The 109500-nt window shown below is 43.1% G+C and overlaps 2 protein-coding genes and 2 long non-coding RNA genes across 5 annotated transcripts; 2 read left to right on the plus strand and 2 right to left on the minus strand.

Annotated features, from left to right (window-relative positions):
- Positions 1-9403: 9403 nt before the first annotated feature.
- Positions 9404-29785, minus strand: XK (X-linked Kx blood group antigen, Kell and VPS13A binding protein). The gene is made up of 3 exons (XM_064473434.1): positions 29484-29785; positions 19900-20162; positions 9404-13753 (listed from the first exon to the last, which is right to left on the minus strand). The coding sequence occupies exons 1-3, from the start codon at positions 29726-29728 to the stop codon at positions 12930-12932; spliced, it is 1332 nt and encodes a 443-aa protein (XP_064329504.1). The 5' UTR covers positions 29729-29785; the 3' UTR covers positions 9404-12929.
- A 347-nt stretch (positions 29786-30132) lies between these two features.
- LOC135317344 (uncharacterized) lies at positions 30133-35588 on the plus strand. 2 transcript variants are annotated; one of them, XR_010376327.1, is made up of 4 exons: positions 30133-30669; positions 30819-30888; positions 31414-35198; positions 35499-35588. It is a non-coding gene; the product is annotated as an uncharacterized LOC135317344 (long non-coding RNA). The 2 variants fall into 2 exon arrangements; XR_010376326.1 differs by having other exon boundaries at positions 30819-35198.
- Positions 35589-38472: 2884 nt separating this feature from the next.
- Positions 38473-72531, minus strand: LANCL3 (LanC like family member 3). Its single transcript, XM_064473448.1, has 5 exons — positions 71738-72531; positions 43049-43172; positions 41757-41954; positions 39801-40008; positions 38473-38632 (listed from the first exon to the last, which is right to left on the minus strand). The coding sequence occupies exons 1-5, from the start codon at positions 72281-72283 to the stop codon at positions 38473-38475; spliced, it is 1236 nt and encodes a 411-aa protein (XP_064329518.1). The 5' UTR covers positions 72284-72531.
- Positions 72532-82924: 10393 nt separating this feature from the next.
- Positions 82925-85351, plus strand: LOC135316338 (uncharacterized). The gene is made up of 3 exons (XR_010375726.1): positions 82925-83030; positions 83656-83704; positions 85022-85351. It is a non-coding gene; the product is annotated as an uncharacterized LOC135316338 (long non-coding RNA).
- The last annotated feature ends 24149 nt before the right edge of the window (positions 85352-109500 follow it).

Consider the following 109500-nt stretch of genomic DNA (forward strand, 5'->3'; position numbering starts at 1 on the left):
TTGCTCTCCAGAGCAAATGCTCGCCTGATCCATAACCAAAAGCAAGATGTTGAACAGCTAGGGAGGGTAAGAGCTGGAGAGGTGGAATAAAACCTGTGTGACTCATGGCTGTCAGAGAAGAGCCTCAGCGCAGGCTACCTTTCTCTGGACTTGCTTAGAGACTAGCTTTCTTAGGGCCCGATTCCGGCAGTGATGAGACATTTGGTCACTATTTTACTATTTTACATAGTGATGATGATGATGAGGGGAGCTGGGGTAAATACCTGTGCTCTGGCTAGCAGCTCTTGTCCTGCCTCTACTTCCAACATACAACTGCCTTCACTATATTTGCCCTGGAACCACGGCCTCCATAAGGTGAGATAACTGGGACTTGAACAAAGATCCATTGCAGAAACAAACTCATTCATTTCTACATTTCTCAAAAACAAATAGACAAACATGGCTATCTGAATGATACAGGTGTCTTCTGCATTATTATTCCTTCTTGAGACATATAGAAGTAACAGCTCAAATGTAGCCCGGGGACAAGCAGCAGTCCTTCACCTCCTCGCATATGCCTTGTCTGAAAGCTCCTCAGGCACCAGAGCCACTGAAACACAGATTTACTGGCTCAGAAGGTTTCTGGCAGGCCACAAACACAGCAGGGGCTAATCTTAGACCAGTAACAGTCGTTGCAAAGTCTGATGTCCTCTTATCAGCCTGAATACAGGCTGTTCCCAGCCTAGCAATTATCAAATGCACATAGGTGATCTCACTGCCTGAACTCAAAAGAAAGGGTAGAGGTGCTGCGCCCTTCCACATTTGGTGGGTTCTGGTGCTCCCTGATGATTGTGAGTTTTCCCATTAATTTCAAAAGGGACAGGACAATGCACAGCAAACTTTGCCCGGTTGCTGCAAGTGACAAGTGTGAGTAGAACTGGTACTGAAACCACCCACACATCACCCTGATTTAATTCTGGTGCTTGCACCTTCTGAATGAGTGAAACATCATTGCTATAACATTACAAACACTTGCATGTTTTGTACTTTGTTCTAATTTTAAAAATGCATCCTGTACAAGAAAAGGCAACATTGGCAGCTGTTTATTAATTGCAGAGTGCGTAAAACTGGAGTATGGAAAAAATTAAACACTGTCTCATTCTGTGTCTAAAATTTTTTTTCAAGCTAGCTGATTACACACAGCATTTTTCCTCCTTTTTTGCACTGAAAAGTTCAGTGAACAGTGATCCTTCTGCAGCAGGACAGTTTTGCAAAAGTATGCAGCTCTCAGGGTTCTGCATTGCCTTGCAGTAATTTTACCCCCTTGCTTAGGAATTAATTTTGTTCCTCTCCTCTTCTGTGCAATAGTGTTCTGTGTATTCCTGCACAAATTTAATGCCAGACAGTTGTAATAGGCCCAGGTGTTTCACACCTGCCTCCTAAAAGGGATAATGTAAAATTCTGCACGTATAAACCCCCAAAAGAGCGAGTGATAAGAAGAACAGAGTGAAAGAGCTGCTGCATTGCCGAGGATGTTGCTGAGCTGAGGTTGCTGATCTCCTTCCCATGTAGCAGGAAAGCCAAGGAAAAACCTCGATTAGCCTCTTGTATTTTGTAGGTTGAAATCTTTAGTTTGAATGCTGTGCAATCCTTGTTTATCAACCTTCTCTTGATTCTACACCGAAAAGGCAGACAAGAGACTTGTCAAGCTGTCTTTCCTGAAGGGACTTCACACGCAGCCTGAAGCTGTCACCGTATGCACTTGCCTTCGCTCGAGGGAATGACACAGTCTGACACTCCTGCTCTTTCCGTTTTGCTTACAAGATAAATGATTCCATGCTGAAATGAGGGCAGAAAGGCATATAGGTGTGAGCCAAGAAAAAAATGCCAGTGAGACTTCAGTGAAGACCGGCAGATCCTTCTACGTCCTTGTTTTACACCCCTGCTCCAGTACTTCCTCACACTGCCTTTTGCAATGATCATGAGAGACCCACATGCTTTAGTCAAAAAAATCCTTGTATGACCCACATGCTGTTGCCCATATCAGTCTTGGCTTAAAGTCAAACAGCACCAGCACAAAACAGGCCAGAATGGCTGCGCACTGCTGCTATTGGAAGGAACAGCCACCACCAGTGCTGTACCCAGTCTAAGTACAGACAGAAATTGTATTATATTAAGCTGGCGGTAGTTTCCAGGTAGAGCTGGAGTAAAGTTAGAACAACATAACCTCCCATGCATAAAGGCAGAGGCCAAAATAGCCTGGCTTTTGTGTGGGACTGAGGGACAGGAGCCCAGCTTGTAGTCTTTCAGCAGGGTAGCAAGCTTTGTGATCTGCTAGTCTGGCTCTGGGACTGGACCACGGCTATCATCTATTTGCTTCTCCCTCTGTAGCTAGACTTCTCTTCCTGTGGCTTCAGATCCACTACCTTTACACATGCCTGTGATAGCCAGGTGTAACTCTTCCCTGCCAGGAGACGGGGACTTCACCACAGTCTGTTGACCAGCAAATTTCCACTCAAGAAAACGTCTTGAAAGATGCGAGAGGGAGGGCAGTTTTCTCCTATGCTCTTATCGTGCATCGCCTAGAAAACTTTCAACTGAGACCTAACAAACCGAAATTTCCCCAGACGAGCTGTAGCTAGCAGGAGGCCGGTGGGTCACCAGCCTGTGACCACGCTGAGGGTTGCACGCTGTGGCAGCGTGGCTCAGCAATGCCACCAGCTGGGCAGCATGGGCTGGCCCAGGTGCAGCACCTGCAGCCGGGACCCCACACCACTCACGGGGTACAGCTCAGCTGGGGGAGCTGGAGGAGACGTGCCCATTCTGTCCCAGACCTTCCCAGCCTATGCACCTGTCCTTGTGCCCCCTTTGCTATCACATCCCTGTTCCCTACTTTTCCCAATGCCTGTGATCTCTCTTTCAGTGCTGGGATGTCAAATCCCGTTTCTAATTAGCAGCTCACGAGCATGGTCTGGGAAAGCACGTCCAGAGATCAATTACCCCACCCCATGCTTCCAAGCAGGATGCTGGCAGAGCACGCAGGGTGGTGGGCAATGGTAAGGGAAGAGGCAGGTTTTCCTCAGGTGTCTGTCGGGGCACATTTTCATTCATTAGGCTACACGCGGTACTTCGGAAGACACTGGGGAGTCTGTGAAATTTTTCTAGAAGACCTATAAAAGCCGAGGAAGAAAACAAGCCCACTGTCAGTAAATGTAAGTTTACATTTTGTATTAAGTCATAATTTACCATTCAGGGATCAGCACTTCCACAGGGAAACAGTTTAGGTGATAGTCAGAAACAAGAATGAAAGGCACTGGTGTGAAACTTAGGTAAAATATCAGCACAGCATTGATTCACTGGCCACCATGGCCTACAATCTCCGGACACTGGCTTTTTTTTTTTTCTTTTAACTGAAAATGACATTTCGTCACTGTTTCCCCAAGGATCCCACATCCCACTCATGCCCCACTGCTGACTTTTGTATCTCTGTGCTCCCTGATGGATCTAAGAATCTCACAGACCTGACTCATCGCAATCCTTCTGGTGTAAAAGAGAGGCAAGCTGCCTTGTGCTAGGATTTCCTTATTGCTCCACATCTATCACCTGTCATCTTTGACTTTGAAAAACATATTTTGAAAATTAGCCTTTTTACTCCATTTGCACAGTGGCTAGGGTTGGATCCCTGACTTGACTGCCTGCATGTTATGATACTATACAGGGAGGCAGGCTGGGAGAATGCACATGCACACGAAAGCCACCACTTCACAGAAGGGTCTGCACCATGCCCTGATACAGCTTTATCTGTTGGCTGGCTGGGTGTCTTAGCGTCCATGTTACAGCAGTGGAAGAAATGGCATCAGTATAACTACACAGCCGTTTCCAGTATCCCTGTTCATGCACAGGAACAGCCACCCAGGTGTGAATACTGTAGTGCCTACAACCTAACTACACAGGTCTATATTCTTTTACATTGCTGCAGTTTGTCTTGTAAAATACAAATGAGTGCTCTGATAGCTTTTTGCTGGTTTTTGTCTCTCCCAGTCCTCGGCCTGGGGGTGACAGGGTGGCCCAGTTCAGTTAGCAGATGCCTGTCCATAACCAGACACCTGACAGATAAAGCCTCTGCCTCAGTCCTGTTTGTACTGGGGATTTTTAGTTTTCAGTAATATCAGTAGGGGAAACACTAAGGAATGATGTCATGTTTAATGCACATGTCAAAGTAAGATAACACGACACAATAAACTGTGGCACCAAGGAACCAGCTTTTGCTTAAAGCTTTTGCTTAAAAATTATCCTTCAGCTAGATTACTAAAACGTAGTTCATCCCTGCACCAAGGCTCAGCAGGAAGCCTATATGCTGCTAAATCATACTCAAACTTGCCTCTTAATATAGAATTACACTGCTTCAGCCACATAATCACTGGATTTATATGATTCCCTTGCTCATTGTTCATGATAAAGCTTTTTTACTTCTGGTTGTGCCCTGATAACTTGGGCACTTGTCTGAGAGTAGCTTGCAAAGCCCTACCTGGCTTAAGTTACACCCAGGAGCAGCTCAGAGGCATCCATCCATCTCTTTGGAAAACTGCATAAAGACACAGATGACACACAACCTGGGCTTTGAGCTGGGATGACTTTCTTCCAGGCTGAATTACCATTGGGTTAATAGCTAGTGAAGCCTCCTGTTGCAAGACTGTTTACAGCACTTTATACAGACACACATACCTCCCCCCTGTAATACATTTTTAGCGCTTCCGAAGAAGTCACTGTTAAAACAAAATTAAAATGAGTGGATTAGATTGGGGAATACAATTTCCACAACACTATTTATTAATTTTCTTTTTTGTTTTTATGACCTTTTAATATAAGGTTTGATGGCTTAACAATATTCTATTTCCATTGCTCAGGCTTTCTTGGGAGTAGCAATAGGGTGGAGACCCCTCAGTTCTTTCTCAGTTGGGTTTAGAGATCCTTCTCTTGCACAGTTTTCCACTAAAGCTAAAGGAGCTGTGTCCACCTTGATGAAAATCAGAGCTTTTGACTGCTAATTACAGTGACCTACAACACTTTCTTTCGTATTCTGGGACACAATCTCACCTCACTGACACTTTTTCTACCTGGCAGGGACCCTACCTGGCAGGAAGGGTCTGCCAAATCACACTCCAATCCTTTGCCAATATTTTTTCCCATACAAATATGATCTTACATATGCTAAAATTGCATTTAGTTTTAGAATTTCTTGTGAAAAAGTGTCCTGGTTTCAGCTGGGATAGAGTTAAATTTCTTTGTAGTAGCTGGTATGGGGCTGTGTTTTGGATTTTTGCTGGAAACAGCGGTGATAACGTGGAGATGTTTTAGTTGTTGCTAAGTAGCGCTTACACCGGTCAAGGACTTTTTCAGCTCCCCGTGCTCTGCCGGGTACACAAGGAGCTGGGAGGGGGCACAGCTGGGACAGCTGACCCCAACTGACCAAAGGGGTATCCCACACCATACGATGTCATGGTCAGTATATAGAGATGGGGGAAGAAGGAAGGGGGGACATTGGGAGTGACGGTGTTTGTCTTCCCAAGTAACCATTACGCGTGATGGAGCCCTGCTTTCCTGGGGATGGCTGAGCACCTGCCTGCCCGTGGGAAGGAGTGAATTAATTCCTTGTTTTGCTTTGCTTCCGCGCGCAGCTTTTGCTTTACCTATTAAACTGTCTTTATCTCAACCCATGAGTTGCCTCACTGTTACTCTTCTGATTGTCTCCCCTGTCCCACCAGGGGGGAGTGAGCGAGCGGCTGCGTGGTGCGGGGTTGCTGACTGGGGCTAAACCACAACAATAAGTCATACCTTTAAGACCATAGATAGTTTGTGTTTTTTAATTTAGGTCTCACATTAGTAAATCCTCCCTTTCCCTTGCCATTTTCTTTTTCTTTCCTTACTCAAAGAGACAACTGCTCGTTTGCTGTTATACCCTGGAAAGAACAGTGATGTATTGTTTAAGATAGCAGCTCAAACACATAAGCCCTTGATTGCTGTGGGACGAGTGTTTTATAGGTGTTTGCTAATAGATTCCTGCTTGGGGCCCTTGGGGTCTTCAATTTCATTTTGTACCAATGGCAAATTATGCTGAAGAGTCAGGTGTAATTGGCAGTTGAGTCATTTGATAAGTTAATGGTACCGCACTCTTTAGCCTTCCCTGAATTCGCCTTACCATCAATCTTCATGGCACAACATCAACATCATTACTGAGGTTTGTATTTCACGGCAGGGCAGAAGTAATTTTTCACCTATTACATCCCTTGCGTGTTCCCACCCGACAACCTGTCTCCCCTGCAATGTTTTCACTTTCTTTTTACTCTAAAGTAGTTTGGTTCAATTCTGGCTGGGTACACTGCCTGGCTGTACCTGGACTCCTTACTGGGGCTTGCACCATGCACCTTAGAGAACATCAGTGGATAAATCCAGGTGCACACATTTCTGAGTTGGCCCATACATTTCTGTAGGTTTGCGAAGACATTTTATTACTTTCGTAAAATACTTCTTTTTTCTCTTGGTTGGTCTTATTCCGCCTTGTTGCTTAAAAAATAAGGGGGGGGGGGGGGGAAGCCCACAATAACCCCCCCCACAAAACGCAAATAAAAAAATGAAGCAGCACGTAGTTACTCTGCAGTTGCAAGGCCCCCTTGCCTTCCTTGAGGGCCCAGAGTTGATGCCACTCCTTTTTTGGAAATCTCCTTTCCATTCCAATTTTGTTTTAATGACACCTGCGTGCTTTTGAGTCACAGTGCTGCCGGCTGTTATTAGCATTTGCAAGGTGGCAACGAAAAGTTAACGCGCTCCACGGCCGCGCCCCTTCGGCGGTGGGGGGCAGCCCTGCTGGAAAACGCAGCTGAGGCTCCCACCGGCCCCGGTCTCTCCCCTTCTGTTTCAGCGACCCCCGCGAAGCCGCAGGGGCAGGAGGCGCCCCCGGGACAGGCGTTTCTGAAGAACCCAAGCGCTGTTACGAGCGCCACCAGCTGCAAAGCTAAAGCAATCGCAAGCACCCCTCAAGCCGCACCTTGCTGCGAGAGACTTACACGAAGTGCAGATCCACGCATGAAGACAATAAAACGCAACACCGGTACCCCGTGTGTAAGTGCTGTGCTGCTGCTTTGATATTTAGTTCCCACTCAAGAAGCCAGCTATGAATTAATCTTCACCTTGACTACCTCTGGCATTGCTCTCCATCTGAATCCACCTCCGATCATTCTCCTGAAAGTATCTGTGGCTGATTAAAGCTCTGTACTGACAGGGCACATTAATCAGATGAAAAGAAGAGCTGACGAAAGACATTTCAGGAGTTAATATCTGTAACACAGTCGCTTTGCTCTGTCAGAATAGGAACTTCATTATGAACATGAAGGCACAGAACACGTGTTTAAGACAGGCTGTTTCTAGTTCATTAAATCAGGTCTCACCTTCAGGGCCAAAAAGTTACAACTGTGGTGTCATCCCAGAAGAATCTCGGGAAGCAACATCCAACTGGTTAGCATCTATCCCCTGCTTAGATGCGTTTACCCACTAATGTTAGCCTGCAACCAGAAGCCTTTACACACGGCAGCATTCACACCTGAACTTCACACCTGAAGGACGAAATTTTCGTACCTGAATACAGACACTCATCATTTCTCTAAAACTTAATTTCAGTGGCAAGAGGTTTTCCTTATGACTGTGAAAAATCCAGAAAAGGATAAAACTGTTCTTTTTTTTCCCAGGATATAAAGTTGTCGCTCATTCAAGGAAGAGATACAGTAAACTTGTACAGAGTCATTTTGAAGCACTTACCTTTCATTTTGGCTCTAGTTTCGGCGTGAACCCAAGACACTAACAGTTTTATTATACTTATTTTTCTTGGTCAGCAAGGAATTACATAATCCTTAACACTCCTTAGTTTTCAAGCCTTCTGTCTCCAGTGGATCAAAAGTACCATCTCTGCCAAATTATTGTATATTCATGGTTCTGTGATGACTCCCGAGTGACTAGAGGCAGTTACCCCAACTGCATTTTAAAATACAGGATTATAAACATCCACTGATATAAATATCAGTTCAAAATCCTGTTTTCTTTGGTACCTAAGCCTTGAAATAAGAAGTAGTAATGGAAAATGGTTTCTTGTTTATAGACTAGATATTACTAGCTGCTATGGGAAAAAATCTAGGAACTACTGCATAATTAAAAAAAAAATCCCCCCCCTCCCTTTTTTTTTTTTTTAAGATTAGGGTGTACCAACCCCAAGTATTCACCAATTCTGAGTCAGGCTGCAAATGTCACCAGATTGGCCTGCAAATAATATTTTTTCTTCTTTACAAAAGGGTTAATTTTATTTGTCAGACATTTTTCAAGTCTAACAAAACCCTGCCTTTCATACAGAATGATTAGAAACTTACTTTAGATAAGTTGTTCTGCAAAAAGTATAATGTCCTGTAGAGTCCATACCGCATCCTTTAAACTGAAGTCACTCTTGTTACCTGCCATGACTTTATGATGTCCTCCCCCTCTCTCCCTCTGTATCTGTTCATCCTCACAATTTCTCATCCTCTTCCACGCCAAGGGCAGGAGGTAGCAGGTATCTGGATTGCTGAGTGATACACAGGTTTATCACAGGTTTATCACACCTAAAGCGTGCTGACTGCTTGGATCGCTAAGTGGTCAGCAAGAAGGCCAAAGTAGGTAGATCATGCTGAAACCTTTCTCATCAGCGGAATAATTTTATCAATTCCCATCTTTTCCTCCTGGAAGCTGATAGTCTTCAAAAAGCTTGTGTAAACTCGATTTTTTTCCCCTCAGATTTCTGCCCTCAGAAAAATTTAGTTATTCCAAAACAGAAAAACAGCATGGTCACATTTGCTTCTTTTCTTAAAGAAACTACATTGAAAACAAAAAGCAGAGATTCTCTCAAATCTGAAGACAGATTCTATCAAGAAATTTGCGATAAAAATCCCAGAAGTTAATAATGTGCCTGAATCTGAAATTTTTTGTTTAGGTTTAATCTGCATTTGGTTAAAAGAAATGCTGGATAGTAATTTAAAAATCACCCCTTAAGACTAAAGATATTATCTGTAAGAAAGAGTGAATGACTTTCTGTGTTTTAGGGAGCGCAGCTCTTACTGGCAGATAGAGTTGTCCATCACCACCAGGACTTCGAAAGTATCTTCTCATTGTTCCTCATTTAAGCGATGTGCGCACATTACAACTTGTTACAATGTATCTATTTATAACTGTATTTATAAAATACACATCTATTATATATATATATATAAATTTACAGACACTTAAACGTGTTACAAAGTTTTTATGCCTTCATGTACCTCCACAACAGTCCTCAGCGTAGATTTTGCTGGCTATTCCCAAGGTCAGTGACAAGCAGGTAGTAAATCCAGATGAGCATGAAATAAGCGTGCAGGAAAAAGTTACCAGATCCTTTTTAATGTAATGATTTATTTCTGATTCCAGTGTAAATCAACTAAATATTCTCATCTTAAACAATAAATAACCCGTACCGATATTGTTTCGTAAAACACTAGTCTCTCAAACTGCCTGCATCCTAGAAAGTTTTCTGCTGAGATCCCAGCCAGCTGAACAGCCTTAGAAGCACCACTGGTTGGAGGTAAGGAACTCCCAAATCAATCACAGATTATTCTTCTGTCAGGTCTGCCTAAAAACATTTCTTCTACTGTGTGGCAACAGACGGCAGCATGCTATATAACATTTACCTTGGATTTCTGAAAGCAGCGGACTAAGAGCCGATACCAACACAACTTCAGGAGTGTTTCAACGTTTTAATTTGTGTTGTTTTACAGGTATAAAAGAAAACCTGTGTATCAGAACTTGCATACTCTTATACACGTGAATAATCCTTACTGATGAAACCTTTGTGTGACTCAGGACTACTCAAATGAGTACAGCTTTTAATGGTAGCCCTATACCTATATATTATTGAACACATGTGCTTCTAACATTCATAGAGGAGAGTAAAACTACAGTAAACTTGCAGCAAGAGACCAGCCATCCACACACGTACACCCTGTGTAGCTAATACTATCCCTCTCTTAGTGCAGCCACTGGGTGTATTGATGATAACACTGTCTAGCCTGTCATTGTCCTGGGAGAAACTGCCTCTCCTAGCATTATAGCATACTTCAGAAAGATAAGCTTGTCCTCTAAAACACTGGTCTTAACAGAGCATCTTTGTCTCTATGACTCCCTCTCGTACCTTAGTTCTACCAGCAATGCCAGCACAGCTAGGTCAAAACATACATAGAGCAGCAATACTGTTAGTTAATGGGCACTCCATGCTGTGATGACGTGAGGCACAGCAAAAGCAATGGTCCTCATGCTGATGGCGTGTTTAAACTGTATTTGCACGACAGTAATACGACCCACACAAATATTTTTTTTCTCTCCTAACAGTGATTTCAATATCCAGTTCCCCATGCATGCACTTTAGGAGATTGGTACAAAAACAGGAAGTAATATAGCACACTCTCTAAAAATATGCATATACGATAGTCTTCATCATCGATATGTGAGGTTAAATAGTACCTCACTACGTATACATACCAGACTCCTAGCTGCGTAGAGTCTCCTAACTGTTGACTTCACAGTAGCACAAGCATTTCACTGGCTGAGGTTTGGGAAGCTTCCATTGTTTCCACATAGCAAAATCACAAATGCACCATCACATGCTGCGCCCAAAGTTTGCTTTAAGGATTTGAGAGCTTTCTTTAGATATGAAGTACTTCTACATATGAAGCCACTTTTTTTTTCCCCCCCAAATTCTAACATTTCAGACCTTGGTATGTCTGTAGACAGGCAACAACTATAATTCCCTGATTACTGATGAGCATCCAACTATCAAGTCAGATACTCAGTTTTAGCTAAGACACCTGAAAATTTGGCCCTGTGTGCTGAACTCTGCAGGTCTGGAAGCAAGGATTACATTCTCACTTGCTCCTTTAACTCACTACTGGGAAAAAAAAAATCTGAAATACTCTTCTTCAACTAGAAAAGTACAGAGAAATATTACACTGTACTTCTTCACAGAGAAGTACAGAGAAATACTGTAGTGTCTTAAAGGAGTCACTTCACTATTTTGTGCTCCTCAGAGAGAGAAATTAGAAGTGAGATATTTGGTGTCTTCCCAGATACGTGAGGTACATTGGCAAGCTCAGGCCCAAAATTCCCATTACCATCCACCAATAATTTAATGAGATCAACATACACATACCACACAGAGACACATATTAAGCAAAACAAAAAACGTAACTCCATTATAAAACTGAATTATGAAGACATACATTTCCAGTGCAATAAGGAAAAAAAATAAAACCAGGTTAGATCTTTGCAGCATTGCATGTGACATTTCATTATAAATTACTTCGGACCCAAAATTGAGACACTTCTAACACAATGATGCTGATGTCACCCCTACTGAAGAACTTCACATCCTCCATGACCATAGAATGGAGGCTAAGCTTAAGGACACTAGGAGATGCTTTGGGTCATGAACTACTTGTTTCCACTAGCAGCCATAATATATAATACTCAAAAGAAATGCAAGATGATAAGCAAACAAAGTGCAAAAAGCTTTCACTCGATTTTTGAAAATACCGTTGGTTTTGTGTATTTCCACTAAATTCTTGGGTGTTCATCTGCTACAGCTTTCTCAGCAACTTGCAAAATACAGAAACACTTTTATTTGTGGTGATATAGTGCATAGAAAAAGCCACCAACTTCCATTTCCTCTTTCAGATTTCAGGGCTGTGGTACTTCTGAGGTGAAGAAGTCAGGGGTTTTGAACTACTGATCTTATAACATATCACAGCCTCAAAAAGAAGAACTCGGCGTCTTCTGTTCCCACATAACACGTCACTGAGTTGCCCGCTCGGTGTATTACCAACTCCCTGACAATCCAGGTAGTGCTTGTCTCGATTTCAGCTACTTAAAAGGGAGACACATAGTCAAAACTAATTGTCAAGGCATCTGGTTAACACTGACTAATAGGTCTCCAGAGAATGATTCATATCCCCTGCCTTAGAGGACGTTTTAAGATCGGTTGAATTACTCCCTGGAGACGTGCTCTGGAGAGCACCTACATGACTAGTTCACACTACTTGCCCAACTTCTAGATATTTAAAATTATATAAAGTAAATATCACCCTTATACCAGAACATCACAAAGTATTAGATAAGTGATAATGTCACAAAAATGAGCTGTTCCAGCACATCACAATTAATGCATTAAATTTAATTCCCTTACTAACAAGTGCCAAATATTAAGAGTAAAACAGTGCAAAGCCAATAACCCCTCTGTCCATTCTCAGTAACAGTCACATTTCGGTGTGAGTGCTGCCTAATTGGCTGTTTCTTGGCAACCTAGACTACAGTGCATTATAGAAGTCCAATTCTTATACCACAGAGAGAAGTATTATTTTATTACACTGATTAGAGTGTAAAAAACGCCTGCATTTTGATCAAAGCAGACCACAGCTACAGTCAATATATTGTCAAGAACTATGCTCTGTTTCCATGCTAGGATGGCATGCCATAATGACATCCTATCTGAAATAAAATGCATTTCCCGCCATCCTTGGATTTCCTGAGTAAGATGAACATCAGGCCAGTTTTTGAAGGATGTCTCCCATAATGATTTCAAAATAAGCACGTGATAATAAACGTACGTGCAAAAACCTCTGAAACAGAAGTCTACAAACAATGATTGCTCCCTATGTCCATACACAAACACATAGAGATACACATACTCATACACTAAGTTTTCCGCAAAGGTAGGCTTGTCAAGTCGTCATGCAGTGCTATACCTGCAATAAAGAAATCCCACCCGCAAGACACAATGTCCAAGAAACACAACATTCCCAGCAGGTGATCTTCCACCTTCCAAAGGCACCTACTTGCTTCCAGTTGTATTAGGCATTGGAAGAGACACTTTGATGAGGATTCCCCTTTTGAGAATCTATTGTCTTGCTGCTGCTCCGTGTTTCATCAGTATTTTCAGATTTCACCTCTGCCTTCTCTGTCAGTACGGTGGATTCAGGAGGCTTGCAAATAAAGCAGAGGAACTTGAAACAGGACATCAAGCCTTCGGAAATGCTGGATGAGAAAAGCTTTTTGCACGGGTGGCAGAACTGGTAGAACACCAACATGAAGAGGACAGCCATGCAGTAACCTATCAGGAGCTGCAAGACCAACAATGGGGCGCAGACATACAGGTAGATATCGGTTTTATAGATGTACCACATCAGCAGGAGGAAGGCATTCTCAATGAATCGCAGCATGTAATAGACAGTCAGTCGGTACCAATTTTGGGATTTGTTAATTAAGTCAGGATCATTGAGCTTTACCTGCACCGCTGACCAGCAGAACATGTTAATGCCAGCATACAAGAAGGTGAGAAGGCACAAGACGATGGTAGTGCCGACCCTGCTCAATGCCTTCTCTATGTTCTCGGGAAATGGGGACTTGCTTTGCCAGAAAAGGATCCACGGGTAGAAGAAAAAACCAAAGAAATTCGCTAGCACAACAGGAAGAGTCCAAATTTGAAGGACTGAACTGAAAAGGACCAACACCGTAACCCGTGTAGCAATCTCAAAGCTTCTCCACAGGAATATGCATAGGTAGGCGGCTGGTTTCACGCTGACATCATAATCATCATACTTAATCTTAATAGCCAGGATGTTGCAGCGTAAGGCGCCGTATACAATCGACAGGAGAGAAAGGACCATAAAAATACCTGCAAAGAGAAAACACAGATCAGGACCTTCAGCTTAGCAGAATTTAAAGACATTGCATCAGGGTAGCACAGATGTAGTTGTCTTCATGGCACTTCTGGGGATTCTCAACAGCGCATAGGGTCAAATAAGCCATTCCCTGTTTACAGTTCTGGGTTCTTACTCAAACTGTCTCCTATTTTGGTCTTTATTTGTTACTCTCCCAACTAGCTAGAAATTTTAAAAAGGCACTTAAGTCAGGTGTCTCTCCCTCCCCCCACCACTCCCACCTCCCAGGGCTGTTCATATACACTGTCTTTGGCAATTATACAGCTCAGTTGTAAAAGCATCCAAATTGCCCTCAGACTCTCACAGTACGGCACAGGTCACAGGGGTACAACTCCCCTGCAGAACAGATGAAGAACTGAAATTCTGGAGTCACCTGGGCGTGCGGATACCTCAGTGCTTGCAAAGCTCAATGTTGAAGTAGAGTGTCTAAGTTCACAGAAGAGCTCTGCGACAGAGCTCAAGACTGAAAGCCAAAGCGCTTTAAACCCAGAACCATCTGCACTTTTTCCACCTGTGTAGACAGGTATTTGCTCACCTGCCTACACTGGGTTTTGCTATACATCTATTTTCCTTATACACATATCTATGTCATGCATTTAAAAACAACACTCCTTTAAAAATTTAAAAACAAAACTCCTTTAAATTCAGACCAGCCTTCTGTATCTCCCATCTACCCAGAATCCCTCAAGTGAAGGTTTCACGGCATTTAAATTCTGCAGCGAGTGAAGGGGGAGGCCAGTCATTACCTGCCCTCCAGATGCAATAGGGGCAAAGCTTTCTGGCACTGCAGGAGGGAGTCTTGTCTTGCTATATTAATTCCGTACAGATGTTTAAGAGCCCTGGATGCATAGAATAAGCATTCATAGATAAGTACCTTGATGTTCAGAACTGCTAACTGCCCATGGTGTTGTCAGCATTTGCATACTTTCTTCACAATTTTTACCACCATGCTGAATAGCTGATTCAGGAGACTAAATTTAGGTACCCCCAATCAATAGTTTTAGTTTCAATCTTGACATTTTGTCCACACAAGGAACACTTTCACTGCAAATGAGTTAAGCACAGCAAATATTATTTAGTTGTTTCTTTTAAAGTTTCAGTGAAACTAACCAAGCTAACTGGTCATGCTATAGGGCGTTATACTGCATCAGATAAAACAAAATAATCAGAGGTGGGAATTCTTAATTATGTCAATTACTTTTGCAATGCTTAGCAACCAGTGTGTTCTGCAGCCTTCAATTAGCTTATGTGTCAATATCCTACAAATGAACTTGATTCCCTGCTTCACTACAGCTATTTAGCCATAATTTTCTTTCTAATGAAAGTTACTAATTTCTAAGCATGGTTTAGAAACGAACACGTGTATTTTATGATCTCTAACAACTTTCTAACAGGATTTGCTCTGTCATTTTAGCTAACCTCTCTCCCATTCCAATCCAAAACCATCTCTGAATTACTTTGGAAAAGAATTAATTAATCCTTCATATCTAAATTTCCAATAGCGCTCAGTAAGCTGAAAAACATTTGCTATTTTATATGGTCATTTTGTGCATGCCAACTTTGGTGCATATATTCTGTGAAAATGGTTATGTATTTGCTTGTTAAACACTTACATTTTTAATGTGTGTTTTTAATCACCTTTCTTACAGCACTGTACTTGATCTGAGACTTTTTAAACCCCATGTCTTAGAAAACATTGGCTGAAAGCAGAAGAGCAAGTCAGTGCAATCAAGAATACCGCCTGATATCCTTTACAAAATCTTTCTTGTTGTTTTGAGCTGGCTCTAGAGCTGTGACAGAACAAATAACTTCCATCTGCTAATGAAGCAAAAGAATATTCTCAGAGGTAAAGAAAAAAAACCCCTACCCACTGGGGACTGCGTGCTGCTGTCCTGGAACTCTGCTTGCTTTCTGCTTCAATCGGCTGAGACATTAATCTTATTACCTGGATTCATTTTAGGGATTCTATGTTAATGTCAAACTTCTCTTAAAGACTCAAGCCTTCAAAAGAGGCATTTCTCCATTGATAGAAACCAGGTCATGTTGACTCTGGTTTAATACAGTAGCCCAGTCCTGCTCCTTTCCCAAAAGCTCAGTACTGCCAGGTGCAGTACCAAACCTTCAGCTGAAACATCATTTTTAAGTCTGTGAGAAAGATGGTTTGAAGCAACCACAAAGGGAAATGTAGGAGGGTGATGTTATTGTTGCTTTTACTCATCCTGAGCAGGCAAAGAAGTGAAAATTTAAAAGGCAAAGTATCTTCTCCTGGAACGGTTCCAAATCCCATAAGTCCTCGTAAAGGTGGCATTTCTTCTTCCTTCCTGCTCCCAGAAGGCTATACTTCTCTTACATATCAGAAGTGCACACTCACAGAGTCATTCAGGCAGCCACTGTTTTACTTAGCTGGGTTTTTCTTGTGTCTTAAGTCTTTTCATGACCAGGTCTTTCCCACTTCAGAAATCGCTAGAAGAGTGAATTCTGTTCTAGATGAGCTACATCACAAATACCTATTACTGAAATCTTACATTCAGCTGAAGAATTACAAGTTATCTATTATATATACTGTAGTTTTCTAAACTGATAATCAGAACACTTGAAAACTAAGGGCATTTATTTTGCTACTTAGGACAAGATACCTAGATAGAAATTTTTTTGCCTTAAGATACAATTTCAACACTGAAAACAACTATTAATACTCAGAAAGTACTCAAAGTGTGTTGTTCAAATAATGAGAGAAGTATTCTGTGGTCAGAGCTTAATGAGTTGAGGAGAAGCAATTGTTGAAGCATCTTAAGATACCTGGGAAGACCACCTACAAAGCACAGTTCATGAAAATTAGGGAAGTGACACTGCAAACACCAGAAAGTTGAAAAAAATCATGAACCCAAAGCCCCTGTTCTTGAAGACGGCAGTCACTGCTACAAATTTTCATTTAAGAAAAATGCACCTATTGCAGCATAATAATTTTATTTTTAAATGGTAGGAAATCCACCTTTTGAGATTATTTTACCACTGTAAGCAACACTTGAAAAAGATGACTGCTGTTAACAGCAAAAAACTTTAAACTTACAAAAAGATCGCTCTTAACAGAAGCAGATCTTCTGCATTCAATACTGCACACTGCAAACAGGCCCTTTTTCAAGAGGCCAAGTCATGCATCCCCCACCTCCAGCTAGCTGGTTTTGTAATTAACGCTAACTCAAGTCTTTTTGGCCCCTCCTGGCCTTGTGCTCCTCCAGGTGGTACTACCTAAGTGAAGAGGTCTGGACAGCTGCCCAAAGGCGTGCAGGTAGACCTAAGCCTGATGTCAGCCACCTCCTCGAAGCAAGGTTATAGCTGGCTTTAAGGCAATGCATGATACTGACAGACATTGAAGCATTTAGTACAGGGCGAAGCCCAAATGCACAAGACAGACTTCGGCATCTGTTCTGGGAGTGGCAATTACAAAGTCAGACCAGGCATTTCATAGAGTAACAAGCCAGGAATTTCTTCCCAGTTATGCTGCAACTGAAGAAAGAGCTGAATGTCTAGAACTAGGACTCGGACTAGGCTATTAAATGGGGGTTTCCAATGTTGCATTTCATTCAACAACACTTCTATGCATTTCATGCTAAACAGTCACTGAAGCTTAGTGTCTCTCATCACTAACCTAGAGGCTTTGTCCTGCTTTTGCAACTCTCTCTAGTTCTCTTGATCTTACATTCTTGGCAGACAGTGAGATGACGATTTTGGAGAATGCCAGACACTGGTGAGAATCTGATCATCCAGAAGAAAACATCCAGAGAAATTAATGAATGCCATGAAATGCACAAGGAAGATGCAGCATGGCTTTGTTTGACAAAGGGCTAGGCAAGGATGCACACTCTTCTCAGAACTATTCAGTTCAATGCTGGAAGCAAAAATGAGTTTCAAACAGATCTGGAAGGGGAACACCATGCTATGTAGCATGACAGTAAACAGCTTTACGTTCATAGGTGATACTGACCTCATTACCACTGACCAAGCAGAATTTACAGAGGATAACAGACAGGGTGGTGTAGGAACCCAGAAAAATAAGAGACTGATGAAGAGACGACAAAAAAATGTGGAAATCACAATACAAGAAGAAAAGAGTGACAATTAGAGACAAATGGAAAAGTGTGCGCAGTTTGGAAGACAAGTGTCAAAGAACAGGCAAGTTGAAGACCTTTGAAGTGTGGAAGAAGAGCTGGACTAGCTGTTACATTACTTCGGTGACGCTGCAGGATCAAAAGGTTGAAGTTATGTTCCTATACATGAGAATCCCTGTATATGCATCATTCCTGTTTATTCTGGAGGCTGACTAATACTGGTGGACAAAAGGTATTACTGCAGAAATAAGCTAGCTAAAGAGACTGCAGAAAGTTTCAGTATTTCAGAAAGTAAAATAGAGGTTAGGACTCTTGTTTTTCTGATAAATGAGCTCTAATAGACATTGCCACTGTTCCTAAATCACTGATTAAAGAAAAAAACACTTTTTTTTTTTTTCTTTTCATGTCTATATTTTAGAATTACACCTGCTACGGAGATGGCTTCTTGGAGACATGACTACTGCATTTGCTGGTGGGTTCACTGAACTCCCTGGTGAGCCAGCTTATCACTGTTTAACTTCATTTCACCTGCAGAAGGTCACTTATCACTCTGTGATTCAGAATTTATCTCAGCAGTGACTGATCAAAGTCAGAAGTAACAGGGAATTACAAATCATTATTAAATATGGAATTCTCTAATCATCTGGAACACAGTGCTTCCTCTTGGCAATCACAACCAGCAAGGTCAACACCAGTAACAGAAGAAATACAATAAAAAGGTGACCTTTCTCAAGCAAATGCCATCTGCAATGAAGTGATTAGAAATTTTGCTAACTGCAATGCTCAGCAAAGGATTCAGCTGCTTTGTTCACATCCCGTGTCACAGCTGCCATGGTTATTCAAAGAGCCTACCTTAGCTGTGAAGTACTCAGAAGCTGTCAGGAGCAACGTCTTTCAAGTAACTACTGCTATGACCTTAAACAAGTACTTTTGTATAAAGACCTTAACCTGTTGCAATATCCTTACATGCTGACTTGCCCTTTGGCACGCTGCAGTTTTCCATTCCCTGAGTTGAGGGGAGAATCCTGACCTTACAGAGGCTCCTGCAAAACCCTTAGTTCCTTACCTTGGTACACTGCCAACCAAGGCACGAGAATTGAAGAAAGCATTCAGATCCATAACATGTCACTCTAGCCTCAGCCTCCCTAGCTGTGAGGTTGGTAAAGATCCCTGGCCAGTCAGGGTCTCGGAGATCTAACAAGAGCTATTCTGTATTTCAGTGGAAACACACCTCCAGTTCACACATGTGCCAAAGTCCTTTCTCACACCAAAAAGCTGGTTGTCCTGTGACCAGCTGGAGTAGGTTCAGCAGCCAGGCAGCAAATCAAGGCTTTTTTTTCAAGGAGCTGGAGCACATCGTGGGAGCAAGATGCAGAGTCCCACGGTGAGAGAGATGTGTCCTGGTAAGTCCATGTGGTGCATCACTGCTTCATGAAGGCTTAACAGCTTGGGTTCAGAGATGAGATGGCCACATTCGCACACCAGCTTATTAAGTCCTGCCTTTTGATTCCAAATTCAGAGTCTGGCATGAGTAAAGACAGTTCATGTCCTCAGTCCATATCTGCAACTGTATTCCTCAAAGTACACCTTCCTTAATGCAGCATGGAAAAACATGCTCTGCCCTGTACCCCGAGGAATTTTCCAGAAAGTTTGCTCAAAAACCAAAATGGACAAAGGTAAGTTTTTTTTTTCTTTTCTTGAAGACAACTTAGCCCCTCCAGATGCCTCCCTCTCATGCCATAACGGCCACTTATCAAATTAATGTTTTTATAGCAACCCAAGTATACTACAGGATACTACATCATAGTCACATAGAAGCAACATGATGGTATAGATAAACTTGAGCAACATCACCGTCAAAAGCTGTCAGAGAGATGAAAGCCATTGCAATATGTTTGGTTCTTGCCGCCCAGGGCAGCTACACCTGACTGCGGACCCTTCTCCTCTCCCTCCCACCAAAATATGGAGGTGATAACAACAGCTCTACCTACTTCTGGCAGCTGTGATCTCCTGCTGCAGGACACAGATGTAGAGCTGGAGCGTGAGCTGGGGTGCTGAGCCGAGGAACGCCTGGATCACAGATGCCCTGCTGAATGCAGACCTGTGCGTACACAGCTTGCCTTCAGCCTGGCCTACTTCCTTCTCAATTTCTTCAGAGTACCCATCCTTGGGCATCTGCCTTTTCTTCGTGATGCTGACATAGGGCTCTTCAACTCTGCCAGCACGGAAGTAAATGTAAAAGACTTCCACACACCTACAAGCAAATCAGTAAATAGGGTAACAGGGAAAAAAAATGAAAGAAAAGCATAGGTCATTCCACTCCTTAGTATTTTAAGCCATCACATCCTAAGACATTTGTCCACAGAGCAAAGCCTGTACATTTTCTCCTCTTGGTAAATTTGGAATATGACAGATTTCACCCTTTACAACATGAACTACACAGACTAGAGGGCAAGAATCTGGCAGTGCCCTTCAGGCTTCTCGTAGTACTCGGACACAGGAGGTGGTTTAGTTGTTTCCTGTGAGCTGCCCTTACTCTCTGCTGTCCTATTAAAGTCCTTAAACTACTTATCCACTACACTAATCATAGGCTCCCAACCCAGGACCCAAGCTGGAAGGGCTTCTTCAGATTCTCATGGCTTTCTCTTGGTGTTACATGTACATCTGTGACATGGCAATAAAACCACTTCTCATATCTTTGCCTTAAACAATCTCAAGACACTGGAGAGAAGCTCAGGGTACAAGCGGGTGCATACACCTCAAACAGTTGGACTCTAGTCCTTGCTTTACCAAGCAATGGTCCCAAAACACGAGTAACAAGCCATAGCACCAATAACGGGAACAAGCAGTTTAGAGCCTCACAACTCTGGATATTAACATTTTTTAAAAAAGACACAGAAATAGGAGCCTTACTCCTTACGTTTGCTTACATTTATTGCAATGTTTAAGGAAGAGTAAACACAACCTTGCAAAAATATTCTAAGGAAGAAGATGCAGTGTTTCCAGTTGCTGCAGCTCTTTGTACTTTAAACACAGGTGAACCAAACCCCCTTGTTTATGTAAGTCTAACTTAGACAGACTAAATTCCAAAGAAAAAAGTGGTGCCAGCACATACATTTCTATTCATAAATTACATATTGTTGTAATATGCGCTGACTCTGCCCATGCACAGAAAATAATCCATACATTTGGGAGGGGATGGAAAAAGGCTAAAGGGGTTGGCAGTAGCAAATGCTGTAGCAGCAAGGACAAGTTGGCTCCCTGAGTATTAAAGAAGATAATCCAGCCTCAGACACATTTATGAAAATAAAGTTCCTGAAACTTCCTTCCAATGCCTATTTTCATTTTGGCAAAGACTTTAGCAAAACTATTGTAAGAGAGCTGCTCGGGTATGAAGGTGTCAATGGTGGGCTTGGGCATCAAGCAGGACCCAAAACACAAAGGAGGAACAGTCAGCCTTGACTGGGAAGTAATAACAAGCAAGGATCTACTGAGGTACAGATGAAGTCACAAGCTGAGGGGGAAGGGAGAAGAAAGAAACATTGTCACATTGCACAGGGTCCTAAAAATATAGGGCCTGTACTGAGTTCATGTACAGCAGGACCACAAAGGATAAATAGCATTGACTACCAAAAAATAAAATCCCCAAAAGCCCAAACTCAGGGGAGACACAACCTGTTTTCTCTTTTATGCCTGTCCTGGTTTCAGCTGGGATAGAGTTAAATTTCTTTGTAGTAGCTGGTATGGGGCTGTGTTTTGGATTTTTGCTGGAAACAGCGGTGATAATGTGGAGATGTTTTAGTTGTTGCTAAGTAGCGCTTACACTGGTCAAGGACTTTTTCAGCTCCCCGTGCTCTGCCGGGTGCACAAGGAGCTGGGAGGGGGCACAGCCAGGACAGCTGACCCCAACTGACCAAAGGGGTATCCCACACCATACGATGTCATGGTCAGTATATAAAGCTGGGGGAAGCAGAAGGAAGGGGGGGATATTGGGAGTGATGGCCTTTGTCTTCCCAAGTAACCGTTACACGTGATGGAGCCCTGCTTTCCTGGGGATGGCTGAGCACCTGCCTGCCCATGGGAAGGAGTGAATGAATTCCTTGTTTTGCTTTGCTTCCGTGCGCAGCTTTTGCTTTACCTATTAAACTGTCTTTATCTCAACCCATGAGTTGCCTCACTGTTACTCTTCTGATTGTCTCCCCTGTCCCACCAGGGGGGAGTGAGCAAGCGGCTGCGTGGTGCTTGGTTGCTGACTGGGGCTAAACCACAACAATGCCCAATACTGGTACAGGCTTCAAGAAGGAAAAACAATTGTAGTGTGAGCAACAAGACTGGTGAAGGCTGGCTTCCAGCCCAGAAGGAAGCTCAGGGGAGAGAAACCCTCACTGCAAGGGCAACCTGTGGCACCATCTCTAGTCACATCTCCTCCCATGGCCCAACACACATGGTATCTTCTTCTGTAGGCATAAGCCTCTGATGAGGACTGACCTGTCTTTCTTTCCTTCCATAGTGGCTGCTGGGGTTCACTCCCTCTACCTGGTTGCCTTCGTAGGTAACACTTGCTGGAATGCAGCATCTCCAAGTCATCGACAGGTCAGATTTGGCCAGTGAGTTTTTGTAATGTACAAATAAGGCTTACATTCTATTGAAAAGTATTTCACAATCACAAAGCATGGAGCTATGCTCGTCTGAGACTTTGAATTCCCATTTCTTTCTCAGGTTGATTTTTTCTTCAGCAATTGCCAAGTCAGAGTCTAACACAGCCTTTTAGTGGAAAGCTCACAGCCCAAACTGTAAAGCAGCACTGACAGAAATTCAAATAAAAGCATACTGATTTTTGTTTTAATAAGCTTGATTTAATTTCTTCCTCCAAATTGACCACCCTAGTTTCACCTGCTCTAGATGGAAAACAGTTTTAGGACCGTGTAGTACTATCCTTGATTCACTAGGCTTCAGCTACTATTATCACTAAAGCTATTTGAAGCGCCTGGTGTGCTGGTGGCTCCATTCGCAGTGGTGACTGTTTTCCCCTTGTTCATATTTTCAGTCCTTGCCAGTCTTGTTCCATGTGGAAGAATCCACACAGCCAAAAATAAAGTGTGAAAAATTAATAAAGCACAACAGCTTATGAAACCAACAGAGATTCTGAAACAAACAAATTGATTTTATTCCAAAGGAAAGATCCCAGACCATTTTTGTCTCACTTAGTATTCACAGCCATCCACTCATTCTGAGCCGAGGGCAAGTCTGTAGCTATTACGGAAAATGAGATCTCAGCATCAGCCTCTGAACTCTCGCCACGTGTGATCAGAAGCAGATATAGTCTAGGGACTCATCTAACAAATATGCAGTAATCCCACTAAAGAGGTGATAAGATTCATAAGACCACTGACTATAGCAAGTATTATAATCGACAAAATGTTGGGTTTTAGAGCAAGCATTTGATTTGTACTTATTAGCTAGGTATTAAGTAGGGGTATATTGTTTGTGATGGGAAATTTTATGTCTGTATAGAAAAGCAAACACAATGTGAAATGAATGGTCCGATGAGCAAAGCTTAGGGCCAAAGGGGACTTTTACCAGTACAACAGAGTAATAAAACTGGTATATACAAGCACTCAGATTACATCAGTAAGGATGCCCATCTTCTTCTGAGCTCTGCCCATTCTGTGCAAGAGTGCCTCTGGAGGTCATGCCTTCTGGGGCCAGTAACCAATGTACTCAAACTCTAGCTGTTGCCACTGCTCAAGCACCCGCTTCAAACAGGAGCGGACTGACAGCTGATACACTAGAAAGAAAGAGCACCAGCCTAAATGTTTAAGTAATAAAGTGTAAGAGAGGCATAGGCACTTGAAGAACCATCCAGGTAAGAAGGGTTCAGAAGAATCAATTCAGATCACATACCTGTACCACGTTATGACTTTGTCTATGAAATGCCTTCAGAAGGTTGTCTTTAAATGAAACACAACTAAAAGACAATGCAAGAAGGCAATTGCTTCAAGCCAGTGTTCCTCCACAGTTATGAAATCTGCTACAGAACAGGGAATTCCCCAGAAGCCCCAGTTGCTCACTGCTCATTGCTGCTCTGCTCTGGAGGAACAGGAATGTGAGATCCCAACTTCTGCACGATCCATCTCCTGCCATGCAGTGATATTTAGGGCCCTTTCAACAGATCCTCACATGGCATCAACAGCAGAAGCCATGCAGCTGGCCGGTTTCACTGCATGTAAAGCAATGACAGTTGCAGTATGGGCTCTGAAGGAACTAAAATTACTTTGAAGAAAAAAATGTCAGAGCTAGTCTCTAGAGGGGAAGTTAAAAGGTAAGAAAAAGATGGTGCTGCTTTCTGCTCTGCTGCCAAATCTTGGCAGAGAATAGCTACACTTTTTCAAGGATCCTGTTGGTGCCTACAAAGCGTGATTCAGCAGCAACACATTTGTCTTCTACACAGTCAGTAGGAGGAATAATCCTATATGCCTACTGAGAGCAAGCATCTCATTCCCTCTTTTAATCATGGATGTGTGGGATTTAAATACAGGCAAAATAATGGTGGTGTGAAGAGGGTGCAGGCAATGAAAACAGAGAACTTTCCACAGCCAACAAGCGCTCCAAGAGCAAATGTCTATTCAAGACAGCTATCCACACACACTCACTGCAAACCTACAAGCAGATTTCTCTAACGACTCAATTTTTAGTCATTCCTTTTCTTTAGAGAAGTGTGCAAAAGACTTATCAGTCCTGCAGATTTACTTACCTGTGTCAAAGATTTGTTCCTCACTCATTGTTCTACCTTCCATCTGCACTGACTTTCTGTTCATCGCATCTTGGACACCTAACACATCTGCTCAAGAATAAAGGAAAAAAAAAAAAGCCTGAAGAGGGTCTAGGCATATTCTTCCCATCTGGAAAAGAGGGAGATGCATCAACAGTTGTCAGCTGTAAACTTTAGAGCTAGCAGTAAGGTCTCCTACAGTAAGGTCTGCCAATGGAAGTCCTACAAGGAAGAGAGGTTTTTAGGTCTGTGCTATTCTGAACTCTAAAGCAGGTCACTAGGAAAGACAGACTACCCATAAGAGACAATGCTTCTGCACAACGTGACTGAAGCATTATCTGCCCTGTTCTAGCTTATTAGATTTCAAACTGCATAATTAGGTGCCCAAAACATTAATGACTGATAATTTCAGCTTACAGGTGTTTTGGTTTGAGTTTGGGGTTTTTTTGGGGGGAGGGAAAGGGGGTTGGGTTGGTTTTTTGGGTTTTTTTTTGTTTGTTGGGGTTTGTTGTTTGTGTTTTTTTTAGTCTTTTTTTTTTTTTTTTTTTTTTTTAAACTTCCTGCAGCTCACAGAATCCAATTTTGGCTGTAACAGCAGCTCCTCTGGCAGTTTGATGCAAACTTCCTACCGCATCTGCTTTGCTGCTGTCTACATGGTACACAGACACATGTAATTGTTTTGCCTTATACTCTGAGAAACAAAGTCTGATCCCCTTTAAAAAAAACAATGGTCTATTGTTTATATCCTTGTCCCATTAAAATCTGAGGAAAACAGTCATTAGTGTTATATACAGGGGCCTGTTATATTGGCCTTTTGAGTTTTTTTCACATGAGAAGTTCATCAGCCTGCAAGCAGAGCCATCTCCTACTTGCAATGTTCCTCATAAGGAAGAGCCTGTAGGCCCATATTCAGCTAGCAGAGCCCTAGGGACGGTAGTTTCAAAGGCACCAGCAGTCACTTAGCTTTCCTCTCTATGAAGTTGGTGTCAGAAGGAGGTACTGGCAAGCTCACACCAGCCCCTTCTAGATATGCCACGTCAGTACTGTCTTCAGTAAATCAGATAGTAAGGAACCACCACATCCCAGCAGACGTACGGTATGATATCACCAACGCCCCCTGCTCGTGACTGTAAGCCCCAACTGTTCAAGTCAGTCTGCTGGAAATCTGCACTCCTCACTTCAGCTCCTGAGCTATTCATTGCTTGCAGGATAGAAAGGGCAAGCAAGTTAACAAGGGTTTCTCTGGCACCCCTCACGAAGAACTATTTACATTTTGAACAAATCCCCAAGTACAGAACAGTACACTAGCAAAAATACATCCAGTTATTATTTATTGGAATTGCAGCAGCACCTAAAACCTGAAGACAGCATCGGTGCTACAGATGCTGTCCAAATGAACAGGGAATAAAGAGACAGTCCTTGGCTCAGGAGCAGTCAATAATGAGCCAAAAAGCTCATCATGGTCTTCTCTAAAGACAAGAAAAGTATATTAAGTCTCTCATTGACCTTGGCTATCACTTTAAGTCTTTTTTTTTGTGTGTGTGTGCGCGCGTGTGTGTGTGTGTAATAATTTACTTTGTGTGGTAAAAGAATCTCCTTTTACAAAAAAAAGGAGAAAGCATCCAAATATATTTTCTAAGCATCCAGACAAGTCAGTGTGCTCACAAGGAGTGGCACTGACCTGAAATGCTGCAGGAATCCCCCACGGTGCCAGAAACCTGCAGTCACTTTGTTCCAGCCAGCTCTCTGGACCATCTCCAGCATTCTTACATCCTGGGATTCAGAGCCAGGCCACTGAGGGGGGTAGGAATTTTTCTCTACAAATTACTCAGAATTTATAGACAAACTCTTAGGCAGTAGGAGAAGAAATTAAAAAAAAAGAGTGTATCGACAGTACTCTCCCAGCACAGCAAAAGTCCTCTCCAGGAAGAGGGATGCTTCCTAATTTTAGTGCTTCCAGTGGCAGCAGCAGGACAGAGAGTGCCTCCTGAACAGGTGGAGTGTGGGTGTTTGGGGAAGGTGGTGGTATGCAAGGTTTTGTAAGAGAATGTACTTTTTTCCCTGTCACGCAGAAGATTCAAAATAGGCTGGATCACTTGGCTTGCAAAGCTAAATACCCTCCTTCCCTGCCAAGATATTTCCATGCCATTCCCAAAAATTTAAACTTCACTTTTTAAGGGAAAAAGGAAGGGGAGAAATATGTCTGGCTTTTAAGATGATGAAGAAAATTCACACAGCATACATGGGCTGTCTGTAAACCAGTGTGCTGATACTCAATTATTTGAATCTGAACAGAGGAATACTAACTATCCTGCATCATGTCACAAACCAAATAGAGATGGTTAAAAAGCTAGTGTTAGCTTTTTTCATAGCCAGCTGAAGCAGACTGTCCTCTGTTGAAGCAAGCCACCTCACACAGCCTGAAGGATCTCTAACATTTCATTCTGAGGCCACAGGCAGACAGAGCCTGGGGTGGCTCTACTGTCTATATGTCCTGTTTGACCTAATTTGAGCCAGCACACCCTAAAAGGCCCTGGGCTGTGCCAGTGAGATCTAAGAGAGACCGAACACAGGGGATGAGGTGAGGCTCGGTGCTGGGCAAACAGATGACTAACAGAGGCAGGGCTCTCTGGTGCAAAGGAGCAGAGGTTTGCCTAAAAGGATGGACAAAATGGCTCCAGAAACAACAGTCCTTTTCAGCTTACAACAGTTAAAGTCACAGTGAAACGGTGATACAGCCAAAAAATATTTTGCCTTCTTGCTATCGCCTCAGACTTGTGTGTATTCCAGTCCACACAGGATAGAAAGCCTCCTGTGCAAAGTAGGGAAAGGTAGGGTATTTCATATGCTGAAAACACTCCAACTTCTACCATGTAGATCTACACCTGATAGGAAGCAATCGGCTTCCTCTTCTGACAGATAAAACAATGTTTAGTGGCAGCAGGTAGGAAGGCAAGGGGGGGGGGGGGGGGGGAGGGAACCAAACCCCAAACCCCAACCTTTAATGTCCGCCTCTGACAGATCGCTTTGCCTTCCCACAGTCCTGTAGTGTATCCTACAAATAGATACATTTCCCTGAATCTCAAGAGAGGTTGTTTTCTATGAAACCTTTCCTGTTAATTTGTAGAGTCCTTCCAGCCTTTAGCAGGAAATAAGTTTTTCAGGTGGCACGAATGTACACCTTTTATTCGTAATTATAATTAGTAATTATAATTCCAGTTAACCTGGTTCTAGAGAGAGGGTAATGTGCATCACTTCATACTGCCTCAATGATGCCATGGGGACTGTGGCACAGGCACGCTGCAACGCTTCCAGAACACTTTCAAACCTCCTGGAAACTCTTTAGGTTTGTATGTCTTTCAGAAAGACAGAAATGCAGAGCTGGCAACGCACTCATACACTGCAGCATCATGGAGAGGAGAGGACTTCCGTATGCCCGCTAGCTTTACAGTGGCGACTGCAGCTGGGCGCTTGCCAACACAGCAGAAAGTGTGTTCTGCACAAGATGAGACTCGTGTTGTCAACAGATAAACTTGATGTTGAGAAAGAAAGAGAAAGTGAGATCACGCTTGGTGGTTAAGGTCAAAGCAGAAGCCTATGCCTCTTCCAGATAACTAGAAAGAAATTCCTCTATGTTTGCTTCTTCCCATCTTGCAGCCTGACGTTTCTTTCCTTGTCTGACCTCAAGAAATTGGTTTAGAATGACAGAAGTCACGACCATAATTTTTATTCTGACAGTTGTTTTCTCTTTGGTTCCACCAAAGAGAATTACTTTCCAAAGAATGTGTAAGTATTTTTTTCTTAGCTTTTAGAAAATCAAAGCTGTTCAAGAACTTCAGTGTGAAGCCATAAGTTAAATATCTTTAAAAATTAACAAAACAAACAATCCAGGCATGGTTATAGAAGAATTCGGTGTTTTTGAAGTGTGAGACGTTTTGTACCATCTAAACTGTTCACCCTCGTTAGCGTGAACAAATCTTCCTCTTCTACACTGTCCAGGTATTTTAAAAAGTTGGGGATACTTCTCCTAGCCTCTACTACAGCGATGCTATATTCCATTCCCTTTCTTTTTAAGGGAAAGAGTTGAACATAAGTTTAGAACGAAAGCCCCCAGTTGTCACGGGGTTACACCACCTCCAGAACTTTGATCTGTCTGGTTTCTGTTCCTAAGGGCATTTTCAGTCACGAGTCGAACCAAAGTTGAAAAAACCTCCAAAGCAATTTGGGGCAAGAAGCTCGCTTTGGGAAAGAAAAGACAGACTAAAGCACTGCTAGCATCTCCAAGATGCGCGGACGGGATGGGCGCTGTCATTGTTTTAAACTAGCACCTGAGTAAGCCTTCCTTTCTCCCATGGGAGCGACCTCAAAGCGTTATGGATAAAGCAGCGGCGAGCAGGCACGGCCAGTTGCAAAAAGCCACACGGACAGAAGCTGAGCCCAGGAGACGGCGCCAGGAGGAGGGCGCAGGCTCTGACCCCTCCGCCCGCCACCTGCCCCCCGGCAGGGGCTCAACCCGCGCCCTCCGGCGCCGGCAGAAGGCCGGGGGGCAGCGCGCCCCTCGCCCGCCTACGGACGCGGGAAAAGGCAGCGATTCCTCCCGCGGGCTTCGGGACTAACACCGCGAAGGACCCGGCCGCGGCCGCGGGCGGTGCGGAGGGGCAGCAGCAGCCGCCGCCGGGCCCGCCCGCCCCAAGGCCGGGGTGTGGGGGCGCCCCTGCCAGCCCCGCCGCGGCGCCGGCGCCCCCCGGGCTCGGGCTCGCCCCCGGGGGGGCGGTAAGGGGCGGTGGGGCGGGACTCACCGACCTGACGAGGGGCCCCAGCTGCAGGAGGTGCAGCAGCAGCACCAGCGGGCGGTCGCGGCTGACGTCGCGGTGGATGAAGACCAGGCTGAGCTGCACCAGCGCGCAGGGCAGGAGGGCGAAGAGCAGCGTCAGCCACTGCCACATGCGGTCCCCCGCCGCGCGGTACGCCCCGCTCAGGCACAGGGCGGCCGCCGTCTCCGACACGAAGAGGATGAGGGAGACAAGGACGGAGCCCGGGAATTTCATCGCCGCCACCGCCCGCCCGCCCGCCCGCGGGGCGCGTTTTCGCCGCGCCGCAGCCGCCCCACGCCCCGGCCCGCCCAGCCGCTGAGGCGCGGCGCCCGCCAGGGGGCGCCCGCCAGGGGGAGCCGCTGCCGCTTCGCCGCCGGGCCGCGGCCTCCGGCCGGGAGGAGCCCGGGAGGGCGCGGGGGTCGCCGGGGCCCCTCCGGCGGCGGCGGCCCTGGCGCGGGTGGGCTCGGCGGGGCTGCGGCTCGATCGTGACCGCGGCGGGGCTGGGGGCCCACGCGGTGCAAGGCCCCTCCGGCGGCGTGCGGGGAAGCGCCCCCTCCTCACGGCGCATTTGGCCGTAAGGTGCGTGTTGATCGTGGGGGGGGGGGGTGGGGTGGTGGAGACGATGAGAAGGAGGGGCTGCTCGGCAGGCTGGAGAAATAGCCTGAGAGAAGGAGGCAAGGGCAAAGTCCTGCACCTGGGAGAAAATAACCCCATGCAACAATAGAAGCTGAGGGATAGCTGATTAAAATGGGTTTTTGTTTCTTCTTGGAAGTCCTGGCACTCTTGGTACCTAGGCTCTGGTCTAGACTGGACCAGGTGAGTCCTGGTAACCCTCCCCTGATGCACCTGGTTCAAAGACCTCCTCACCAGGAGAATGAACCTCCTGATAGAGGTGCTCTTTTTACCACTTGTCTTTTGCTCCTTTACCACTTTGGCAGGTGGGTCTCGCCCTAGCCTGTCAGGCCTTTTCCCTCAAAGCTTCCTAGGACCCCACTGTGACACCAGCTGTTGGCCGGCATTTGCCAACCATCCCTGAGCCTTTCCCTTTCACCAGAAGGAGCCAGGAGACCACTCCGTGCCTTTCTCCCTTGCCACCGGAGCTCTGGAATAAATGTGGATATCTGTAAGGTCACCCTGGTGGTATCACTGTTGCCTGCATGGACAAGCAGCAAAAGGTAATAGCCTGAGGGCAGGAGAAGCCTTTGCAGTCTCTCCACACCATCCTGAATCTGATCACTCGGCACCAAGTCAGGTTGGCAGATGGTGCCTGTGTCCTGCACGGGGGGGGAGTCTAATCACCACCACTTCTTTCCTCTTGGTGCAGGTACTTGGTTCCTGCTCAGCTGGCTCTGATGCCCCGCAGATAGATTGTTTTTCTCCTTGCCTGTTCCCAGGTGGGTGCAGATCAGCTACAGACCTGAGAGCTACCAGGAACATGACAGGAAGGCAAGAGATGGAGTTTGAGAAGCTATTATCCTATTAATGGGATGACACCAATGGCTACTTCTGCATGTCTATTACTGTTCTTCAGTGCAACTTAGGTTGTCACCACATTTATAGAAAAAATGCCAGTAACCTTTTGTTTGGGCTGTTTCTTGAACTGCTGCATGGGCAAATCTGGAATCCCACTGCTCCCCTAATTGAGCTCAGCTGATGATGGCAAAGATAGAAACTTGCTACTGGTGGGCCTAGGTGAATTTAATGTTCTAATGCTCTTCGTGGGGAGTGGAGGGGTCTTTCTGGAAAGAGAGGAGGCCATGTGTACAGGGATTGAAGCAGGCTGAAAATAAACACCTAAGTGGGTAACTTTAATCTACAGGCTAAAAAGCAACCTGTCTTCTGTTATCTCGTGGGAAACTACCATGAGGTAGTTTTACCTGATTCCTGTGTGCAGCCTGGATTTTTTATCTGATTCTCAGATGAATGATTTTACCTTTGATAACATGGTACCACTGAAAAGCTTTTGGAGCCCAGAGTCATGATCGTGTCCAGAAGAGTTGCCAGCACTATCAAAGATAAGTATGGAAATAAGCAATCCAATGCAAAATTGTACTGTTCAAGGTTAGGCTTTTACTTAAGGCAGAATATAATCACAGCTTTAATATTCATAATATGGATATACACAGAGTTTGTCCTGCCACTATGGAGCTTAGTATTATCACTGCTTTTAAAAAGCTATAAAATCTAGTTTCTATCATAATCTACAATACAAAACTAATACAATAAACATATTCTGAAAGATCACAGTGTTTAAAACATCAGAAGAGCAGGGGTCCTGCTTTGAAATGATAAGGTGCATTTCTAAAGAATCAAATCAATCTTGATTCTATAGGGCCTGTACCATATTATGGCTGCAAATGGCTATTACACTGAGAAACCGATCTAGGGCGTGGCATGTACTCAAGAAACAAACACCATATGTTGGAATATATGAATAATCAAGCGTCACCAACACAAACTAGACATAACACCCTTTGTTAATAATGCCATTTAAATTCCCTGTACTTTTTATTGGTGTTGGCATTCATGTGTATTGCAGACATACTGAGGGAAAATGGGAATTAAACTGCTATCAAATATGACCCTGCGTATGCAAATACTCATGCTTTCCTCCTACTATATGAACAAGCCTAATTCCATGGGACTCCTGTGTGGAGGAAGGTTTGCAGGCTTGGGGCCCAGAATGATGCAGTTTTGCCTCTATTTCACACCTGTGGAAGGACCTAACCTTGTATGCCTGGAATCAAGTGGAGGTTCACCACTGACATCAGCCAGTGGTATGTCAGGCCCCTAAAATGAGCACAGGAGGCCAAAACAGTGGCAAAATTGTTAGAGGAAATCTTTCTTCTCTCATGCGAGGTCACGATAATGAAGACAGAAGCAAAGTTAAATTTCTGGTCAGAGACCCTTTCTCTTCTATATGAAGTAGAACTAAATGTTTTAATAGGAGTTGTCTTCTGTTCACTGTGGGGGTATACCCGATGTCAGGGCTTCTACATAAAATTGTCTGGGAGTATGCATGTATAGTCATGCAGTGCTGTTGCTGAATATCACTGCATTATAACATATCTTTTATTCAAATATCATTATACCACTAGGCAAAATGAGGTTTTAATTAATTTTCTGCTATTCTAGTCATTATTGCTATACTTGACCTAAATGCCTCCACCTTCCCTTTGAGTCATGCAATGAACACAGACAGGGGCCTCCCTTGTAAGTATTAAAAATAAATAATGGCCTTATGTATCTTCACGCAGATTGCTATTTATAAATTGACTTTTTTCAGAACATGATGTAAAATTTTAAATACACAGGGTGCAGGACCAACAGTGGCATCACTGGTGGTACAGATTAGTCAGGAGGTTTAACAGCTCAAAGGTAGGTCAAACAGTTGGTGCACGTTGGCTTTTTGCATCTATTTTTTTTTAACTGCCTAAGCATTGATAGTGTGCATCACTTTTATTCCATTACATGATAGGAGTAGGCAGTAGGTTCAGCTACAGACAACTCCTTCATAGGCAGCCTTTTTTTCAGCATATGATGACTTTGCTATAATGGCAATGAAGTGTTGCTCAAGGCAGCTAAAACCTGTACAGTGCACAGCGTACCACTGTCGGTGCAATAAAGCAGAATGTGCTATTTTCTAGGAAAATGCCTGTTCACATCCCTAAATTGCTGTATTGTTTCATGGGCCCTGAGCATTTTTTTGGCTTATGGCTTTGAAGTACGTTGTTCCCTCAGTAACATAATTTTTGGTAATTTTCTTATTTTTTTCCAGTTTAGCTTTCTGCTGCTTTCTACTTAGTCCAGGATATTTATGTTAACTGAAATGTCTTCTCAGAGCAATACAGACTGTGCTGTTATCCAGCAATTGCTCATCAGTGTAGCTCTTCACAGGAAGATTACTCTTTAAAATGTACAGGGCAATTCTTATTCCTGATATACTAATCTTCCTACAGATCAGAATATGCGCTCATGCCAGTGAATATTCAAGGTATGTAGATTACCGCACCTGAGGTTTACCTGGCAGACCTCAGATATACACTCTGTCCATGGATCTTATAGGTCCAAGTAACAAGGGTATATTCTCAAAATGCATGCATATGCTAAAATAGGCCACTGTTTGCATAAAACGTGCAGTATGTTGACAGATGCTGCAACTGTATCTGCAGATAATGATATAAGTATAAAAATTCGATTGCTTACGAAAGTTTCCATTTGCACGTATTGCACCTGTATGTTTCTGAATACATCTTTTTTTTTTCCACAGTATTTTAAAAACTAATCAGTATTCTTGCAGTATTCTCTACATGTCCATCTAATTATTAGAACATCAAAGTGGCATTACTTAATTTCACAGAGTAGTGAAAAGGGTGACCACTTTACTTGCATTCATTTGTGCATATTTCCTAGAACTATCTAAATGTGTATTTTGGGATGTTTAGCCATTTCAGTTGGTTTTGATTGTCTTATTGAGATACTAGAGATGTGAACATGCTCCCTAGAAAGTCTCCCTTTGTTTTATTTAATGATGTAAATCATCAGTGACAGTTGTTTTACAGTATAATGATTTTTCCGTAGCAGGTGGGAAATGGCAGAGCCAGTGAGAAGAGACCACCTGGGAGTGTAAAATAATGTAATGCAAATAAGTGGAACACCCCTCTTAAACAAAATTAATCAATCTTATTTTCAAGAACAAAAGACTGCTGCCTCAGTCTTCTGAAGTTATTCATAGGTTGGGAAAGAAAGGCAGGGAAACTGAAGGAAACAACGATGCGAACAAAGTAGATATTGAAAGCAGTGGCACAAAACTAATATATTATCATGCTAAGAAGTTGTCAGTAGCAGGAAAAAAGATGTATTTGTCAGAACTGTACTCTTGGTGAAACTTATTGCATCTGGCTCTATGAATCCTGAGATCACTAAATCTAGACGTTACAGATCTAGTTTCCTTCAAAATCATTCCATGACAGTAATCTATGGATGACCTACCAGATAGTATATAGCTCCTTAAACTGATTTGTAATCTACAGCTTTACTCACAAACGGCACCACACAAACACAGGTACATCACAAATAAGCACCAATACCCACACAGTGCATCTTCTTTGCTTTAACAGCATAATCAGAAATACTACTATATCACTTAAATTCCTATTGCCTACACTTGAGAAACGAAACACAGTCAAGAAAGTAATGCGCAAACGTGACGTAGTAACTTGTGTTTTACACTTCAAAAGAGGCTTCTCAAGTTTCTGGTAACACAGACTTTTGTCACAGCACCATGGCAGAATCTGTTCAGGAATACACTTTTTCAGTCTATTAGGGCCTGATTCGGGAGCAGGAGGAGACAGCATCCAGCTGAGAATGTCTAGCAAAGGTTGCACGATCGATGTCTCAAAGCAGTAAGGAGGGAACACAAAGGACCTTATTTTTTTATTACACTGAAAAGTGCTGACAGCTCTACTCAGGTAGCTTTCCTGTCAATGTCTTAGAAGGAACAAAGATTGCAACAGCATGTATGTAACAGCATATATAGTACAAAGGAAAAAAGCAGATAGACAATTAGGAGGAGGAAAAAGCTTAAAAAACCCTTCTCATTTAATGATTGGTAATTTCAGAAATGCCCTGGGCTGTATTTAAACCATGCTCAGAAGCTGCGATTACAGCGCATCGAGTAGCCACCTTAACCCAGCTAAGTCAGGTAAGAAAAGCCACGAAGCTCTAAGAATGAGCTCAAACGGCCATGTCTGATGAAACAGATGAATAATTATGTTCCAAGATTGTACAAGGTGTATCCCATGAGACTGGATGTTTATGTTACTGGTCTTAAGTGTCAGTAAGCAAAGTTTGCGCGCTGCCCTTCCTGAGGTCGGTGCTGAACTCGTGTAACTTGCAGAGAGAGAGGTTTGGGATCTAGATTTTGAAAACTGGGTGGTTGCATGGGTTTTCTCATTGGTGGATGGGCTAACGGTTACTCAGATAACTATATTCCTTCTCAGAGGACTAATCAAATGAGGCTTCATATGGAGAAGGGTTGCAGGGAGAGAAGATTCTTTTGCAGGTGCTGCTGAACACAGCACAGAGTGGAGCAGAGCCTCCTCCCAATGTAAATCAGAAGGAATTCATTTGACAAAGAGACACTGAGGGAAAACCACTACAAAACTGACACTGAGTTCTTAATGTATATCATCTCCTGCCATCTATGAAGAATTATGTTGAAAGGTAAATGCAAAAACAGTTGTTAGAAGTTAAGCATAATAAAATGGAGTGATTTTATTTACACCTATTATGGTAAATTTTAACACGTATGTGGTATATCTTACAATATCAGCATTCATGACTTGGTTAGGAGCTAAGTTATTGTATTGATTTATTGTGCTCTAGATTTATTGAGGTTTTGGCAAAGATTTTCTTTGAGCGCCTCCTGAGAAATAACTAACAGGAAACAAATATTGTGGCCCAGTGATAATTAAAAAGTAGGCACCGGGGACATATTACTATGCTGATATGCGTAAATTCTGTTAAGGCTTAAGTTTGGAGTTGTTTGGGGTTTTTTGACTGTGTAGTTATCAAAACAGTAGGTGTTTCTGGTTTATGTTTGCATCTCTAAATAAAATGATTGGCAATAAATGTAGGGTTGCAACGGCCTGAGTCCAGATCATGGCAAAACCTATTTCTCTGTCTTCCAGTAAGAGAGAACACAGTTACAGTAGCCATCTAAATGCTCTGGCACAAACGTCGTTACTTACATGTTTCAGCAGAGTGACTTTCCCCTGTAATAAAAATTGAGACTGAAAAGCTATTGACCACAGGGAAGAGGTGGATAGGCCAAGTTTTACCTTCCTTAAACATTTTTTTAAAAGGTTCCAGTTATGAAATACATTAGACACTTGCCTTCCAACCTGTGATTATTACACGAAGCAACTAGAGAAGAATCCTAATGGACTTAGGATCTTCACTACGACAGTTGACTTTGCTCTGATCTAACTGGAGTATTTAAACATGGCTGGGCAGAGCACATGCACGTCTCCATTGACTTTTTTGATTTAGCCTCACATGTATATACCTCCCTGTGAAATACATCCTCCTATGTGTACGCATCTCACTGCTGAGAGTAACAAGTAAGTGACATTAATGGCTTTCTTAAAAGACCTTTTATCCCACAAATAATAAACACATAACAACCGTATGTTGAATTTTAACATTTCCATGCACCAAAAAATCCCTAAATTCCTGACAAGCTGATACAGAACTGCATTGCTTTATTCATCAGTGAAATACGGTTCCTTCTATGATTAAGTAATTAATTAGAGCTGCATAGTGCAAGACAAAATAGCAGAAATCCTAATCTGCAGCTCATTAATAATGCAAGTCATCTCATTAAAATAACAGTGGCAAGAATAGGAATGGGATTACCATATTAAAATGTGGAAGGATTGCAAGACCTGGCTCCAATTCAGAGCCTGATCAAGGTCCGCTGAAGTTAAATGGGAACTTTAATCCATTAGACATTAAAAATAAAGAAACTGTAATCTCGTCCAGCTGAGAATGCAGGAAGAGAGACTGCATTGTTTGGCAGTGCATGGAAGTCAGCTTTTTCACTGTAGTTGCAATTTTTGACATACTGATCTTCCCAGTCTGTCTTTAAAGGTAATTGCATAACATTATTCCCATATAATTAAAAATAAATAAGTAGTAAATATATTTTACATACAGATATTGATTTTATAGTTTTTTTAGTAAACCTATGTTAGCATTTTCTTTAGCTTTCAAGTACCATGACATACATATAATACATATAAACCAGCATATAAGTGCAACCTTAAGCATTAGTGCAACTAGTGTTGAGCAACCCATTTACTTCTACAGCTACAAATCATTTGGGCATGTATGTTATTTTGTTAACCAGGAAAAGAAGCAATTTTGAGTTTTATCAGGTTTTTCTTAAGATCAGGATGCCATCCAAGGTTTGCATTCAGTTTGCAGGGTTTGTAGTGAACAACTCATCAAGGAAAATAGATTTTCCATTATCTGAAGTATGTAAGTTATTGTTCAGAAATGCCACTATAAGTAATTAATTTTTAAAGGAAGCTTTTGTATCACTGCGCAATACTTATCTAGCAATACTGTACCGTGAAGAAAGCATCTGCCCGCTGTATCTTTGCTATAGAACTTTTCGATCCAAGTCTTCTCCATGGCTCCACTCACCTTCCCTGTGACAGGGGAAGTATTGGCAAGAAGTGACACGGTTACTGTAGATCAGTGAGGAGACCAGCTCCTCGCCACTGACTGAGCTCTGAAAGGAAGGGTCAGATTCAGTTCTCATTTACACACATGAAACCCCACTAGCTGAAATGAACTGGTGAAACTGCAGGCTGAATATACAGCTATCTACAACTATCATTATATGCACAGAAGATGAAAGAGGTCCAAGATACGGGTATTTCTAATACATGATACTAGAACTAGTAGATGTGGTTTAGGTAAAAAATCCCAGATTTTGCCTTTGTGCAGTGTAGTGTCGTGCCTACGACGCCCACCCCAATAAGTGCATCGCTGCATGAAGACTTGTTTTTGCAGGTCTCTCTTTAAAACCTACTGGATGCATCACTGTTTCTTCTTTGCATGTCCCTGTAACTCTAGCTTGCCTTTTTTTTTCCTCCTGTGTAACCACCAAATTAAGTTTGATAATGCCCCTTTCTCTCTCAGTTGAGTAATTAGGTTTTGCTTCTTATTACAGCTAAATATCTACCACATTGGATTCAATCTCTTCCCTGACCCATTTTTTTTGACCACACACTTCCCTCCCAAAGCCCCAGTGTATTTTCTTTTTTCACCCGACTCCCAGCTACGTTAAGGCTAGCACTAGTGGTACCACTGTCTTGTTTTGTAAATAGCCTCTCTTGACAAATAAGTGAAACGGCCGGTGCCCTCTCCCGTTGCCACCAGGATGTGGCCCTGGAGGGTGTTACTCTCTAGACAAAGACGCTGAAGAGAGGAAACTCGGCTTGGTTGGGTTGCAGCAAGTCAGTCAGGAAACACACAGTTCCCGAGAAGCCTTCATACAGACTATATACACTTTCTAATGCCCGGGAGCCAGCCTTAAATTCTTCTGTAAATAAGAACTCTGCAAACCTAAAAAACATAAAAAAAAAAAAGTAAGTTTATTATTATTTGGTGTCCCTGTATGTCTACTTACTTGTTTGAAAGCATAATTTTAGTAATATTCAGTGGTTAAAAAAAGTAGAATCTTCATTATTTAACCCTATGTGGAAATTTTACACTCTCTGATTTCCACGATAAACTGAAGTCCATGAGATCTAGAAAAGCCAAACCTTTGTGATCTGTAAATGTGTTATGCTTTTTTGAGAGCTATAAACTTTTTCTGGTGTCTATGAGACATATTATTAAACAAATACTTTTTAATAACTTCTATCTCAGTTGTTATTTCAGCAGGATGCAAGCAATGTTTCACGTCGATGCAACGAATTCTGTAATGCTGAAATAACTGCACAAATAGCATGTCCTCACTTAAAAGCAAACGGCTGAAAATAAGTCACCCTACTTACTATACCACTTCCCCTCATTATTCTATGCTGCAGGGAAAACAGTAACAAAAAATTAATACTATCTTTTTAAACACGTATAGTAAATTACAGAAATAAAATTAAAGATAACTGCAGCACTGTGACAGAATTTTCAGTGGGATATACTTGCTTGCATCAGGACAAAATAGAATTAAACCCACTAGCTAAGCCGAATCGTACAATGTCGAACTGGCTAATGCTGGGAATGATAAACTAAAAAACAGTAAAATAACAGCAAAGAAGGTTATTTATATATACTTTATATATATTTATATATACTTATTTTCCATGTTTAGTGGTAAGGGATAGTGTTAAATGCTCTAAAGATCAGAACAAATCAATATAACAAACAGCATCACATTTTACTCTGCTCGTGGACTTGGGTACGCCACTTGGCTGTTCTGACCCCATGTCAGGATGAGACCTGGATGCGGGCCGTTCCTCCCCATCTGCCCCGGTTCCCTGCGAAGGAGTGTGGGCTCACAGGCAGGGAGGGAGCGAGCCCGGGAGAACCTGATGCTTCTCCGACCACAGGCAGCCTGGATGCAGGACTGCAGGGCTCCCCGCAGAGCGTGCCTGCCCCACAGCTCACAGGCAGAATTGCACCTGAGGTTTAAATACTCAGGTTACATCAGAGGGTGGTGATCACAGACTCTGAGCAGCTTTATAAGTGTTCTTGAAACTTCCCGGTATTCCCAAAAGGCAGGAACGCTAACCTTTGCGCCCTGTAAATGTATTTTGAGTTTCCGGTGAGCCTATACAGCAGCAGGAACACATAAGCGCTACCAGCCACTCCGTGACATATTCCAGGTCCCTTCTTCAACAGGCCTTTCTGCCAAGTTAGCTCTCCACAGCGGATGCAAGTGTCCAGATATTGAGGCTTCTTGGAAACCAAGTAAGCTTTGGCAAACAGGTATGCAATGCCTGGGAAAACAGCAGTGAGATTGTCTTTTGTGATAAGTAGGCCAAGGGTTTCGTAGAACACATAAGAACATAAAGATTAATACACCACTAAAAAAACCGCGGTCTTGTGCTCTGCACATGTCAGCGTTACACATCTATATGCTACATGTGGAGGGGGGAGTACCTGGTATGATAAGAAGCATACAGTAAGATGTACTTATCCAGTTCCTGTGACAACACCACTTTCCATCTTTTCAATGCATTATTGAATTTCAGGGTTTACTCTAACATTTCTAGTCTCTCACCAATTTAAAACAGTAGTCACATTTTTGCCTTTAAAACAGTAAACTCTCAGCACTGTCTTCTACTGGTTTCAAATCCCCATTCACCTCACCTATTTATGCTGACGGAAACACGAGGATGGGCAAGATAATTTCTTACACTGGCAACAGATACAATTTTTACTGAATGAGAAAAATAAATTTGCCTTTTTTTTCCAGTGGGGCCCATGCTGCTTTATTCTAGTTATAAACAGTTATGCATACTAACATCTGTTAAAAAAAAAAAAAAAGCTATTTGGCTTATCTTTAGCGGGGATTCAAATAAATTAATCCTAATCTTCAACAGAGCACTGCACAGCTCCATTCATGGTAACCTTAAAACAATGCATTTGACACATAACCAAATCAAGCACCTAAGGAAATGTTTAGAGTAGCTCACTTGTGGTCTGAATATAATGATACACTGAAGTAACTGAAGAATGTTTTTGTAAACTACGTGTGCGTTGTTACCCAAGACCAGTGATGGATAAAGAATTTTCTGCGGAAGAACAACAGCAATTAATGCTTTTACATGTCTCTAAATGTTTCCTAAAGTAACTTCTTTATGCCGGCAAAAAGGGGTGCTAATTATAATGTACTCTTTGTAATTTAAATAGAGCACCTTTAAAAGCAATGCCCCAATGTTCATGGACATTCTTTAATAAAAGTAAGTTTTTCTGTTACCTTCTAGGTTCATGCTGCCAAGCCAGTATGACTAGTTAGCAACAAAATTCTGCCTGAGGGTAAAAAAGCAATTTCAATATACACCATTACTTGCCAAAATTGCTAATGTATAGGATCAGATTCTGAACTGATGGGCATCAGCCCTACCTCATGAACCCAAACTAAGGACTGATTCTCTTCCCTTTGAAAAGCAGTTTTATATGGGTGACTCTCAGAAAAAATGCCCCTTGCTAGTACAAACTCCCCTTCACATGAAAATACTTTGGTCAAATTTATGCATTGTCCATGTGATAAGTACAGCTTGAACTTTGATTCTGATGGGGGTGGGAGGAAGCTATTCTGAAAGCCTTCCCAAAACTCACAGATGTGTCTGTGTCTGTGTTCTATCACATACTATTTCTTTGTCCAGCCATATGCTGCCTTTTGACTCAGCTGTACCATTCTTTGATGTCTTGTCACAAAAGGGAGGAAGCACGGAAAACATACAGTTCAGGATCACCCAAATTCTTTCAGCCGTGATCACCCATGCTTTTAAGACAGAAAATACACCTACCCTTCCAGCTGTTAAAAAATAAATAAACCACTCAATAATAAATAAAACACTCTTAACTGGAAAAAAAAGTGCCTGAATAGTTTGCTTGTATCTCATAAAACATCAAAAGCAGTGAAATTGAAGCTGGGATTATCTTGTACTTGGAATCACCTAACGTGGGAAAAGCAATGTGATCGGCATCTGGCTACTCAAAGGATCAATGGGAAAAGAACCTGGAGCTCCATGACACCAGTGTACAAGCTCATTCTCCCGCTCGATTGTCTCTCCCAGCTCAGGAGGCCAGTTGCTGTTCTGTTCTTGGTCCATAAGAAAATCAACGCTCTGCCACACAAGCTCCTGATCTGCTGGCTGCAGGTACTCATAATAGGAAAGCAACATCTGAAGGATTGATGAAAGCCCATGTGCTGCACCTGTAAAGAACAGAAACAGTCAAATTAGAGGATAGGTTTAGACCCTACCTCCATTGCACGGCAATTTTCCCTTGGGACTGATTTCCTTGTCAAGTGCAAGGCTCTTTCATCTTCTTTATGCATATTACAATAGTGCTTGGGATAAAAGCATTCTAGGTGCATGACACAATGATTTGTTACTACTGCTGTCTCTTCCAGTTCCCTTAGCTATGCAAAAATATAGATGAACTTTTTCTGCTCTCACTGTGATATGACTGAACCTCAGTGCATTAAGTTAAACTGAACCTAAACCAAATACTGATTCAGGTTGTTCTTCTTGACACGCTATTGAATCTGGAGCATTATTCTTAACTCTTCGTTGAACACAAATTGAAACTGGACCATAAATGGTATTCCCAGTTACTGACTGACAGTGTCAGTCACCTAAAACCTGAATTTCAGTGCAAGAATTGTCGATACCTGCCAGGGACTGTGGAGCGGCACCACGCAGTGACTTCACCCTCTGCTCCCCTGCCACAGAGCTCAATAACATCTGCAAACCAATCTCATGATTTCTGCAGTGATATTGTGCCTTGAGGACTCCCACTAGGGACCTGCTCAATGACCTTTCACCACTGCGTTGGATGAGGGGCGGCTAAGCTGCTCACAATGGGTAGGAGCTGACCATAAGCTTGAGTTGCACTGCTATGGCCAAAACACGCTCTGCAAGTCCCTATGTGGCAACAGCAGCTAACAAATAACATCCCCTGAGAGTTGTCTCTGGTAATCTTCTCCACACAGGCATGGGCACCTCGCTGCCTCCATCTGGGAAGGGCAGATTTACCAGCGCAGAAAGGAGGAGAGGGAATGAAGCTGCTGCCTGCTGCTCCCCTGGTGCAGCCCAGGCACCTCCTGCGCTCCCCAGCATGAGGCAGCATCGGTCCTTCCCTCCAGCTCCTCAGTCCCACTTAGTGGTTTTAGGAGGCTGGATGGTCCCAACTCAAGTCGGAAGAAATCCCACACTGTAGGTTTTATATATTTCATTTCTGAAGTGTCTACTGGCTCAGCATCTACACACAGCATCACTTTCAGAGCTGTTGGCATGTTTTACTCACCAAGATACTCTGTTCCATAGTAGGAATACATGAGTGGGAATGGTTTCCTCTTCTTCACTGCGTACTGCTTTCCTGATTCTAGTATGGCCAGGCAAATTGATTTTATTTGTGCTGGGGTCAGCACCTAAACAGAAACATCAAAACAAACACCAAGTCTATTACAATAATTTTCTTTTTTAGACATTTTTCAGGACTCTGCTATCTTGCTGGCACACAAGACAAAGTACTGCCTTTAATCTTATCAACATGCTGCAATATACAACCTTATGAAGAGTTCCTTACATAAACCAGCACATTTACATAATGTTTCTAAAAAAACAGAGTTTCATCCCATCTCAGGAAAGTGATTGTCAAATCTTTAGCTGCACAGATGAGGTGAAAAGAGGTTCACTAAGAGCTCCTGCTTTTCCATCCCAGAGATCCATCAGCCTGATGGAAGCTGACAACAAGCACCAGGAAGCTGCAGAACAACAGCCTCCAGAAAGGGGGAGGAGACATTGGAAATCAAAGGAAAACAGACCTACAGAAGAAGTAAATGTTACAGGCTTTATTGGGACATACTGAGCTAGACAGATTTTTCTGACAATATCAAAAAGAGGAAGCAAGGAAGAGGTTACTGCATTTTACTGAAAATCAATACCACATATATTGGTTCAGAAACACCTTAGTAAAAGAATCAGGCCTTCTTACTTCAAGAAAATGCTAAGAAAAGTGAAGTGCAAGACAGGTTTCTATGAAGAGAGACTAGCTATGTTTATGGAACTTTATCACCATGAACAGGTCAACACTGCCTTTAATGCAATCCTAAGAAATGACTAATACCTTCCTTGTAGTGGTGTCAAAAGTAAGATTGACAGATTATACATTTCACCAGACATGAACTTTTTCAAGTTACTGACCTAAAGCATTCAGTGAGGAATCAGTTCTACAGGTTTTGACTACAGCTCTAATGATACGCAATTCACCCCAACCATCAGCGATTTCCTCTGCGTCGGCCACACCTGTACGTCACTGACCAATACCTAGGTCATTAAAATAATTCAGTTGAAGTCGTGTTTTGGCTTTCGGGGAAAGCCTGTATGGCAGCTGTACTTTGCAAAGAAAAATAATTAAACTTATGAAAAGAGAGCTGAGAGAAAAAAGGCAATATGAGGCAGAAAAAAGGCTGTAGAAATACCCTTAACAGGACAAACAGTAATCCTAAAACTAATTGGAAGATCGTGTCTTTAAAATGTTTCTGAACACATTTGGGTTTGCTATAATTTGTATTATCATAGGATTTACAATTCTTCAAGTTTAAAAAATACTGTTAGCTTTAAGTATGGAGGCAACATCTGTTATCAACTACATTCATTTGACATGTAAACGATGCTACGGATAATTAATGTCACTTAGAACATGACTGAAAACTAATGGCTGAAAAAATCTTGGTTGTCTATCTTACCTTGCTCCCTGATAACAAGGCATTTTATTACAGCTGCTCCAAATGACTATGATATTTGTACAACCTGGAGAACAGTCTACTTCTGATCTTAATTATTGTTCTTTAGTGTTACTGCAGTAGAAGTAAATAAGCCGTTAACATCTGGAGTCTTCACTAATTTCCAGTCATTTTTAAATGAATTGTTATAGCTTCACTGAATTTAAAGAAATGGTTTAAATCCTAAGCAAATGAGGATATCGGAGACGCAGTGAGACACACTGCGTTCTCTCCAGAGCTCTCACTTCACTGTCCTGCAGTTCGGGACCTAGTCCTCCAAATCCTATACTTTGTAAAAGGATTAGTAAGTAAGGTAACCCTTTAAAGATAAATGGGAAGGATAAGCTCTCCTAGTTGTAATTCTGGAACGCAAAGGCACGCTGATTAGAAAAATCATAATCAGTTCATTTTCTGTATGCAGTAGTTCCTTTACTTAATAAATCAATTGGCTTTCAATACAAACCATGTTTTGCTAAGCATATTTTTATGTTCAGCGTGTTTAATTTTAAAATTGAATTGACTATTTTAAAATGCTGATTGTGTATTTAAAATGGATTTAAACTTCTACCCAAATCCAGCCTTGCACAATGCTGCAGAAGTATCAGCTAGCAAGAAATGCATTGTTCACCATTTTCTAATACAAAGTAAGCGTAAAAAGTCAAACACTTAAGGACTATGATTACTTAAGTGTACAGATAGTATACTCTTTCGGCTGGCATAATGAAATATGCTGCTGAAAATCACCTCTTTTTCAGAATGCAAAAAAGCCCACATGCAAAATCAGATGAAAAATTAGTATTTAAAATTATTATTACAAAGGATGGTAGAGATCAACCCATCTTGACCCACTTCCACATTACCAAAGAAAATGGAAAAGAAGATAACCTGGTTATCTTGAAAACAAACTTCTCTCTGGCCACTGAGACTAACCTGCACGCTTAAGGCAGGTAGGAGATGTGTCCTAACTAATAGCTAAATAGACAATTTTTGTGCTGACTCCAGATATCTCTTACCAAGTGTTTCCATCCAGTCATTGTAGGGCTGCTGCCTGTTTTCAAAACTCTTAAATATGAAGGATTTGAATTTGATCCTTATTTCAGGAAATGGTTGGCTGGAACAGAGACCCTCACTTACCATCATTAGTGGCCTTCCAAAGGTTGAATGATCAGAGATCACATTAAAGATCTCCATCAGCTTGCTACATTTTATTTCAACCAAATCCATGTTAAAACCTTCTCCGATTTCTTTCACCTTGCCAAGAAATAAAATCTGTGGCTAGTCTCTGGATGCTCCCTCACAACATCTTTAATAAAACAGTTAAAAGCTTATGACCAAAACAACAATAATAGAATGCATTAATCATAATCACAGATGGTGTAGCCGTGGTTCTCCAAAGTTCATTTTCATTTCAGTGCAGTCACAATGCCTCCTTGCCCCTGGGAATTATTGAAGCAATATGTTTAATTAGGGATGGCAAAGAAACAGTCTGATCATCCCAAAGGCTTTGAAAGGATAAACTGCATATTGATATCATGTCCTCTGGTGAAAGCTGTCAGAGGCTTTGATGAAGAATAAAGTCAATATGAGAATACGCTACCCAGAAAAAGATTTCATGCTTGAGATAGCCACATTTTTTGAGAAACTTCTTGAATGTCATTTAATACGAGCTGGCTACACAGTAGGTAATATTATTCTTTATCATGTCAGTACTTAGCCAAAAGACTACTGACACTAAGAGATATATTGCTGGTGGTTTAATATTTCAGCTAACTCTTTTTGTATTTTTAAAGACACCACAACCTATCCTATCGCATTAGAAGTGATCATTTTAGTCCCCTCACTAGACCAAAGTTTGGAATACATGCATTCCACATTTCCTCTGCAATTTCCATATCAATTGGTTGGTGGAGTTCTTTATTTCTGTTTTAAATCATTGTCCAGTGATGCTGTGCACTGTTAAATAACTGTTCCACTCACACTGGTAACAGCTGCGTTCCCATATGCCTTTTACTTTAAGCACAATACTTAAGCAGGGCTAGAATACTTACTATTTGTATTACTGCCTGTGCCTAGAAGCCCTACTAACAGTAAAAAAAAAGTAAGTGTGATTGTTTCTAAAGTCTCTCAGTTTTTTCTCTTGTGCCACTGCAGACAGCATGCCTTCTCCCATTAAGGCACTCCACATATTTGTGAATTATTTAAGGCAGGTACTTTATTCAGTAAATCCCTGTTAAAAGTCATCAAGGAAGTGCTACGTCTACAGCGATCACAGGACATCATCATTTTTTGTTGTTAGCAGTTTTTCTCAACCTGAGATTGTTTAGTTGGAAGTAAATAATTCCACAACTCCTTTTAATCTGCTAAGACAGATTTCATAATAGACTGGTTATGACAATGCTAGGCCCTAGATATGTTTCAAAAACTGTAGACAGAAATCTTGACCTTGAGCATTAGGCAGAAAGAGACAGGACTAGCTCTTCTTTGCTCTGATTACAATAACACTTTCAGCACCTCATCATTCCTCTGAATGCTGGCTGCAAGCCCCTTGGTTCATGATTTGCCTTTTGAAAACCACTGCATACTGTATTGAGTATATTTGAGGACTGTAAGCTTTTAATTCTTTTAAAAGATCTGTATTTATTTTCTTAGAGCTCTTTCCTTTATGTAAGTAACAGAAGGCATTACTAAATGCTAAGTATCATTATCTTTTTGTAGGTGGATCAGTACTTCTGGGAGGTAATAGCTACACTTACATTACTGTGGAAAAAGCCTTCTTCTATGCAGATAAAAAATTTAATATGCACCTAACACATCAAACCTCTGTCACACTTCGAAAAATCCATTTACATTGATTTAATCATATGCTTTTTCTGATGCTGTAGAAAGTGTCAAAAATAAGCTGAAAAAATGGGTCAGTCTACAAACAACCTAACAGGAGCTTTGCCGTTACCCTCCTATGCTGGAAGCCCAGCAGAGGGAGCTTGTGAATTAGTTAAAATACTCAAAAATGCTGTAAAAAAAAGATAACACGTCTCTGTTCAGCAGGACAGCTGACTGACAGCAGAAGGATGATGGAGCTAACTTGGTGATTTAATGATGCCTTACTGCACTGTGTGATGTTTAAGTTCCCTCCTTAAGCCTGAACTTTTTTTACCAAAGATAGCGGCCAGGATTGTTCCGGGACCTTTCCATGCACTGTCATGGCAGGCTTTTATTCCCTTCAGATGTTGCTAACACCTGAAGCCACAGAAGAGTACAGGTACAAAGACAGAGGGTCTGCCTCCCACTAGTGATATTCCAGTTCGATTGATGTACCTCTCCTGCAGCACAGTGGGAAACCCAGCTCCAAGTGCACAGCTGTCTGCTTTCCTTATGAGCAGCGTCAAGTACATACTTCTTTAAAAAACATACATATTTTTTTAAATCTCCTGAAAACTTTGTTCAAGGAATTGGATTAGTTCCTGAAGTGCTACCAATACTGTTGCTAATGCAGCACCACAAATAGTACTTTCTAGAGAGCATACTTTCCCAAATTTCTCATATTAATATGACTACATGACAGTGTGTGTAGGCTCAGCACAACTACTAACGTGATTGTGTCAGTTCATTGGAAAATGGTATTTGACTGTAATCTTGAGTAAAACAGAATCATATAAATCCCATTGGTATTGCTTGTTTTTAACATGTGAATTTGGGTTTTTTTGAGGCTTGCTCTTTGCCTCAACAGCATGGAAACGGCAATGTCAGTCCTGTCCCATTTCATGGGTCACTAATCATGAGTCCGGTTAGAAACCGAAGGCTGCATTTATTCCCGATGAATCAGATTACTGGTAAAGAAGACAAAACAGCACTTTTGTTATTGCTAACAGAGTATGAAATTTCCACAGGTCTCCCTTGCCAGGACTGTGTAGCACTAAATCCATCAAATTCTGCTGTTAAACCTGTCCTTCAGAAGGGGAAAAATTTCAGACATGGATGCAAATGAAGTGTTGCAGAAAAGGATGGAGCACAACTGTTACTGTACTAGGAGGCTGTCTGAGAGCAGCTGGTGCTGCTACATAGTTGGTCAAATGCAAGGAGCACCTCTCTTCTTTGTGTCTCAACTTAAACACTGGGGAGTTTCAAGTCAAAAACAGCAATTGGCCTTTCTTCAAGCTCCCCCTATCCTGGGTCAATGGAGAGGGAAAACATATGAGTTTCTCCAGTTACACTCTTCCTCTTTCCTATCTACCTCCCCCCACAATTAATGACAGGCCCCAACACCTCTCACGCAGCTGCACCAGGTCTGGCTGGATACAGCTACTGAGTTCTAATATAGTGGCTCTCCTGGGTCTTGGGAAGGAAACAAAAGGTCACCCTCTTTACTTGAAGAAAGTAGGGAAAGCACAACCCCCTGCTCTCTGCTGCTGGAGAACTGAAGCAGGAAGGATGTCAAGGAAAAGATCTAAGAGCAGGGCAGTTCAGATAACCAACATGACTGAGAAGGTGTCAGTCTGCCTATTGAGAGCTTAGGTGCTGTTCAGCTGAAGGTGGCTGGTGAACAGCAAAGACAGCAGGGAATTGCTCAGGAGGACAAGTCCTGTCATGGAGGATGTGATACCCTGGGATGCACTCCTGTGTTACGGCTTTCAGATGACAGCTGTCTGCACCCCAGCTGCATGTTCTCTTCTGCCTAGTAGAGGGTTAGAGTTACCACAGAGCACAGAGAGCCAACAATTTAATTTCAAGCATCTCTCCCTAGAATTGCACCCAAATTCAAGAACATGAATTGAAAAGCATGTTTAAAAACAGTTAAAAATATAACATTTGTAAATTAACTGAGAAACAAACCCAGCACTCCTTAGAGAGGCTTTTTTCTACATTACAGAATCATACCCCAACTTTTTCAACAAACAAGTAAAATTCTTCTTTTTTTCCTTTATTTTTCACCAGCCTCATAATGCATGGCTGAGCCACTCTGGGGGCACAGACCCTGAGAACTGGACATAAGGAATCTATTGGTGATCACCTTTCTGTGATCCAAATCCTTGTCTGGAGCTCCTGTGTGTCAGCAACTCCTCCACCAGATGTCGGAGCAGTTTATGACAGCTGCAAATGAGTCAGAGATTAGTGCTGCACAGATACTGCTTTCCTTCCACCTATGCTCCCCAGACAGGTAGGAGGAAGATTATTCATGTAAAAATGAATCCCTCTTCATCTGTGGGAAATCCTTTGACTCTGTTTAGTCTCAGTCAGAAAGTACATCAGTACACAAATCCCGTAGTTCGCTTATGCCAAAACTGCAGCGCAAAGCTGTCATTTCCTGATGGGAGATCTATCCTTCTGCACTCTAGCTACATATCCCTGACAATTCTGCGTTATGATGATAAACATCTTCCAAGCTGGGCACCTTGCACTCTGGTATGAGTAACAGACAGCCCAGTGCGTTGTAGCTGTGCTGCCCCAGGATCCCATCACATTTTTTACACTAGTAAGCAAGGAACATCTGCTCTGCCTGTGCATTTTGGATCACCTTACTTCCCCTTAACAGCAGGTCTGCTGGTTCATTGGAAGTGAATCCATGCCTTCATCTGTTCCACAGCAATTTCTTGTTGTAGCAAAGATACCACGGTGCTTGAACTGGTTGATGGGTGCAACCTATGCAGAGGCATGAGAAGTACCATCCGTTCATCCCGCTCCAGAGCTGCAGGGAACAGGATTCATGAAACAGCCTTTGCAAAAGATAAAAACTTTGTAACATGGATGAGCGAGCTTCCCCAAACATTACAGCAACCATGGCAGTGCCTTTAGTTTGAACTCAGAAATTATGCAAGACCAGTTTAATTGGGCACTACCATTTGCTACCAGGAGCTCAGGCAGACCACTCCTTGGAAAAATGAATTTGCTAGTGTTTGTACACACCTGCAGGTCAACATGAGATAGGCAGAACTCGATCTCAAGTCAATCAGTAAAGGTTTTTCACAGGGAGGCTGACTTAGGCTTAGAGTTCTACAAATGAAAAAGGCAACTGAATCTAGAAACCAAATAAAGTTGGTTAGCCATATTTTCAGATGTCCTGAAGGTCTCCAGAAACAACTGACACTTTCATTCCTTCATTCCTTTACTTCATCTGGAAAGGAGAGCACTCAGCATCTGACAGGGCACTGATCTAACAAAAAGTAATGTGTTTACTTCTGAGGAGTATAAATGTGCAAAGAAAAGCGTTCATGCTAGGACCTCTGAAGATTATGAATCTATCGTGGTTCAGCCTCAGTCGGCAACTAAACACCATGCAGCCACTCGCTCACTCCCCCCACCCCTGTGGGATGGGGGAGAGAATAGGAAGAGCAAAAGCAAAAAAACAACTTGTGGATTGAGATAAGAACACTTTAATAATTATACTAAAATAATAATTATAATTATTATAGTAATAAAAATACTGATAATATAATAAAAAGGAAAAGGAAAAAAGACCAGAAACAGAATACAACTGCTCACCACCTGCCGACTGGCGCTGCCCGTCCCCAAGCCGCAATTGCTGCCTGCCTCCCCCGGCCAGCTCCTCCGAGTTAACATACTGGGCATGACGTTACATGATATGGAATATCCCTTTGGCCAATTTGAATCCGATCTCTTGGCTGTGCCCCCTCCCCTCCCAGCTTCTTGTGCACCCGGTAGAGCATGGGAAGCTGGAAAAGTCCTTCACTAGTACAAGCCCTACCCAGCAACAACCACAACATTGGTGTGTTATCACCATTAATTTTCATCCTAAGCCCAAAGCACAGCACTATGACAGCTGCAGTGAAGAAAATTAACTCTATCCCAGCTAAAACCATGACAGAATCATGCTGCTGATGACTTAATGAAGACATAGTTAATTCTGAAGGTGCCACTAAACACAGAATTTAAATCAGGCACTGGAAACACTGTTGCAAGGGGTAAGAGGAAATGAAGACATCTCTGGTTCATCTCCAAAATTTAAGCTCTGAGAAACTTAGTCTAGTTTTCTACGGGAAACTTCAAACTGATGTTTGGTTAAGATAAAGGGACAAGAGCACTGTATATCACTTCATAGACCTGACTTAACAAAACTGTTGTTATGAACAGCAACAAGGGCTGGCTAGCTCTCGTATTCCTCCTCTGGGCTGGGAAGGGCCAGCTGAGTGCTACATTGCAAAAGGTGTCACAAAACAGAGACGGGTTGGCGTAATGGGCCCTGGGAGTGAGGAAAAGTGGGTAAAGACAGAGAGAGAGAGACAGAGAGAGAGAGAGACAGAGACAGAGAGAGAGAAAGACTGAAAGAGTTCCTGCGCCCCGTAGGCTATGTTAGCTAGCTGTGTCCGAAGAGAATGGTCTACATCCAAATTCAGTCTGGTACTGGCCTGGAGAAAACAGCCAGCAGTTTGCATATACCATATTTGGATGATTAAATGTTCTTCTACTGTACCCTTCACCCATTTTCATGCTGCAATTGTATATACCATTAAAGCTTCACTTGTTTCAACAACAGTAATTATGTTCTTCATGTGTGATCACCAAAAAAGATTAGTAAAACTGAAAGATTACACTGAAAGCAACTATGTAATACAATAAATAAAAAGTATAGGATGGGGACAAAGAAAGATTGATTGCTAGTTCCTTGACAATATCTCTCAGGATGTCCACAGTTCAACTCATCTTAAGTAATACTGCCATCTTAATCACTCAGAGTGATGGAAAAGGAAAAGAGACTTTTCAGTCTCATGCAGGTTTTTTTTTTTCAATTTGTCAAAGTCATTTCACCTATTAGATAATTCATATGGCTTTTAATATCAAAGTCTTCATTGTCCTGAATAGGTCTTGACTTGGGGGGTTTTACTCCTCGCAAGTACTCTGTAAGAAATGCTGGAAGTTTTACCAATTAGCGTACTATCAAACATAGATATAAAAATGAAGTAATTTCATGACCCCCAGGAATGGAGTGCAATAATTCAGTTAGTAACAAGGTCGATAAACTAGGGTTTCTATGCCATGTAATTATTCTTGTAAATTCCTGTAATTCCATGTCTTGCCAAGACCACCATGGGGCTGGCTCATCTCTCTGTGTTGAGACCGATAATAATTTCGTTTGAGGTAGTAGCCTTTGAAGATTGAGACTACAGGAATATAGTTTACTTGACAGAGTAAAATGCTGACCTTGCTTGCAGAAGCTGAGCAGAGAACCTAATAGACACAGCTGAGCAAACACCAAACTCTTCAAGGATTGATCGTGCTCTCATTTTAGTCAGTTTGGAGGGAAGTAACTAGCAGATGCATTATTGTTCATTGCTCTACACCAATGTGGAGTGCCTGACTTATATGCAATAAGAATATATAGGTTTTTTTCATAATTTTTTCTTTAACTCAAGGCTGTGTACAATCTATGCCTCTACTGAATAAAGCTGCATTTATAAGCACTGGAACTCCTAGAAGAATTTTGCTTCATGTCAACAAATATTCTTAAGGAGATTGCTTCCTGTGACGAGCTTGGCAATATACCGTCTTCCATATCTCAGTAAAAGAGGATTAAAAATTTCGGTTGAGGTATGAGTCACCACTCACTCCCCTGCAGCTAGAATTCCAGATAATGGTTTGCATTTTTGTGTTTTACACTCTTGCTGTAAAGCTTTGCTACTGCAAATACATTGTTTGAAGAACTAAAAACCTAGCAATAAAATGAAAGACTGCAGTTTATACACCCAGCAACAAAATGTACTGGGCAGAACTATATGATCTTGCTCGATATTCAGTTTAACAGGAATTAATTTGCCTTTCTGGCTGTTATGCTAAGTCATGGTTCGCAGCTGCAGCTGTGATTGTAGGACACAGGTCAAATTTCCACCATTTCCCAGGTGGAAATTTTTTCTGTAAGGACTACAGGTTTGGGCCTGGACTACACCTGTCAAAAACATTTTACCATTTTTCAAATAATCAAATATTACAATGTAAGCAATTGCACATCCATTTACTTATACACATGAAGTAGGTTTCTGGGTACCGTAACTTACTTGTTCTTGCTTTTTTTGGCTTCTTCAGAGTCGTCTTTAGCATTGTTCACATGGCTGCAACTCACAAAATATGCTGGGTACATTTGAAACACAGGAAGACAGAGACTCCATTCTATACATTATTAATCAGCCTTATGGTTTTTTCCTCTCCATGTTAAAGATACTGAATTCCTCATCTTTCATCATCATCATCTAGTCCCCTTATCTTCCTCATGCAACAATTCCCAGTCTACCTCTAATGCCTTTAGGCTTGTTTTCTATACAAGTGAGCATACTTCATTCACAGGCATAGCAAATCAAGTAAGAAAACAGCTATGCCTCCTCAAAGCCTCATGACAGAAGTGTTGGAACCAAAAAAAAAAAAATTTTAGGGGAGGAGAGTGGCTGAGAGGAGAGGCCAAGGCAGAGCATCTGTTTTGTGCTCTTCTACCCAAACCCAGACCCCAGCTATTTAATTCCCAACTCAGAACCGACTGTACTGATTGCTAATGAGTTCTGCTACAGAAAGTAGCATTTGGAAAACTATCCATAGAAGACTTTATAGCTTGTTACTGTGTTAAATGTGCAGAGATGAACTCCAGAAGAAGAGAAAATCAATATCATTTTCTTAATCTGTTTCAAATTAAGGTTCAAGAAAGAGAACCCAGTTGCTTCCAGATAGAGGCTCCCAACTGCAATGCTTTCAATGTTTTGTTTTTTTTTTTTAATTCCCATTTACAACCAATAAAAGCATGGTTTTACACATTAAGATGCTACATAGGGATGCATGGAATGCCCTGATAGTGTCTGTGAAATATGTGCACAGTTGTAACAGTGCAGTACCTTAGAGGAGTCCTTGACCTTCTCAAAACCTTACACTCATGGAAGAGAAGGACCTAAACTATATGTGACAATTTGCATAGTGCTGTGAACAACTCAGTGAAAATCTCTGCTTAGTATCTTGCAGCACTGTAGAAAGCAAACAAAAAGTGTTGGGATGCATAAGAATAATATTGAAATAGTTATTGAAAAGCTACTTTTGCAGTCATTGCTTTGTTCTTTCTTCTGATATTTTCCAGGGCTGTTCTTCCATTATCAAAATAAAATAAAATCAAAAAATCAAGGAGAAACAGATATTTTCAAGACAAATAAGAGTTTCCCCTAAGAACTGAAGCTAAGAAGACTGCAACATTTATTTTCTGGACAGGAGGTAACTAATGTGATAAAGAACACAAAAAGTTGTTTTACCTTGTAATATAAGAATAATATGATGGCTTGTGAAAAGCAGCAAATTCAAAGGCAAAACATCTCTCTGCTCACCCAAGACTCAAGTAAGCCAGGGAATTTACTTCCGCAAAATTTATCTGAGCACACTCACACTGTGGAATTTTAACAACCAATGGAACCTCTCTATAATTAAGGTGAGAGTTTTTTAAAAAGATTTTTGGGTTAACTGCCAGAAGTGTCCCACCACTCCAATTCAATTAGATTACAATTTTTCAGAGCCTGTGGTGCCTAAATAAATATTTTATCACCTTTCAACTCATCAAATATTACCTTGGATGAACATCTACTCCTGACAGATGTTGCAAGGCCAAGTCGTACAATCAACTCACAGAACTCAGCCCAACATTTCTGGAAGAAAGGTAAACCCTTGTGCTTCGGGGCATAAAGCCAGTCCTTAAAAAATGCAGATTAGGCATGTTACAGACAACATGTTTCAAGATTACCTTCCACAGGCATTTGTGCAGCTACTCTGAGTCATCTAGCACTGGTGCAAGATATTAAACCAGATGGAACATTGGAAACAAATCCTGAAGAAGAAAAATTTGCTTGTATGCTACTGTGTTCCTCACTGAAAGCAAGTGGAAGCATTGAACTGTTTGGACAATGTCCATATTGTGCTGTAACACAGTTTGAAAACTGTTACTCAAAGCTGTTCTGCAATTAGCATGTCTCTGCTGTGCAGGAAGAGTTTCTTTCCATGTTTACACTTCGGGTGACAAAGAAACAGAGTGACTTTGGAGCCTGGAGTTTGGGGCACTTCCCTGCAGGCCAGGCCTGCTCTGAAGAACATTTCAGTGTTTTATATAAGTAATTTCAATCAAGGCTGCAATAACAGAAACTCGCTCCAGCCATCAGCACACTCGGCTTAGAGGAATCAGCTTAAATTCTTGCACCGTGTCAGAAAAAGAAGGGATGTGAATTTGAATTACCAGGTTAGTGATGAAATCTCAAGGTTATTGCATATAAAAAGGAAGAGACTATGACCCCCACTTAGACTGTAATTTGCTCAGAGCCCAATTTGGTCTTAAAACCTGCAAGAGTGACAAGAGGTGAACACATTCTGCCCTTGCTAATGGGAAAAGACACAATGCTTAGTTCATTTGAACTCCACAGCAGGTCTGACCTTGCCTGGGGCTTTGTGAGAACAGCACCTCCAGCAAACTGGGAGAGACTGCAACAGAGAGAGAGGAGATAGGTGGGATATGCTCCCCAGCTGCAGCTTTACAGCCTCCTTTGGAGGAGATAGAGATGAGTTACCACAGGTGAGATGGAGTGCAAACTGCCACTACTGTGGGAAGGCAACTGAAAGGAGTTGCACAAACACCATGAAGAAAGCACTATAAATCTGTAGCTCCATGGATGGTCAGTGATGCAGCCGTTGGCTTATGAATTTTGGCATGGCTTATGTAGCCCACAAGGCAGCACTCTCAAGGATTTTGCATGCCTATCAAAAGATGGCCAGAAGTCTTCAAGGCATAAACTAGGTGCCTTGGACATTTAGGCTTATCCAACCTCAGTCACCAGCAGGGGAAGATTTTGACTACAAAACTTTTGGGTCTTGGCATCCAGAGTGAGTTTTAGGCAACAGAAAGGCCTTAAAAATCATAGAGAGTGAATTCATAGTATCTCTGTTGAGTGGCACAGCTGCGGAGGCAGTCCAAAATTTCGTTGACCTTCTGGATGCCATATTGTGTTAAACTCTGTCAGAACTGGTTATGACTTTTCATTTATATCAGCTGTTCATTCCCATGCAGAATAAATGCAAAGAAACATAACATTAATTTACATTTAAGCATAGAACTCTGATGCAATATCATGTTACATCCAGATGTACAAGCAGCACACATGCAGACAGTATGCTAACACACACGTGAACTGAGGACACAAGTAACTCAGGCCCTGTCATACTGAGCTTACTTGAATTTCAGTTTTTCTAGCAGAGAGGATAAGTATTATAGATAATTCTCCCCAGATACATGTGATTGTACTGCTAAAAATAAACCTCATTTTAGCTCATTTTTTAATCTCTTGAGCTGTTTTCATACTTTCCCCCTGCCTATGTATGGTATTTGGCACTTGTCTCAGTTTAAAAGCCAAAGCCATTCTTATCCAGTGAGCTGCCTCTTCTGGATCATTAATGAAGATAATAAATAGGGCTGGTTCCTACATCAGTCCTTTATTAGTAGTTACGATTAGCTTTGCTTGTGGTCTTTCAGCCAACTCCAAATCGACAATGTCCCCATCCAAGCCAGCATGAATTAAGTTTTCAAGGAAGATTATCTTTGACACTGCATCAAAAGCGCTATTCAAATGTAAACAGGGTATTGGCTACTGCTCTTTCATCAGCCACTAATTTTATAATTCTGTTATTTACAACAAGTGATCTTGTTTGTCTCGGAAGACTTCTTTATTCTTCTAAGTCATGCTGCTTTATATGTATTGCTCTATTATGCAGATATTTATGAGGCATGTGACATCCATAAATATGCCTAAATATTTGCTGCTGAGGAACAATGTGGCTACCCACAAAATTAGTTAAATGAGGTAAATGACAAAACGGCATCATTCACAGGCTAACAGAAGCATAAATTAGCCACTTTAAAGCAGCACCAGCATTGCTTTCAAGCAAAGGTAATTCCAGAGAACTCCATGCTGGCATCATTCCACTTTTACTTTGCGTGATGATCTGCAATTTGTGCCATGCCAATAAGCCGCTGAATGAAATATCAACTTAAGCTACAAGAAGAATGCTGACAACATAATGCAGGAAAACCAGATGAAGGTGATCAAGTCCTCTGAGTCATCTGAATTTTACCCTACTCTTTGACCGTGGTAGCAGTCTGATGTAGTAAAAATCCTGATGATCTGTATGTGGCTCCTAGATCCTCCCAGGCGCCTCAATAAAGACAATTCTGAAGCAAAAGACAGTAACAAAAGAGCATACAATGGCATACAGCGCCATCAGCATCGCCTGGAAATATGCCCACAACTCCAAATACAATTCAAGTCATACTTCAGATACATGCAATCACTTATAACTCAACACTGCCACATTTCAAGGGCAGTGTAAGAGTCATGGGATTAATCTGAGGAAGTGTTGGACACAATGCTCTTTAAAATGTAGCTTACTTGGTAAGTAACGGGATCACCATCTGGACTTTTCTCCTGGTTAGAAGATTGCTATTTGGTACTATAATAAAATTAGGAAAGTGTTATCAATCTTCCCTTTGTGCAACTTATTCTCAGTTGTGACTGTGCATAAACCAAGAAGCTTTGGGAAAAAGAGACTGCTGTACCAGAAGGCGCAGTTCAGATTAAAAGAGTTCAAACCTCACGCAGAAATGAGGAACAGGAGTAAGAGCCATGAGACAAATCATACCACCACCAATAATAAACAAACATTCATGGCACTTGGCCATTACCTTGCATTTGAAGATCTCAAAGTGCTGTATAAATAACTAATGGGAATTACTATAACCTCATGCAACAGATTACATTGGGTTGTCACTGCCCTGGGAGCACTCAAGGCCATGCTTCTCTTTTGCCAGATTTGTCATTTTACAAGACTACTCTCTGAGGCCCTACAGGAGGAACTGTGCAAAGTGAGACTGAAGGGCCTGGCTGGCTATTGCTGGACCTAAGGATGACAAAATGTGTTTTCTAAGTCAAGCTTGTTTAAGTCAAACTACATGTATTTAAAATTCTTTGCCTTTATATACCTTTTGTACCTATTCTATGTGCTTAATATTCTGATGCCCTTGAAGTAAAGCAGCTTCACTTCAAGGGCCCAGAAGGATTCAGAAGTCCTCTGATGCCTGTCTTGCAAAATTTGAAAAAGATCCCATTAAAAAAAAACCAACAGAAAAGAACCTCTCTCACAGCCCCCATGCTTGAGGGGTGTCCTGGCTATGTGCAGACACCAGGAAGAATGTTTTATCACCCCTGGCCTATAACTCAGCTTTCAGAAAAAGATTTTGCCTTCTTCCCCTGATGCATCCTTGGCTCCTCACACATAATGTGGGACAGGGAACTCCCCTCCTCCACGGGCAAGCATCAATCTGAGGTGTTTGATTAATATGGGGTCTTAGGAAATAATCTTTCCACAGCTCAGGGGGAGAGGCACTTTAAGGGTATTCCTTGTCTTCCTTTTGCTGTGGGGCATGGCCCACCTCTTACGATCATCCAGACATTTTCACTATTAGACGTTCAGTGCTGCAGGGGTGCAAGGCACTAAAGAAGCCCTTCAGCTGCAGTATGGTCTAAGACTGTTTTGTTTTTTTAAAAAAAATTCTTCATGCTGAAGTTCTTCAGATCCAGAACTTTCACGATTAACTGCAAGAACCAGGAATAATTTGTCAACTGTAACACTTCACTACTGGGGGAATATTTTGCCCTTCCTTGATACAGTAAAGATTGACAAGGAGGGATGCAACCGGTGTTTGAGGCTCTGTGGCAGAGCGTGGCACTGAACAGCTCCTTTTGACCCTTCTGGACCTCAGGCTCTTCCCTGCTTGCAACTGCAGGGGAAAAAACTGCAATCCTTTGCCCATCCAAGGTACTAGGGGAGTCAGGGGAGGTGGAATAGCATTGTGAATCTGCTTTTGGGGAAAGAGGCAAATGGAGCAGGAATGACTGCAGTTTAGTTTTCTGGCTCTGCATGCGTGCCTTCCATGTATTAACTCAGGGATTGCTTAGCCTGGAGAAGAGAAGGCTCAAGGGAGATTTTATCAATGTGTATAAACACTTGATGGGAGGGAGTAGAGAAGACGGAGCCAGGCTGTTCTCAGCAGTGCCCAGTGACAGAAAATTAAATATAAAGAGAGTGCTTTTTTACTGTGAGGGTGGCCAAACATGGCAACGGGTTGCCCATGGAGGTTATGGAGTAAAGATATTCAGAACCAAGTGGACACAGCCCTGAGCAACCTACTCCTGCCAGCCCTGCTCTGAGCAGGGGTCTGAACCAGAAGACCTCCAGAGGTGTCTTGGCCATTCTGGTACTCTATGACTGAGCCAAATACAAATGTGTGTATGTCAATACACTGTTCAGCCAGATGGTGTGGATTTTACTCCTCTAGAGATCTCTAGATTCAGCTCTGAGTTTGACTCAGCTTACCTGTGTGGTTTTTTAAAAATTTGCCTCACAATATTTGTTTTACCAAAATAAGCTGGCAATCCCACAGTACTTAGAGAACAAAATCAAAATAGGACAAATGCATTCCTACTATAACTCTGTCTACATTTTGTCTTCTGGATACGTAACAGTTGTACAAGCATTATTCCCAGGTATTTTTGCTGGCATAATAAAAAATGTGTATGTATGAAAACAACAGCCTGGCATAAAAAAAGCTCATGATTGATTCAGCTCTGCAAGACCAAGAACAAACAAATCAATATTTACTTAAAGAGCCTGAAGAAGTTTGTTTTGCTGTTCTACTACTAAGAATCGAGTTCATATTTGACCAAGTTAGGACCGATCAAATTTAAACAGCTACATGTGGAATGTGTATCTTGGGGTCCATTGCTATTATAAATGCAATTTTCACTAATTAATCACTGGCCTAGCCTTAGAAAACCAAAACAATTCAAGTATAACATTTGCCATTTCACACATGGCAAGTAGAAATATCTAGAGATCAGGAGTTAGCCTTACAAAGGGATGAAGAACCTTAGTGAAAATGGCACACTGAAAGTCCAACGGTCATCTATGGCATGGGTGATGCTTCCAACCCCTGCCTGTTAGGAAAGTTTTGTTAGGACAGCCCCAGTAAGCCAGAAAACCATGTCTGGTGATGCTGGATTAACCTATATGAAACTTTTATAAAAATAAAAGGAGAGATTTCCATTGACTTGTGCTGCTGGTGAATCCAAGAATATATAAAATGGCCCTCACTGAAGATGACAGAACTAGGGAGGGAGACAACAACGAGCTTTTTCTACATCAGCAACAAAAGTATATCACAAGAACAGACTAAGTTCAGCCTCCAGACACTTCTTCAGATTTCACTTATTCCTTGATTGCTAATGTGGACAAAATAACTGAATTAATATGGTTCTCTCAAATATATTGTTCCAACTATACTTCCACAAAAGAACACTGTCACTTCACAGGATGTCCCCTGAATACATAATCTGGCGTTACAGCATAGAATAACATATACCCAGTTTTATTCAGGGAACAAAGGCAAGGAGATTCTCTAGTTGGCATTAATGAAACAACGCCCTGCCAGTTAACGAAACTTCTCATTTTGCGTATCACAGCACAGCTTCTGCAGTTCAATGACTCCCTGGCTGTACATGACCCCTACCTACTTCACTTGTTCAGAGGCCTTTCCTAATGAACACCTGCCCATGTAGCAGCAGCCCATTAAAAGACTGCTGGATAACAGCAGATCATGAGCTGGATGTGAGTCAGTGTCACACTGGTGTGAGATACAAAAACCTTACTGAGCTGTATAAATAGAAACAAGACCTGGAAGGAACACAAAGTTATCTCTCTGCTCAATTAGAAAGGCCTGTGCCAGAACCATGTGTCCAACTTCTGGCACTCTTCAGGAAAGGCTGGAGGGAGTCTGGCGGCGTACAATGGGAATGACTAGAGGTGTAGAAAATATGACACACATGGGAAGATTGGACAGATTAGGATTGTTTCTTTAGAGAAGATTAAGGGTAGAAATTACAACAGTCTTGAAATATATGAAGAGCTTCTGTAAAGAGGAACAGAATTTCTCACTATTTCTCAATGGACAGGAGAAGGAGTATCAGGCTTAAATTACAGCAAGATTCAGATTAGTCATTAGGCTAGACTTTCTAACAGGGAAACTAACAAAACAGTGTCTCAGACAGCCAAGGCGGACTGCAGATCCTCCATCACTGGGGGGGTATGAAGAGCAGGTTAGAGAGAGGCTGTCAGATATGGCACAAGCACAGGTACGCCTGCCAGGGGCTAGATGGCAGCCTGAATTCCCTCTTAAGGTCCCTACCAGTTCTTTGATTCTGGTAGGGATATCATTTGGTTGTCAGGCCTGAGAAGACAAACTGCAGAACACTGCCAGTATTAAATATCCAATACCCACAAATTCTGCACTGTCCCACCAGCGGAGACCTGCTTTGTCCTGTGCTGCCTCTAGTCCCAGGCACACACACTTCTAGGAGCAGCTTCCATTTCTCTGATGCTGAAACCTGAATTTGACCAGCACATCTCCAACTTACAAACCTCAGTTATGTTAACATTGTACCAATGAGGGAATAGAAGTATTCTATCAAGGAAAAGGTTAGCCACACAAAACTAAATGCCTCGGTCAGCTGGAAGGTATACTTATCTGCCACATCCACCCAAGGATACTAAGGGAGCTGGCAGAGGAGCTCGCCAAGCCACTGTCCATCATTTATCAGCAGTCCTGGTCAACCCAGGAGGTCCCAGATGACTGGAAACTAGTGAATGTGACGCCACTCTACAAGAAGGGTTGGAAGGAGGATCTGGGGAACTACAGGCCTGTCAGCCTGACCTCGGTGCCAGGAAAGGTCACGGAGCAGATAATCTTGAATACCATTACGCAGCACATGCGGGACAACCAGGGGATCGGGCTCAGCCAGCACGGGTTTATAAAAGGGAGGTTCTGCCTGACTAACCTGGTCTCCTTCTATGATAAGGTAACCTGCTTAGTGGATGAGGGGAAGGCTGTAGACATTGTCTACTTGGACTTTAGTAAGGCCTTTGACACTGTCTCCCACAGCATTCTCCTGGAGAAGCTGGCTGCTCATGGCTTGGACAAGCGCACTCTGCGCTGCGTTAAAAACTGGCTGGACGGCCGAGCCCAGAGAGCGGTGGTGAATGGATTCAAATCCAGTTGGCGGCCAGTCACAAGTGGTGTTCCCCAGGGTTCAGTGTTGGGGCCGGTCCTGTTCAATATCTTCATTGATGATCTGGATGAGGGGATTGAGTGCACCCTCAGTAAGTTTGCAGACGACACCAAGCCGGGTGGAAGTGTCGATCTGCTGGAGGGCAGGAAGGCCCTACAGAGGGACCTGGACAAGCTGGATCGTTGGGCCGGAGCCAACGGTATGAGATTCAACAAGGCCAAGTGCCGGGTCCTGCACTTGGGTTACAACAACCCCATGCAACGCTACAGGCCTGGGGAGGAGTGGCTGGAGAGCTGCCTGGAGCGAAAAGGACCTGGTGGTGTTGGTTGACAGCCAGCTGAACATGAGCCAGCAGCGTGCTCAGGTGGCCAAGAAAGCCAACAGCATCCTGGCTTGTATCAGGAATAGTGTGGCCAGCAGGTGTGGGGAAGTGATCGTGCCACTGTACTCGGCACTGGTGAGGCCGCACCTTGAGTACTGTGTGCAGTTTTGGGCCCGTCACTAGAAGAGGGACATTGAGGTGCTGAAGCGTGTCCAGAGAAGGGCAACAAAGTTGGTGAAGGGTCTAGAGAACAAGTCTTATGAGGAGCAGCTGAGGGAATTGGGGTTGTTTAGTCTGGAGGAGGCTGAGGGGAGACCTTATCGCTCTCTACAACTACCTGGAAGGAGGTTGTAGCGAGGTGGGAGTCGGTCTCTTCTCCCTAGTACAAGCAATACGATGAGAGGAAATGGCCTCAAGCTGCGCCAGGGGAGGTTTAGATTGGATATTAGGAAAAATTTCTTCACTGAAAGGGTTGTCAAACATTGGAACAGGCTGCCCAGGAAGTGGTTGAGGCTCCATCCCTGGAGGTATTTAAAAGAAGGGTAGACGTGGTGCTTGAGGATATGGTGTAGTGGTGGATTTGGCAGTGATAGGTTAGTGGTTGGACTCAATGATCTTAAGGGTCTTTTCCAACCTTAATGATTCTATGATTCAGTGCTACCTGACATCCATTCCATCTTGCTCGTGATCCACTGCTCTTCTACAAGAGGTATTAAGCCACTAAAATGAGGAATTCAGGAATGCTGATCTGCTGCAAAAATAGATTTATGGTTCTGCTCTCAGACATCAAAATATACCAAGCTGAGAAACACCAAATGACTCAGCAACAGCTTAGACTGCTATTAGAATACTTCTTGATCATGTTTGCCTAAAATGAAAAAGCTATTTCAATTATTTTGCCTTCCTACTCCTAGAAAAATTAATCAGCTCACTACCACTTGAAAATAATCCTACAACATAGATAAGAAATAATTGTTTTTGACAGGGTATTTTCATTGATCTTTGTTGTAATGGAGTGGACAGAAGGTTACACAACATCACTCAGTGCTTAATCTCATGCCTGTCAATGGTCAAAGAACTGCATGACAGACACAGACAAAGAGGCATTTTGACAGACTGTCTTATCAAAAATGGTGACCTGATTGCATATATTGAATTCTGATTTTTTAAAACAGGGGTGGAATAGAGAAGTTGGCTGACAAATAAAACCCCCATTTATAGCAAATGCCTCCCACCAGACTGTGCTGGGGTGCTCCAGCAGCAGCAGCAGAGCAGGACCATTGGACTTACCCATTTTAATTACCTCCCAGATCTCTACAGAGCTCCTCTACTGCTTGGAGATAAGGCTGAAGGCTGCAGTTTACTGGCTGAGTAAACTGCTCTGCAGTCTTTATACAACCTGTTAATAGGGCGGTGGCTGATTTTAATACTGTCTGGCTGAATTAACAGAGAGAAGTAGGGCCTATTGATTTAATGGAGGAGAAAGGGAAGAAGGGGACAGTTTCTGTATTTGGCCCTGCTAGCTGTGGTGCATAGCCGTGCTATGATTTACATAAAAATCTAATGTTCTAATGATGTGTATTAAATGACTACAGAGAAACTTAAAGCTTAATTTTATCCCTCCATTTCAGTTCTGTAAAGTGCTGATGATGTTACACTTTCACTGGTAATTGCTGTCAGCCTCGTGCTCTTTTCTTCCTCTCAGGAGCAGCTCAGTCTTTCATATTTCTGCTTCTTTAGTGTGGTATCAAAGTAAGGTTTACTAACAGCACTAACATATAGATTACATACTAATTTATAGTATTATATGCATGTAATAGGAGAATGTCAGTGTCAGAAGAATTACAGCAATGTTCACAAAAAATGCCCACATTTGCTTCCAGACATCAAGTGGTTATCTCAGTTATTCCTTAGAGAAAGAAAATATGGAATATGAGACATAATGTTGTGCTCTGAATTTGCGAGCACTGAGTGTGATGACAGCTATTTTTGTAAGTGTATGAGCCTATGCAAAGAGAATATGGTGACAGAAGAGTGACAAACAAAAACCGAGCCAACAAAAATAGTAATTTTCCTCAACAAAATGTAGTTTTACTCCTCTGCCTGCCCCCTAACCCATTTCTCCTGGCCTCTGCTCTTCTGCTGAACTTTTATCTTCTTCTAAATCGGGTACATTAGCCATCAGGTCCACATCAGTCTGCCAGAGAACCTGAGTTTAGTTTTAAATCTCCCCTGCTCCAGGCTCTATGTAATTTCTTGCCTTTTCCCCTTCATCTTTGAATTCTGCTACCCCTGTGCAGCCTTCCGTTTTTATATATTTGCTGGTAACTTATTCTTTTGCTTTTTAATCATTTTTTTATTGGCTCTTTTTTCTCCTCTCTGTTTGGCCTCTGTCAAATGTCTTTTTTCCCCATGCCTGCCTCTTTCTCTGCCTTCACACACTCTACCATACAGGCATGTCCTACACATGCACTTTTTCTTTCTGCTATGTCATTCATTGTTAACTGTGAGTTAACACAGTTATCTGCGGCTTTTGGACCTTTGTCAGAACCATGCCAAAAAATCACTAATAGCCTTTGTCATGGAGGAAAACATAAATGTCAAATATAGGTATCTGTAGAAACTGAGTATTGTAATAAAGTTCTTTGACATATGTATAAAATGCATCATACAAAAATCTGAAAACCTAAGGCAACAGATTTAAGAAAATAACTGCACTCTGTCACCAAACCGATGACAAGTAACTCATGTTGTGAAAAACAGTAGCTTCCACCCAAGCCCTGCACCTCTCTGCTGGAGAAATCCCTTGATTCTCTGTTTCAAATGCTCTGATGGCTTTGGATGCTTCCAGAGATTCAGTCACCGGACACACCCTACAGGTCCAAAGAACCACTCAGCACCTTTTCTACAAAAACACCCTTGTTCTGATTCCTGTGTTTTGTTCCGCAGATCTCATCTTCAAGCCAGGAAGGCCACAAAGGCAGAACACTCTGCTCTGTGGAGGGCAAAGACACTTTGCGTTCAATACCTCTGCTTCTAGCAGGCAAAGCATCAGTACAGACAAACTCCGAAAGATGACATTAAAGTTCTCCATGGTGATGCTCAGGAAGATGACTGATGAAGTTTAAGAGTTAACTTCCAGTATGTGAAAATTACAGGAGTTAGAAGAAGGATGGGAAAGTAGAGATCTGTTTTGGATACAAGAGATGCCTCTGGATAATTTTTTTTTTTTTTCAAAAACTGATATTATAAAATCAGTGTTACTGCTTGGGCTGCTTTTTCAGCAAGAAGATGCTGCTGCATAGGCAAGTGTTCTTCCAACAGCACAAAGCAGTACAGAGGGATGACACGGGTTTTGTACAAAACTGTCTTTTTAGAAGACGATGGCAGATTAATACCACTCTTCAACTATAAGCCTTTCAAATCTGTATTTCTGCAACCGAAGTTAATGTATACAGCTAAACTTGTGTCAATCAAACATCCAGTGCTGGCAGGATCCACACCAAAACCTCTGTACTACAGTGCTTTTTAATGGCAGTGAAGCAATACAGTTGAAATTCGACATTTTCAATGCTGAATTTTCTACTTTATGTCTACAACTGGGTATTCAGAGTCCACTGTGTTGAACTAATCCAGGTGGCCATTATCAAGGCATCCCCATCTCAGAATCTGAAGGCTGTTTAAAATAAAAAAGATTTGTGTTGCCATGCTGAAGAGAAATGGAGAAGTTCTGACATGTCAACCCGAATTATTTCAGAATGCTTTCAAAAAAAAAATCCAGATGTAAATAATTCCCTTTGTTTCACTGTTTCCTTCAGAAAACTCCCATTTTTAACTCCCGGATTAAATTCATCAATTTAAACAAATTAGTGCAAGATCTAGCCCCTGTGTGTAGTTTGAGAAGCCACAGCTAGAAGAATGTACATTTAAAAGAGGCAGGCTAGGATCAAAAGCTTTTTATCCTCACTTGTATCTCATTTAAATAGTCTGTGGCAAAGAAAAGACATCCTGGCTGTGTAGTGGCCTGTGTAAAATGAAATAATGAAATCAGTACAGCTCCAGCTAGCACTACGATATTTGACATTTTAAACACCATAACCTTTCAGATAAACTGGCAAATTCTTCCACAGAGAGAAAGGACTTTAATGGGCATGGAGAAGGAATGAAATCTCACCTCAAAGGACAACCTTCCCGTTCAGGCGAGATTAAAAGCCTGACATGGGGACCCTACGCCAGAGCACTCGGAGGTGTATCTCTTCCATGGGTATTTTGCAGATCTGCCTTTCTAAGATCAGTCCATTGAGTGTCTTTCATATACAAGATGTTCAGCATGAATACATTTACATCCCACTCTAAAGAGTTGCAAATGAACATATTCTAGGCAGGATTCAAAAAACTCTTTCCTCTCTCACTTTCTGTGAAGTAACCTACACCAGTCTTTAAATATTAGGTGGAGGGAAGACTCTGAGGAACAAGTAGTGTGATCTAAAGATATCTGAGGAGTTGAAAGAAAAGAATTTCATTAATTTGTATCTCTTCTCCCAGAATATTATGAAGCATACTGGCTGGACCTGTCAGATCCCGTGCACTGCACATCTCTCTGTTCCACTGCCTTTTAAAGCCAGCCCTGCCTCACACCTCCCTTGCTGGGGCACCCGGCTCCCAGACATTGCACAGCAGTGCTATTTCCGTTTTCCATGTACCAGGTGAAGTTGGTCAGCTTAATTTGCAATCTTGTGAGGTCCAAGAGAAAAGAGGTTCTGGTGACAGACAGCAGTCAGGGTTAAGTATGGTTTTAGCAGGGCCCTACACTCAACTGGGTCCTGCTAGAAAGACCGTTGCCTTTTCTGGCATCCCATAACAGAAAAACATCAGGATTATGTCCTCCCTGTGACAGGACAACAACTTCAGAAACACACACCAAATCATGACGTTGCATTTGTTGGAAGAGGAAACCGAGATGCCTCTCTGCCACAGAGAGAGAAAGCTTAGCTGTGTAACGGCATGAAAGAGCCCAAGGTCCCTGCAGGCTCTCGACTCACCCCCGTGGCTCAGCCCCCAAGGCAACTGGTTTGGCTGTGTTGCTGGCAGAGTGTGCTGGTTCAGCTTGTCACCACTGCACCTGCAGGTGAGGATCTTTTACAGTGTCCCCAATGTCTTCCAAAACTACAGTCTCTAATGAAACTACAGCATCAGGCAGTCATGAAAAATGCTGCCCTGCCTCCTACGTGGTACACTGCAATCCGATGCTGTCTTTTCTGCTGCAACCCAGAGCTAGTGGAAGTCAGTCAAGCCCATTGGTTCAGTCAGTTATATGAAAACCTGAGCTGTGCTAAAAGGCTGTAACATCTTAGTAGATGGTGATCCAAGAAGCCACTTGAACTTCTGTACCTTCTCCTCCGTCATCTGACAGTTACATTGCCAGAAGGAAGTGCAACTACCGAGACACACCATGCTCCATCAACCACGAAATGGGACAGAAACACCACTGAGAAAAAATGAGGAGAGGATAAAATACCATCCAAACAGAGGGATGGGACCAACGTTTTAATGGCATCTGACTACTGTTTACACAAGCAAATAGGGACTGAGTGAAGAGAATTAAAAGCAGGACTGACAGATTTCTCCAAGAACACATAATGAACCAACCATCAGAAAAAGAGGTACCCAAAGAAGATGGAACAGAAACAAAATATCCCCTGAACAGTGAAAACACAACAGTTAAGGACAGCTAAAGTCCGTGCACCTTATTTACATGTGCCTTATATAAATGACACATTGTTTCTACCAAAACAATATTTTACCCATCCCTGCCTGGGAAGCACTGACTACAATGTAATGGAAATTAAAGAAAGGATGAAAACTAACATCTTTCCTAATCCATAGTGCATCATGAAGTCAGACCCTGTTAAGCTTGACTGTTGAAGTAATCCTTATTCATGCAAAACCTCCCAATTAATTCATCAGAGAAAAATGCTGTATTAGCCTACAACTCTGAAAACCAGCTGAATGTAAATGCCTTCTTCACATGAGGTCAATTTATTCAACAGACTGGATACTTCAGGACAGTCCACTAACTTTCTGAAGAACCTGTGAAGCTTTAAAACACTGAGACTTTAGCAAGAAACCGAAGCATCAGAGCACAGCAGCTGAGCTGAATTGCCCTTTACTGAAACAAAAGGGTCTCCTTCCTGCCCTAAAAAGACAAAAAACAAACCCACAACATAAACTGTAAAATTTGCTCAAAATGCCTTTCTTCAAGGGCAAGCAACTTCTTGTATATACGTCACTATTTGACTTCTTCAGAGGAAAAAGACAACCATACAGGCAGCGGCAGCTGTATTTCAATGTAAGGAATGGATTTCACTTTGTGCTGGAAATGTTTGCACAGCATCCTCAAAAAAAAAGAACATGGGAAACAAGAAAACACGCTGCAATAAGCCGTGTGAGACTGCGCACAATCACATTACAGGAGGTAGCATTTTCCAGTGGTTCGAATCACAAGACATTGCTTCTATTCTGGGATGTACCTGGCTTACCGTTTGACCTTGGGTAATAAATGACATTCTCTCTGGGCATCCCTTTCTTCATTTGTAAAAAGATTCAGGGTCTGGTCTGGCAATGTACTAATGAAAATAACTCTGTATTAGGACGGGAACGTTTACCAAAGGACCCAAGTTTTGCTCAAGCATGAGTACAGATAGACTAGAAATCATTATCATTTTCCTCATTAAGGAGGACAATATTTTAATTATGTTTTAATTTTTGTTTGAATTAAAAATTAAAGTTGTTCTATTAATACTTAGCAGCTTAGATTATTTTGATTTATTTGTTACACTACACATTTAAAATTACAACGTGGTGACAGAATAAATAATACTATGGAAAGATGTTAGCTTACCAATTAAAACATCAGCAAGGGGACAGAGAATATGTTTTATCGGCAAAATAAACCCCTCTATGATTGTACTTAACCCACCTGCTAAATGGATTCCGCAATAAGTGCATACCTGTGCTCATCTGTGGAGATGTTTAACACTTTACAGCTGCATAAAGTATAATTTTTCAGCAAGCAAGGAGAGAGGAGAGCTCTCCCCTTCTTCGCACTGCTTGTCAGAGGTGATTACACCTACTCTCCAAACTGTTCAGCGATTCCTCTCAAGGACATAAAGCAAATGGCTGAAGGATTCAATAAAGCAGTAGATTCCAGGGTGCTGGGCTTCAGTCCAGCATACCATCCATACCATTCAGCTGGTATGTCACAACATCACCATAAGCACTGACATGGGTACCAGACACACTCCCCCAGCGCAACCTGAACTAACAGGGACGGCTTATTCCTCTGTGAGGAACCATCCCCTAGGGCTGGCACTGATGCACACACGATTGTAATGCATCTACAAAACATTCCTCACATAGACAATGCTGTCAGAATCAGAAGTTTGGTTATGTTAAGGTCATGAATAATATAACCATCTTTATGGTTACGGTTCTTCAGGCAGAATCCTGTACAGAGAAACAGCACACATAGTATGCTACTTTAAATGCTTAGTGCTGTAAGAATTTTTGTTCAAGGCAATCAAGACATTCAACTGACTTAACATTCTTCTTGCCTTTCCTGGATACCCTGGAGTCCCATGCCTCCTCCATTAAATGAATTTACTTGAACTCTGATTGCAGTGACTGGTCTTGGATGGGGCAGAACCACCTGTTTTTACATCACTGATTTACTTGTAATAGTTGCTTCCTCCCCCAGGAGGAAAGAAAGCCAGAAGCATATGAACTTGCAAATTAGTGATTAACAGAGGAAACACAGATCGGACCTGACAAGAGGACAGGAACAAAATTCTAACAAATGCCTGCTCAGATACCACATTGACCACGTAGTAACAAACACCACAGCAAACAGAATCAGTTGCATTAATTATTATGCTGTACTCAGTGGAAGCTCTGAATTTCAGCACGGACAATGACAATAACCCAAGGTGAAGTCCTGACGACACACTGAACCATCATCACATCTCATGCTTCCAGAAAAGAACAGCACATTCATGAAAAGCACCAAAATACATGGCCAGACTTCCAAAAGACTACCAGCTTCTGTATGCCGGGGTTAGTAAAACCAAGTGCCTCTGAAAATCTGGTTCCCTGCGTGCAAATTATAGCATGGCACCACTAGGTTCCTCACTGTGTTTCACCCAACACTACTCCTTTTCTTACCCACTTCATTTTACGGAGTTATTCTTGAATCCTTTGACGGGTGGACTTGATGATCCTAGAGGTCTTTTCCAACCTTAATAATTCTATGATTCTATGAAAAGCCGGGGGTTGCTCCTGCCAAAGAATTCACCGCCTGGCAACTCACCAGCAGCCCATGCCCCTGGGGTGCCCGGGAGCCCCCTGCCCCCCGCTCCCTCCCGCAGAAGATGCATCTTTTATTTTAGCGGAGGAGCGCTGCGGGGGAACAGCTACTAGAGAAACCACCCCCGGGGCTCTTCCTGAGGCGCCGCCCCCGAGGTGCAAGCTGGAAAAGGTGCGCTTTTTTGGTATTTTTTTCCCTTTTTTTTTTTTTTTTGCGGAGAGCCCCGCTACCGGTGCACCCCTGCACCGCGGACCGGCGGGGAAGCACAGCCCTGCCTGGGCAGGGCAGGGCAGGGCAGCACGGCGGGGGGCACGCCGGCCACCGCCGACAGCCCCGGCGGGGATCGCCCCCCTCACACCCCAGCGCGGGGCTGACCCGCCGCCCCCGCCCTTACCTCCATCCCTAGCCGCTGCTTCAGCACCAGGGCGGCGCACAGGTAGCCGGCGCGGCCGACGAAGAGCTCGTCGGAGCCGCACTCGAGGAAGGAGAGCGGGGCGCAGACCTCGCTCAGCTCCCGGAACTTGCCCAGCGGCCGGGCGAAGTCGGGGAGCCCCAGGGCGCGGTAGACCAGCGCCGCCACCGCGTACACCCCGGCGCCCCCCAGCAGGAAGGCGGCGCGGGTGTCGGCGTCCGCCTCGCCGCCGCCCTCCTGGTAGCGCAGGCAGGCGTCCACGACGCGGCGGGCGGCTCGCAGGTAGGCCTCCCGCGAGGGCGCGAACAGCGGGCACTGCGCGACGTGGTAGAGCATGTAGGCCACGCCGGCCACGCCGCCGTACAGCCCGCCCTGGCAGCCGCGGGGGCCGCCCAGGGGCGGCAGCTCCCGTAGGATCCGTTCGATGGTGGCCGTCACCAGCGGTACCGCCGCCTCCCTGTCCGGCGCCGCCGCCGGGCTGCCCGGGTAGTCATCGAAGCGGTTGGCGAAGCAGCGCTGGCTCTCCATGCCCCCGCCGACGCGGCACGGCGCGGCACGGCACGGCGCTCTGCGCGGCGGGAGGGAGCGGGGAGCTGCCGGGGGAGGGAGCGGGGAGGAGGCGGGCGGGAGCGGGAGAGGCGGGAAAGGGGCGCCCCCGCAGCCGCCCGCCGGCCGTTGGAGGCCGTGCCCGTGAGGCGCGGCGGGCCGGGCGGCCCCTTCCCAACCGCCGAGAGCGGAGGTGCGGGCGAGACCTGCCGGTCACCCCGGTGGTGCCGGGGACGGGTCTGCCACAGGGCGGCCGCCGCCTCCCCCCCACGCCGGGGCGGAGCGCCCGCCGCCGCCGCCGCCCCCTCAGCGCCCCTCGGCGCTTCCTAAGCTCGGAGAGGTGGCCGTGACTGACCCGCGTTTCCAGCGCGCCGCGCCGAGCCGAGCCGCGGGGGAGGCCGGCCGTGAGCTGGTGTCCGGCTCGTCCCGCCGGGCGCTTTATCGTCCCCACATCGAAGGCCCCTCCGCGCCTTCGCCCGACCCGTCCGCAGATCCCCGAGAAAAAGGGGTTTTTCATCCTTTCCCGCCCCACTGCTGCCGGAGGATTTGGCTCAGGGATGAGTGCCGGGCCTGCAGGAGAGATCCAGGGGCGGGAAGGGTGGCCAGAAGGCTGCTGAGTTTATCCTGGCTGTGGAACAGCGTCTGGGGGGCTGCTGCGGCCGAAGGTGAAGGATGTAGCCAAATCCAAACGGGGGCAGCTTGAGGCAAATTGACATGGAAAGCTAAGCAAGTCGCCGGCAGACCAGCAATGGCACAAAGCCATCTTTGGCCCCTTTCCTTCATGCATGAGCCAAGCAGAGCTTATGAAGAACAGAAGATTTAGGCCACTGAAGAGATACCTAGTTAAAGGGGGGGGGGGGGGGAAAGGAAGGAAAATCTTGAAGCAGATACTAAGAACAACTCTTACATAATGCAAATAGACAGTTGCCACATCTTCCCCTGACGATGTGAACTTGGGAAACATAAGTGAATTTATCATCAAAGATCCATGACTATGGTCATGTGGTGGTCTCCAGCACTTTCTCTGGAGATGCAGCCTCCATTATGGAGGGCCACCCCAAAGGAAAGTGGAAGGAGCAGCTTGCCTGAGGCTCCAGACAGCAGACAGCAGCTGGAACAGCAGTAGCAAGAGCCAAAGCACTGTCCTTTGGATGTTGAAAGACCATTCTGGAGTTGTGGCTGGCTGCTGGCTGCTTGTTGCTGGCTGCTTGTCTCAGCCCTCTTTCTCCCTCCCCCTCAAAGTACCTTCAGCTCTCTGCAGCTCCTCACTTGCACTGTCACACCCACTTTTTAACAGAGTCACAGAATGGTAGGGGTTGGAAGGGACCTCTGGAGATCATCTCATCCAACCCCCTGCTTGAGCAGGCACACCTAGAGCAGGGGGCACAGGAACACGTCCAGGCGGGTTTTGAATGTCTCCAGGGAAGGAGACTCCACAGCCTCCCTGGGCAGCCTGTGCCACTGCTCTGCCACCCTCAAAGGAAAGAAGATTTTCCTCATATTTAGGTGGAACTTCCTGTGTTCCAACTTGTGCCCGTTGTCCCATGTCCTGTCATTGCGCAACACTGAAAAGAGTCCGGTCCCATCCTCTTGACACCCACCCTTCAGATATTTATAAGTATTGATGAAATCCCCCCTCACTCTTTTCTTCTCCAGGCTGAACAAACCCAGGTCTCTCAGCCTTTCCTCATAAGGGAGATGCTCCAGTCCCCTGATCATCTTTGTAGCTCTCCTCTAGACTCTCTCCAGTAGTTCCCCGTCTTTCTTGAAATGGGGAGCCCAGAACTGGACACAGTACTCCAGATGTGGCCTCAATAGGGTAGAGTAGGGGTGGAGGACTCAACTCACCTGTCCTTTTTCTTTCCTTCCTTTTTTTAGGTTTATGATCTGCTCAGAGACATTTGCTTCCACCCTCCGATTTTGGTTTCTACACTTCCCTTCAATGCATTTTTGCCATGTTCTTGTACATTCCAGGTACATGCTCTGTACAGGTCTATGCTTGTACAGTGTTCCTTAAAGCCCCATTTTTTGGCTTATTCACAACTGTACCATATGTGGTTTCTACCACACAGATCTTGGCAATCTAGAGCATTGAAAATGTGGAAATGCCCTACCAATGGGTAGGACATTTCATTCATATATTATTTTCGGCCATAAACTGTCTTCTGTCAGCCTGTTGATAGGGTTCAGGGTGTAGCGAAGGATTTTCCAGCATAATTCCTGTCGGTTGTAGAGAAGCATGTTCCTTAAGTGCTCTTTTAAGGGAAAATATGTGAGTTTTATTTTTCATTCAGATATCATTTATTCCACATTTTGGGGATGCTTGCTTCATCTTTCCAATCTTTTTTTCAAATTAAAAAGGCTGGTATTTTCCTCCAATCTTGTGGGGTGGGAGATGTCTCAGCCGCTGTCTTCCCATTGATGTGAAGGAATCTTCTCACTGGAGGTCCTTGTCTCCCTCCACTGAAAGTAACCGAGCGAGTAACCTTGGTGCAGGCACCTCTTTTTGAGAACCTCAGCAAGGCGAAATGGACCTCTGCTGTAAAGAGTAACAGTAGTTACCCTACAGTAGCCACCGTAGGGTTAGCAGATGTCATACAGTAATCAAATAAGAAATGAGGATGACAGTTTCTGCTGTACTTCTTTTGTATGAGTATTAAACCACTAAAGCCAAAAGGAGAGCTAAATTAAAATTGCACATATGCTTCTTCTGGCTGTAAAAGACCTAAGTCTTAAACTGCTCATCTTTCCATGTACAAAAGTGTATGCTTTTAGACAGGATGTGTTCTGTATCTTTTCCACTCAACCAAGCGTAGATACAGTGTCAATACGAATGGAAGAGAAGTAAGGGTGATTCTCCGATGTCGATCATGTGTCTCTCATCAGGTCATCCTCTGAGGTTTGCCGTCCTCTTGGGTCCCAGAGAAAGTGTGGGCCTCCAGTGTGTGGCTTCAGCTTGAGAAAAATGTGAATTCCCCCCTCTTGCCCTTCTGCACTGCTTCAGCTCCCTGGTTTGCGCTCCCTAAGCATGCCATGCCTCCTCTTTGGCTCTATAAATCTGATGCAGCAAGCCAAGGAGAGGGAGACAAATTGTGGATTGTACAAGGAAAGGATATAATACAGGTGTGGTGGGTGGAGGTAACTGTGGAGGAGTGAGCTGAAGCCTCAAAGCTGTTTCTTCTGTTCTAGTGAATACATCATTATAGGACACATATTCTGGAGATGTGCTTGTTGTGTATTGATAAAATGGAGAATCATGGAATAATTCAGGGCGGGAGGGACTTCAGGAGGTGGTCTAGTTGAACCCACGCTCAGAAGAGGGCTAACTACTTATTGGTGTACTTGTTCCTGTGTTCTTGTTCACTTCTGCTTGTTTATGTATGTATTCCTTCAGGGAATCCATGCCATCTGATATTTCCAACAGAGCACAGTAGTCCATCCTCAGTTGTAGTGTTGGGACTGGAGGCATCTCCTAACAAATGTCTCACAGGTTAGTCTATCATTTGTCTTGTATACTTTTTACTGATGTAACAATTTAGTGTGCCTTCAGGATTTTTGGGTACCCACATGGTTGCCAGTTTCTTTCCTACCCAGTATTCCACATTTCTCGTGAGCCAAAGGTGAAACGCTGGGCTCCCATACTGCCCTGGTTTCAGCTGGGACAGGGTTAATTTTCTTCATAGTAGCTGGTATGGGGCTGTGTTTTGGATTTTTGCTGGAAACAGCAGTGATAATGTGGAGATGTTTTGGCTGTTGCTAAGTAGTGCTTACACTGGTCAAGGACTTTTTCAGCTCCCCGTGCTCTGCCGGGTGCACAAGGAGCTGGGAGGGGGCACAGCCGGGACAGCTGACCCCAACTGACCAAAGGGATATCCCACACCGTATGGTGCCATGGTCAGTATATAGAGATGGGAGAATAAGAAAGAAGAGGGGCATGTTTGAAGTTATGGCCTTTGTCTTCCCAAGTAACCATTACGCGTGATGGAGCCCTGCCTTCCTGGGGGTGGCTGAGCACCTGCCTGCCCGTGGGAAGCAGTGAATGAATTCCTTGTTTTGCTTTGCTTCCGCGCGCAGCTTTTGCTTTACCTATTAAACTGTCTTTATCTCAACCCATGAGTTGCCTCACTTTTACTGTTCTGATTCTCTCCCCTGTCCCACCAGGGGGGAGTGAGTGAGCAGCTGCGTGATGCTTAGTTGCTGGCTGGGGCTAAACGACGACAACATACACAGGCTGAGCTTCAGTAACAGAAGTGTATTTAGTGGTGTGAACACATTAGCAGGGTTGTACTGGAGGGTCTTCAGGCTGGTTTGAGCACACCGGCTGTTCAATTCAAAATTGGTTCCCACTCTACCTATTAAAACCAGCCATTAGTGGTCCTTACTGCCCAGTACTGCTGGGCCCTGGAGGGCTTTGGCACTGCAGGTCAACTTAGCATCTAGCTCCTCTCCCTGCCTGTTTGGGCTTTGTCCTGGGAATCCACACTCCTAAACGGGTGGCTCTGGGGTTTACAGGGTCACCTCTATCCCTGCCCTGTAATCTAATCAGTTTGTAGGCAGCTGGCTCTTGGGCATTTGGCAGAAAGTAATGAATTAGGCAGAGCTGTTTCATGTCTGCATTAGAAAAGAAGTACTTGTATTCCCCATAAGCCCTTCTTTTACCTTCCTTCCCATGTGTTCTTAAAGAGGAAATTACCACTGAGCACTGCAGAGACCATGCTAGTAGCCAAAATATGGAGGAGCCTGGCCAGGAGTCATGCAGTGGAGGAAGCCCTGAGGATTTCATAGCGTTGTTCTGCAGCCGCATTGCCCGGTCAGTCCCTGGCCACTCCCTATATTCTGGTTTCTTACCATAAGTATTTTTTTTTCATTTCTTGCGTTAGACTATGTTGTTCTATATGGACTCCACTTACAAAGCTACACAAAAGCTTTTGTATTTTTTGTTTCATGACAGTTTTAAAAATGAAGTGCTTCTTGGCATTGCACAGTGGAATCTGTTAGGAAAACTAAGTTAGGAAAACTAAGTCAACTTCTTATTCTCTTCTTTGTGTACAGTTGATAATGCAAACACAATTTCTGCGTGACACAAGTCATATAAGTTTCAGTGCATGTATTGCCATTTCATCGCAAGGAAAATTATGCCTCAGAAGACAAAGCATGCTATTTCTCAGAGATTACGTTAAATATTGTGTCAGATATTTAAATTATCCTACCTCATTTGAATTCCAATTATACAATGACTGCTCTTGTGCTTTTACACAGCAGAGCTACACTCTGAGACTTGCATTTGTTATTAATCAAGCTGGTCCATGAGCAGTGGAACTGATAAGGTCTGGTGTCTGACTGATTTGTTTTCTGCTTTCCATTGTCACCATCTTATTCCCAGGCCTGTCCTGTGTCAGCATTTCTCACCTTGGTCTCTGCATCCCAGCCACAATCTTCCCACTTGGTGTGAAGCCTGCGCTGGGGATGGCTTGGGGGGCTTAGCAAGTGCCTGCGGCTGGTGAGTGGGGCTGAGTTACCATTGGCCCATGGTAAGGGGCTGCACTGAATTACTTTTTGCTCCAAGGGTGTCCTGAATTTCTGTCCACTGTTCAGTTTCATGAAACTTAGGAATTGAACAAGAGTTTAATTTCTTTGAGACTCTGTCTTTATTACCAAATTTGGTTGAAATTGGCTAACAGGCGCAAAATTATCGGGATAGTGGGAAATGCTGAATAGGTAGGTGGACAGTCATGCATAAGCATGCAAACCTTGCTTCCTTAAGAAATAAGGCTATAAAGTTTTGGGTTTTGTTATGTTTTGGTTTTGGATTTTTTTTTTTTTTTGTGAGAATGTACAGTGAACAACTGAAAAGATCTTGTAAGAAGATACTGAAAGTGTGGGTACAGGTATTCATTGCTTACAGAATTGATTCTGCTTACAGAATAACACATTTTCCATTTGGAGAGGTGGGCTAATTTTGGTAAGGATTTCAGCATAGGTGAAAATATAGCAGCTGTTACAAAGTCTCTGAAGAGAGTATTACATTTTTCAGTATCTCTGTGTAGACTTATTTGTGACTGGTGAATCACCATTCAGCTGTCAAAAAATGCCAGGGCTTTCTGTAGAGCAGGAGGTTTGAATTCTGAGTTTTGTCTTAACTGGCAAAAATCTAACTTCAAAATAGCATAACCTTGACCCTATCCTGAGCTTTTTCCATAGGCATTGTTATTCTTAGCGTTCCTTCCCTTGGCTTGAACCTACTCAGACTAGCAGGATGGTGGAGCTCTTTTCTGCAGACAGGTCTGTCACAGTCCACAGTTTCTTTGTCCAGCAGATTATGTCCATTTTTTTATGTTCAAGGTGATTTCTAATGAACCACAAGTACTCTTATTTGCACAGAAAGCAGTAGTTAATCTGCCGTTCTCTTCATGGTTCTGACATTGGCTAACAGAATAAGGTAGCAAAAAATCCCTCTGTGCACTCCACTGTTAATATTAAAAGAAAATAGTTATTTTTGTCTTACTAATTAGTCTGTCAGTACAACATACATTGTCAATTCTAAATTTCCTTAAGTGCATCTCTTCTACAATTGATGCCAGTGTGAGATCCAAGATTTTAATTGTAACATTTTTGTCAGAACCGGAATTTGGAAGCATTTCAAAGTACCGGAACAAAAATCAATATCTGAAATCAAGTAATGTTTTTACCTGAAAACAGCTAACATTTTTATCCATAATGTTTTACTTGGATTTTCTTCCAAGTACGTTTTGCTGTTGCCTTTGTGCTAGCTCATCTCAGTGATTGCTGTGGTGAAAATATTAGACTTTTATTAACGGATCATGCTTCTGCTTGCCAGGGCAGGCCTCATCCCGCAGCGCCTGCAGGGGATGAAGGGAGCTGGGGACAGTGACTGGGCCCATGGCAGCCCTGGGACCACACAGCCGCAGACATTGAGTAATAATAATACATGTTGTTGGAATTTCAGGCTATAAGACTAAGTCTGATAAGGAGATGTCCTGGGGTCTTAAATTCAAGTAATGATGATAGTGATGATAATGGTTTTATGTCCTTGATGAAAGATGGCACCTCAGAAATAAGTTACTCTTTAATGATGTGCTAGGAAGTTGGATACGTGCTAATGTGGATGGAAGATTTCCAAGTTCTGAATCATCAAAACTAGTGCAGCATTTGACCTTTTTTAAAAATTTCCATCTTGGCCATGCATATTGACCAGGTCTAAATTTCTTAGTTTAACGTATTTGAGACATTCGTAGTGCCAGGTGATATGCCGTGCATTACAGGATAGGTACACACGCATGGTCGCACACATAGGAATACAATATTGTCCAGAAACAAAACCTCTTCCAGGTGGTTTGTTGGGTGGTTGCGGTTTTTTTTTGGTCAAACTAACAAAACCGTAAGACAAGGCTGGGTTTACAAAAATGAAAACTTTAATATGGGACTTTTTCTGAGGACTTTTTCCCCAGATATTTTCAGCATACCCTAAGGAGTAAAGTAGCCTATGTTACGGAACATGGAGTCATGCAAAATTGCAGGGGTTCGGCTTTGTGCAAGTGAGAGCCACCTGGTGTAGATGGTTTCATGAATCCGCACAATACTGACTTCTCTCTATGGGATCCTGACAAATTATCCCTTACAACTGCAGACCTAGGAAAACAAAAAATAACCTGACTTCACATGTATAGTTTTTGTCCAGTCAAAGAATGAAACAGATGGCTTAATTTAAGACATAGAAAATAAATGAGGTTGATACTCAAGAAAATTGCGGTCACCTCAGGAATTTTTTGAACTGACAAATGAAAATGTGTCAATCCAAAAAAGCACAATTCTTGATATATTCCCAGGATGACAGAACATTTGAGGTTGGAAGGGACCTATGGAGGTCATTTGGTCTAACCCCACTGCTTAGGCAGGGTCACCTAGAGCCGCTTGCCCAGGATCATGTCTAGAAGACTTTTTAATATCTGAGTATGGAGACTCCACCACCTCTTTACGCAACCTGTGCCGGTGGTCAGATACCCTCACAGTAAAAAAGTGTTCCCTGATGTACACAGAAGCTCCTATGTTTCAGTTTGTGCCTTTTGCCTCTTGTCCTGTCACTGGGCACCACTGAGAAGATCCTGGCTCCATCCTCTTTGCACCCTCCCTTCATGTATTTCTATACACTGATGAGATCCGCCCTGAGCCTTTTCTGCAGGCTGAACAGTGCCAGCCCTCTCAGCCTTTCCTCGTATGAGAGATGCTCCAGTCCCTTTATAATCTTAGTGACCCTTTCCTGGCCTCTTGCCAGTAGCAGCTCTGTATCTGTCTTGTACTGGGAAGCCCAGAACTAGACACAGTACTCTGGTACTATTCTTGGTCTACTAAATTTTAAGAGTCATAAAAGTTTGGGGTTTTTTTGTGTAAATGTTGCAACAGAACTGAAAATAGGTCTCTGAAGAGAAAATAACTGAGGAGGCCAGAGATTTTAATTCTTAGGAATCCTGAAACAATGCATGGAACACTTGTTTTAAATACAGTGATCATGTTTTCTTGGGAAAGTGCCAAGAACATTTCAAAATCAATTTCTGTTCACATTCATTTACAGCTCTTGCACTTAGTACGCCATCTGTCTTCATTTCATTGTGATATGTTAGGCTGATGGGATGGACAGAAGCTGTGCTATGCTGTGCTGGATGAAGATTGATCTGTAGCAGTTTATGCTATTTTGCTTGTTCAGCATCCAAGGGGGAGGTAACAGAAATGTGAAATATATTATACTCTTGGGTTTTGGGTTTTTTTTTAGTAGTAGGAGCAAGCTTTTTTAGTGATTTGAAGTTACAAATTAAAATAATATGATATATTGTTATTGGGCTTTGAAAAAAAAATATTTTGCTTTAGTTTTGCACCCTCAAATGTATAAGCTATGATCCAGGAAATGTTTACACCTGGGATTTACCTTACATGTGTGAATAGTCCCTCACTGCTCTCAGTAAATGTTGTTTGCTCTGAGATTGTTCCAGAATGCCATTAACCGTTTTCGTTTTCCTAGTCTTCAGTTTGCAAATGCCTTTTTACAAAAAGCTAGAGGATATATAAAAATAATTCACAGCTTCATGAATTATGCAGGGAGACATTCTAGCTCCCTTTTGATAAGCAAAATGTTCAGGTACTGAGATGTAAATTGGGATGGGATATTACAAAATTAGACTCTGATTCAGTAAACCATATGGGTCAGGAGTGTTGCTCACATACTTGATATAAAGCACATCCTTGAGTGGATCAGACCTGTACTGCTCTGGCACAGGATATAGCACATTTGCCCTTTCCAGCTTTCTGCAAGTTGTGATTTCTCTGAAGGAGGCAGAATTAAGGCTGTTTAAAGGGCATTTTAAACCTCTTAAGACTTCACAAAGTGACACTAGTGAATGACAGAAAAAAACCCACTGCCTTTCCTCACAAACGTGGTTATTGTAGGTTCTCTATGTGAGCCAGATGATTCAAGTTCTTTAATGAAAATGGCAATGTAGATAAAGTAAATTATAGATATGTACTATTTATACAAAACATAAATTATAAATATGCGTATGTGTAAGCTCATGTTTCAAATTTGAAAATAAAACTTGCATTGGTGAGTCTGCAAATCATTTTGAAATTGAACCATTCCTTTCTCCAATTATTACCTTTACTTTTACACCTCAACAAAGCCAGACAAATGCAAACAGTTATACCTGCCCATTTACTGCCTGGTTTATTTGCTGTTTTCCGCACTGCTGCTGGTAGTCGGCCTTTTTAATGTCACCTCATTGCTTTCAGCACTTGTGCAAAGAAGAGGAGCATCAACACTACTTTTTAGAATCACAACTGTTTTAAAATAATTTGCCTGCATTTGCTGCCTCTTCCTGCTGCCCCTCCCTCCCTGTTCCCTTCTGTCAGAGTCAAATCAGGAAACAAAGACATCAGCTCTCCGGAATCGGGCATTAATGCACAGTTTGATGAGAAGCCTCTCCTTTGAAAAGGACGCCGGGCTTAATCATCAGAAGTCACTGCAATAAAAACTTTGTGCTTGGAAGTGCAGCTGGTGATGCTGGCAGGGCTGGATGGGGCTGGCGTTCCAGATGCCCCACATTTGGATGCTTGTTCTTCAATGCGCAGTGACTTTCACAGACATCCATGTGTGTTACCTACTGTGGAGGAGTTAAACTTCTGCATGTTAGCCCATGTGCAGACTGTTCCCTCTTTTTAATGTCGCCTCACCTTCCAGGGTAGGAAGGCTCAGAGGCGCTTGCTGGGGTACTTAGTCACATTTTCCCATATTCACTTTTAGATTTAGGTATGTTGTGTTCAAAAGATGGATTTAAGTTTCAGATATTTCTTCTGATTAGAACTACCGTTTCTCATCAGGAGATCTGACTGATGTTTGCGATGGTCTGGACTCCCATTTGCATTAAGGTCCTGGACTCCTATTTACACCAAGGACCTTTCTTGCGTAATGTGTCCTGGAGCTGTGTCTGGATCAGCCTTGGCTGTCACTCCAGTTGCTTTTCACTGCTTGGACAGTTAAAAAAGATGGAAAACCAGTATATCTGACCTTGTTATGCGCAGGAATTTTCCACTGGCATCCTCCCCACCATTGCCACAGGGGGAGTTTCTTCTGGGTGAGAGAGGACATGTTCCAAGCATTTCATGGCCCAGTGATGACCTCTTCCTAAAATAGCACCTAAAGACCATTAACTTCTGGAACAAGGTAATGAACGTCTAACTCTCCCACCCACATATCCCTGGCACACACGTCCTGGGGAGCATGGGCACTCCCTGCTCACTGGCAGGCAGCAAGTGGAGTTTGAAAGGAGCTCCGTGGCACTTGGGCACGGTTTTGCTGCCAACACAAAATGCTGTCCTTGGATCCCTGTTCTTCACTTTATGGCCCACAGGTGTGACTCTTAAACATGTGAGGTTAGGAACAGAGGTTTACATGTGTTGACAGTAAAATTATTAGTTAATTCATTGTAGGTCCCACTCTAACCCTTAGCTGAAAACAAATATATCTGAAAAGGCATCTCTGCCTCCATCACACTAGAGAGAGAAGACAAGTTCTGTAGAAGGTACCTTGCTAGGTGCAATTTGTTCCATCACCAAAAACTGTCTGCCTTGCTCTGTTAAAAGTTTGCCGTCTTTGGTGCTTGCCTTGCAGGCCCAGAAAGTTCAGGTTTGTGTTCTCCCAAAGAACAAGATCCCACACCCAGGGTGAGGAGGCATTCCGATCATGGGACAGAGGAACAGGAGCCAGGATGGCTTGCTGTGAAATAACGCTCCCTCCCTTTGTCTGTTTTCTCCTCCCTTGGTCTATTTTTTCCCTGCTTGTCCTGTAGGCAGGAGGAAAAAGGGATGACAGCTGGAGGAGCTGGCTGCTTCTGGGAGGTAAGTTTCATCTAGTAAGAAGGAGGACATGGTAAAGCATTGCAAACAAGTGAGATGTAGCCATAGCCAGGGGGAGTGTGAGATGAGCCAAGTGTATTAGTGTCACTCTCAGTGTCAGGGATTTGACAGGTCTTTCATATCTGAGGCATAAATGTCATGTGTTTTGGAGCCTGTCCCTTAGGGCAGCAAAAGCAGGATTAAAGACTTGAAATTAAGGCAGTTTACTTTAAATAGATTCCAAAGATGCCTCCTTCTTCCAGCACTTTCTCCTCCATGTAAGTTGGGTTTTTGTGATGTTAGGAATTAGTAAGAGTAACATCACTTCCAGTATGTGGCATAACTGAGATGAGTTAGGAATTCATAAATGCATTTGGAACAAACAACTCCATGTTACTGAAAATAAGATGAGTTATGTGATTAAAATGAATGCAATCAAATTTGAAGCTTCAGGCACTGCAGCTAAACAAACTCATATCTCTAATCAGCAAATGATGTTCTTTTAAGGAACATTATAATTTAAAATGGAGAAACTACTTTAAAACTGTCCTCTCTAGTGAACAAATGACTACACAGCAATATTTGCATAGTTGTATATAACATCTTTAAATGGAATTCACAAAGATTTTCTAATTGTACCTCACCAAAACCTTTGCACCTAAGAATCTGATACAAGGGAGACATCTGGTGAGACATCCCCGTAATGCCATGCCTCCGCACTGTCAGATGCACAGCAAGTGGAGCTGGGCTTAGCTCACTCAGTACAGAATTCCTCAGTACAAGGCCTCAGACGTAACTGTGTATGGGGGACACTGAAAATTCTTGTGTCCTGGCAAAAACCTGACTTCTTTGATGTGAATTGTCAGTTGAAATATTTATAATACTGGCCTTGGGGATTACAGAACTGGGGAAGGGAAGGGAAGGGAAGGGAAGGGAAGGGAAGGGAAGGGAAGGGAAGGGAAGGGAAGGGAAGGGAAGGGAGAAAAAGAAAGCAACAAAGAGGAAAAAATACAGAATTTCTGTATGTTGTATTTTATGCTTCTCTTTAACATCTGCACACACAAGCAATTTCATACAATTTTTACAAGCTCCCTGTCATTCTTTCCTTTGAGACATTTTAATTAAAATGCCAGTGATGTTATAGGGTAGTGACCCTCTCCCAGAATTAAAGATGCATATTGTATTTTGTTTAAAGGCTGACATGTCAAGTGCTCTTGATTCTACATAAAGACTCCAGTTGCTTGAAATTTGCTATGTGTAATGGTGACAGAAGTGAAAATGCATTTCATTTATTCCACACTGACGCTTTTTTACTCTAAGTTAATGCTCATGGAATGAGGTCAAACATCCACATGACTGGGCCGGGCTAATCCTATGACTGAGAAGAGCCAGGAACATAGACTGCCTCTCAGGCCTGTCCTTTGGTGCACCCTGCTTTTGGAAAGAGTGGTCATGCTGGTGAAATCACTGAATGTGACTCCAGAGAGTCTTGGTCCTACTCCCGGCCCTTCTTTTCATCTGCAGAATGAACAGAGAGGTAAATTGATCCTCTGCAGGAGAGCAGCTTACCTGTTCAATAAAGCACAGAAAACTGGTATGCCTGTTTTCAGAGCTGACATCCATGAAGATGTCTGTGAGACCATACTTGGGTCTCTTGATATGTGAGAATATAAAAGTGTAAAACTTTAATAAAGATATGAAAAGCTAATTATGCTTGATTACCATGGCAGTTCAGTCCTTTAAGCATTTATTTGGAAGTGACATTTTTACTATTGTAAAACTCCACTTATTTTAACACATATTTTTGAATGCATATCTTTGGCTGTATGCCTCTATACGAATACAAAGGTGGAGCGAAAAAAATAAAGCCAGTCCTAAGTTTACTGTGACATTTGTGTCAGAGACTGAGGTGACTGGTTTCTCTTTTGTTGTATTTTCTACTTTTGAATTGCTGGAAACATTTTTTTAACCACACATAAGAAATACTCCAGGCAGTATATTATTTTGCACCCACAATTAGAAGTTGAGTAACTCAATGGAAATCCATCAGAACAACTTATCCTGTGCTGCAGCCGTACCTGTTATGAGATCTGATGTCCATATTCTGTTATTTATGAGCAGTCCTGGCTAACGGGGGAGGTCCCAGTTGACTGGAAGTTAGGAAATGTGACACCTATCTACAAGAAGGGCCAGAAGGAGGATCCAGGGAACTGGATCCGGCCTGCCAGTCTGACCTCAGTGCTGGGGAAGGTTATGGAACAGATCATCTTGAGTGCCATCGTGGCACGTCCAGGACAATCAGGGGATCAGGCCCAGTCAGCATGGGTTTATGAAAGGCAAGTCCTGCTTGACTTATCTGATCTCCTATGACAAGGTGACTCATTCGGTGGATGAGGGAAAGGCTGTGGATGTTGTCTACCTAGACTTTAGTAAAGCCTTTGACACCATTTACCACAGTGTTCTTTTGTAGAAATTGGCGGTTCATGAGTTGGACAAGTGTACACTTCCCTGGGTAAAAAAACTGCCTGGATGGCCAGGCTCAAAGAGTTGTGGTGAATGGAGTTAAATTCAGTTGGCAGCTGGTCACAAGAGGGGTCCCCTGGGCTCAGTGTTGGGGCCAGTCTTGAATATCTTTATCAATGATCTGGATGAGGGGATCAAGTGCACCCTCAGTAAGTTTGCAGATGACACCAAGTTGGAAGTATTGATCTCCCTGAGGGTAGGAAGGCTCTGCAGAAGCATCTGGACAGGCTGGATCAATGGGCTGGGGCCAATTGTGTGAGGTTCAGCAAGGCTCAGTGCTGGGTCCCGCACTTGGGTCACAACAACCCCATGCAACGCTACAGGCTTGGGGAGGAGTGGCTGGAGAGATGCCTGGCGGAAAGGGACCTGGGGGTGCTGGTTGACAGCCAGCTGAACATGAGCCAACAGCGTGCCCAGGTGGTCAAGAAGGCCAATGGCATCCTGGCTTGTATCAGGAATAGTGTGGCCAGCAGGAGCAGGGAAGTGATTGTGCCTCTGGGCACTGGTGAGGCCGCACCTGGAGTACTGTGTTCAGTTTTGGGCCCCTCACTAGAAGAGGGACACTGAGGTGCTGAAATGTGTCCAGAGAAGGGCAACGAAGCTGGTGAAGGGTCTGGAGAACAAGTCTTATGAGGAGCTGCTGAGGGAACTGGGGTTGTTTAGTCTGGAGAAGAGGAGGCTGAGGGGAGACCTTATCACTCTCTATAACTATCTGAAAGGAGGTTGTAGTGAGGTGGCTGTTGGTCTCTTCTCTCAAGTAACAAGCAGTAAGACAAAAGGAGGTGGCCACAAGCTGTGCCAGGGGAGGTTTAGATTGGATATTAGGAAAAATTTATTCACTGAAAGGTTTATCAAGCACTGGAACAGGCTGCCCAGGAAGTGGTTGAGTCTCCATCCCTGGAGGTATTTAAAAAGCATGTAGATGTGGTGCTTAGGGACATGGTTTAGTGGTGCACGTGGCCGTGGTAGGTTTATGGTTGGACTTGATGATCCTAGAGGTCTTTTCCAACCTAAATGATTCTATGATTCTATGATTTTAGTGCAGCAGTCTAATGTAATAATTAGGCTCAAGGTGAATCCTCACCTGAGGGTCATTTGAGAAGTCCAGTCATTCCATCTTTCTTCCTATATGTAAATCTCAAGGCAGAAGAAAAAAATATCTTAAATGACCCTTAGGATGTCTATTTATAGTGCTCTCAGGCTCTGGCTGGGGACATGCTTAGTTTGGCTGCCGTTCTGCCCACAATATTTCAGTTCTCTGAGGTACCTGAGATGCTACCCAACCTTTCCTTTCCTTTCCTTTCCTTGGCACTACACCACTTGCACTGCTGCTTCACCTGGCTCTTCCGCTCTTCAGATCTGTGAGCATTCATAAAGTGTGGGAGCATGCACTACCAAAGGTCCCTGCAATGCTTATCATGTCATACACTAAAAATAACTTAAATTTGGTTTCCACAATGAAAGGTGCTGGTCCTGGCAGATAAGGCTGGCCGTGATGTTAATACTCTGTTATCTGTCATAGACACAACAAAAACTTGCAAAAAATTATCAGACCTGTGTGCACTCTGATAGCCCCTGAGCGTCATACTATAGTTGAATAATGTTTACCTTTCCAGTCATTACTGATTTTGTTTACACAAGGGGGAGGAGGGCACTTGTGGCTCTGCTGAATATTGGGTACTGAATGGCAACTTCTGCATTGGATGTCATTTACTTCAGAAATGGTATTCCATCATCAGTTGTCCAAAGGATGGAAAGAAGACTGTACGCTGTCAAATCCATCTTAAGGCTGTAGTGTGGGCCAGGATATGCAGAAAAACAAACAAAAAAATGCCCTCAGAAAAAAATACGCTGCTGTGCACTGTTCTTTCATCTACCATTTTTCCCTGCTATACTGTATTTTTGGCTTGTTTTCAGAGTCCCTTAAACAGTAGGTTTCAGGCCCCTCTTGTAGTTTCGCAGGTTGTACTGCAGTGCACATAATAATGATTGGATATTTGCTACTGGCGTAAAAGGTACCTTATCAGGTGGCTAGGATACAGATTCACAAATCAGAGAAACTCATCTCAGTTCTTGCCTTAGCTAATGATCTACTGTGTGCCTTCTGTGGCTGTGGCAATTTCTCAGATACAGAGTAGGGAGAGTAGGATGTATTTTTCACCATAAAGAGAAGAGCTGCTCAGGTGAAAAATATCCTGAAATCTTGCGGCAATTTAATTATATTTTAATTTCCCATGATAAAAAACGACGATACTTCTAAATTAAAAGTGAAATATTATTGAAACCTATAAAGGTGAAATTTTATTTTTACCAGTCAGACTAGGACTTATTTGAATTCCTCTGGACTTCGTTGTTGAGCTTTTTCAAATAAGATAAATAAATCGACCACTTTCAGTTGCATAGTTAACCTTCGTAACCTAATTTAGTAATGACTAAAGCAACCAAAGAAGGATACGTCATACTTATTTGCAAACTATCTTTTATGTGTTTATTGCAAGGAATACACAGGTTGAGAATTAGAGCTATAAATAAAATTTTATTTGTCGTGTTTGTCACACACACGTACGCACACTGGCCTTTTATAATTTCTGGTGTTCTGAATAACCACAAGCAACAAACAGTTTGGAAAATCACAAAAAGGTAAACATAAGAACCAAGATAAAACCATAGTTATCACATCTTTTAGAATTATTTAACCAATCTGGAATAATTCCTTCAGACATTGTTCTCTTCACATCCTCAGAGAGTGGAACACAGTTTGTCTGCTCACAGGCATAAGCCCAATCGTTGTTGTTCTTTTTGTTCTGTATAAGGGAGATGAGTTAATATTTCTTCCAGATGGAGAATTCTGCCTCATATGCAGAAAGTTGCCAGGCACGATCAAATCAAACAGCGGTATAAAATATGCAACATAACCCACCTGAAAATTAGAAAATTTTTGCTATATTCCCATTGTCTTTTAATCAAAAGCTAGTTGAGAGCTTTTAAACACTTATGTTTTCCAAATGATCGATTTCTCACTGAAATGGCCAAACAATGAAAATATTGTGAATCGACCCAACCCCCTCAGTATTTTATGCCACTGAAAAATAAAATGTGATTTGCTTTCAGACACTTTTCATAACTTGATTAATAGAGCTGAGTCAGATTTGGATCAATAGCTGCTCTCTCTGAAAGGACTGTTTACTCCCCATCTTTGATTGCATGACTTTATGAAGCAAGGGCAAGCATCGTCATTGCTGCCTATTCCTGGTGAAGTAAATCTATATCACTGGCCAGAATTAGGGATTAAACATACCTATAGCATGGCTGTTGCAGGGCTGACCTGCTGGCAGAACAAATGAGGCTGAGTCATTGTGTCCATTAATTTTTAAGTATTTTATATAAAATTGGCAGCTTCAGTGAGAGTTTTCAAGGCCAAGTATTGCAGCATACAAGGAAGCACACACACACCTGCCCCCTTCAATTCCTTTCTTACTCGCCGCTAACCCCTACAGCTCAAATTGAGGCCAGCTCCAAATTATCTGTCATGTGAATTGTGCCAAGTGAACTCAAACTGCCTTTCAGTCCATAAAATATTCATTCAGTCCCAGCTGGGACTGTAAAATATGAATGTTTGTTTATAATGTTGATAACATACCCTTTTCATTCTCTTACACATGTATTAAGGAAATAGTTATACACCCACTCACAAGTACAGCTATATGATAAACTATAGCTCTAAAAAAAAAAATTTAACTTCTCCATCTCACTCTGCTGGAAGCCCATTTGACACTGCAATCATCTGTCTAATCCAAATGACAGCCATTACAAAAATGTTTCACATTTTCACCCTGCCATAAATGCCTAGCCTCTCCCTTCATATCCATCTCCCATGTGGGAAATTTAAGTTCCTCAACATTGCTTTCCCTGGCATTTGATATTCCATATTGGACAAGTATTTGTGGTGGGATCAATGCAACGCAATTCAGAGCAAAAATGCTAATGGAATGAAGAGCTTTGGAGTGTCCCAGAATATATATCCACTGTACTAGTTCAGAGAACTGGAGAGTGCTGAGATATAAAACTTTAAACACAGGGAAGCTTAATGCATAGGAGAGTATTTTAGGACACATTTGAGAAATAACTCTTGGGTTTTCTCTCTCCTTTTGATTTACAGACAAGGATTAATGCAAATCTTTACATATACAGAGATTAAAATATTCACCTCCCGAAACACTGTTAAGATATTCTGAAAAATATTTCGAACATAACTTTACAGTAGAAAATATTATACAAACATACCTATCTGTACTAGGCGTGTTTATATGTGTGTAAATTAGATAGTGTCATGACATAATGGATAGGTTTATTTGCAAGACTTGGGGTGAACGTGTTGTCTTTACAGAGTCCAAACAACTGCTAATAAAAAAACCTCAATGCCTCATGCTAAGAAGCCTCGAGAGAAGAGCTGGGATGAGTTTGCCCCGTAGCCCCAGTGGCGTAACATGAACGTGAATGACACAATGATAGGCACTGCAATTTGAGTTAGACCTATAGCCATCACTTTTAAAGAGAATGGACATAGTGAGCTTTGTGAGGTGCTAAATTTTACTATTTGGTCTTTATTGGCATCTGATTTACACAGTTCAACAACCTGGTATTTGTCTTTAAATCAGAATAAGGTCCCACTCTAGATGAACTCAGTACTCACCACGTGAGTGACAGCAGACATCTTATATGCTACTTTAAAAGATGTGTTATATAGTCTACTAATGTTACATTTGGATCATCTCAAATACAAGCCGCTTGCTACTGCAGTTATCATATGATCCCTGTATCAGAGATAAAGAACTGAGGAAGGGCTGTATCCTGTTCGAATAAAACAAAAAATAATGTTGAACAACTAGTCTGTGTTACGTTGCCCCTGTTGCTGATAAAGGCTATTTTAGTCACAACCAGAGAAAGACCATTTTTTTGAATTAGGTAGGAATGAGAATCAGTTCGATTAAGAACTTTGGATATATCTGAAATGAAATGCCATGGCACAGAGAAGTTTACACTAGGAGTAACAGCCCTGTAGCAGTCATGAGAGTCTGAATCTCTCCAACTTTTCTATCTGAACTGACAAGAGAGAAAGGTAAGGGCAGATACTGGACATGCTGGGTTCCAATGTATGGCCCACTGTCATTGCAAGAACCAAATTTAGGTCCCAGTCAGAGAGCAGATGCCTGACTGGCAGAGAATCTCTGAAGAGATGTAATGGTTGGAAAAACAAAACACTTTTCTATGGGAAAGGGCAAGGTGGTTACAGCTGTCAGATGCACTTTCAATAAACTGAAGAGCTCTGCGTTCTTAAATTTCAGTAAGTACTGTAGGATCATGCTTAAAGAATCCCCCTATGTGTCACAGGCACTTTTATATATAATATAAAAAACCCAGTTCACTGGCCTTCATTCAGATGTAGTAGACTCCTCTGTGTTCTTTATAAAGAGGTTTCATCCTAGACAAGATAGGTCATGCTCTCACTTCAAGAGTCGTCCAGCCACAGTGCTGTGAGATGCAGGCACTCTTCCCAAAATCCTTTTACTGAAAGTCCAGGACTTTTTACCTTTCCAAGTCTTAAGAAAATTGATCATGGGCCAAACCTGATCACAGAAAATTTTGTGAAGATATTGCCTTGAATCGTTTGTACTGGCTTGGACTGTCTGTAGGAACGGTAACACTACCTTTAATTTGAGTAGTAGAGGGGTAGGCTGCAGAAAACTGGACAGGAATATCATGCCCCAGACACAGAGCTTTGCTGCTTCTCAGCAAAGGAAACATGTCCTGGTACTTCCCTTCTTGCTTGTAGAATTAGCATTGGCCATCATTGCCCGGATGTGAAAGAAAGGGCTGGCACGCTTTCCAGACAGCCCACGTCTCCAGAGAACTGGTGATGGCTCTTTGGTGGACAGAATACTCAAATTCATAAGCATGACCAAATCTGTACACTGTATTCAAGCCTTAAGGCATCTGTTAAAGATTGCCTCTGTCAGAGTTTTGTTCTGAAAGCTACTTAAAAGTCCATGCTACTACAAGAGACAATACAGTCAGGGAGGGGACTGTCAGAAGTCGTTGACACTGTGAGTCTGCTGGTAGGTAACCCAAAGGGAATACATTTTCTGAGGGAAGAGAGTCACTGATGTGAATTTCTTTCCTTCTGAGATGAGGAGGGCTGGTTTCCTAGCCCCTATTCTAGAAAAGAAGCCAGTTGCTGCGGAAGTTGAAACTGGTGAGAAGAGTGTCCAGAGAAAGTGATGAGGAAGGGGAATAAGTAGCATAAAAGAAACCAGACTGCAGTCTGTCTCCATGAGTTGCATTGTCCAACAGCTCAGCCTCTGAAATGGTTGATTCCAATGTAGAAAGACACCTGGCTGATTAGTTGTGGAAAGGGATTGATAATGAAGATTGATAGTGTGGGGAGAGAGAAGACTATCCTTCAATATGCCTCCAAAGCCATTATGTAGAATATGAAGGTCCGAGAGGCTGGGAGGTACAAACAAGTAGCCCCCAGAAGCAGTGATGTCTAGCTGAATCTTGCTATCTCAAGACTGTATTGACATGCTGCCATGGAGGATGACTGGCTTCTGAATTGACCACACTAAAAGATAAAGAGTGTGCACTGTTGCTTATGCTTAGTGGTTCTATGTATTTCTATAGATCAAACTGTAGCTTTTGACTTCTTGCACCACACAGAGTCCCATCTCTTCTGGGACTGAAGATCTCCAGGCTCTCAAGAAGATCCTCCACTGCCTGCTGGGTTTCTCTTGGCAATGCCTACACATCATTTTACCAAAACTGAAGAAGCAAAGCATTGAACGGCTGTGACCATGGAATCAAGTTTCATTTGTAAAACACTCACAAAGGCAACAGCTTGAATAGGAAAAGATTAACAGTGCTACCTTGAGACAGATCATCATCAACTGCTGCCATTTAGATGAAGAAGAGATGTTTATAAAGGGTGAAAAGAACTCTGTACTTGGTGATTCTAAATAAAATGTTTGCTATGTATACCCTTTTACTTGCTGTATCCAATCTTTCTCCAGACTTCTCGTATAAGAATTAGTGGACATCTGAGTCTTTTCCAAGGCTCCTGCTGTCACTTACAGATCCAGGATAAGTGAATATAAAAGAAAACCAATTTCAGATGCAAGGTTCTGCTACCACTGTCTCACTTTTTGACTTAGGTGCTGCACAAGGTCCTCCACATCCAGAAGACTATTTCCACCATGTGTGCATTGACCGATTGATCCACTTGAAATAATGCACGTGGATATGAAATGAATGTTACATCATACTTGAGTCCTAGGACAGGGCAATCCGAGGGGGACCTACTATTTCACCTTATACGAGCCAAGGAACCACTATAACTGTGTACCTTGGAAGAAGCTGCAAAGAAACCCATTCCTACCAAGGCAGAGAAATAATAAGAAGGTCTGTTGTAAGAAGATGGCTCTAGGTGAGAATGTGCACTTGCAGGGTCTGCTCTGGCTTGGGTGCTGAGAAAATGTGATCTCAACAGTCTGCCCACACTATCTACTAAACGGGCTGCAAAAGGAGATGCTTATAGAAGGACCAGTGTGGAGAAGAGGAAGGTATATATCACACAGCCACCATGCCGCAAACCATCTCAAAGGAACTTGAGACTCATCCCAGTATATTTAGGGGTTTTTTTGGCCATTGGTATAAGATTTGGAGGGAGCTGCCTACCTGACTGCTGCCTCAAAGACACGTGGGACTATGAAAGAGTCCCTTTAGTAAAATCCCTTTCAGGTGTCTGACAGCCAGAACTTGTTCTGGCAGGCAGGAGAGGTTGAGAATAAAACCGGTGGTTTTGAAAAAACTAATAAAAAGAATAATCTAGATTCTCTTGAGAGTTTTAAAGTCCTCATACAGTGCTTGCTGGTAAGTCTCAGGGCTGAGGAAGTGCCTACAAAGTGTCCTGAAATCCAGAGAAGGTGATGCTTTGGTGGGTGAAAGAGAAGCCATGTATTTTCTCTTCTCTTTCATCATATGCTAGAGACCAGCCATGCCAGTTTGGAGGCACTGGTAAGGAAAGGGAGCTCACACAAACCTCATTATATGCTCCAAAGACAAAGAGAGATCTCATATCATGAAGGTGTCAATGGTGATGGAGAAGCCACTTCCCTGGACTGCTTTGCAAGTGATTGATGCCTCCTTTCTAGTCCTGGAGTTATGCTTGGTAGAAGGTCTGCAGTGTTGGGTCCCTCTTGTATCTCTGTAAGCCGGTGCTGAAGTTTCAGGAAATCATGTACTTATCAGGAACATCCTTTTCTCTGAGACAATGTCGTCGTATATAGTATATCTGCCAGAAAGGGAAATCTCTCTCCTGTGAGCTGAACTCTACTGTATGTTTCTGAGAAGCACACAGACAAGGAAAAAGGTCCAATTGTTAAAGAAATGAAAGAAAGTAAGGATGAAAACAAGATCAAAGAAGAGCAAGGTCTGTGTGAGGACGGGACAAAAAAAAAAAGCCTCATGTGGCTGGTAGATAGGCAGTGATGATTGTGCTCATCTCATAATTATTATGTGACTAAGCAGGAGGTACATCAGTATGGATGCTGTTAGGGCTAAAAATCTTGTCTTGCATGTTGGGATATATGCATGCCACAGTTTGGATGCTCATATGGACAGTCACTTGAAGGGAAAACACAATCTGCTAAAATGCCTATCTGCTAGACAAAATGTGCATGATTAGTTCCATATGGCTTTTCTTTCTGAAACAGTAGAGCTCCAACGTGAGGAAAGATTTCAAACAGAAGTGATGATATATTTCAAAATCCCAGTTCAATAATACACTTATGGGGGAAATTGGCCTTCAGTGGGATTTAAACACACATTTGTGTGCTTTGCTGAATAGAGATGTCCTTAAACATCTCCATAAAGACACGTACATACTAAGATGTGATCTTCTTTGGGTGGGCTTGAATCAACTCCCAAGTGATTTGCCGAATGAGGATTCAAAAGAAGATGTCTGAAGTCCACAGAAAAACAGGACCTGTTTTCTAATGTAACACTTTACTGCTGAGCTGCGTTATCAAGTAGAAAAGTGCTAATGCTATTCTTCCTCACACATTTAGGAGACACATACACTACTTAATGGAAAGAGGTGGGTAGTCTTTTATGTGCCTAGTCTTGGAGTTACAGGGGAGAGAGTCCTTTAGAGGACAAATCAGAAAACCCAGATGTTGCACTGCATTTTAATGTAACTCACTGCTGATGACTTTAAAACAGCCCCTGGCCTTTAGTTCCAGCTTTGAAAAGCTTCTGAGTGAGCTTTTTTACTCCACACACTGTACAAGAGAAATGAGGCAGGCTAGTCTAAATTCCTTGCCTAAATTTAAGAGCTGTTGGTAAGCAACATAAATAACCCTCTTCACACAGAGTATTTTAGAGGAAATGGGCTCTGAAATCACTCTTTGTCATAAAAGCAAGAAAGAAAACAAAGCAGTCTGTCCAGAATGGTTGTTTCCTTCCAACAGTCAAGAGCACTTTAGCAGGCATTCAGCAACAGGCTGGAGGAGTTGCGATGTACAGGAAGTGGCATCTGTGTTGTCAACACCCGTCCTGCCACTGCCATCTGCAAGGGTGACATAGTGGGGTGACAGTCACTCTCCACTGAAGACAGGAAAATGAGGCATCCAAGTGGGAATGCCCAAAAGCCAAATCACTGCGCACAGGGGAGTTTTAAACTAGTTGATCAGAAATACCAAGACGGCTGTGTGTCTGAAACCTTGTCTTTGATGTTTCCCCGAAGAAACAGGGATTCAGAGCTCTGAAAGCACTCTTGTCTGCTCTCTTTCATAGCCAGATAATATGAAACACACCCAGGAGGCGAGAGCTAAATCCCAAATCAGTATCACCCTTGCAGACATTTGAACCAATGTCTCTGCATTATGAGAAAAGATGTTAGCTGCCAGTTTATGGGGTATTTTGTACAAAGGCAATCCTCACCTCTCTTACTGAACTCAGACTGCTCTTAGTCAGAAGTGCTGAATTTGTGAGAGCAGAAGGTAGGGGTCCCTGCAGGGGCTGGATCTGTTGCCTTGGGTGTAAGCGCTTAGCTCAGGGAGGGACTCTCTGTGGTTCCTCAGGCTAAGAAAATTGAAACATAGTGCTTATAAAACAGAGAACATGCTCTAGAATAGGAGCTGGAGTCCTGCCCTCAGGAAACACACAGCCCACTGAGCTCCAGGTCATGGCTGCTGGTGCCGTGGTCCTTCCATTCTCAGATGTACAATGGCCTGAGAGTAATGGGGAGTATTCCCACCCCAAATATGCACTGCCTGATATTTAGGACATTTTTCTAAGCTCAGGGAGGTGGAAGCTTAAACTTTCACGGGATTAGAAGAGACTAGGACTCAGGTTTTTTTCCTGGAGCAGTGCTCTCGGTTATTGGGCAGAACTAGGACATCATGTTTTGTGATAATGTCATCTTAATTGAACTCCAGGATAGTTCAGACTTGTGAAATTAATTCTACAGCAGGTCAGGCCCCAAACAGCCTCACAAATTAAGCATACACGCAGCTGGTCACCTCAGCAAAGCCAAGACCATGTAAAGCATGCCTGTTGACACTGCAGTAGGCTCTCAGGGAAGATTTTCTCTGGGGATGTAGGTGTCCCATGTGCATAAAACAAGGGAGGCAGCGTTTCCCTCAGCCAGTCACAGCAGGGTAGGGCAAGATCTTGTCTTGATTCCCTCCTCTCTGGTAGCTTTGCAGGCTGTGCCTCCTCATATTTCATGCATCACAGGCTGCATGTGAAGTCCTAGCTGCATGCAGTTTTATTTAGGAACTTTATTTCATATACAGAAATAAATGGCTCATAATAAGAGTTGAACTGCTGTCACTTTTCCTCTCCCTCAGCCAGAGAAGGGAACTCCCTGCCAGCTTCCTGCGTGCCAGCAGATACCTTCAGCCCTTGAACGGGGCTTTTCGCAATGTACATTTTGGATCTGCCTAAGCACCGCTTTGCACACATAAATCTCTTTTTGGATCTGAGAATTAATCTGTGTGCCTCAGTTTGTCGTCTGCAAAATGGAAAATTTCCTTACCTGACAAGAAAAGTGAGAGGATAAATATTTCAGAGGCCATGAGGTACTCAGGCAGCTCTCTCAGCTCGGGTGACAAAAGCACCTTGGCTAGACAGGAAAATGCTGCTTTAAGATTCCCAGAAGAAGAGCACGGAATAGAGATGAGATATATCAATGTGGGAGGCAATTGCAGCAATCTGTGTGATAGATGGCATCATTCACAGTAAGGCAAAATGGATCTGTGTGCAGACTGTCATCCCTAGTATGTGCTCTTCACTTCTGGCGTGTACTTGATCCATGCGCTATGCCACGAAATAACGTTGCTCGTCCTCCTGCTTTTTCATTCCTGTTTGCTAGGTAAAGGCCCGCTGAAAGAGAATTGGGAAGAGAGGTCGTACCGTAGTCGGAGCGCTCATTGTTTTGACGTTTTGGGACAGTCTTGGCAATTCCAGCGGGGCCCTAGCCTCGGAGCCGTTTTCTACTGAAATGCAGAACTAGAATATTTAGGGGGAAAGAGGTTTATTTGGCTAAATAATCACCACGCGCAGGTGCCCCAACACTTGCCCTCGGGCAGGGCATGGCCCGGCCCTCGGCCGAGGCCGGAGGAAGGCCGCGGCGCGGAGGGCGGGGAGCCGGCAGCCCCGGCCCCTTCAGCCGCCGTTCCCCGGCTCGCCCCACGAGAGGGCAATGCAGCAACATCCACGGCGCTTCCCTGCCTTAACGAAAACAGGGCCAGGCTCTTGAACCGAGAACCTCATTCGACAAGATATGCGTAGTATTTATAGAAAGAGCATTTACTCGTTTCGAGTGTTGCTATTTTGCTTAGAGCAGTAACATATAATCAGTATGCGTTAAACGTCTGTCATCCCACAGAAGCTGATATGACCCTCTTGCTGTTATCCAGTCTAGGGCAGCTAAACACTGGCAGAAAACTTCGGGTTTTTTGTATCTCAGACACTCTGTAAGACAACTGAACTGGAGGCGCAGAGTGCTACACCTCATCCTCAGGGGACAGCCCGTTTCCCAGTCGTTTCAATAGGACTAACATTATGATAAAATTCTGTAGGTTCGTGTCCTTACTTCCATTGACCCTTATGCAGTTATATACCTTATTTTGTATCTTGTCCTCAGGTCTGTAGCCTCCCTTGTTTAGCTGAAAATTTTCTGTACCACCCCTTAACCTGGTTGATCCAAATGTGCTTTTTGAAAGTGCCACTGATAGCAATCACTGCTCCTACTGCAGCCTATGAAAGGTTTATCTTCCGCTTGCCTGGAAACTGCTAACCATATGCTAAACATTTTTGATAATGCCATCCAGAAATGTGTTTTTTTCCCCCCACATATTTCATATTCTGTCTTATATTCCAAAAGGCCGTGGATATTTTGCAGCTGTCTTATCAGATGCAGCTGAAATAATTTTCTTCTGGGTGATTTGTCTTCGCTTTGTGTTACACAGAAGTTACTTGCCAGCTCCAGGCTCTGGTAGTGATTTGCAGTGTCTGCAGCTATTAGAAAGGAGAACACAGTGTTGTTAACCAGATCTTGACAGGTAAATGAGAGACGAACCACATCAGGAATTCCATGACTAATGCTGTTGGAAGGAGGAAACACTTTCTTACAAACAAATGCTTAAAACGAATAAATAAGTAAGACGAGATAAAGGGCCATACAGGCTATGACTGCACTGTTTGCAGCAGGATGAGCAGCAGATGAGGACAGGAAGGCAGGGAGGACATTACAAGGACACAGGGAGGCCTGGCAGGACCGACTCATCCAGAGCAAACTGGCCGATCAGCCTGCCGCTGAGCGTGCCAGCGTGGGCAGGTGGCAACAGGGACGAGGTGCAGGTTGTGCCAGGCCCACAGGGGCCAACAAAAGGGTCAACATTTCTAGCATGGCATAGACATTACTATGTGTGCTTCTCCCACATATCATGCTGTTTAATTGCTGTAAACCATTGGGCAGCTCTGTGGAATGGAGGAAGTAACTAGTTTGATTAGTCACTGTTCGTGAAATGGTTGCTCACGTACGTGGTCCCCTGCACGCACCGCGTTAGACACATACACTAAGCCGTCATTGTTTGTGAGGGTGCGCCGCTGCCCTCCGAGGGCAGGAGTGAACGTGGTGGAAAGCAAAGGGTCCTTTATGCCACAGAGGCTGTGGTAGCGCTGAGGGGGTGAATGTCAACAGGTCAGAGAGAAACTCTGTGCTTGGAAAATTACCTGGATGGAGCAAGTTCTTCTGCGTAGCTGAGGACAGGTCAGTCTCTAATGATCCTGTGGCCCACTCTGAGAAGTGACTGTGCTGCCATCATGAAAAATTAAAAATTAATTTACTCTTATTTTTGTTTTGTCTTTCCTTTGGACACCGCGGACAGGCAGGGAGCACTGTTACCTCTCAGCTCTGCTGCTTTTCTGCTGGCCTGGAGAGGCACTGTACACTCACAGAGAAGTCTGATGTGGTATCTTTCTATATGAGATGTATTTGAAAGAGATCTTTAGTAAGTCTGTAGTTTCCAAATTTACCTCAGAAAAGACACCAGGAAACTGCTCAGAAAAAGGTGCGGTAATAGCGGCGCAGCACAAACCAGAGGCCACTGAGCGGCTGCTGCTGGCCGCACGCACTGCATACACAGGACGCTGCCAGGCCAAAGAGAGAGAAAATATTTCTGATAAGAACACTGAGCAGATTAAAGCTTGAGTGAAAATAGAAACACATCAGGATTGTGCCCAGGTGTGCCAAAGAAGCACAGGCCACGCCAGGGCTGGGCTGGGAGACTGCCGTCCTGTCTGCCCTGTCGCACCCATGAGGAGTAGGCAGAAGGCAACAGGCGGCACCCAAAGGAGGATCCTGTTGGTTATGGGGATCAGACCATTGCCTGGGCCAGGGCTGGGGCACACCAGGGCTCTGCAGCCCCTGCCCAGGGCTGGCTCTGGTGGGGAAAGCTGATGAGGAGGATCATCAGGGGCTTCTGCTCTGGGCTGGCAGTGGACCTCGCTGCTCCTGCTTCACCTGCTGAGGTCCCTGGCTCGGCCTCTGAGCTGCCCCATAGCCCCGGCCATGCCTGGTGGTCCCTGGGGTCCGCGGTGGTCCCTGGTCACTGTCCCCACCGCGGCTCTGCCCTGTAGCTGCTGGGGGAGGTCCCTGCCCCGCTGCTGTGCCAGGACAGCCTGAAGACCAGCACGACCCTTTATAGGTTCATTTCTTTTCATGAACATAGTGGCCTTCTCCTGACTATTTTTTACCAGCTTTTCACTGTACTTTTAGCAAAAACAAAACGCTGGCTGGAAAATTTCCTTTACATCAACAAGATTTGCTTAATGGAAAGGACATTACTATTGGGGAAAGCTATTTTTCCAGCCCACAGAACGAAATGCCAGCCAGCAACAAAAAAAAAGAGAAAAGGGGGAAAAAAATGGAAACTATAACAAGCTTTATAACTTTGTAAATGTGAAGTTTTATTTGTGTTATATATTTGACCATAAATTGCAATAGGCTTTTAAGCCAAAATAAACTTCAGTAGACTTTAAAGAAATTTTATCTGAGACACATATGTAAATAGAACTGCACATTTTTATTAAAGCATCATAAAGAGAAAATACCAATTTAGTGTGACGTGCAGTATGTAACCAATTCATAAATCTCCAGTTAAATTTGTACACTCTGAGGAATGTGCATGTGTAGAGAAAGGTTGGACTCTGGCTAATCCCCACTATTTATCTGGAAAAAAAGAAAAAAAAAGAAGAGTGGTGAAGCCTGAAGAGTTTTGTCAGCTCAGCCGCTTCCAAAGTCACGTCCCACCCACGCACAGTCCCGTTCTCACAGGACAAACTGCTGTGCAAAGCTACTCAAACATGCTGGTCACAAAGCATAATGAAACAGGATAAGCTTCTGATTTAAGGAGCAGATAAGATTAAAATGAAACTTTGACCCAAAGAAAACCACTTTATTGGACAGGGCTGGTTCTGCCTTGGGGCAGGGGACAGGAGCAGACGACTTCTCCAGCTTCTCCCAGGCCTGTGCTCACGGCAGCAGCTCCCATAGATGGTGCTATCTAAAGTTTACAGCATTCCTGCTTTACAAAGGTTTGTTGCACCACAAAGGGAACAGATATATTACTTTTAGCTGAATTATTTTAGCCTGTAGCTAAAAAACGCTTCTTTAAATTAGCTAGCTTTCAAGATGCCTCTTTACATATGCTCTTCCCGCTACCTAGTTAAGTAAATACATGTTCTTAATAGCTAAACATAAGTGAAAAGGTTCATATTTTTACCTCTTATTTGATGACCACCTTTGCTACAAGATCTGCAATAAATATTCTACAGCATCCAGATGAATGGCTGGTTACAGCACTGGGACATCAGCCACTACTAATTAATCACAGTTTCTTTCTTTATATTTTGCCCAGCTCAAGTAATTTAACAGACTGAATTGGCTCAATATTAGGGGAATTTGCAGGCTATTTAGAGCTCTTGCAGTCAAGTTCATAAAAATTTCCTTTCCCCACAACTGTAACTGCTTCTCTGAGTACCTGCATATTTATTTCTTGCTTGGGGTGTTTACCTATTACACTGGGAAGGTCAGTAATTTCAGCTGAGACAGATTGGCAGAGTTAAGCTCAACGGGAGCCTAACCCGACGTTCCATAACCGATAGATTAGCAAATAGAATTTTATTACTTTTCAGAAGAAATGACAAAACTAAACATTAACAGACAGATTGACTTTCCTGTGGGGTCACTGTTCATTAAATTTCCCACTGCTTTTACAATGTGAGCCACTACAGTCATTTAGCTTTTAGCTCGAGTCCTTGTTTCTTTATTACCTTGCAACCATTATTCATTTTAATGGCATTTTTCAAGCTCTCATCTTAAAACAGGCGAGCACTATAAAAAGTGAAAACTGTGCCTTCTGTGGCTTAAACAAAAACAAGCCCAGTTGCCTCCATCCCTCTTGTTTGAAATCCAATGGGCACCAATTTGTGCCAGGCAGGTAACTGGGTGCCTAATGGAGACAGCTGGGTAAGGATGAAAGCCTCCTTCACAGGAGTTGATGGTACACTTGCAGCAGGTCTCTATGAAGGTCTGACTCTGTTGAAGTAGCAGGCTGTGGGGGAGGCTGTAGGAAAGTGTGTACTCACCACGCGTTGGCAGGCCCGGGAACCAGGACCAGGAGCTGGGCATATGTAGTTGAACGGAGGAGGACATGCCAGAAAGGGGTTTTGCCACTGGGAGTGTGCACAGATGCCCTGAGGTGATCATAGTGCTGTAGCTGGACCAGAAACTAGAGGCTTCAACAACCCTGATATCTTTTGACTTTTTCTTTCTTCCCCCAGGAGGTCAAGACACAGATTTTGAACAGATACCATTACAGAAGGTCATCCAGGTACATTACAGAAGACTGTTGTGGGAAAGGGGACACGCAGAAAACAGTAAGAAACTGTGCAGAAACTCCCCGCAAGAGATCCCACCCACCAAATAAGGAAGTTACTTCTTACTAGGTAGATGAGCCATAACATTTATAAACTTGCAACAAAAATAATTAAAATAAAGATTATTACACATCTTAATCACATTCTGTATCTACAGATAGCTACAAGGACAGTATTTTATGGTCACTTCTTTAAGGTCATGGGATATTTAAAAATACAAGGGCCTCAATATTACATGTTTGAAGAATGGTCAGAATAAGAGATCCCTCTTATCTTGCATCACTGATTTCCCTAGGAAAACACCTTTCCTGCATAACACCATATCATTTACAGTAATCTAGTTGCCTCATTTTCTGATAACACAGGGTGTAGCTACTGGGGTTTTACATTGCTTTAATGGAAGATGGAACAAAACCTTTGTTTTGTGCTTGCCTCCTGCTAATAGATCGTGACCTCTTAACTGTTTCCTATCACTGACTGATCGTGGAGCAATGCAACTTGACCTCCTTCCTTCCTGACCACTCCAAAAATGAAAAGGTGCTAAAAACAACAGACAAGACAGGAAGAGACAAACATCTGTTGAATCAGCGGCCTAAGACTTAAAGATATTTTTCAGAGCCCTTAACCCAGCAGACTGTAACAGCCAAGGATGCCTAAACCAAGAAACACTCAGGAGAACTTTGCAGCAGAGAAACAGTGGGCAAGGAGGATGTGTAACATCCTTGGTTGTTCCTAACATTGCATGCTCCAATTGTTTCTCTTTTCTAGATCCAGATTTATTGTTTGGGGCCAAAGAACCAAAATGTTCTTTGCTTTTCCACTATGAAACAGATGGCATAAATGTGTCCTGTATTTTTAAATTTTATTGCTATGTTACAATTTCATCGTGTCCTGCTCAAACCAATAGGTGCATTCAGTCTACAATAAAACTTTCATTCTGCTGCACTGCCTATGGATGCATTGAATAAAATGGCAGTTTAAAAAGTTTCAAGTTGCTAAATCGATATTTCATTATTTGTCTCATATTGGGCTTGTTAGTGATAGAAACAAAGCTCAACAGATAAAATCTTGAAATGGTTACTTGGAAAGATGTAATGAGAATGGACTTGTGCACAGCCACCACATTTTTAATCTTTTAGTTTCTTAATACAAGCTTGATACATCTTTTCTTACATGATGAGATTAGACAAAATTACTCAACTCTGGTTTTTGTTACGTTAGTCAAACTAACAGCTGAAAGAATCTTTCTCAAGGTTATACACAAGTGAAAGAAAACTTCTATTATAAATTTAGCTTGGCATAGGCTACAATAAAAAAGAAAGCCTAATCTGTGAAGAGGTGTTCTGGAGAGTGTTCAAGAAGAACATGACTAAAGGGAAAATACCTAAAATAAAGCAAGATTTAACTCTCCTCAGTTCTTTATCAGTTCTTTTCAACCACAGCAACAGCCAGCCAATCAACACATTTAACCATTTAAGGCCAGAGGCAGGTACAGGAACTTGCTACTCTAACCTCAGAGGTATTCTCATACCCAGGGGAGAGCAGAGTTGATACCTGAATATATAAACATAGGTAGGAACCCAACTTCAACCACTCTGTTGATTTCGTAAGGTGAAATATGGCAGGCCAAACTCTATTGTTGTTACAGACAGAGCCTTAAAAGGGAAATGACAAGGAGACATGTTCATGACAGAAATTATTTTCTTCTACAAGAAAAACATTGCAATCATCTTGGCTTTAGGGGACACTTATCTACTTGCCCTGTAGAGATACCCTTGTACACACCACCAAAGGAGAAGCGAGGTGATTTCAAAAATCCTAATGAAAACACCTACTAGGTAGACAATCCCCTTTGCTGGGATAAGCTCAGCATTCCTGCACAGCTCCCTCCCTCCCCGCTGCCCTGCTGCACGACAGCAAGCCTCTGATTAACCCTCTCTGGAGACTGACTCTTTCACACAGATAAAACAAGTGCCTGCACTGGCCAATCCAGTTTAGCAGACCAGTATCTCTGGTTGCCTTCGAAGGTGGTTGGTACTGTGTGACTGGTCCAATGTCCCCATTTTGATGGTCTCCCCGCCGTGGATTTTGCTGAGTATCTTGATATCAACTGCAGCACGAAGGCAGGCCAAGTCAAAGCAGAGAAGTGTGCATTAACTTGATCTAAATAGAGACAATGAAGTTATAAAGATATCAGAGATATGTGTACATGAACAAAAACAAGGGGTTTGGAGGTTTTCTAACACTCCTCCACTACTACTACTAGTGTAATTGCTTCAGTTGACCAGGCCCCTTTTTTTCCTTTTTTCTTTTTTTTTTTTTATTTAATTAAGAGAAAGACTAGACCATTATTCAATTGTATCACTTTCTTTAGCTTTGGCATTGAAAGAGACCTTTTAACATTTCTGAGAGCCCTTCCAATAACTACAATTGCAAAACCAACCCTGTAGCATTCTATTAAAATTAATTAACACACCTGCCAGCAGTTTAAATAATAAAGTGAAAAGAACAATTTGCATCAGGCACTGGACAGTGATGGCAGGAACATTCCTAAAACACCCTCACATAATTTCTTTATACTCTTTAAAAGTGGTGTAAAAAAATGCAGCTTTTACAACATGCCCCCAAGAAATTAAAATTAAGGCCACATGAGTAAGTGAGAGAGGCAACTGTGTGGACCTGGAAAGCTTTTGGTGCTCACTGAACCTCCTTTGCAGCACAAATCCAGCTAGGATGTTGCTCCCTGTAGCTGCAGGGATATGGCACAAGGAGAGAAGCGATCTCTCAAGTAGGGGGATCCATGGCAGCTTAGGGGTTTGTAGAGCAGAACAGCTACCTCAGAGCAACGGGCAGCCGGCCCAGGTCTCACAGTCCTGCAGTTACCTGTCTCACTCATAGCTGAGCAGTTCTTCCCACATTAGCTTTGGTCATGCGGAGCATGTTGCCATAGGCTGGTGCTTGAAGCAAAAAAGGCCTCTAAACAGTGAGAGCATCTGCTTCTCAGAGGCATTACTTTATGGTCAAATGGAGCTAGCAGGCCAGGCAGAGTGGCTGCTACCATAAAGCACGCACCACAGCAACCTGTGCTCCAGGACCACGTCCTGTCAATGAGCTCTCCATCAATGCTGGATGACCTTCTTTGGGAGCGGGAAAGGACAGCATCACTGCCATCTTTCCCACCCAGCAATGCCTCCACCACAGCTGAATGTTAGCCAGCCTCACATCAACATAGATAGTGGTTGTGATGGTGGCATACAGTATCATCGCAGCCTGAGAAGGCTGTATCTGAGAAAGCAGAGGCGAATGCCATGAGGAGAAAGGGGAGAGCAGGGTAGTGCCTTGCAGCATCTCACCTGTAAACTCTTATGGAAGATGAGCATGTTCACAACAGCAGCAATCTCTTTAAAAGAAAGGATTAGCAAAATGATGTTGACTATCAGCAAGCCAGTCATCTGTCATTGTCACCAGCATAGAGGAGATGCCAGGTGAAAGGTCCACAAGCTGTACTTGACTCTGAAAACCTGTGTCTGACAGCAAAATAAACTCCACAGGTCTCTCTCTATCCTTTGCATGCCCTGGCACGGAAGAGCTGCTGGGAAAGGGCAGGCCAGAGGGAAGTGAATATTTTGGTGATGTGGGGTAGCACGTCTCAGCTGCCTGGGAGGGCATTTTGCATATGTGTTGTTCCTGAAAAAGGGGTCTGAGAATGGGGCTTATACCTTTAATGTTGCTTTTGGAGAAGCCTTTTCAAAAATATGGCACAAAATTTGGTGCAGGGAGCGCTGCTAAGGCGATGCGGCTTAGTCAGTCTTATCAAGATAAACACGTTTTCACGCAGCAGTCTGGAAATCTGTGGACAAATGAGCAATATGGGACGATCTTTTTTCAGTCAAGTTGCTGGGAGACTTTACTGTAGTCAATCATATAACCATCAACTATTGCTGCTCAGGATTTTTTTTAATAAACTCTTCTATACTGAAGAATAATTCAATGAAGCTAAAATTGCTCATGGGACCATGCCAGTTTTGACAAAAACAAGCAACAAAACCTGCACTGGCAAAGACTTTTCAGGTTCCAGGTGGAATTTGTGATCCAAAAAGTATAATGGGAAGGTTGGTGTCACCAGCATAGAAAAAATACAAGAGGAGCAGCTCAAACCCATACCTTAACAGAAAAATACTGGTCTGCTTTCCAGCAGTCCATAAGAAGCTAACAAGTAAATTAAGCCAATGGTAAGTAGTTTAAATTCACTATACCCAGAAATCTGCATATCCAATAGGAAATTTCAAGGGATTTTCAAGTCTCAAAAAGTCAAAGACTGCTAGCCTGGTCCAATGTGCAAAGCAGCCTAATGCCCTGCAATGGAGGAAACCCAGGTTCAAACCCTTGCTCCAGGGCTGTGGGTGAATGGCAAGGTCAGAGCAAGAACCGGCCTTCCTCATGGGATGGGGATTTGCCAACAGCCTCGAGCCACTGAGTATTTTGGCACTGGTATCACGATTTTGTGAACAATCTTCAGGCTGTCAGTGTTGTGCTGATGCAGAACAGTACATGTTGAAATCTGAAAGCCTTGTGCAGGACAGAAAACCCTTTTATAAAATGTTCTGCCAATGGGGGAGGTGATAGCATTTTCACAGAGCCAAGCTGCCTGCGTGGAAAGGCTGAAAGGTAATAAAGGTACAGCACAAATAAGTAAGAAAAGGGAAGCTGAGCTACAAATAACACTTTATAAGGCTGAAAAAATTATCAAAGAGAATGTAACATTAGAAATTATTTCCAAACTTACGTTTCTTCTAAAGAATCTGCACAATAAAAATACCAACTTTTATGCACTTTGATATTTGAGCATGTGAAGGATTTTAGGGGGGAACAGAACTGTTATTAAACAAAATGCAAAAATCAACAAGTTAAGAGAAAAAAAAAACCCTACCAGAAACAGATAAATGAAGCATCTGGCTTTTTACCATTACTAGACATATCTGACTAAACATGCCAGACATCCTTTCATTGTGCAAAAGCTATTACACTGTTAAAAAAAAAAATCTGGAGCTCACACAGAGGGCAAAAAAAGTTACTTAAATGTGAATACCAATTCCTGCAGTCAGAAACAGCTCTACTCAGTGCGGCCTCGGCTGCCTGCCCAGCACAGGCTCCACAGAGCAGCGCAGGCTGTTGCGAGGGCGCGGGGCGTTATGCCAGGCACAGCTGGCAGGGCCTGGCTGCGCCAACATGCTGGGGATGTGGAACAGCGCCAGTCCCTGGAGACCATTAGGGGCACGTAGACATTAAAGCCATGTTTTGCTCTCGTCTGCCCCCACGCCTTAAACTTTGGTGAGCACCCGCGGGCGGAGAACAGAACCTTAAAACATTACAATATGCTTATAGTGGGCAAAACCCACAGAAGGAACAAGATACAATTGACTGGGTTGTGCTAACTGCCAGGATGACGGACCTTGTCTCTGCCCACCAGTGTTGCTATGCCGGCAGACAGGCTGCTGCCCACAGAGCACGAGCAGCCGCGCTGCAGATCGCTGGTCCTGTGCCAAACCCTCTCCGATGCAGCGGGACTGCCCCGGGCAGCAGAGTCAGTCTTAGGTTTGGGGTCAGCATGATGTTGCGCAGAAGGCAGCTGTTTTCATTTTGAAGTTGATATTTACCTCAACCTTCCCTACTCATCAGGTGCTTTCACAGCAGAATTTGCTTACTGCTGCCTACGCTACCAGCAAATGAATGTGCAAGTGTGTCCAGCCTTTGTTATACTTTTACTAGCACTCTTGAAGTTGTAGGCGAGTTGGAAACGATCCAAAACACAATTTCACATGGCTGTTGGATGGAAGAAGTACATTTAGAGACAGCAGCCTAATGCTCAGGAAGGCAAGCCCACAAGACTGCATGCCAGAAGGGGATACTGAGGTATAAGTATCGCTATTGGGAGACACAGCAGACACCAGCGTGGAAGTTTTTAGTTTTATTTAAAACCCTGGTGACGTGGATACATGCAAAAAATGTAGTCTGACCAAGTCTTATGCACGGGGTTTTCTTTCAGTGGACAGATACATTTCATCTTCAACCACCTGTAAGGAAAAAGCTGTGGTTACAAGAGAACCATGAACAGAAAAGCAGACAATACGAAAATGAAAGAAATAAAAAATACCAGGAATTCTAACAATAAACAGAAATTACTTGTGACAAGACAATTTAGGGGTACCAGATGGGGAAAATTTTTGAGCTGGTCACATTGTCCTTGCTATTTTCTGACAGTATCACTTTTCACAGAAAATCCTGGCAAGAAACGTTGTCTGCAGCGGTTTTAATCTTAGAAATGATCTATGTGTGGTGGCTGCATAAGACTGGAAGTTAAAAGGCCACAGATGGGAACAGCCTGTGTCTCATCACATGGCACAGCAGACTGATGCCTGCATCTGGACCCAAATGCCTGCACTGAGCCCCTCAGCTGTGTTTGCCCAGCACTGAAATACTGCATGGGTTGTGAGTAAGCCAGCAAGGTAAGGACACAAGGAAAGCAAGCAGGCAAGCTTGGGTCCCAGATGCTCATATACACGGACCTCACAGTATGCAGTCATTGAGCAAACAACTCGAGTCCTTGCACTCGGTGAAGTGCCAGCTGCCAGCGGCAACAGTTGAGTAAGAAAATAAAGACAAATGAGATCAGGAGCCTCTGACCTATGGAATCAGTCCAGGGTCTCTTCTACACATCCTACACCACGGGAAAGGCCAGGGAGAGAGTCTGGCACAGATTACTCCCCTTACGC

This window comes from Phalacrocorax carbo, chromosome 1 (genome assembly GCF_963921805.1).
Source record: "Phalacrocorax carbo chromosome 1, bPhaCar2.1, whole genome shotgun sequence".
Classification (NCBI taxonomy): Eukaryota; Metazoa; Chordata; class Aves; order Suliformes; family Phalacrocoracidae; genus Phalacrocorax; species Phalacrocorax carbo.

Bases quoted from the DNA above. Each gene is read 5' to 3' on its own strand.
- XK (XM_064473434.1), bottom strand. From the start codon at position 29,728: ATGAAATTCCCGGGCTCCGTCCTTGTCTCCCTCATCCTCTTCGTGTCG. The intron at 20,163-29,483 runs GTCGGTGAGTCC...ATTTGCTTGTAG, and splicing joins CAGCTGGGGCCCCTCGTCAG to GTGTGTGGAAGTCTTTTACA. The intron at 13,754-19,899 runs GTAGGTAGAGCT...TTCTCTTTGCAG, and splicing joins GGAGATCACAGCTGCCAGAA to GTATTTTTATGGTCCTTTCT.
- LANCL3 (XM_064473448.1), bottom strand. From the start codon at position 72,283: ATGGAGAGCCAGCGCTGCTTCGCCAACCGCTTCGATGACTACCCGGGC. The intron at 41,955-43,048 runs GTGAGTAAAACA...TGTTCTTTACAG, and splicing joins CTATGGAACAGAGTATCTTG to GTGCAGCACATGGGCTTTCA. The intron at 38,633-39,800 runs GTTAGCGTTCCT...TATGTTTTTTAG, and splicing joins TACATTTACAGGGCGCAAAG to GTTTGCAGAGTTCTTATTTA.